Below are 137,159 nucleotides of genomic sequence, written 5' to 3'. Positions count from 1 at the left end.
GAGCGACCAAAAACACACCGACAGTGTCCAAAAATGCAGTATCTGTTTTAGTTTTACGTATGCAAAGTTACCGATTGAATAATTCCCCATGTTTTGTCAGAACCAGGTGTGAGTCAATATTCAAATGATTGACGTCACTTCGATGCCAGAAAGGTCGGCTGCCATGTTGTTTACCATAAAGCGGATATGGCTGGAATGCTAATAAGCTTTAGCTCTTGGGTTTTCCATCATCTATATGTATGTATGTATGTATGTATGGTAATAATGCACCTTTTTCTTTTAAATATTATGTTTATGATTTCATTTCAATAATGTGATGAATCCGGTGTCAATTTAGTTTAAATATGGCAAACTATACCCCTCTCTAATTACAATCCTGTAACCTTTTATTCCTTTGTTGGAATTCAGATGTGGCAAGGTAAGTTGGTCATTAAAAGTGTGCTATGTTTACAAAAATGAGTATCCGCTGATGAATCTGTTCTTTATCATGAATTTTATCGAAATAAAGTTAATTAATCAATCAAACAAAATAATCAGAAGATCAATTATTTTTGTAGCATTAATGTATATTCTCATTAATATACTATATTATTAATTAATGTAAATTTTACCATAAAAGATCAGTTCTGATTCCGAAACCCAATATTACATTTTTCTGTGGATATTTTCAAAGCTACATTCACAATATTATCAATAATTCAGTGTATTGACCACTAGTTATAACCCTGAACTATATATACCCTAAAATTGGTTTAATAGGTCTTCTGCACTTCACCAAAACAGTCCTAATGATGTGACTCATCGTAGCCTTTTACTCAAGCATGTTACTCTCAGTTTCCCTTTGGACCACTTTCATCTGCCGGGAGAGCGGTAAGAAGAGAGAAGAAGAGAGAAGAAGAGAGAGAAGGAGGCCTGGCTGTGTTTGTGAATGAGAAGTGGTGCAAACCTAGACACTGTGCAATGAAGGAGCAGCTGTGTAACAAAGATATTGAACTGTTGGCAGTTGGCATGAGGCCATATTATCTGCCTCGGGAGTTCTTACATGTTATTGTGATTTCTGTGTATGTGGCCCCCTCCGCCCATGCTGACAATGCTTGTGAAGCACTGCTCTCCTGCACCAACAGGTTACAGACCCAGCACCCACAGGCTCTCTTCTTTGTCTCTGTTGACTTCAACCACGCTTCTCCCTCATCTGTTCTGCCAACATACACCCAGTATGTTACCTGCCCCACCAGGACTCCAGGATGCTTATTCTTCATCTCTCCCCTCCCTGGGTAACTGTGACCACAATCTTGTACATGTGACTGTGCAGAAGAAGCTGAGGAGGAAGATCAGGCAGGCAGAAGCCAGCTACAAGAGCAAGATAAAGAGCAACTGAAGCAGCAGTGACAGGGCCACATCTGAAGACCTTCTACGACTCTGTGGTGGCATCAGCCCTCCTGTACGGTGTGGTCTGCTGGAAGAAGCTGGATAAAGTCATCAAGAAGTCCAGCTCCGTCCTGGGCTGTGCTCTGGACTCGGTGCAGGAGGTGGGGGACAGAAGGGTCCTGGCTAAACTCACATCTATGCTGGACCATGAGTGTCAACCCCTGCAGGACACTCTGTCCCCTGCAGGACACTCTGTCCACTCTGGAGAGCTGCTTCAGTGACTGATCCACCCTCGCTGTGTGAAGGAGACGTTTCACAGATCTTTCCTTCCTGCTGCTGTCAGACTCTACAACAAACACTATTAGCCCTGAACATGTGTCATTCATCTTCATAATCATTTGCAAAACTGTGACAAAATGTTAATTATCCTTGGTGCAATAGTTCTGTCCATAATATAGCTGTAAACAAGAGTGCTATTATTAAGATTATAAGAGTTATTTCTTAGTTATCTCTTTTTATTATTATACTTCTGCTTCTAATCTGTGTAGCAACACTGGAATTTCTCAATTGTGGGACAAATAAAGGTTATCTTATCTTATCTTATCTTTAAGCAGATGGAACTGAAATGCTGATTAGCTGAAATTACGTGGAAAACATCTTTCTGAAATGACGTTATTACCATAATATGCAATTCCGGAACTATTTATACTGACAATTCATTACTCATAATGTATATCCTTCCTCTTTGGTTATGAGCTGGCTGTTTCTATAAAGCAGATGTCAGTTCGACCTGCAGCATATTTGACAAGGAAGTCAAAATAACAATAATTACAATAAGTTTTTCTTTCACACTTGAATGTTAAAAATAATTGACCAACTTTTCTCCCAGCAGCAATTAGAGTCCAAGAAATTGAAATGACAGACAACTTTTACATTTTTTGATCCATCAATTTGCCAGAAAAGAAAATGATGCCCTGTCTTAATATTCTCGCTCGCTGACACAATAACTGGGGTTTCCTCTAGGGAACGTGACCTCGGCTTTTGACCCGTCAGTGCCACCAGGGCGATGAGGGTTTGGACTCTTCAGTGACCTTCTCTGAGGTAATGGCTCCACACTTAGGATTTTTCCCTGATCATTAAGATTTAATTAATACTTTACTTTCCATACAAGAGAAATGTAACCTACATGTTTACATCTAGTCTTATAAAAACAGCACATACAGCATTCTTCACACATAAAATACATCAAATCCGTATGGAACAGTGTTCATGAGTTCTGTTTGAACAATGTCCCATACTGACTTTATGTATTTTATGTGTGATGAATGCTGTCTTCTTAAATAAACTCATTGCCTTTGTTCATGTCAAATATTTTAGTTATATACATGTGCACTAAAACTACAGCAGATACTCTTTTGAACAAGGATATACTTTAACTACTAATTTCACGATGGTAAATATGTGCAGGCGATACTGGCAACAACGTAAATGTTTTAAAAATATGTCTTTAAACGTATTAATTTAAGATGAATTATCTGAAAAATTTGAAAATTCTGTTACATTAAACACAAAAGAGCAGAAATATCACTTTTGAATTTTTAAGTAGTTTTAAGCAGTAGTAGTTTTTTAAAATTGTATTATTATTATTATATACGATCTCTAGTTAACTGTCTCTAATTGTAATATTATTTTGTTGTTGAAAATGACGTTATGACTGTGGTTTCTAAATCAAACATCGAGTCGTTTTCTCAGTATTGAAATTAAGTGTGACGTTTAAATCACTACGGCAACACTACATCACTATCAGTCTGGCGTGCAAAACCAGCTAACACAAGTACATTCTGCTGTGCGTCCACTGAAATGCTTAAGATGCACACACAGATATTACTTTGCTTATCCTCGCGATGCACCATAGGCACCATATTATCTCCCCTCATCAGCTTTAGGTGCAGCCATTTTGCTCCGCGCTGATGAGCCTCCGCGCTAATAACCAGCGCCTCATTATAATTTGTGTCTTGTAGCATTGTAACGTTAGATCGATTTAGCTCCGCTCCACCTGTCAGTCCCGGGAAAAGCGACAACCCGCTATTACCGCCACCAAAAAAGACACATCCGCGGCGTTTCCATCACATCCTGGCTCAACCTCGAGGTAAAGTAAGGACACACGCCATGTGCATCCGAGTCAATAAAATCAAAACCATCGGCCACAAAGGAGATAGATATTTGTTTCATGGCACATTGAGCGCGGCGCTTGTCATTACAATCGGAGAGAGTAGAGATAATGCAGCATTAGGAGCAGATTATAGCAGGAGCTGTCACATTCGGGAGCCTATGGACGACGAGCTATTGCCATCAAAATAACTGCAATTAGGATGACTGTTTTGACTGAGTTGAACGTCTAGGTATTAGCCCAATTCTTAAATTTAAGCCCTATTCACTGTGTGGGATTAGATGAGATAGAAAGATGCATTAATATCACACAACGAGAACAGTGCCACAGCCCACAGGGTGAAAGAGGGAAAGAGTGGACTGTGAGTCGCTTCTGGAGGATGGGACAAAAAGTAAAATGTCATGTATTGGGGCTGTTATTGTTAGAAATAAGCAATAGAACCTTAATAATCAAGACCTATACGAATGCACAGCTGTTACTTATAATAATGCGGTGACTTTACCTATATTTTTGATTTATTTAACCTTCATTTAAGCAGGAGAGTCCCATTGAGATCAAAAAGTCTTTCTCAACACGCAATAACAGTGACACAATGAAACACAAATGATGAAAAACAGATATTCATAGGTTGACCCTGAGTATTTGATACAGTCTTATAAGTTACGGCAATGAATAGAACTATTGTTGCTGCTGTTGCTGTTGTTGTTACGAAGTGAAAAGCAAGAAAAAATAAAAGCATTTGAGTTTTCTTCTTCCCACATCCTTTTCTAGCTCAAATAAGAAAACACAATTATTTGTTAAATGTGCCACAGGCGTTTAGTGTTTTGGATACATGAATATTTACTTTCTTCTTGTGTTTGTTGAATTTACTGACTTGAAATGAAGAAATATATGAAATGAAAATGAGTTGGATCAAAATAAGAGGTCAAATGTGGCTAATTACTGCTGACTTTATACTGATTGTTATTTAAGAGTCAAAGATAATTTCCAGGATTTATTTAAAGAGAGAAGATTTAAAAAAAAGCTGTACTGTTTAACTTTTAGCTGCTTGTCTCCATGGAGATGTTTTTGCTTTGTCTGGAATGCTCCACAGTTTAGTATCAAACTGAAAATCTATCTTGCATTTATTCAATTACGAGTGTTTTATTGCTCATCATAACGTGAAAATGTCATACTGTAAAGCATGCTGGCTGAGCATCTCCATGGAGACGAGCAGGGGGCGGACCTTCTCCTGGAAAATATAAGTAATGCCCCCCCCTTTAAGTCATTCTTACCAACGAAACACCAGGAATTGAATAAATGCAGATAAGTTCAATGTCATACTGTGGGGCATTCCAGGCAGGGTAATTACATCTCCATGGAAACAAACACCTGCCAGACCCCTCACCAGAAAAGCTACATAGTACACCTTTAAAATAGATTTGAGTTTTTCCATGCAATTTGAGCACAAAAGTCCCTCGTCATGTGTTGCAGGAAGCTGAGGATTAGTTTGAGAAGTCGATTAGCGACAAACACAAAGCTGTTTATTGAGAAAGAAAGCGACATCGTGTACAAAACTGATCATAAGCCCAAGCTGATTAAAAGGTCTGACTGGGTTTTTAGTGCATTAACCCTTTTCTTCAGTAACTCAGACGAGGTATAGATTTAGATCATCTGAGCCTCGATCGATAGAATACGCAGCTGCATTCACAGGGAAAGTTTACTGTCCTTGAAACTTGAAACTTGTGGCTTGGACCTTTTATAATCCGTCTGACAGATGAAAATTTGTCATGTAAACGGCTTTCTATTTTCAGACCTCTGCTCGCACTGCTGCAGTTTAGAACATTACGGGTTTAGGCTGAACACGCTGAACATCCACCTGTGGTTTAATGAAATGTCAACAGAGTGTGAGGTGAGGTGAAAATGTTGAATTACTGAAGGACAATTAAGTTTTATAACACTGGGTTTCTGTGTCGAAAGGAATACAAGCGCAATGTACCGTGGTGCATTTGCCGTGGACCCAATCGTAACAAAGTAAACGTCTTAGAAACAGATGCTGAAATCGTAGACTGCTGACAAACCTTCATAAATATTCATAAACACAACATGACATTATAACATAGACTCTTGTTTCTCTTAAAGGTGCAGTATGTAACATTTTAGAGGGCGTGTCACCTGCTCTTCCTCATGTTTGTTATTTGCTTTGCCTGGGATGCTCTGGCTTTAAACAAAGAATAGTGAGTGGCAGATCAAGACCAAATATCAATATATCGATACTGGTTCAAAAAAGTAGCAATTCTCATGCAAAAGTATATATTTAATTAAGATTTCTCCAAAAATAGCTATTTTTTAATTGATATTTTGTTCATTTAAGGTCAAATATAGAAGACGTAGAACCATTTCAATACATTTTACGACAAAACTCATTTGTATGGGATCAATATTGCGATACTTCCTCAGTAGTATTACTTGGTATCAGATCAAAACAAAAATCCCTGATATCACCCATCAACAATGTAGGGTTAGGGCTTTTTAAACATTTTAAACACGTCCAGGAGCAATACTATATAACTAATACTAAGCGTCCCAGTTTGTAGATGTCTAAACTACAGTATCAGCAGGTTTTACACATACTAAGACAAGATATTTGTTGTTGTTACTTCAATAATTGTGTTTTTTTGCTATTTAGTATTGGCAATATCTCTTACAGCTCTACCCTGTTTGACTGTCAATCTCCCTCAGTGCGCCTCACGACACACTGCATCCTCACTCGTCCTCACCTTGATAGCGCACAACCTAAACAAACGGCAACGGCCTCGATAATGAAGTGACATTTAAACACCATCCCGGGGAACTATAACCTTATTCTGATCAGGCTTGGACGCTTCTCTGGGCGTCTCCTGCCAGAAAACGCCAACGCTTTTCCCGGGCTTCCTCTGTCACGCCGATAATGTTGCTGCACTGAGCCGACAGTAGCAGATTCAGTGGGAATGGGCCCAGATTTCCCAGCATGCCTCTCTCTCTCTCTGCTGACTGACTGATCCGGTGCCAAACGCTGTGTCTGACACTGGACTGGCCGGGCGTCTGTGTGGGCGGAGACTGGGGGCTTTGGGGAATCATTGATTAGCCATTTTGGAGGTTTTTTGTCTCGCTGTGTGTTTCCTATCCGCAAGAAGCACAAAGCGTAGTCAAAACAGGCACTCGAGTAAAGGTACTACGGATACTATTGCGACTACGACTTCCACAAGAGCTCATATTTTGTTTTAGAAATGATTGAAGTGCATGGAAGTAATCAAAATAGGCAATTTTATGTACCGGTACTATTTTTACTACTAAATTGGCCGGCCTTTTTGGCATCAGGAATTATTGATTAAACGTTTTGATGTCTCTTTGTGCTTCTTACCCACCAGAAGTACAAGAGGTAATCAAACAGCCACACAAGTAAAAGTACTACCACTTGAATTGCCTATAGCGCATTAGGAATTATTGATTTGCCAGTGTTTTGAAGCCTGTTTGTTATCCACTTGTAGTATAAAGGTAATCATACAAGTACACCACTGCTACTAGTACTACTACTATGACGGTATACTAGTAAATCAGGGGCATCCAAAATAGGGCAAACTTGGTCCTCCAGGGGTTTAATTTGGCCCAAAAATTAGACAAATTAGATTTTAAGTACCTTCTTTTGATTATATTTTCAGCTGAAAAGACAGTGTTTGCAAAGACTACCTAACCGTTTTATTTCCCCAAAAGAACAAGAATAAGAATAAAAGACAATTTAATCATAATAACAAGAATAACTTTTTTAAATGCGACATGTAATTTAGGTTTGACGCGCCAAGGAAAACAGAGTCTAGCTAACCGTGTACACACAAACTTTAAATACCCCTGATAGAGACAGTATAGTTTTCAGTACAAATATGACTTTTCTGTCCCAAATACGTTTTATTTTTTAAGATAGGACAGTTGGAGCGTGAAATGACTCGAGAGAAGATGGAGACTTTTGACAAACGGTCGGGGGTCACCAATTGAACCCGAACCACTGCACCACCGTAAGCGCCTAAACTTGGTAACTCAATCTTATTACCGCAGCAACCACCGACTTGAGTACTTCCTCTGGCTAGAAATGGCACTAGAAATCCAACGTTACCACTCTTACCCTTTTTTAAATCTGTTCAGAGTGCACATTGTAAACAACCTCATTAACATTTGAGAGAAGACTGAACCGCTCCTACTATCGCCTCCTTTGCAGTCTTCTTCTTCTTCTTTACTTGAGCGTCCACTCCACTCAAATACAGTGCTGCAGCTCAGTGATTTGTGTATAAATTTAGCTGCCAGGTGCATTTTATCTCGCTAATAGATTTCCCCCAGACTTTCCCTCTCCTGGATACAACCCCGTCCATTTGTCCGAGAGCTAAGAACGGATACGTCTTACCAATAGCGGAGGGCTAACCACATTGTCATCAAGGTCGAACAGTTCTATCAATTAAAGATTTCAACAAAATATAATAAAAAAGGCCCGTGCTGTTTTGTTTAAAACCACTCGAGCTGTGGTGGACTTCCTGTTTGTCCTTGTATGTTGGAGACAGGCAGTGGCATTGATCCCCTCCACTCTCCATTGATCATGTGAGGTAATTAAAGTGCTGTAGAAAAACCGCCAAACCAAATAATGACTGGTTTATCTGAATGCGTAGTGTCCTCCTCCTCCTCCTCCTCTCGGTGAAGGCTGCATAATTGCTAGTTTCTTGTTTCCAGACATCGATAATTACCAAAGACGGTTTATTGAATCACCCACAATTGGCTCCTTGTATTGTAACGAAACTTCTTTCTTTCCAATTTGAGGTTCAACATTCGTTTGAGCGTGACACTGACCCTGGGCTGGTTTGCAAAATATGTTTCTGCTAAAAAAGATGTTGTCTTTTCAACGGAGCATCTCGGGGGTGTTAAAGAGTATGCAAAGACGTACGTCACGTTTGCAGAGACACACTTGCTTCAACGTCAAATCGTGGACTTTGGAAATAGCCCAAACGCTACTCAACGTGCTAACTACTTTTTTACACAATTTTAGCAGCGTTTTAGATCAGGCTTTACAATTTATGGGTTTGAAAATAGCCCAAATACAACTAAAAGTACTTCTTACTACTTTTTTGCACAATTTTAATAGCATTTTAGAGCAGTCTTTCGTACAAAACTTGACTAATTAAACATTTAAGGGGCTAAATTAAGCTGTTTTATACTGTAATCTGCTTATTCTCTGAGCTCTGGCCAATCAGAACGGGCGATACTGGGATGTTATGTGTGTCGGTTTAGAAAGGTGCCTAGCCAAACGTGAATTTGGTTCTTTTGCCTTCCTCGGTAACTTAAACAAAGCTAATTACAATTACGTAGCTAAAATTAGACTCAATAACGAGTACAAGTAGTCAAGTACATGTTAAAAAATCTACAAAAAAATGGATCAATTGCAGTAACGTAAGTATTTTGAGTTACTTTCCACCTCTGCAATATATATATATATATATATATATATATATATATATATATATATGATTCATACATTTAAACTGAAAAGAAAGAAATGTTGTCAATACATCATTATCAAATTATCTAGACCCAAACAATTTGCAGCAAAAGCCTTCGACGCTGGACTATGAATGGCTTGAAAACGCCAAATGACCAAAATCTATTTATCTATTTCATCATTTCTTATTTGTAGTGTGATCGTTGTGGTGCAATGGCTCATTGGGCGTTATGTGATAAATGTGCAATACTGAACCATTGAGGTCAAACACACAAGAACAATTAAGATCCTTCGCATAAAGACACTGGCTATTCTTAGTCAAATAAACCTTCAAACATATTATACACATTAATGACCAATATTAAGGAGGTTTCAAGTTCAAGTGATTTGACCTTTTGACAACGGCAATTCCTCTTTATCTTCATTTCGGAACCAGGAGTGCTAAGGTTATGATAAGGTCATTTGGATGCACACTCGACCCATTGTGTCCAGATAAATCTTGACTATGACCCGGTTTATCTTCATCTGCAACGTCCGTATGCAGACAATACATAAAGTCTCGCTTAAAATTCGCACTCAAGCAGTTTAGGTAGTTCTATATCGGTCTTGGAAGAGGTAAAATGAGTACAATGGGAGATTGAGATGGCAAATACAGATGAAGAAAAAACAGGACAAGGACAAGCCTGCAAAAAGCATTCATGTTAAATAGGCTAATGCATCGAGAAAACCGATGCAATGTGGTAAAGAACTGTCAGCATTCGATGGTTAATTAATTCACTTTTTGTCAGGCCGAGCAGCCAAAGTCAAGGCTCGTTTCAAATCCAAAAAATGCATTCCCCATTCAAAATCATTTGCGAAACGGCAGGGGCAATGACAACAACAACAACAACAGCAGCGAATTGGGGTTGTAAATTGGGACTTATTTGCGTCTCATAATCCATTATTCAGCAGCCGCGGGAACAGGCGCGCGGCGTTAGCCTGGATGGGTGCTCTCTGGGCGCCCTTCTCGTCCAGTGCAGGAGATAAAAGACCCGCTGACACTATTTACGGCCCTGTACGCGGACATGTACGGCTCTGACAACGCGCTTTATGGACTCTTAAGGACAACACGAGCCTTGTCATGACGCGGGGAGGGGAACAGGAGGGGGACAGGGGGGGACAGGGGGGGACAGGAGGGGATACCGGTGCAACACACACAAAAAAGAGAGCACAGTAAGTATCGAGGGGTGTCTCCAGTGAAGAACCGCTGCTTCAATCATGGATAGGGCCTTTACACTGTAACCGCGGCTGCTCGCAATATGATTAGCCTATAGCGGAGTGGCCTAATTTCCCAGGGCGCGCACACACGCATAGGCCATAGTACATGTATATGTATATTCATCTATAACACCTGCCCCACATGCATTCACCGCCTTTGTGGCTTTAACACAAGAGCGGTGCGTCCCGTTACACGTCTATGGGAATGTATGTGGCGCGCGCGTAATTGGCTCGCGTCTTTGTAGCAATGCCAAGCGCGCGCGCGCGAGAGAGTGCGCGCGGGCGCGTGAGTGCGTGAGTGCGTTAACCTACAGTCAAGGTGTTTCTTCTTGGGCGCGCTGACTTCGTGCGTCGTGGCCTTGCACACCGCTTTGCTGATCGCCGAGCCGGTCATGCTGTGGTGCGCGGCGGCGATCCGGTCCGTCAGTGACTGTCCCGACATGTTTGTACTCGCGCTGTGTACTCTCTCTCTCTCTCTCTCTCTCTCTCACTCACTCACGCGCGCGCTCTCACACGCACACACACGCACGGCACACACACGCGCGCGGGCCAAGGATGAGGAGAGAGGGTGAGGAGGAGGAGGAGGAGGAGGAGGAGGAGGAGGAGGAGGAGGAGGAGGAGGAGAGGAGCTGGTGTCCGGGGTGTGGAGGTGGAGAGGTGGAGGACGAGGCACAAAAAAAACAACAACCAAATAAATAAATAAAAATGTCTTTACGAGCAGCGGGTCTCACTACAACACGATCCCGGCCGGGCGGATTCACACGGAGCGGACCGTTTCTTATTCTGTCGAAGGCATTTGAGGGGAGGAAAAGAAGAGACGTCGTTGTGTAGAAAAAAAGAAAGAAAGAAGCAGCAGCAGCACACACGCGGCTACAGTACAGCTAGAATCCCTGATGGTGGAAATGGTCCCGGTGTGTGGCACAGGACTACGCAGCCAGCATCTCCGTTGGGCAAATATAAAAAGGCATTGTCCTCCTGTATCGTCTTCCTCTTGTCACATCCCACAAACCCGCGCGCGCACTGCAAACGCCGGCTGCGGTCAAAGGCAGGCTACTTCATCTCCCACAAAAAAAAAGGAGGGTGTATATTTCGGTCTCGTCTCGTCTCTCCCCCCCCCCCCCCCCCCCCCCCCCCCCCCGTTTTCCAGTGAAAGTTGTGTGTGTGTGTGTGTGTGTATGTGTGTGTGTGTGTGTGTGTATATGTGTGTGTGTGTGTGTGTGTGTGTGTGTGTGTGTGTGTGTGTGTGTGAGAGAGAGAGAGAGAGAGGGGAAAGGAGGGGGAGCGTGTGTAAAATGGCAGTGCATGAATCAGGTGACTGGGAGCGCGGTGCCATTGGGCTGCACTTGCCGTGTCCTGGGAGGGGATCTTAAAGCCGAAGGATGCCCCTCTTTTGATGGAGGGGGGAGAAGAAGAAGAAGAAGAAGAAGAAGAAGAAGAAGAAGAAGAAGAAGAAGAAGAAGAAGAAGAAGAAGAAGAAGAAGAAGAAGAAGAAGAAGAAGACGCGGCAGATATTATAATACATCCATGCAGCTGGTTCACTGTGAGGCGAGATAGGCGGCGGCGGCGGTGAGAGCGCGTTGTAATTGTGATGCAGTGATAGCCCATAATGTCAAATACTATGGCGTTTCTGTGCCCGGATGAAAGCAGACACATGGAGCAGCTTTGAAGGGAGGGAGGGGTACAAATGCCAGGTATTTTTTTTGGGGGGGGGATGCCCTTGAGCGTGTTGGGCATGTGCGGATAATGTCCTCGTTTTACTTCTCAGCCTGTAATGAATACTAGGATGTACTGTACACGAGGAGCAGACTGGAGTGTGTTCTTATACATTTGCAAAGGATTCTAGCAAGCTTCTTTCAAGTTGTCTTTGTGGGGTGTTGTGTGTAGAATGTTGAGGCAATAAGGAGTGTAATCCTTTTTTTTTGGAATAAGGCTGTGACAGAACAAAAATGTGGGGAAAGTGAATGCACTGCAACTGATAAATAGCCTTTGTTTTATTGTTCACTAAAGACGTTCATCTGTTAAATCAGCAGCAATGTGATCTTTCATTTATTGTTTTGAAGCACATGGCATGCAAATCGCCTATATATATCCACATCTGTTTAGTTTATTTATAGTTTATTATTTTATTTTTTTAATTATGATTTGATTTGATTTTTATTTTTAGCTTGGGACCATATGCAAACAACACTAATCCCATCAAAGAAGAGACGTTTTACACCAGATTTAGTTTACATCTGAAATCCCCGGGCAGGTTAACAAACACAATTAAAATGCATCCAACATTCATCCATTTACAATCAAACCACGCTCAAACCAACTCTCCTGATCATCATGTATTTATGATTCTGTATTTCAGTTGTGTGTTATTTTCGTTAACATAGATTATCATTGCGAGCTAAAAGGAGCAGAGAGAAGAAACAAATCTCTTTTTTGAAGATGTTTCATAACACATTTTGTTTAAACAGCTGTTTTTTTTGTTTTACATTTACAACATGCCACACTTCAATGTTTTTTTTTTCTTTTTTTAAATTATTTCATTCATATGATTTGATTGTTATTGCTTTAAACACTTTTTTATTTAAAGATACAGACATTAGTTGATGTTTTTCCTGAAGTCAAGACGAAAATATGCACTATTATTTTGTATTAATTATAATATATAGAATAAACAGGATCATCCATATAATCCGCTTTTAATTACAAGACTTGATAGATTAATGTGATAATTGTGGCCTAATGCCTATAATATCTTTTAATATTCTTTATCATAGTCTATCAAGGTCTGCGCCTGCTCCATGGAGATATTTGAGTTAGTTTAATTGTTCCAAACTGTGGCATTAAACATTTCTATCTTGCATTATATTCAAATACAGATGCTTTTGCTGCTATAGAATATACACATCTTACTGTGGGTAGATCTGTCTGTTACTTGCCCAATAGCTTCACCTGCTCGTCGCCAAGGTGACAGAAGAGCTTAATGTCATTCTGTGGAATATCCCCGGCAAAGCAATAACATCTGGATAAACACAAGCAGGTGTCGGACCCTTGAAGTCTCATATACTTCTTTAGATGACTCATTTCACATACGTCCTTGCACATTCTACTCTTATCTCTCATTTTGTACTGATAACAGGAAAGATGACTTTGACAGACGTTCTCAAACACATTAACAATGAGCAGCAGATGTGCCGTTTGCTCCAAGGAACAATTTAAAACAATGTTTTATCTTCATGTCCCCGTCTTCAGTGAACGCCTTAGCTGAGCACATCATAAACCCACTTTATGTAATTAAATGTCCTCTGCAACCAGTAATTAGTTCACGTTAAATTAATATCTCCAGCAAGATTAAAATTGTAACTAGATTTCACCTGATTCTTGTGCCACGCTGACTCTGTGGACCATAGAAAATTAATTAATCTTACCTTCTAATAATATGTTGAACTGTAACACAGTGACTTGAGCAGGAGATGAAAAACCCGATTAAGAAAATAGTACAGTATAATTTTGTCTGAAAGTTAAGGCTTAGAACTGGAGTTTGATCACTTTTTCTTGACTCGGGTTTAAATCTGTCACATTCTGGTCCTGATTGAGCCCAGTGTAGTCCAGATACAAACTTGGGTTGGTCCAGTTCTAGTGCTGGTTTAGTTCTGGTCAAGTCAAGGTTAAGTTTAGCGTTTAGATCTAGTTTAGTCCCAATTTAGATGTTGTGTAACGCTTATTTAGTTCTTACAAACCTATTTTTATGATCTATAGAGTCGAGACTAAACATGAAACTGTCTTGATTTACTTTATTTTTCTTGAATTGACAAATCCTTGGTTTTGAGTCTAAAAATACAATTCAAATTAATAAAATATCTCGCCATTACTGATTTTTTTACTGAAAAATAACAAGGCAAAGCAAACTTCAATTGTAGAAATAATTCTTACTAAAAACTAAAAAGCATATCAAATTCCATCTTTCCAATGTGTTTTTTTCTTTTGATCTCGATGATAACTATATATTTTCTTTGTGTACAATTTGTGTACATATTAAGCCTATTTTTCTTATTTATTTTTTTATTCTTATTTTTGTATCAGATTATTTCTGCTTATTGTTATTTTTATCCCATACTATATTTAAATTGTTCCTCTTTTGACTAATTCATTGTTCATTGTTTCCTATGTTTGTGAATTATGTTCATTGACAATGGCAATAAAACCCTTTCTGATTTCTAATATTCATAACTATAAAACACGCTTTCAAATCTTGCAGAAGTTCCACTTTTAAAACAGGATCAGCCCAACAGACTGTTTCAGATGATCTCTTTGTGTCTTTTATTTAGTTCCACAACAAACAAGTTCATTTAATCGATTCTCAACACCCCACAGTGTTTTATGTGACATTAAATAGCATTAAATCATAGCATTAAACAAAGGCCGTACGAATAAGACAATATGAGAGAAGCTGATTGGTCGAAGGTTAAGTAAACTCAGAAGTGACTTGATATTCTAAACTAAACGAAATACTAACATGAACTGCTTTATTGACTGCTTTATTATTCATTGAATGTTGATTAAATATGCATCTTAAATATTTTATCAATTGAAGTGATTGTTTATGCATCTTGTATGAATTTTATATGACTGAAATGTAAATAGTTTTTGTAATTAAATTAATCTTAATAGGACCCCAGGGAGTATCACGACAGCTAATGGGGATCACATCAATAAACAATAAGCAAACAATATTGTCGAGTCCAAACAGCATATCTTTACGACCATTTACATGTCATGACCGTAAATGCACCAGAAACGTGTCCTTCTATCTATTTATCTATGACAAAAGGACACATCTATGCTCAAATCTGTGACCGTTCTTTTAAAAAACCTTGGTGTTGTTGTTGTTGTTGTTGTTGTTGTTGTTGTTGTTGTTGTTGTTGTTGTTGTTGTTGACAGCAATTCAAAGTTCTACAATAACATTCTCAACTCGAGTTTTAATCGCTTGAAGTTTCTCAGCTCTTAAATCCCTGCTCTGGATCCCTGTGCATTTTAGAATACATTCTAAAATTCGTATGTTTTTAAAAGTCTCAATGGCATGGCACCTTCTTCTTCATTTGATCTCCTCCAGCCCTATGTCCCATTTAAAGGACATGGGGCAGACCAGCCTCTCCTACAGACCAGCTTCTCACAGACCAGCTTCTCCTACAGACCAGCCTCTCCTACAGACCAGCTTCTCACAGACCAGCTTCTCCTACAGACCAGCTTCTCACAGACCAGCCTCTCCTACAGACCAGCCTCTCCTACAGACCAGCTTCTCACAGACCAGCTTCTCCTACAGACCAGCTTCTCACAGACCAGCCTCTCCTACAGACCAGCTTCTCCTACAGACCAGCTTCTCCTGCAGACCAGCCTCTTCTACAGACCAGCCTCTCCTACAGACCAGCCTCTCCTACAGACCAGCTTCTCACAGACCAGCCTCTCCTACAGACCAGCTTCTCACAGACCAGCTTCTCCTACAGACCAGCTTCTCACAGACCAGCCTCTCCTGCAGACCAGCTTCTCCTACAGACCAGCTTCTCTGTGTTACTTTTTTTTCCCCACAAGCTCCTGTGGCCGAACTTAGTCATTTCTGACAGTCAAATGCGTATTATTTTAAGTGAGTGTTACACCAGCTTCTCACAGACCAGCTTCTCCTACAGACCAGCTTCTCCTACAGACCAGCTTCTCCTACAGACCAGCTTCTCCTACAGACCAGCTTCTCCTACAGACCAACTTCTCCTACAGACCAGCCTCTCCTACAGACCAGCTTCTCCTACAGACCGGCCTCTCCTACAGACCAGCTTCTCCTGCAGACCAGCCTCTCCTGCAGACCAGCCTCTCCTACAGACCAGCTTCTCCTACAGACCAGCCTCTCCTGCAGACCAGCCTCTCCTGCAGACCAGCCTCTCCTACAGACCAGCTTCTCCTACGGACCAGCCTCTCCTACAGACCAGCTTCTCCTACAGACCAGCTTCTCCTACAGACCAGCCTCTCCTACAGACCAGCTTCTCCTGCAGACCAGCCTCTCCTGCAGACCAGCCTCTCCTACAGACCAGCTTCTCCTACAGACCAGCCTCTCCTACAGACCAGCTTCTCCTGCAGACCAGCTTCTCCTACAGACCAGCTTCTCCTGCAGACCAGCTTCTCCTGCAGACCAGCCTCTCCTACAGACCAGCCTCTCCTGCAGACCAGCCTCTCCTACAGACCAGCTTCTCCTACGGACCAGCCTCTCCTACAGACCAGCCTCTCCTACAGACCAGCTTCTCCTGCAGACCAGCTTCTCCTACGGACCAGCCTCTCCTACAGACCAGCCTCTCCTACAGACCAGCTTCTCCTGCAGACCAGCCCTCCTACAGACCAGCTTCTCCTACGGACCAGCCTCTCCTGCAGACCAGCCCTCCTACAGACCAGCTTCTCCTACGGACCAGCCTCTCCTACAGACCAGCTTCTCCCACAGACCAGCTTCTCCTACAGACCAGCCCTCCTACAGACCAGCTTTTCCTACGGACCAGCCTCTCCTACAGACCAGCTTCTCCTACAGACCAGCTTCTCCTACGGACCAGCCTCTACTGCAGACCAGCCTCTCCTGCAGACCAGCCTCTCCTGCAGACCAGCCCTCCTACAGACCAGCCTCTCCTACGGACCAGCCTCTCCTACAGACCAGCCTCTCCTACAGACCAGCTTCTCACAGACCAGCCTCTCCTACAGACCAGCCTCTCCTACAGACCAGCCTCTCCTACAGACCAGCCTCTCCTGCAGACCAGCCCTCCTACAGACCAGCTTCTCCTACGGACCAGCCTCTCCTACAGACCAGCCTCTCCTACAGACCAGCCTCTCCTACAGACCAGCCTCTCCTGCAGACCAGCCCTCCTACAGACCAGCTTCTCCTACAGACCAGCTTCTCCTACAGACCAGCCTCTCCTACAGACCAGCCTCTACTGCAGACCAGCTTCTCCTACAGACCAGCTTCTCCTACAGACCAGCTTCTCCTACAGACCAGCCTCTCCTACAGACCAGCCTCTCCTACAGACCAGCTTCTCCTGCAGACCAGCCTCTCCTGCAGACCAGCCTCTCCTACAGACCAGCTTCTCCTACAGACCAACTTCTCCTACAGACCGGCCTCTCCTACAGACCAGCTTCTCCTGCAGACCAGCCTCTCCTGCAGACCAGCCTCTCCTACAGACCAGCTTCTCCTACAGACCAGCCTCTCCTGCAGACCAGCCTCTCCTGCAGACCAGCCTCTCCTACAGACCAGCTTCTCCTACGGACCAGCCTCTCCTACAGACCAGCTTCTCCTACAGACCAGCTTCTCATACAGACCAGCCTCTCCTACAGACCAGCTTCTCCTGCAGACCAGCCTCTCCTGCAGACCAGCTTCTCCTACAGACCAGCTTCTCCTGCAGACCAGCCTCTCCTGCAGACCAGCTTCTCCTGCAGACCAGCTTCTCCTACAGACCAGCTTCTCCTGCAGACCAGCCTCTCCTACAGACCAGCCTCTCCTACAGACCAGCCTCTCCTACAGACCAGCTTCTCCTGCAGACCAGCCCTCCTACAGACCAGCTTCTCCTACGGACCAGCCTCTCCTGCAGACCAGCCCTCCTACAGACCAGCTTCTCCTACGGACCAGCCTCTCCTGCAGACCAGCCTCTCCTACAGACCAGCTTCTCCTGCAGACCAGCCTCTCCTACAGACCAGCCTCTCCTACAGACCAGCTTCTCCTGCAGACCAGCCCTCCTACAGACCAGCTTCTCCTACGGACCAGCCTCTCCTGCAGACCAGCCCTCCTACAGACCAGCTTCTCCTACGGACCAGCCTCTCCTACAGACCAGCTTCTCCCACAGACCAGCTTCTCCTACAGACCAGCCCTCCTACAGACCAGCTTTTCCTACGGACCAGCCTCTCCTACAGACCAGCTTCTCCTACAGACCAGCTTCTCCTACGGACCAGCCTCTACTGCAGACCAGCCTCTCCTGCAGACCAGCCTCTCCTGCAGACCAGCCCTCCTACAGACCAGCTTCTCCTACGGACCAGCCTCTCCTACAGACCAGCCTCTCCTACAGACCAGCTTCTCACAGACCAGCCTCTCCTGCAGACCAGCCCTCCTACAGACCAGCTTCTCCTACGGACCAGCCTCTCCTACAGACCAGCCTCTCCTACAGACCAGCCTCTCCTACAGACCAGCTTCTCCTACAGACCAGCTTCTCCTACAGACCAGCCTCTCCTACAGACCAGCCTCTACTGCAGACCAGCTTCTCCTACAGACCAGCTTCTCCTACAGACCAGCTTCTCCTACAGACCAGCCTCTCCTACAGACCAGCCTCTACTGCAGACCAGCTTCTCCTACAGACCAGCTTCTCCTACAGACCAGCTTCTCCTACAGACCAGCTTCTCCTACAGACCAGCTTCTCCTACAGACCAGCCTCTCCTACAGACCAGCCTCTACTGCAGACTAGCCTCTCCTGGTTGACTCCAGGACCAGGCTTTAGACCAGAGGAGACGGGGCCTTCCCTGTTCCTCAGTTGTGGAACACTTTAAATCCCTGCTCAAGACTGCAGATAGAGCGAGATAAGCTTCTACTATTGTCCGTACGTTGTATATTGTCACCTAAATGTATTGTTGTCTGTGTGGCGCTTCGGTAAGCTCCGGCTCTTTTTAAATGTGCTTTATAAATACACTTGATTCGATAGGATCTTTTGAGGAATTTGTGTCACATTTTACACTTTGTTGCAGAGACATGAGCAAAGAAGACTGTACAAAACAGCTCCATGTTTTGCCTCCAGTGTTGCACAATTTGGCATAAAACACAACAATCTCCATGGAGACAAGCAGTGACTCCACCAAATCAAGATTTTTTTGGCAGAGAAAAATCCAGTAAAATAACATTTATACCGTAGTGTGAATCATTTCATTAAAAACATGCACGTTTTCATGAAGGTGTAATATGTGTCTCTTTTTCGGTAGACGAGTTCACCACCCGCTTGTCTCTATGGAGATATTGTTTTTCCTGGAATATGCCTCGGTTTTGGCATTAAACATATCTATCTTCAAGGAGATAAGAAGACAACCAGGCCAACTTACAGGTCAGATCCCCGAAGAGGCGAGTCCACTCACAATACGAATGCATGTTTTTCAAGTAACTCAACGCAATAAAAACACCTGCAGTTGAATAAACACAAGATGGATGTTTAATGCCCTACGGTGGAACATTCCAGACATTGAAATAACTTCTCAGAAACAGGTGGCAAACTCTCCACAATCCATATTTTTGAACAAAAATTAAGTTCGGATCGAGATGTGGTTTAGACCTGTTTGAGTCCTGGTTTTAGTTTGAGTTTAGATCCAGTTCAGTTCTAATTTAGTCTTGATTTGCTCTTGCATTGACAAATCCTTGGTTTTGAAACTTGCTTTTAACTGACTGAAATGGAAAATGAATGCAAGATAGATTTGTTTAATACCATACGGTGAAACATTAACAATAACGTCTCCGGGACATAATGCACCTTTATTTTCCTCCAAAGTCCATATTTATGTGACGTGGACGTTAAAGCAAAAACACACATTTTCAACATCTGTCGTTTGGAGGCTTTTAGGGCAATCAAATAAAAAAAAAAGTAATTAGTTAAAGTGAACAATAGTACCGCATTGTCCGCACTGGCACACGGTCAATGAATGGTCTATTTTCAATAATTTTTCATATATAAGGCGCATTAACAAAACGTGTACCACACAAAGTCGCTTCTAGGTCAGTTAGCACAACCAGAATTAATCCATATATAAGACGCACTGGTGTTTTTGGTGAAAATTAAAGGCTTTTGAGTGCGACTTATAGTATGGACAATACGGTAATAAAAACAACTTGGAATTATCATGTGTCACTCTGATTTCAGCCACAGATTCAGGCTTTTGTTGCAGATGTTCAAGTTTTTCTGCCGTTTTAGCTTCTTCTTTAAGTTCTTTGATTCTTAGGTAGGCTACACACGTCTTTTTACATGTATTGATTTTGTGTTTTTAAGAAGACAAGTGAAATCCAACCAATTTTAAGTCACTTGTTTTCCTGCAACGATATAGTATATTTCTAGTTGCTTTTGGGCACAAATGTCGATTACACACAGCCCGAATACAAAGAACATACACGGTTCACCACATTGACAATGCACCTGCACCGTTTATACAATTCAATTTATTTCCCAGTCTGTTATGTACAATGCGCGGTTTGAAAAAGAGTTGCCACTACAGTCGACGTTATTACACTTCAAAGCGCCGTCAAGGCTGGAGCAGATGCATAATTTGAAACAGTGAATTTTAAACAGAGCTCGAGGCGGGATCAGGCCGCGTTACTGGCTTCAACAGGACAGAGAGGAGCACACAGTTAAACTAATGCTGACAGGAGGAGGGCCGATCAGAGGCAGACCCCAAAACGGCAAAACAAAGGCCTGTGCCACCAGTATTTATGGCCGAAACTGCGGAAAATTAGTATATCCATTGTTTAGTACTAGCAATGCAACAGCTTTACTAAAAAACGCATCAAAAAAAGCTCTTCAAGTCAAAATAAACAATTAAATTAAAATGGTAATTTGAGTGGCAACACATTGTCTGACACTGAAACTAAACTGAAATTAAACTTTAATTAAACCGTTTCTCTGTCGCTCAAATGTATACGTCCTCCGTGCGACAGGAATAGACCGGATTGACTTAAACTAGATTTGTATTTTGGTAAAACCTGGTTTATTCCTGGTCCAGACCTAGGTTGGTTTGGTCTCGGTTCAGTTTCTATTTCAAACTGAAGCTGACAGCTAATGTTCTCTTTATGATTTGTATGTCAGTGTTAAGTCTAGAACTAGTTAGTATTGGTTCACTGGATTACATCACATTTCCTACACGGTGTGATTAGATTAGCATTGGTCCAGTTCCTTCATGATTTAGTTCTGGTCTAGACCTTTAGTTTTAATGGTTTAGTCTTGCTTTTGCCATGGTCTAAGCTTGGATTAAACTCAACATTCCTGCTTGGTTTCACTTGAATTATTAATTCCTTTGTTCTTGTTAAGTCTTGCTATAAAAATGACTGCAATGGGAGCCAAAAATGCCAAAAATGTTCAAATAACCTCAAATGTATGCATGAAGTGCTTAAAGAAAGCGGTTTACTTCGTCTAATTAAAGTTTTGTTCAAATCGCCTGAAGCTTTTATCTCTAATTGAAAAGTCTATTTAATGAAACATCTCTTTAATGGCAGTGCAATTATCAAAGCCACACTAGTGTTTACTCCTGCACTGGACAAATGCTTCGTTGAGCTTATTGCTCCCATAAGACAGTGAGACGTGTTTTTACCTACAGTATTGGTTTATTATACTTCACATGCATCAGTCGTGGTGACTGATGCAGATGGAAAGCCATTTCGGATGTGAAATCAATTTGGGGATAGGATTAGTTTTCCAGTGATGAGCTTGCGTTTCTCTTCTGAAGAAGGCCTTGACATTACTTCAACAACATTGAATCAAATGCTGGAACATTTTCCTTTCAACATGTTCCTTTCAATATTTTCCTTTATAACGAAGCTGAATTGTATGGAAAGTCCTCATAACCTCGACATGTTCTTCAATTATCAAAGCCACATTTGTAGTTAGATGTCCAGACATGGAATCGTTTCTCATTTTTAGCCAGAACTATATATTATATTACAACTTTTACACCAAACCAGTTTGTTAATCGTAATGGTGATTAATTAAAACCATAATTATCCACAGTAAATATTGAAAAAACAGTTAACAGTGAGCAAAAGTTAAACGTAAAGCCCTAGATAATTGGACGGTAATTAGATTGAAATCTTGAAGTGGTTTGGCGTCTACAGTTTTAAACAATCCTGTCTAATATTTTGCAGACAGATGAGAAGAAGATTTTGCACCCCTCATAAGCAGGATTTCACACATATATGACTCATTACATAATACACGCTACATGCAACAACCATGAATGTTTAAAATGACACTCGAAATGTCTTTGAAGCTTGTACGTGACTTAGAAGATCAAACCCCTGGAGTTATTCTGTCAGTAAATGCACTATAAAGGTCTTTAAAAGTGCAATTTCACCATTTTTACATTTTCCCAATTGCAAATGCTTCACAGCACCCAGTTTTCTTTGTAGGAACTCTCTGTAACTGTAAAAAGTCACCAGTCAACAGCCAGGCAAGATGTTATGTGAAGTTTGTGCGAAACCCTGACCCAGTATTTGGTCTAATTCCTGATAACGGCGCTGATGAGATGTAATTGAGGAGAGAAAGTAGGACGTTGGAGCAGGATGTTTGCGCTGAGTGTGAGGAGGATTTAAATGATTAACACGGAGCCTCAGAAGCAGCAGATCAAACAGATAATATCACAGAAACACACACACACACGCACGCATTACACAGTTTCTCATCATTAGAGATACAACAGTGATCCGAGTGTGGTCGAGGAGGACCAGCAGGCAATTCAACATCAGGAGGCAGTTCACGGTGCGAAATCTAAACACATCCAGCAATAACACTTTGAGAGAAAATGTAGATATGAACTGCTTTATTTACCGAGAGTTCACAGGAGCGAGAGCAGGGAGACACGTCCGAGAATGTCACGGTATAAAAATAACATCGTAAGAAACATTTATACAATTATTCCAAACGATCCGACACCAAGACTTAACAATAGTGACGTCCTTAATTATCTAATACCATTTCAACAGTAAACGTGAGATTAACAGCCAGGTAAAAAGAAAACACTTTGTTATTCATTAGATAGGATTAGACTTAATTGGATTTCTTTCTTTTTTTGTCACCAATATTATAGTTTTTTGTTTTTTTTCGATTATATTGTGACTTGAAATATACAACGAACTATAACTGTCGTATAAATAAATAATGACTGAATAATCTTGGCGTCTTTATTGATCTGTAGACGGGTCCCTGAACGCTGCACTGCTCATGTCCCTGTGGCGTGGAAGAGTGGGTCAAATGTAGAAGATGAATTTTCCGTACCAGAACAGGGGCAGTTTGCATATGTGCTGCTGCCTTGACGACTGAGCCACACGGCAGCACTGAAACCATATGTTTTCAACAGTCTCCAGTCTCTCTATTGTGTTTTTTACTCTTAAAAATATACCATTGTATTTTAATGCGAGCGAAGGTCACCTCTCCGCAGATCTGACCTGTAACTTGGCCTGAGGGCGTCGTCTGCTCGTCTCCATGGAGTTAGCCATGTTTAATGCAATAGTAGTCTGTGGAATATTCAGCGGAACGCAGGAGCATCTCCACGCAAACGAGCAGACGAGGAAAGTTGTACAGTGCACCTTTCCAAAGTGTAGAGATACTGTACTGTATATTGTATTGTACTGTATTGTACTGTATGTTACTGTATTGTACTGTATTGTACTGTATTGTATATTGTATTGTACTGTATTGTACTGTACTGTACTGTATTATATTGTACTGTATTGTATATTGTATTGTACTGCATTGTACTGTATGTTACTGTATTGTACTGTATTGTACTGTATTGTACTGTATTGTATATTGTATTGTACTGTATTGTACTGTATTGTACTGTATTGTACTGTATTTTACTGTATTGTACTGTATTTTACTGTACTGTACTGTACTGTATTGTACTGTATTGTACTGTATCTTACTGTACTGTACTGTATTGTACTGTACTGTACTGTACTGTATTGTATATTGTATTGTACTGTATTGTACTGTTTTGTATACTGTATTGTACTGTATTGTACTGTATTTTACTGTACTGTACTGTATTGTACTGTACTGTACTGTACTGTGCTGTATTGTATATTGTATTGTACTGTATTTTACTGTATTGTACTGTATTGTACATTGTATTGTATTGTACTGTATTGTATATTGTATTGTATTGTACTGTATTGTATATTGTATTGTACTGTATTGTACTGTATTTTACTGTATTGTATATTGTATTGTACTGTATTTTACTGTATTGTATATTGTATTGTACTGTATTTTACCTACTGTACTGTACTGTATTGTATATTGTATTGTACTGTATTTTACTGTATTGTACTGTATTGTACATTGTATTGTATTTTACTGTATTGTATATTGTATTGTACTGTATTTTACTGTATTGTATATTGTATTGTACTGTATTTTTACTGTATTGTACTGTATTGTATATTGTATTGTACTGTATTGTATATTGTATTGTACTGTATTGTACTGTATTTTACTGTATTGTACTGTATTGTATACTGTATTGTACTGTATTGTACTGTATTGTACTGTATTGTATACTGTATTGTACTGTATTGTACTGTATTTTACTGTACTGTACTGTATTGTACTGTACTGTACTGTACTGTATTGTATATTGTATTGTACTGTACTGTATTGTACTGTATTATATATTGTATTGTACTGTATTGTACTGTATTGTATTGTATTGTACTGTATTGTACTGTACTGTACAGTATTTGTCGTCTTACCAAAACCACACATTTGTTGAATAAAATCTAGAATTTGGCCCTAAAATTATTCTGATCATTTGATACTCCAAGACACGCAAAGATTCAGAAGGATCACCACATGAAGAAGGAGGGGCAGAAGGGTCACCACTTGGGGCAGGAGGTGCAGAAGGGTCACCACTTGGGGCAGGAGGTGCAGAAGGGTCACCACATGGAGCAGGAGGGGCAGAAGGGTCACCACTTGGAGCAGGAGGGGCAGAAGGGTCACCACTTGGGGCAGGAGGGGCAGAAGGGTCACCACATGGAGCAGGAGGGGCAGAAGGGTCACCACTTGGAGCAGGAGGGGCAGAAGGGTCACCACTTGGGCAGGAGGGGCAGAAGGGTCACCACTTGGAGCAGGAGGGGCAGAAGGGTCACCACATGGAGCAGGAGGGGCAGAAGGGTCACCACTTGGAGCAGGAGGGGCAGATGGGTCACCACTTGGGGCAGGAGGGGCAGAAGGGTCACCACATGGAGCAGGAGGAGCAGAAGGGTCACCACGTGGGGCAGGAGGAGCAGAAGGGTCACCACATGAAGAAGGAGGGGCAGGAAGGGCAGAAGGGTCACCACATGAAGAAGGAGGGGCAGAAGAGTCACCACTTGGGGCAGGAGGGGCAGAAGGGTCACCACATGAAGAAGGAGGGGCAGAAGGGTCAACACATGAAGAAGGAGGGGCAGGAAGCAGAAGGGTCACCACTTGGGGCAGGAGGAGCAGAAGGGTCACCACATGAAGAAGGAGGGGCAGGAGGGGCAGAAGGGTCACCACATGAAGAAGGAGGGGCAAGAGGGGCAGAAGGGTCACCACTTGGAGAAGGAGGGGCAGAAGGGTCACCACTTGGAGCAGGAGGGGCAGAAGGGTCACCACTTGGAGAAGGAGGCGCAGAAGGGTCACCACTTGGAGCAGGAGGGGCAGAAGGGTCACCACTTGGAGAAGGAGGGGCAGAAGGGTCACCACTTGGGGCAGGAGGGGCAGAAGGGTCACCACATGGAGCAGGAGGAGCAGAAGGGTCACCACGTGGGGCAGGAGGAGCAGAAGGGTCACCACATGAAGAAGGAGGGGCAGGAAGGGCAGAAGGGTCACCACATGAAGAAGGAGGGGCAGAAGAGTCACCACTTGGGGCAGGAGGGGCAGAAGGGTCACCACATGAAGAAGGAGGGGCAGAAGGGTCACCACATGAAGAAGGAGGGGCAGGAAGCAGAAGGGTCACCACTTGGGGCAGGAGGAGCAGAAGGGTCACCACATGAAGAAGGAGGGGCAGGAGGGGCAGAAGGGTCACCACATGAAGAAGGAGGGGCAAGAGGGGCAGAAGGGTCACCACTTGGAGAAGGAGGGGCAGAAGGGTCACCACTTGGAGCAGGAGGGGCAGAAGGGTCACCACTTGGAGAAGGAGGCGCAGAAGGGTCACCACTTGGAGCAGGAGGGGCAGAAGGGTCACCACTTGGAGAAGGAGGGGCAGAAGGGTCACCACTTGGAGCAGGAGGGGCAGAAGGGTCACCACATGGAGCAGGAGGGGCAGAAGGGTCACCACTTGGAGAAGGAGGCGCAGAAGGGTCACCACTTGGAGCAGGAGGGGCAGAAGGGTCACCACTTGGAGAAGGAGGGGCAGAAGGGTCACCACATGGAGCAGGAGAGGCAGAAGGGTCACCACTTGGAGCAGGAGGGGCAGAAGGGTCACCACATGGAGCAGGAGGGGCAGAAGGGTCACCACTTGGGGCAGGAGGGGCAGAAGGGTCACCACTTGGAGCAGGAGGGTCACCACATGGAGCAGGAGGGGCAGAAGGGTCACCACTTGGAGCAGGAGGGGCAGATGGGTCACCACTTGGGGCAGGAGGGGCAGAAGGGTCACCACATGGAGCAGGAGGAGCAGAAGGGTCACCACGTGGGGCAGGAGGAGCAGAAGGGTCACCACATGAAGAAGGAGGGGCAGGAAGGGCAGAAGGGTCACCACATGAAGAAGGAGGGGCAGAAGAGTCACCACTTGGGGCAGGAGGGGCAGAAGGGTCACCACATGAAGAAGGAGGGGCAGAATGGTCACCACATGAAGAAGGAGGGGCAGGAAGCAGAAGGGTCACCACTTGGGGCAGGAGGAGCAGAAGGGTCACCACATGAAGAAGGAGGGGCAGGAGGGGCAGAAGGGTCACCACATGAAGAAGGAGGGGCAAGAGGGGCAGAAGGGTCACCACTTGGAGAAGGAGGGGCAGAAGGGTCACCACTTGGAGCAGGAGGGGCAGAAGGGTCACCACTTGGAGAAGGAGGCGCAGAAGGGTCACCACTTGGAGCAGGAGGGGCAGAAGGGTCACCACTTGGAGAAGGAGGGGCAGAAGGGTCACCACTTGGAGCAGGAGGGGCAGAAGGGTCACCACATGGAGCAGGAGGGGCAGAAGGGTCACCACTTGGAGAAGGAGGCGCAGAAGGGTCACCACTTGGAGCAGGAGGGGCAGAAGGGTCACCACTTGGAGAAGGAGGGGCAGAAGGGTCACCACATGGAGCAGGAGAGGCAGAAGGGTCACCACTTGGAGCAGGAGGGGCAGAAGGGTCACCACATGGAGCAGGAGGGGCAGAAGGGTCACCACTTGGGGCAGGAGGGGCAGAAGGGTCACCACTTGGAGCAGGAGGGGCAGGAGGGTCACCACATGGAGCAGGAGGGGCAGAAGGGTCACCACTTGGAGCAGGAGGGGCAGATGGGTCACCACTTGGGGCAGGAGGGGCAGAAGGGTCACCACATGGAGCAGGAGGAGCAGAAGGGTCACCACGTGGGGCAGGAGGAGCAGAAGGGTCACCACATGAAGAAGGAGGGGCAGGAAGGGCAGAAGGGTCACCACATGAAGAAGGAGGGGCAGAAGAGTCACCACTTGGGGCAGGAGGGGCAGAAGGGTCACCACATGAAGAAGGAGGGGCAGAATGGTCACCACATGAAGAAGGAGGGGCAGGAAGCAGAAGGGTCACCACTTGGGGCAGGAGGAGCAGAAGGGTCACCACATGAAGAAGGAGGGGCAGGAGGGGCAGAAGGGTCACCACATGAAGAAGGAGGGGCAAGAGGGGCAGAAGGGTCACCACTTGGAGAAGGAGGGGCAGAAGGGTCACCACTTGGAGCAGGAGGGGCAGAAGGGTCACCACTTGGAGAAGGAGGCGCAGAAGGGTCACCACTTGGAGCAGGAGGGGCAGAAGGGTCACCACTTGGAGAAGGAGGGGCAGAAGGGTCACCACTTGGAGCAGGAGGGGCAGAAGGGTCACCACATGGAGCAGGAGGGGCAGAAGGGTCACCACTTGGAGAAGGAGGTGCAGAAGGGTCAGCACTTGGAGCAGGAGGGGCAGAAGGGTCACCACTTGGAGAAGGAGGGGCAGAAGGGTCACCACATGGAGCAGGAGGGGCAGAAGGGTCACCACTTGGAGCAGGAGGGGCAGAAGGGTCACCACATGGAGCAGGAGGGGCAGAAGGGTCACCACTTGGAGCAGGAGGGGCAGAGGGGTCACCACATGGAGCAGGAGGGGCAGAAGGGTCACCACTTGGAGCAGGAGGGGCAGAAGGGTCACCACATGGAGCAGGAGGGGCAGAAGGGTCACCACATGGAGCAGGAGGGGCAGAAGGGACTGCCACTTGGCACTTGGGGCATGAGGGGCAGATGGGTCACCACATGGAGAAGGAGGGACAGAAGGGTCACCACTTGGGGCATGAGGGGCAGATGGGTCACCACATGGAGAAGGAGGGACAGAAGGGTCACCACTTGGGGCATGAGGGGCAGATGGGTCACCACTTGGGGCATGAGGGGCAGTTGAGGTTGAAGTGGTCCCGGTTGCCGTGGCTGTACCCAGACAGCATCAGTGAAGTTGGTTCTCTCTCCAAACCGGGGCTTTCCTCGTTACTCAAGATGTGCTCCACCAGACAATTAGCGGCTTCCTCTATATTTGTGTTTTCCTTTGGGACAAAATAAAAAAAGAACGATTCAGCCATGATTACAGACAAAGCTGGTGAAGGCTTTTTTGGCTGCATTCACACTATAAAAATTACCTCCCATAACTCAAACATCCCAAAATGTTATGGGAAAGAGTTCCTTCCACAGGACAAAAGGTATGTTTTTATTTATTTAGAGACTTGTTGTATTGTACATTTGCAGCACAAAATACTATTCAGATATTAAAGAGTCTGTGAGTCTGCACACGGGTCTGTGAGTAAAGTAAAGTAAGTAAAGTCTTAGAAGTAGTCCTGATACAAATCAAGAACATTCTAAAACTATTCAGGAAACAGTGTAACGTTTGTGTTTTTGTTTTTCAGTATCAATACTTTATCAATTGGATCAATTTGTATCTGGTTGTCAGTTTTTGTTTTAACAGTGCTGTTACACATATTCACATTCATTATCCTGGTTTTCCCATTGAGAACTGTGTAATTTTAAACAGGTGACCTTATAACAAAACCGCCGCTAACCTTTAAAATATAATAAGATTTGTTCATTTTGACTTCCGGCCAGCGACGTGCTCTTTGTTCGCTCGTCTGACTCGTCCTTCAGTGTGAAACTCATTAAAAAGTCCCAGAGTTCATTCACACAGAGCTGAAGATTCCCTCTGTCTGATCCACAACAGCCCTTAACCTGCCCATGTCACACTGTACACAGAGACAAGGGCCAGCTAATTACAAACCAAAGTCTAATAATAATTTAAAAAACAATAATGTAATAATAAGTCTGCTCAGAATAGGAATCTGCATCATTATCTCGTTCCTTTGTGAGCTGCCACCTTGAGTCCAAGAGACAGTTATTCTTATACAGAGATGGACAATATTGAAATCAATTTATATATTTTTAACAATTGTAAAGATAGCAATGCAACTCTTTTTGCAACCTTTGTGAAAATATGTTTAATTAATTCATGAATTAATTGACAATACTGTAGATTTACATGTCTCTGTTATCATGACATCTTACCACCACTGTCTGTCTGTATTTATCATGTGTTAACATTATATTTCAAAACTTGATTTTGATTGGACAAAGCTACATTCCTGACTTTTAAACCACAGTGACACATCATTTTCAACACAAAGTAATAGTATGTACTTAATATTATCATGTGGTTTTGCATTAGTTCATATATATATATCCACTAAAACTATTCAAGATAGGTCCAAATATAAGGGATTTTTTTCAATATTGATACTTCAAACTGAGAGTCTAATTTTAGTATATATTTTTGACAATCCTACATTGCTCATTTGTCGTTATTTCACCTTTGCTGACGTTTCAAAGCAGGCCACAAAGCCGTTGTCTTTGCAGAAGGCGTCCAGTTTGGGGCTGTGAGACGAGAGCTGATCCGATTTATTGGCCAAGAGCACCGCTGGGACCGGCCTGCCGTGGTTCAGAGTCACCTACAAACGAGAAAATAAATCACATTTGACTTTAAAGATGTTAAAAACAACTACAAGTGCATTAACTGTGTGAAAAAACAATGCCTTGAGTTAATAGGCTGCTTCTTGTTGTCTAATAAAACTCCAAAATTTGCTTCTAGCTACAAAAAGGCTTTTACTTCACTCAGATTAACTCGCGCACAAATCTACTCGCTGTGTTTATTGTTCTTTGGCTTACAGCAGGCAAGAGACTTCATAAAAGGCCCTCAAATAGACATTTTTTCATTCAAGTTGTCTCAAATGAAATAGAAGACAATCGCGCTGTGTCATGCAAAACGAACATTTTCATATTTTCATCATAGTGACTTGTACGTTGCTATTACAGACTATGAAAGCGTGTATTGTCCTGTATTTCTGAAGCAGTAAATGGTGTCTACACAGGATGGACTGTAAATATGTCTTTTTCCATGGGACGGGCATTATCTGTGGTGAGCAGACATGTGAGCGTCACTACACAGCAGCGGGACAATCTCTGAAAATAAAAGTGTTAAATGGATTAACATGGCAATAAAAAGAGTACACCGTGTTCCTTACAAGTGCTGGACATTACATACCACTGTTTGTCATTGTTATGGTTTTAAAGGCAACAAAACAACCAGTGTTTGTACTTTGTGTACCAAAAATAAAGTTACCCTGCCAATAATTTGTTCAATTACAAGTACTGTTGCCAAATTTGTAATTACTTCTTCAATATTTTGGACGAATCTTGCTTGATTAAACAGTTTAAAGATGAACTAAGTTGTTTTAAACGGAAATTCACATTTTCTCTGAGCCCTGGCCGATCATTGCTGGGGAAGGATTGCCATTTTTAGTGTTTGTAGAGACGAGCAGAGGCATCAGTGAGACAAGCGCGTGTGAGACGGGCCTTGTGCTGTACAGTAACATCTATATGATTTTAAATGTAGCTAGTTACAATTTATGACAAGAGGGATGAAAGCTCTTATAAATATCAAACATACACAAGGTCAAGGGAACTAATGAAAAACCTACATATTTAAAAGTACAATTAAACATCACATTTAATTGTAAAAAAAATAATAATAATAATAATAAACTCTAAGGTCCCATTACTATGGAAAACAGCTTTTGTTCTCACTATACATTAAGGAGGACAAAAAAAATATTTTAATAATTTCTGACAAATCTAAAAATGTTCCTGTCCAGCAAAAGAAGCAAATGCATGACCAGGCGCGTACTTTTTTAACCAAATTTAATATTATATTATTCCTTTTAAATAGCAGCCACTCCGGATTCAGACCAGGGCATAATACTATCACAGTTGCTACCAAAGTTATGAATTATATTGCTATTCCATTAAACTATCATGAAGAATTTGCTGCTTTTTTTTGTTGCTACGTCAAGGGCTTTGATTCTGTTGATTACTGTATTCTCTGGATGCTGTTTGGTTTTATACAAATTTATTTGCAGATTACTTCACAAATAGAGCTCAAGCTGTTTCTACTAATGGCTTTCAATCTGAATTTTTTTCTCTTAACAATGGTGTTCCCCAAGGATCAGTCCTCGGACCACTTCTAAGCTCAATCTGTCATAAATCTAAAAAATAGTAGCATTCACGTATGTAAATGATGTGATTCTGTATGCAAAGGACCTTCTTCCTCTTGCAGAAGGTCTTGCTCATTTTGCATCTGGACCAATCATCTTAAAGCCAAATTGTCATTCTTCTTTAGAAATAAAAATTACATTCCTCTTAATTATAGAAATCAGTTGATCCGGGCTACATTTCTCTCAGTTCTAGTTTATGGTGATATTATATATATGCGTTCTACAGTGTTAAAACCTCTGAACTCGGTTTATCATTCAGCATTAAGGTTCATTACAGGAGAAGGATACAGAACTCACCAAAAAGGCTCCCAGGAACTTATTGCCTGACCCATGGAACGGAACTCAGAGCACTTTGTATCCTCAATGCCAGTGCTCTTGCTTTAAATTCGTTTTTTCTGATTGATTAACTAAGAGGTTAAATGTCTATTGCTCATTTTTGTGACAAATTTGGGGAGAATTTCAGCTGCAGCACTGGCAACAAGTGTAATGTCTTCCATAATATACTGAGGAATTAACTAGTAAGTTAGCTCTCTGCAGCCCCTAGTGGAAAAAGCATGGAATGAGCGTTTTATTGTGCTGAAAAAGAAGCAGCAGACATAAAGTTGACTGAAGCGATGCACTAACCATCTGAACCCTTTCACTGTGTAACCTTGAACACACATTAACCAGAGAATTGTAAGAAGCGCAAACCCATTTACTTGTATCTCTGCAGAGCAAATATGTGGCAGATGCAGCCTCTTTGTCCTAAATAAAAGCCTCAGAGGCCTTTCAGGTAGATGTTTGGCTGGCCATGACACTGACTGCACTGGTCTCTGACATTTAAAACACAAAAGGTATGAAAATGTGTCTCTTGTATTCCGTGCTGTGAATAGCTTGGCCCTCACATCAGAAATGTTTACCTTTGTCAGCTACAGCGTCACTGTTTCGCAAATACTTGAACTGAACAACCAATATAGTTTTAATACAAGGGTTTTATTTTCTCCACCTGCAACTTTCTTGTGACCTGATAGGTCACCGCTGTGCATTGCAGATCTTCAAAGTTTGGAGACATGCTCCAAAGTGGAACAAAACTGTGACTAAATTAATCATTTAACTTGGATGAGGTCAGGACTTAAACAGGACTAGAAGACTCGTGTGCAGACTCACAGACTCATGTGCAGAGTCTGAACAGTCATTTTCAATCTGAAGGTACTAGGCTGAATAGCCAGACTTGATACTGCTCTGAGTTACATTTGTCCTGGTTTAAGGATTTATAGAGGACAAAATCAAGTTTAAAATAGGCTCAAACCAGAACAACCAAGACCATGTCAATGTTTTCAATTTTGTTAAATGCCATTAAATGTACATTATTACATTATTAAAGTAACAATTGCTGATGATTTAGTCATTCTCAGCCCATATATTGCAGGCGTACAAGAGCGGTTAGATCTGCTCTCAATTTAAGAAAACTAACATCACGATTGTCCACAACCGGAATCTAAACTCTCTTATACCGACTTCTTTTTGTCTGGCAATAGACTGAATGGAACTGATGCAAATGATGCAAATGATGCTGAGGGTCTCAATACAGAGCAGTGCGAGCCAAAAGTGTACCCACCTGCCCTGCAGTGCTGCACAGACCCGTGTGCAGACTCACAGACCCGTGTGCAGACTCACAGACTCTTGTGCAGACTCACAGACCCGTGTGCAGACTCACAGACTCTTGTGCAGACTCACAGACCCGTGTGCAGACTCACAGACCCGTGTGCAGACTCACAGACTCTTGTGCAGACTCACAGACCCGTGTGCAGACTCACAGACTCTTGTGCAGACTCACAGACTCTTGTGCAGACTCACAGACCCGTGTGCAGACTCACAGACCCGTGTGCAGACTCACAGACCCGTGTGCAGACTCACAGACCCGTGTGCAGACTCACAGACTCTTGTGCAGACTCACAGACCCGTGTGCAGACTCACAGACTCTTGTGCAGACTCACAGACTCGTGTGCAGACTCACAGACTCGTGTGCAGACTCACAGACTCGTGTGCAGACTCACAGACTCGTGTGCAGACTCACAGACTCGTGTGCAGACTCACAGACCTGTGTGCAGACTTGTGTGCAGACTCACACTCTTGTGCAGACTCGTGTGCAGACTCACAGACTCGTGTGCAGACTCACAGACTCGTGTGCAGACTCACATACTTGTGTGCAGACTCACAGACATTTTCAATCTGAAGGTACTAGGCTGAATAGCTAGACTTGATGTTACATTTGTCCAGCCTTAAGGATTTATAGCCTGAAACTTCTCTCTTTGTTTGCTAATGGCCCAGTTTCAAGTCATTCTCTATTGTCCTGGACTTGAAACTGGGCCATCAGGTAACAAAGAGGGCAGCTTCAGACTCAACTCTTCCCTTAGGACAGGACTAACAAAGAGGGCAGCTTCAGACTCAACTCTTCCCTTAGAGCAGGACTAACAAAGAGGGCAGCTTCAGACTCAACTCTTCCCTTAGAGCAGGACTAACAAAGAGGGCAGCTTCAGACTCAACTCTTCCCTTAGGACAGGACTAACAAAGAGGGCAGCTTCAGACTCAACTCTTCCCTTAGAGCAGGACTAACAAAGAGGGCAGCTTCAGACTCAACTCTTCCCTTAGAGCAGGACTAACAAAGAGGGCAGCTTCAGACTCAACTCTTCCCTTAGGACAGGACTAACAAAGAGGGCAGCTTCAGACTCAACTCTTCCCTTAGAGCAGGACTAACAAAGAGGGCAGCTTCAGACTCAACTCTTCCCTTAGGACAGGACTAACAAAGAGGGCAGCTTCAGACTCAACTCTTCCCTTAGAGCAGGACTAACAAAGAGGGCAGCTTCAGACTCAACTCTTCCCTTAGGGCAGGACTAACAAAGAGGGCAGCTTCAGACTCAACTCTTCCCTTAGGGCAGGACTAACAAAGAGGGCAGCTTCAGACTCAACTCTTCCCTTAGGGCAGGACTAATCCAGCTCAGACCAGTATAAATTCAGATTGAAAATGCCCTCTGGATGTCAGCCTTCCTCTTCTATCGTGGACCATGGATTACACTGACTTGTTTGCCAAGTGATTGCAGAGATCCTAAAATCAGGAAAATACATCTGTACGATGGCAAATTATTGGTGTTTTCAGTTTCAATGTCAAATGATGGCCTCTTTGGAGAGTTGTGTCGTCACAGGAACTCAAAAGAAGAACTGAATGGTGTTACATAAGTAGAGGTAAAAGTAAAAGTCTACTGTAACAGGCTTTTATCAGGTGGTCCCGTCCGGTGGGCAGGGTCTCCTCAGAGTAGGATAAATATTCTCAGAGAGTTCTCAGATCCGCAGAGTGAGAATGACTCTTGGATGAGAGTGGAAACGTCTTGTTCTTTTAAAAACATAACTTCAACTCCTGGACGAATGAGGGAAGTATTAAAGTACATCTATAAAAAAAAAAAAATACTTTAGGAGTAAAAGTTAGAGTAATGAGAATTATTAAAGCTTTTGGTCATCAGAAGCTATTTTACTGGTTATTTATAAAGCCAAACTCTAGACTCCTGCAAAATCTCCATAAACTGATTAAAAATGAACCCCTCAGACTTTTCAGCAGGGTTAAAACTGTTCAAAAAAACAATGTAACTGTTTTAGTCCAGTTCAGAAAAAAAAGTACAGATTCTGGAAGTAAAAAATAATCCACTGTCAAACCGACTAAAGCGCAGATGCCTAAAGATGTAACAGATTCTTACTTTGGAGTCCAGGTCGTCCTTCCACTTGAGCACCGCCTCAAACGTAGAGGCCCGTGTGACGTCAAACACCACCAGCGCCCCCACGGCTTCTCTGTAGTAAACTCTGGTCATGTTGCCGTAGCGCTCTTGTCCTGCGGAGCGCACAAAAAACACCTCTCACTCCAAACACACAAACCCCGTCAGAAAAACACACAAACGTGAAGCGTGAAGCGTGAAACGTGGGGAGAAAGTGAAATCACGGGACTGAAGAAAGGAGCGTGGGACGTCTGCATTCCTCCAGATCCTCGAGGACGCAACACGAGCCGAATACTCTGCAAATATATACTCAAATATATATATATATACGTACTTGTGTTATGTACATCTGTCGCGTGTTTCGAAGTGCTGCAGAAAACAGTGCAGATAACAGATAAACCATGATATTGAAGCCCATTTTAGCAGGATAGTAAAGCCTTTTGACCATATTATTGAGACAAAATCATCTGCAATAAATAAATAAATAAATAGATAAATATATAAATAAATAGCGCAATGAAATGCATAAATAGATCATAAACACGGGCGGAGTAATGGATGAATCATTTTTCTGCCCTCTGAGGCTCAGATTTCCCCCACTAGAGCTAATAAAATGTGCCAGCGATAAATATTGTGCCCTTAAAATATTGACTATCTTTAAAAAAAACAGTAAGTCAATATATAATAATTAACGTGAGTCTTTGGAAAGAGTTAAGGTCGAATCCATCTCGATGTGGCAAAAACGTATCATGACCTTTGTTGAGCATATGCTATTGATAAATCACATTTTGTTTTATCTTATTAAAAATGAAAAGATTTGAGATTTTTGGGTCAGTTTGCTCTCTCAGCATGTTGGCTTTTCAAATGGAAACAACTAAATGGTTCAATCTGCTCCTGAAGCTCTTTTATCCTTTCGTTGAATCCACTCACATCCACAGATTTACATGAGACATTGTAACTTCAAAAGTGTTTTCATAAACATGTATTTTCCTCTCGTAGAGACGTAAAGATCACCACCTACACACACCAAACTTTATAATCTACTACTTAACAAGACTTTGACTGAACATATGGAAGGATTTGTTGATATCTAATTCCAAGCCAGATTTGTTACATTTTTAAATAAGTAAAAAATAGGCAAAATTTGAATTCTTAAGCCAGTTTTCATTCAGATCTAATTGACTAAAAAACCTAAATAAATACATTTACTCTGTATCTTTTTTGTAACTAATATGTGTACAGAATGGACCAAGACATTTAAACCTGGTCCAGTCCATTTTTCAGAGTTAAATGTCCCTAATATGTGCAGTTTGGGTTGTTTTTATAAATAAAACGCCTTATTTCTACATGAAAAGATTTACATGTCAGAGGACAAAATAATACAAATTCTGATCTCTGCTGGTTTTACTGAGGATCGACTGTGTCATCCACTTTATGAAAAAAACTCCAGCTGAACATTGATATTTACTATTTGATTCACTGCAATAATTTCATACACAGCGCTAATTTTACACTACATTTAATATTTTGTATCTATGTCATGTATTTGCAGGGTGAATAACACTAGAGAACATGAATTAAAAGTAGTATAAATGTTAAATACCGGTAGCTTTTATTATGAACAAACTGTTTACAACCCTCCCAATGAATATGTGTGTGATAATGTAATAATGTATTTGAAAACATTTTGAGTTGATCATTAGTGTTACAAATGTCGCCGTGCCTGGACATTGTCTAAAGTTTGACTTTTATAAATGGCAAATCACGTATTGTAGCCTCTATTCTCTGTCATTTTAACAAAGCTGCAGTTGTAACAGTGAAATGTGAGCTTAATGTGACTCAAATGTGCCTCATTTCAAAGTTCCTGAACCCTTTGGAGAACAAACAATTGTCTGGATTCTTTGTGACGCTGAGACGCTGTAGTTTTGTTTGTCTGATTTATTCTAATAATAAGTGAACTCAGCTCTGCTTAGCGGAATGTCAGATTTCAAATCCTGCCAAGATTTTCTGTGGTAAATACTGTATTTGAAGGAATAAAGCTGCTGTTGGCAGTCTGGACTGGACAGTGTGGATTTGTTGGGTTTTGACTATTTGTTCTTCAAAGCTGAGGATAATTTCATTTAAATGAGAATTAGGGATTTGAAATAAAGTTTAAAAAATAATAATAACAATAATAATAATAAGGCCAAATTTTCTTTAGGGTAATTTTTTTTTTTTTCCGGTTTGAAGAACAAACTGACCCTGAATCTTCTCAGCGTGACAGAAAAAGGTGAGTTAGAGCTTGATTTGTATATGTTACATTCTCAGGAGCTAGTTATACCAGACAAAATGGAACAAATGCAGAAAAGGTTTTGGGATTGTACTTAAATAAATTTACTGTCAATGGAACAAACCCGCTGGAATTTTAAGGTGCTTTAAATGTCAAGATAACTTTTTATGATTGTGATAAATTGCCCTAAATAAATAAACAAACACATATATGAATAAACAAATATCACAATAGCCATTAACACCTTTTAAAGACACTGACTTCACTCGATGACTTATAACTAGACATTAGACACGTTTTATATCTTTAACATGTAACTTTCCACACTTGGGCTCTGAGTAACTAGACATTAAACACTTTTTATATCTTTAACATGTAACTTTCCACACTTGGGCTCTGAGTAACTAGACATTAGACACGTTTTATATCTTTAACATGTAACTTTCCACACTTGGGCTCTGAGTAACTAGACATTAAACACTTTTTATATCTTTAACATGTAACTTTCCACACTTGGGCTCTGAGTAACTAGACATTAGACACGTTTTATATCTTTAACATGTAACTTTCCACACTTGGGCTCTGAGTAACTAGACATTAGACGCGTTTTATATCTTTAACATGTAACTTTCCACACTTGGGCTCTGAGTAACTAGACATTAGACACGTTTTATATCTTTAACATGTAACTTTCCACACTTGGGCTCTGAGTAACTAGACATTAGACACGTTTTATATCTTTAACATGTAACTTTCCACACTTGGGCTCTGAGTAACTAGACATTAGACACGTTTTATATCTTTAACATGTAACTTTCCACACTTGGGCTCTGAGTAACTAGACATTAGACACGTTTTATATCTTTCACTTGTAACTTTCCACACTTGGGCTCTGAGTAACTAGACATTAAACACTTTTTATATCTTTAACATGTAACTTTCCACACTTGGGCTCTGAGTAACTAGACATTAGACACGTTTTATATCTTTAACATGTAACTTTCCACACTTGGGCTCTGAGTAACTAGACATTAAACACTTTTTATATCTTTAACATGTAACTTTCCACACTTGGGCTCTGAGTAACTAGACATTAAACACTTTTTATATCTTTAACATGTAACTTTCCACACTTGGGCTCTGAGTAACTAGACATTAAACACTTTTTATATCTTTAACATGTAACTTTCCACACTTGGGCTCTGAGTAACTAGACATTAGACACGTTTTATATCTTTAACATGTAACTTTCCACACTTGGGCTCTGAGTAACTAGACATTAAACACTTTTTATATCTTTAACATGTAACTTTCCACACTTGGGCTCTGAGTAACTAGACATTAGACACGTTTTATATCTTTAACATGTAACTTTCCACACTTGGGCTCTGAGTAACTAGACATTAGACACGTTTTATATCTTTCACTTGTAACTTTCCACACTTGGGCTCTGAGTAACTAGACATTAGACGCGTTTTATATCTTTAACATGTAACTTTCCACACTTGGGCTCTGAGTAACTAGACATTAGACACGTTTTATATCTTTAACATGTAACTTTCCACACTTGGGCTCTGAGTAACTAGACATTAGACACGTTTTATATCTTTAACATGTAACTTTCCACACTTGGGCTCTGAGTAACTAGACATTAGACACGTTTTATATCTTTAACATGTAACTTTCCACACTTGGGCTCTGAGTAACTAGACATTAGACACGTTTTATATCTTTAACATGTAACTTTCCACACTTGGGCTCTGAGTAACTAGACATTAGACACGTTTTATATCTTTAACATGTAACTTTCCACACTTGGGCTCTGAGTAACTAGACATTAGACACGTTTTATATCTTTAACATGTAACTTTCCACACTTGGGCTCTGAGTAACTAGACATTAAACACTTTTTATATCTTTAACATGTAACTTTCCACACTTGGGCTCTGAGTAACTAGACATTAGACACGTTTTATATCTTTCACTTGTAACTTTCCACACTTGGGCTCTGAGTAACTAGACATTAAACACTTTTTATATCTTTAACATGTAACTTTCCACACTTGGGCTCTGAGTAACTAGACATTAGACACGTTTTATATCTTTAACATGTAACTTTCCACACTTGGGCTCTGAGTAACTAGACATTAAACACTTTTTATATCTTTAACATGTAACTTTCCACACTTGGGCTCTGAGTAACTAGACATTAGACACGTTTTATATCTTTAACATGTAACTTTCCACACTTGGGCTCTGAGTAACTAGACATTAAACACTTTTTATATCTTTAACATGTAACTTTCCACACTTGGGCTCTGAGTAACTAGACATTAAACACTTTTTATATCTTTAACATGTAACTTTCCACACTTGGGCTCTGAGTAACTAGACATTAGACACGTTTTATATCTTTAACATGTAACTTTCCACACTTGGGCTCTGAGTAACTAGACATTAAACACTTTTTATATCTTTAACATGTAACTTTCCACACTTGGGCTCTGAGTAACTAGACATTAGACACGTTTTATATCTTTAACATGTAACTTTCCACACTTGGGCTCTGAGTAACTAGACATTAGACACGTTTTATATCTTTCACTTGTAACTTTCCACACTTGGGCTCTGAGTAACTAGACATTAGACGCGTTTTATATCTTTAACATGTAACTTTCCACACTTGGGCTCTGAGTAACTAGACATTAGACACGTTTTATATCTTTAACATGTAACTTTCCACACTTGGGCTCTGAGTAACTAGACATTAGACACGTTTTATATCTTTAACATGTAACTTTCCACACTTGGGCTCTGAGTAACTAGACATTAGACACGTTTTATATCTTTAACATGTAACTTTCCACACTTGGGCTCTGAGTAACTAGACATTAGACACTTTTTATATCTTTAACATGTAACTTTCCACACTTGGGCTCTGAGTAACTAGACATTAGACACTTTTTATATCTTTAACATGTAACTTTCCACACTTGGGCTCTGAGTAACTAGACATTAGACACGTTTTATATCTTTAACATGTAACTTTCCACACTTGGGCTCTGAGTAACTAGACATTAGACACGTTTTATATCTTTCACTTGTAACTTTCCACACTTGGGCTCTGAGTAACTAGACATTAGACACGTTTTATATCTTTAACATGTAACTTTCCACACTTGGGCTCTGAGTAACTAGACATTAGACACGTTTTATATCTTTCACTTGTAACTTTCCACACTTGGGCTCTGAGTAACTAGACATTAGACACGTTTTATATCTTTAACATGTAACTTTCCACACTTGGGCTCTGAGTAACTAGACATTAAACACTTTTTATATCTTTCACTTGTAACTTTCCACACTTGGGCTCTGAGTAACTAGACATTAGACACGTTTTATATCTTTAACATGTAACTTTCCACACTTGGGCTCTGAGTAACTAGACATTAGACACGTTTTATATCTTTAACATGTAACTTTCCACACTTGGGCTCTGAGTAACTAGACATTAGACACGTTTTATATCTTTCACTTGTAACTTTCCACACTTGGGCTCTGAGTTCTCCCCCTCACAGACCTGCGATGTCCCAGAGCTGCAGCCGGACCACCCTGCTGCTGTCCCAGGGGATGACTTTGAGGGCGAAGTCGACCCCGATGGTGGCGCGGTAGTGCTGGGAGAAGATCTGGTGCACGTAGCGCTTTATGATGGAGGTCTTCCCCACGCCAAGGTCCCCGATCACCAGCACTTTGAAGAGGAACTCCTGCTGCATGGCCCCGGCCGAGGAGGGGCCCCGCGGACGCTTAATTACAAGCACTTGACGAGGACGTGATGTCGTGAGGGAATAACGGGCAACAAGTGGATTCTAGGACGGGACATGCCAAAAGTCCAAGAAAAACACATAAAGCAGGAAGAAATGTCCAAAAAGAAGGTTTGCACTGAGGGAAGGAGGGACGGGACAGGGGATGTGTTGTAGTCCACGGTCCGGTCTGAAATATCTGAGACTTTATTAAATGGACTCATGTGAGCGGCGCTTCACGCAGTCACGTGCCCAAACGGGAAATGTTACGTTATGTTAATCGTTTTATTAACTTAAGATACAGTTACCGAGCCCAAAGATGTTTTAAACACAACGTTGTATCGATTTGGAAGAACGGTCTGTGTTTTGTTGTTGTTGTTGATGTTTTTTTTTTACTTTAAATATTGCCTCAATTTGTGACACAACCAGAGATAGAATATATCTTTTGATTTAAACGTTGTTCTTAGTGGTACCTTTTACATGTTATCAATGTTTGGGATGATTTTGGACATAAGACATAATGATAGGAGCCTAATAATTAACAATAGTCTTCTTGGGCCTGTAGTAAACACATTTATTTGGGATTAGGAGGTGATTGTGAGGTCATTAGAGCGCGAGACAAAGTTTAGGGGGAACTCTTGACAAAAACAATCACATGTAGGCCTACACATTTACATCAGGTGGTATTTTGTCTCCAGCCTATTGGCTCGTCCTTGTGTAAACCCCTCTGTACAGATGTCCTCTTATTATATTATTATGTCTGCTTCGTTTCCAACACAGAGCTGCCCTTGAACGCATTCACTGAGTGTCCAGACTTAGGTTTGGTTTGTTTCCCTCACGGCTGGACATTCTGCTAAAGTTCACGTTTTGAGACGGTTTTAAATAGATACCAATGTGTGACTATAATAAGAGGCTGTTCGGTCTGCCGCGTGTAGTTCCGTGCATGAACAGAGGGGGGCGCTGTTGCTCGGCAGGAATCAGCTGCAGATAAGCCGCGTTTGTCACATGATCGAGAGGGCGCTGCACTTCCCCCTGCTTTATACTCAAATGACTCGCAAAACTACAAGTAGGAGCCAAAATATAATAGATCCATGGTAGGAGCACTTTGTTTATGGGATTTAAAAAAAACAACAACAGAAAACGTGGTTCAGTTGTGACTTTGGAAAGCTCAATTCAGCTACAGCAAGAACGACAGGGGCCAATCAGGGGCCAATCACACATTAGTCGTGCAATGAGGCTATTTTTATGTATTATTTAGAATTAAATCATGACTTTGTTGGTGCAGTTCTGCAGTTGACCAGCAGAGGGCACGTTCTGTGTTTAACAAACGCATTTCCATGTATTTTATGATCAATTAAAGGTGTTTTTTGTTAACTATTTCTCTTCTTTTACTTACATGTATCCAGGTGTAAAGAATGCGTTGTGTCGACCATGTAGTTGTTTCCATGGAGATGTTATTGCGTCGTCTAGATTGTTCCACATTCTGGCATTACAGTCTTTCAATTGTTCAATTTATTTTTTTTTGTTGATTAAGAAATATTTTTTTACATCCTCTCGCAAGATCTGACCTGTAACTTTGCCCTGGCGTTACCTGCCTGTTTCCATGGAGATCCAGCTGTGTAAGGCCATTCTGTGGACTATCCTAAGCAGTGATTGAATAAATAATTTGTCAAATTTAATTGTGAATATTAAACTTGGCTTTTCAGGGTGTTGTCTCGATACTCAGACTTTACATTTGCACATGGGATAAACCAGCTGCTCAACATTTTCAAATTCCCCAAAACAAACGAAATGTCACCAGGATGAATCATCATTTTATTCATTTATTAAAAAAAAAAACATTGAAAATACAGTTCATTTTTTACACGACGGCCATATTTACAAGATATAAAACAGACAACGTGTTAAATTGCTGCGATGAAGCGCTGATAATGGGACGAGCAGGGGCAGAATTCAAGCTACTTTCAGGTCAAACTCAAACTCAAGCTCTTTTTCATTGAATTATCAACTTAAAAAACAAGCAATTTCTCTGTAGCTTTGAACCGTTTTTTTCCAGCAGCTTGACCCCGCCCCAGGCCCAAAGTAGGACATGGTTATTTAGGCACAGTTTCCAATATTCCTGTCTGTATCAGTGGATGTATTCAAATGATTCCTCAAAATCAAGTTGTTTTTTTACTTTACAGCAGCGACATCTCAAAAGATCAGAAATGAATGTACAAAAGCCAAATCATAAAGTTATAATTTACAATAAAAACTGTTAAAACACTAATACTGTACAGGCTAAAATTACTTCGATAAAGCCACTAAAAGATATGAACAATATTTAATTTTGTCCCAGCTCATGGGGACATTATGTTACAAAAATAACATTAAAATTACAAGAATTTAGAGACCGTGTTTGGCGGTCATTTCTGTTTTGGAAAAATACAATCCAGAACATTTTCATTTGGTCAGAAGAAAGAAAGAAAGAAAGGAGAGAAAAATGTCACAAAAATACAATAATTTCATTTAAATCCATTCTAGACCAAAGCACTAATATGTAACATAAAATACATCATGTCTATCTAGTGATTGATAAGCAATGAAAAGCTAGTTCCAAAAATATTATAAACATTTAAATATTAACAACTCTAACCGAGAAAGAGTAAATGTACAAGTACTACTGTAATAGAAAGTATTGTGACGGGAGCTGAAGAGACGAAGCTGCCGGAGACACGTTTCCATTGAAAACTAAAAGAAGACATTTGTGAAAAGAAGTAAATCCTCTCACAAGATTAAAATACAGTAGAAGACAAACTATATTAATGCGGACCCCAGATGCTCAGCTCTGACGCCAGAAAACAAGTATAAAAGTAGAATTCAGACCGTGATTTTAAGCGTTTCGTAAGTGCAAATGTCAAATCTGGTCAGATCTGTGGATCATCGGTTCTGGGGGGAAACAAACGAACGAGCAGAATAAGTTACGGCGGCAGAACTATAAATAACTTTTGATATTGTCGCTCTTTAAAACGACTTTCAAGTTTTTTCATTCTTAACGGAGGAAAAGGCAAGAGCATTTAACGATATAAAATGCAGGATTTGTGGCAGATATTTCCTCATCCGTGACCTCGAGCTGACGTGCCATTTTTGTAACTTTGTTTTTTTCCCCCAGGGCTGTGATTGGCTGAAACCACACACGCCCACATACCTTCAGGTGTAAACAAAGGAGTAAAATACTGCACAGGCCATTGACCTAACGATGCACTTTAAAGCTGAGGTTTCAAAAATGAGGGCTCTGTGGACTCGGAAGATATTTTATTCATCTTATTTTAGCTTTAAATAGATAAATAGAAAGATTATAAATGAAGGTAAAGTAACATTGTACAATCAGGAAATACCAAATTTCAGCCGTGCGCTGAAATAATGCAGTAGTAGTAGTTGTAGTAGTAGTAGTAGTAGTAGTAGTAGTTGTAGTTCCTGCATGTTATATCTTTGAACGCTCTTCACGCCACAGTTCATCGTGTCCAGTTTACATCGATAAAGGCCACACGCTTCTCTCTGGATATTGAAATAGTTGTGGTGTGACGAAGCAGCTCGTGCGTGTTGGACGGCTGTTTAGTGGGAGGGTCGCCGAGACGCGCCTCCGACCCGGACAGACTGACTGTAAACAACGCCTTCTGATGAGCACTACCCTGTTTTGAAACACGCACGTTTGAACGGAGCGCGGCGATGAGCTCAAGCGCACACAGTTAAATTAAAGTGTCCTAAAAGGGCGGGGCAGCTCCCTGGGTCAGTGGTTCTCAAACGTGTAACATCTGTTTGTTTGGGAGTTGCGTTAGCGTTTGGGCGTGGTCTGTACCTGGCTTTTATCTCTCTTTCCCGGTTTAGGCCCGTGTTTGATCCGGTTTTGAGCTTTTGAAATTATTCTAGCTTTGGTCCTGGTTTAGACTTGGTTCAGTTATAGTTTAATACTGGTTTTGTTCTGAAAAAGTACATTCATATTGTGCCTTTTACATGAACGCCTTTAAGTTAAGCCTTCTTTACTCCGGGTTTTAACCTTGTTTGGACTTGTATTAGCTTTGGTTTTGTTCTGAAAATGTACATTCATATTGCGCTTTTTTTTTAAACGCCTTTAAGTTAAGTCTGCCCCGACTTAAGTCCTGGTTTTAACCTTGTTTGGACTTGTTTTAGCTTTGGTTTTCTTCTGAAAAAAACAAAGCTAAAACACCAACGACTTACAGTTTAGCCTCTCCTGTCTTTGGTCCTTTTTTTTAACCTCTTTTGGACTTGTTTTAACCTTGGTTTTGTTCTGAAAAAGTCAATTAATATAATGCTTTTTACACTAACGCCTTTAAATTAAGCCTCTCCTGCATTTAGTCCCGTTTTTAACCTCTTTTGGCCTTGGGTTAGCCGTGAATTATAACGTTTTAGCTCATTTCGGACAATTGTAAAGCCCACAATTTGTACTTGGTGTGAAAAGTTTGAGAACCACTGGTCTGGCCCGACACCCACGCAGCACATACTGCACAGGAAGACCGCTAATAACATGTAACATTGTTCCAGGTGTGAAGAGTCGAGTGGTAATGTCTTGTTAGTGAAGTCCATCAGTAGTTTGTTAGCGACCGGTGGCTAAGGCTAAGTCACCAAATAATCCACGTAATCCCGGCGTTTTGCTCCTCGCGACACAAGAGGTATGAAGTGTGCACGGGGCGTTTCCGGCTGGACCCATGGGGCCCGTGGAGTTCGAGGGCGGGGTCAACGGTGTCACGCGGTGTTGGCCCCCTCCACGTCGCTGTCGTCCGGGGCCCCGGTGTAGATGGGCGCCTTGGTCTGGGCCGGCTCGTATTTGCGCGGCGAGGACCGACCCGAGGCCTCGCTGCTGTTCTGGATGCCGTACAGGAAGTAGATGGCAAAGCCTGGGGACGGAGGAAGTGACATAAGTATCGTGTATGGTTGCACTCAATCGAAGAAGACGAAGCAGGAGAAGAAGAAAAAGAAGAGGAAACCCAAGAAGAAGACCAAGACCAAGACCAAGACCAAGAAGAAGAAGAAGAAGAAGAAGAAGAAGAAACCCAAGACCAAGACCAAGAAGAAGAAGAAGAAGAAACCCAAGAAGAAGGACCCCAAGAAGAAGAAGAAGGACCCCAAGACCAAGACCAAGAAGAAGAAGAAGTAGAAGAAGAAGAAACCCAAGAAGAAGAAGAAGAAGGACCCCAAGACCAAGACCAAGACCAAGAAAAGAAGAAACCCAAGAATAAGAAACCCAAGAAGAAGAAACCCAAGAAGAAGAAACCCAAGAAGAAGAAACCCAAGACCAAAACCAAGAAGAAGAAGAAGTAGAAGAAGAAGAAACCCAAGAAGAAGAAGAAACCCAAGAAGAAGAAGAAGAAGAAGGACCCCAAGACCAAGACCAAGAAAAGAAGAAGAAACCCAAGAAGAAGAAACCCAAGAAGAAGAAACCCAAGACCAAAACCAAGAAGAAGAAGAAGTAACCCAAGAAGAAGAATCCCAAGAAGAAGAAGAAGAAGAAAACCAGGAAGAAGAATCCCAAGAAGAAGAAGAAACCCAATAAAAAGAAAAAGAAAAAGAAAGAAGGAATGCTAAAAATGATTACCGTAAGCATGGCACCAAATAAGTGATTTGGTGCCATGTGAAACAATTTCATGCCTTTTTGATCATTTGGATTGACACATTAGTCTTTTACACGTGGTTAGGGAGATTATTAGATTAGTCGACACTTGTGATTATTCAGGTCATGGTAACAAAATCATAACAATCGTGACAATTTTAGAATTTTTTTTTGTTCAATTTATTTTCCAAAAAAATGAGACGGAAATGTAAAAGAGCTTTTTTTTCTCTGGCTGTTTTTGTCAAATTTAACTTTATTTCGTCTTTCGGGAAGTTAAATTTCGTAAAGTCGGCCACAAACTTGAGGAATAGTAACGTGTTAAGACAACGGGAACGAAAGAAAATTAAAGCTTTCGCCGTTGTTTGATCACAGTCTCAATAATGGCGAATAATCGTTAAATCGTAATGTTTTTCTCGCAATAATCGTAACACTAAAATCTGATATTGTGGCGTGGTTCATAAAGGGTTTGGCAGACCAATTTATTTAAGTCACAGCTTGATATCTTGCCCCCTTTTCACATATTTCTTCTCTCCTCTGGACATGTATTTCTTTGCTTTGCTTTTTTTTCTCCCGTGGTATTTATGAAGACATCTGTAAATCATGTCACTGCCATGAAACGTGCTTTTGTTTCGGGACGAGCTGGAGCCGGTTTTGCGACGCGCTCGATACGGACAAGGTCACGGGGACATGAAAACAAAGCTGAACGTTTCTTACCGATGATCATCCAGACAGTGAAGCGTAGCCATGTTCCCCTGTCCAGCTGCATCATGAGATAAATGTTCACGAAGACGCTGAACAGAGGGAGGATGGGGAGGAGAGGGACCTAAAGGACGAAGAGAAAACGTTATTAAAAACATGTTCCTGTGCGCGTGAACGAGCTCCACGACGACGATGAGCCGGTCCGGCTTTGACGAGCGGAAAACGAGCGGAAACGGCCATGACTTTATCTATTATTGAATTACATTTGATGGTTGAGAACGGTTCCCCTGTGGATTGGTCATTTAAACTAATGATTGCAAACAGTGACCCTCGGGTAATTTAATACAGAGACAATAATGTACAATGTAATATATATAGTACACAGTAATAGCATAGCGCTTTTTTATATTCTATTTTTTTGATTAGCCATTATCACCACAAGACTTTTTTGCCATACGTTTTCACAATTTTCACTTTATTTGAAGCCAAACAACATAAATACAGTGACGTTTATCTTATTTATTTATTTTTAATTATTTTTTTATTGAAAGAATAAACACAGACCAATCAAATTTGTGTGTAAATAAAGATACAGTCCAGTAACATAGTCAAAAAAGAAAAAAAGGAGAAAGAGAAAAAAAAAAAAAACATTTCTTATTTAAATGAGATATTGAAGTAATAAAACAATTAAGCAATTTTCTAACTTGTTCTGTACACTCGAGTCATCCAAAACCCCGGCACTAGACGTATATTGTACTTTTATTACTTTTTTATTTTATCAATTGCTTGCTGCCATTAGATGCATATTTGATTATAGTCTTGTCAAATGTGTTGATGGCAATAAACAATCAACACTAAAACTAGCGTCAAAACTCGTATTGATACTGAAAAAACAAGACGTAAACATGACAAAAGTTGACATTTCCTGAACCGTTTTAGAATAATCTCAATCCATATCAGAATTAGTACGAAACCACACGATGACGTCAATCAATCTATTGTGTTGTGTCAAATTATAGTCTATTACCTAAAAAAAGAGCGTTCTTTAAAAGTGATATCGAAAGTTTTGGAACTTCCAGTATCGTGACAACCCTAATTCCTTAAACGCTCGTCATTTTCTGTTTTGTTTCAACCGTTTTGAGCCACCGTTTCCGAGTATCGTCCCGAGCGTGTCAATAAAGTTTGCATGTTGTGCTCCACAGGTTTATTCACCTTGAAAGTCAGGGCCTCTTTGCTCTGCGGCTGGCGGCAGATGACGATGAAGCAGAGCACGCAGAGCAGCGCCAACAGGATGACGGGCACCAGGACGCCGGCGTGAGCGCTCAGCAACGCGCTCGGGAAATTGGCCAGCAACACGCACAGGACCGTGATGAAAACGGCTGCGGAAGATGATCAAAAAGACACACGTCAATCAATCCGCACTCGTCACAAACACAATGAGGAGGCGACGTGTTAAGGACAAATGCAGTTTTCAGACTTAATTTCAATTGGTAAAATAAATTATTGTAATAGACAAAATAATTTCAAAATAAAATAAAATCAATCAAAATCTGTATTTTTTAATCTGTCATTTATTATTTGTATTTTGTCAATATTTTGTTTGTTAATTAAAGTGCATTTATGTAACTTTGTGTTGCAAAATATGGCATGACATTTATCCATCGCTATGAAAACAAGCAGAGGGCGTCGCCGGGCCAAGTTACAGGTCAGATCTGTGGCGAGGCGATGCAACGCAAACGCAAAAATGCAGTTTCCCTCCAAGGTATTTTTGTTGTTGTTTAATGCCACACAGCGGAACGTTCCAGTGTGTAGGAGCATAGTTTCGAAACAAGACAAATACATTTTCATTGTAATTTACATTTTCTGTCTTCATTGATATTCTTTTTTAATTATTATTATTGATGAATGTGAAACTGTTACTACATCTTATTATTACTGTATGTTTTTTAAATGTATTGCCCGTTTGAGATATGTAACGGCGTGACATTTCCACGGTTAAGAGGACTCCAGGAAGGATGGTCTGATGGCGGTGTGTCTGATGGCGGTGTGTCTGATGGCGGTTTGTCTGATGGCGGTGTGTCTGATGGCGGTGTGTCTGATGGCGGTGTGTCTGATGGCGGTGTGTCTGATGGCGGTGTGTCTGATGGCGGTGTGTCTGATGGCGGTGTGTCTGATGGCGGTGTGTCTGATGGCGGTGTGTCTGATGGCGGTGTGTCTGATGGCGGTGTGTCTGATGGCGGTGTGTCTGATGGCGGTGTGTCTGATGGCGGTTTGTCTGATGGCGGTGTGTCTGATGGCGGTGTGTCTGATGGCGGTGTGTCTGATGGCGGTGTGTCTGATGGCGGTGTGTCTGATGGCGGTGTGTCTGATGGCGGTGTGTCTGATGGCGGTTTGTCTGATGGCGGTTTGTCTGATGGCGGTTTGTCTGATGGCGGTTTGTCTGATGGCGGTGTGTCTGATGGCGGTTTGTCTGATGGCGGTGTGTCTGATGGCGGTGTGTCTGATGGCGGTTTGTCTGATGGCGGTGTGTCTGATGGCGGTGTGTCTGATGGCGGTGTGTCTGATGGCGGTGTGTCTGATGGCGGTGTGTCTGATGGCGGTTTGTCTGATGGCGGTGTGTCTGATGGCGGTGTGTCTGATGGCGGTGTGTCTGATGGCGGTGTGTCTGATGGCGGTGTGTCTGATGGCGGTGTGTCTGATGGCGGTGTGTCTGATGGCGGTGTGTCTGATGGCGGTGTGTCTGATGGCGGTGTGTCTGATGGCGGTGTGTCTGATGGCGGTGTGTCTGATGGCGGTGTGTCTGATGGCGGTGTGTCTGATGGCGGTTGTCTGATGGCGGTGTGTCTGATGGCGGTGTGTCTGATGGCGGTGTGTCTGATGGCGGTGTGTCTGATGGCGGTGTGTCTGATGGCGGTGTGTCTGATGGCGGTGTGTCTGATGGCGGTGTGTCTGATGGCGGCGTGTCTGATGGCGGTTTGTCTGATGGCGGTGTGTCTGATGGCGGTGTGTCTGATGGCGGTGTGTCTGATGGCGGTGTGTCTGATGGCGGTGTGTCTGATGGCGGTGTGTCTGATGGCGGTTTGTCTGATGGCGGTGTGTCTGATGGCGGTGTGTCTGATGGCGACGTGTCTGATGGTGGTTTGTCTGATGGCGTGCGAACACTCACAGATGACGGCCGTGGCGCAGTAGACGATGTTCCCGGAGGTGTGCGTGGGCGTCTTGGAGCTCGGGACGAACAGCAGCTTCAGGGTGAAGGCCTCTTTGAGTGGCCTCTCGTCGGCCTCGTCGGTGCCGTACTCGTCGCTGCTGTCGCCGCCGCCCACCGCCACCTTCTCCCCTCCGACCATCTCCACCAGCTTCTCCATCTGACTGGGCGAGCTCAGTGTGCCCGGCTGGTACCTGGGGGCCGCAGACACTGGGTTTAGTCCTTTACCCAAGCAAACATGTCCCACTGAAAGGCAGACTCTCGTTTACAATGTAGAGGTGAACTATTAGAGGTGAACTAGTAGAGGTGAACTATTAGAGGTGAACTAGTAGAGGTGAACTAGTAGAGGTGAACTATTATAGGTGAACTAGAAGAGGTGAACTAGTAGAGGTGAACTACTAGAGGTGAACTACTAGAGGTAAACTAGTAGAGGTGAACTAGTGGAGGTGAACTACTAGAGGTGAACTACTAGAGGTGAACTAGTAGAGGTGAACTAGTAGAGGTGAACTAGTAGAGGTGAACTAGTTGAGGTGAACTAATAGGGGTGAACTATTAGAGGTAAACTAGTAGAGGTGAACTAGTGGAGGTGAACTACTAGAGATGAACTAGTAGAGGTGAACTAGTTGAGGTGAATTAATAGAGGTGAACTATTAGAGGTGAACTATTAGAGGTGAACTATTAGAGGTAAACTAGTAGAGGTGAACTAGTGGAGGTGAACTACTAGAGATGAACTACTAGAGATGAACTACTAGAGATGAACTACTAGAGGTGAACTACTAGAGGTGAACTACTAGAGGTGAACTAGTTGAGGTGAACTAGTTGAGGTGAACTATTAGAGGTGAACTATTGTAAACTAGTTGAGGTGAACTATTGTAAACTAGTAGAGGTGAACTATTAGAGGTGAACTAGTAGTTGGTTTGAAGAAAGGATGCATCAAATGGATACAAAAACCTCAGATAAAAATAGAGAAACGTGCAGAGTAACCTTTCTAATATATATATATATATATATATATATATATATGCTCTTTGTGGTTAATTTTACTAATAGGAATTATAACTTTATTTTTTATTTTATTTTTACATTTTAGCACATTACTAATGGATTGCTGTAATAATATTGGAGTATCGTTATTGGGATTGCACTAAGGAATAATGACTAAATCAATTAATCAACTAAAAAGGGGGTGTGGCACTGGCAAACACTCTCAAAATTACCTTATTAGCATTACTACCAGTCACTCCAAAAGCAGTCTTTTCCTTTATTTTAAATCTTTGCAAAGCTAGTAATTACAGGACAAAGACAAAGCTCGACAAAGTCATTTCGCTTGTGGCTCAATTAGAGTGTGGATAATGTAGGAGTTAACGTCAGGGCTACATTTAGCATGAGCAGCTAACGTGTCATTGTATATTACGTCATAAGGCGCTGGTACAGCTGGCAGCCCGGTGTAAACGCTCTCTCTTCTTTCTCACACTTATTGTGCTTTATCTCCTATATTTTGTAAATATAGTTAGTATATTTTTTCTATTTTACTGTACGATAGGGACACGCGCTGGAATAGTTTTTTAATTCAACTGTTTTTGACTTTTTTCGGCTGGATTTGAGCGTTTTTCGTTGCGTTCGTTGTGTTGTTGTGACGTGAGCTAGCTCCGAGCGAGCCCACCAGCCCCCCCCCCGCGCCCTCCGGCCGCGCTAAAGTACGGCGTGTCGTCGGTACACGTTTATATACACGTTTATATGAAAGAGGAACTTCACCAACGATCGGGACACGCACTGGAATCGCTTTAAATTAACTTGTTTTGACTTTATTCGGCTGGATTGAGTGTTTTCGTCGTGTCGTTGCGATGTGTCTTGGCTCTGAGTCCCCCGGCTCCGGCCCCGCCCCCCGGCTCCGGCCCCGCCCCCCGGCTCCGGCCCCCCGGCCGGCGCCGTACCGCGTTTCCACAAAGGAGGAACTCATGAAACTGCGGAGAACAGTCGTCTTACCCGGAGATCGCCACGTTATCCCGTCGCAATACTGACCTAACCTAATACTGATGTGCAATTCTGTCGTATGTGCAATTACTGTTGGAATTCATGTGCAATTCATGTGCAATTACTGTGAAATTCATGTGCAATCTATGTGCTGTCGTGACACATATTCATGTGCAATTACTGTCGGGATCACATGCAATGGTATTTATTTATTTATTTGTCTATGGGAGTTTTTATTTATTTATTTATAGGAGATCTTCTACTGAAAGTGTTTTTCAGACTTCCTATATCTGTTCTTCTGTATCTACCTCTGTATCTACCTGCGTTGCACCAATGAAATTTCCCCATGTGGGACAATAAAGGAATATCTTATCTTATCTTATATCAGTCTGATGTCTCACCTGAGGATAAGGACGCAGATGGCGACCAAGGAATAAGCCAAGAGAGTCCCGATGGACATGAGGTCAACCAGAGCGGCCAGGTCGAACAGGAACGCCATCAAAGCTGCAAAAGAAACATACATTTACCGTCTATTTTAGCTCCGTGACGCAACGTAATCCGATCTGAACGCATTTAAATTCACGTAAATGCGGTGGACTCAAACTTTACCTGCGACGACTCCAGAGACGATGGTGGCCAGGAGTGGGGTCTTGGTCCTTTCGTTCATTTGGGACAGCGAGCGAAACAGAAGCCCGTCCTCGGCCATGGCGTAGATCACGCGGGGCATCGGGAACATGGAACCCAACAGGCTGCGCGGACAAAACGCAGTCGCAGTTCACACAAATGTCGATCATTTGTGAGTGTTGTTTTAGGATGAGCAAACATGTAATACCGGTTGCAGAGTATTGTTTATAATAAAAGAAACTCTCAGAATGCTGTAAAAAAGAGCGTCGGTTTCTACTTCCAAGAGAATGAGAAGAGATTTGGACGTCAATTATAACTAAATAAGTAATAATAATAATAATGCCAATTGGGTTTATTCCAGTTTCAGATTTGTTTTGGTTAATGCTTAATCTCACAAGGTCATTTTCCTCATGTGCCACTTCTTTCACTTCAACTTAGAGACGTGTTTTGGCAAATCTCTGTAGAAATTCCAACATGTCTTTTATTGATGATGATTATCTCTGAATTAAACTACCCAACATGCAAAAACAGATTCCCCTTTGTCAGTATAACCAAGCCCTAATTGTGATATATTGTAATCTATTCGACAGTGGGAATAATAAACGTATTTCACATCGTCTTTTGGCCGCTAAACGTTGGCCTTTTTTCTCGCAGTGACCTCGATTCTGGCCGCTCACCTTGTGGACAGGGCGCAGAGGGACCCCACGGCCACGATGTACCGCGCCGGGGCCCATCCCACGTACGAGAAGGCTTCGGGGAGCGGGCTCTGGGTGTTGAGCTGGTAGTACGGCATCATGAGCGTCAGGGCGGCCGAAACGCCAAAGTACGCCACGAAGCAGATGAGCAGCGCGGAGACGATGCCGATGGGGATGGAGCGCATCGGGTTCTTGGCCTCTTCGCCTGAGGACGGACAGAAGAACGGAGCAATCCAGAGAAATTATTTTTAAACGATTGTCTCTTTAGTCTTTGAAATGTGTAAGAAACATTTAGCGGAGAAAATAAGTTTTGTTGAGCCACAATTGCATGAAAATGGCACAGAAACGGTCTAAATTTAGCGTATTTGATAGAGACAAACAGCTGAACAACTGATCGGTTAATTGAAAATAATAATTGGTAGACTAACTCATTAAAGTAAGTAAAATTATCATTAGTTACCGCCCTACAATTACTCTAGTTACAGTCAGTATTTACTGTCTCGTTAGCTGAATGTTTACACAAAACTAATACCGTATCTCATTTCATTCGTTCATGTATTTCCAGTTTATTTATTTCCAGTCAGTCATTCTAGTTACAAAGTGAACATCAATGGTAAAGGTAAATCATTCGTGTATAATTTGTGTCAAAAAGGCCTCACAGTTAATGGTTCACAGCGTCTTGGACACACCTCGGTGTAGTATTTACTATAACTACACACACGCCCTTCTCTGAGCACACCCGGGCGATGAGAAACAAGTGACTAACTGCTCGCCAATGTCTGATCCCGACTGTGCAATGCAAGCTACACCTGTCCGTTTACTATGTATTCAAATACTATTACTACTACTACTACTACTACTAGCACTCTGTGTAAACTAACTGCGGCTTCGGTAATGCAAAACGCCATGATACTCAAGAAGTGTTTTTATATTCGGCTACATTTATAGTTTTAGTTTGTAGAAATAATACAAGAAATGAACGTTGCTCAAATTAGCCAAATACAATTCCTAATTCGTATGCCTTTTTATGAAACAATGAAGCATCAGCTGGTATCAAATGATGCCGATATGTTTAAATACAACTAAAAGAGGAATGTGTCTGATGAAACCTTAATTATTACGTTGAATGTGATGCTTTCCCTTTTCTTATCTTAATGAATTCAAAGAAAAATGGCCTCCAGTGTTAATTTTCCTCAGCGTCAACAATGCGGACTTTTAATCAGCGCCATTGGACTGAACAAAATAGTGACATTTCTTCTTTCAAAGTCTGAACTCTGCTCCAAACCACGCACTTTCCCCGCCAGAGGATCGCTCGTGGACATGACCGAATCTACATCTCGACCGAAACTACATATCGACCGAATCTACATCTCGACCGAATCTACATCTCGACCGAATCTACATCTCGACCGAAACGCGGTTAATTGCTCGAGCTCGAATAAACACTCACTGGTGGTCGCGATGCAGTCGAAGCCCACAAAGGCGTAGAAGCAGGTGGCGGCCCCGGAGAGGACTCCAGTCATGCCGAACGGAGCAAAACCGCCCTCGCCAAACTCCTTTTCGACTCTGGACGAGAGGACACGCACTCATGAGAAAGGCACAAAGGCACAAAGGCGACACGAAGCTCCGCACTGTGCTGCTCGGACACTCACTTGATGGTGCCGTTGGTGGCGTTCCTGAAGCCGATGTAGTCGTCCACGGTGAGGCTCCAGTTGGCTGTGTCGCCCTTCACGAACCCAGAGATGATGACGAAGCCCAGCACCACCAGGTTGATGCCCGTGAAGATTTTGTTGACCAGCGCAGACTCGCTCACACCAAACGCGAGGAGGCCTGCCACGAAGAGACGAATACGAAATGAACGGGACTGGTTTATGTCAGCAGAAAAACACACATTTACCGCAACATTTTTCAGCAAAAATAATACTTTAATTGATTTTTTTACAAACACGAGTCTATTGATAACGCATGTGTTCATAAAGTAGATTCTTCAAAATGTGTTTATTTCTTCACTTTTATTATTGCCTGTAATGACAACAGCATTTTTTTTTCTATTTCTTTAATGCTTTTTCCTCTCTCAAATTTATTTTTTGGCCAGTATTTTCTTCTTCTTGAACAAGAATTTTTTACAACAATTTACCCGATACAAAAAGGCAGTATGTTCACATTGACTTATGTATCAGTATCACATTTAATTACAATTTTTAAATCTATATAATTATCCACAAGAGATGAGAGATGAACCAGAAAATGGATAACATCGCAATTGTGTTTTTGAGATGCAAAATTAGAATACTACGTGAATACAATCATTAAAACTCCAAAAGAGACAGAAACGCTTAGTATAATCTCCAAAACGAGGGTATAAAGTGATATTTCAGGTCTTTTGTGGTTAATTTTACGGTCCAGTCACATTTCGTGCAAGACTTGAAGACATTTCCGAGCACATTTTAGCACATTTCTGATTCTCAATATAGTCACAATAATGCAAGACATTCACTTAAGCCAATATCAGCCACCCAAGTGATATAACATTGAAGTATACAAGACCAATGTAAAGGGTAAATGGCATAAATGCGATGCTTTGAGTCTTGATTTGGCCATACTGAGTGTTCGTCTGAAGAAGCAGTGGGATAAAAGCAGCGTTCCGGCACGGACACAAAGACCCAGTGAAACGTGGGTGGTTCGGTCTCCATCACACTGCCCAATACTACCACGTTTACAACAGAACGCGCTCAGCCGAACACATTATGTAAGTGTAAAGGACAAGGCGCTAATGTGCACGCGGCCGTCTTTCAATTAGCATAACTCTACATGCAAATGCGTGGCCGCGTCAGAAACACCAGAGGAGAACGTTAGACGCACCGAGGAAGAGTAAAGGAAGGCATTTGTAGAATGTTTCTCTCTATTGTTTTTGTTTGTTTGTTTGTCCGTTACCCGGGGGATTTCCTAAGCATATGGCGTGCTGTCACTCTTGTTTGCTTGCGTCTTTATGAAAAGCCTTCTGGGCCAAGTGTGATATATAATGTGTGAAATGAATACTATATATTACATGTCACCTTCAGTCATCGCCTTGAGTAAATAAACATCTGCTGCTATTTAAAACAGCTTGTAATAATTGTAAGTATTAATTACGTTTGGAAAATTCAGAAATCAGTCTAGTGGCTTCTCATAAGAATTTCAACAAGACTTTCAGCGTGTCACGGTATGTAGTCAACGGCAACACCTGGAGTCAAGTATTATGTACGAAACGTCAGGTTGTGAGGAATCTGAACGTGGGAGGGTCAAAGATTACGGTAAGTTATTTTGTGCTTATGCTGTGGTTTCTCACCCGTAAGCAGCAGGACCAGGATGAGGGCGAACAGGTCCGGGTACTCGGCCAGGACCTTTCCCGGGACCTTCATGGTCATCGAGGCCCTGAAGAAGTCAGAGATCTTCTGCTCCACCAGGTTATCAAAGGTGGAGCTCCAGGCCCGCGCCACGCTGGCCGTACCTGCAGAAAGACCCACTCATGTTAAACTATTTCAGTGTTTAGTAAAGGCCTATTACCATCAAGCGTAAGAATAGATGTATTTTTTGGGTCACTAGAGTGTCTTTTGGAGAACAGTATACATTTTGTTTTATTTGAATTCAAGAATAATTTTAAATGAACAGTTGAGAAAATCCTCTTGCATATTTTGAATCACTTGTGCACAAGAAGGTGCCTTAGAATACAGAACTGCATCATCTGAATACAAGTGGATTCAACTGTGTTTTAGATTATGCCCATTATGATTATTGAGTTTTTAAAAATTGTAAATAACAGCGGTCCCAGGACAGAGCCTTGAGGAACACCTTTATTAAGGTAAGAAAATTCAGATTGAAAGCCATCAGCAGAAACAGTTTGAGAATCCAGTGATCCACTGAATCAAAGGCTTTTGACAAATCAACAAAAACAGCAGCACATTCTTCATGTCCAATGCAATAGCAATATAATTTATAACTTTGGAAGCAGCTGTGATAGTACTATGCCCTGGGCTAAATCCAGACAGATTTAAATTGTATTTGGTAAAGAAAGCACGGACCTGGTTACTTATTTGCTTCTCTAAGCGTTTTGCTAGGCAGGATAGTTTTAAGATTGGACTGTCCTACTTTGCATAAGGGTGTAGCATACAACTGCAGAAAGAGTGACCGAATGCTCACCTATGACGTATGAGAGGATGAGGTTCCAGCCCGTGATGAAGGCCCATATCTCCCCCACTGTCACGTAGCTGTACATATAGGCCGAGCCCGTCTTGGGGACGCGCGCTCCGAACTCCGCGTAGCACAGTCCGGCCAGCATGGAGGACAGCGCGGCGATGAGGAAACACAGGACTATCGCGGGCCCCGCCTTCTCCCGGGCCACCTCTCCGGCCAGGACGTAGACCCCGGCCCCCAGAGTGGCCCCGACCCCGAGCGCGATGAGGTCTAGCGTGGACAGGCATCGGGCGAAGCGGGTCTCTTCTCCGGAGCAGTCCAGAGCCCGCCGACGGAGGAGAGACTTGCCGAATGCAGACAGCTTGCTCACCATGTTTGCTGCGACTGAGTGGGTTTTGAAGCGGTGTTGTTGTTGTCGTTTCTTTTTTTTTTTTAAAGAGAGGCGCGTGGGTGTGTGATTGACACGACTCGGACTGGACGAAGAGAGCGCTGGAGGCAGATGGTGGAGGTAAACTAGGCACCAGTTTGATAGGGGGTGCTTTGTCGTGGGCGTTGCAGACTCAGACGGACAGGAAGTAGCAGCTGTGTGGTCAGAGAGTTTCTTTGCAGCAGATTAAACCTGTGAAGAAACAACAAAACAAGAGTTCAAAGATAGAACAAGATCGCACATTACAGCACAGCACTTACAAGATTACGCAGCCAGGAATTTGATAAAAACAAGTTGAAATAGGTTTGACGACAATGTTTTGAGTATAATTTGTGTTTTTTGGACATTTAAAGTGCAATTTCATTATCTAACTTGCATATTGTGGCTGAAATTTAAATACAGTTTAACCAGTGCCAGAAATAGCTCAAAACAAAGTTGTTATTTGTAAGTCACAACTTATTTTCTGCATGCCTTTATCCTAGTTATCATAGTTCATTTCACTATCATTTGTTTGTTTGTGTTGCGCCATATCATCGAAGCAAATTCCTCAAATGGTCATGGCAACATAGATGTTTTTTTATTTTGTGTGTTGTCAGTGTTTGGTGTCAATTATTCACAATTATTAACACATTCTGAAATCCCCAGATAATCATGACATTCCAAATCGCGCTTTTATAGAAACTCCACGTTGCTTAACAATTCTGTGCATTATTAATTCCCTCCACAGTCACGCTGATGGAACGCCAGCTTAAGTAGCCCAGTTTAATTGCAACGGCCAATATCACATGGCAGGGTTTAGATACATTTCATGAGAAGCCCGGGCAGCAAGAAATATTCTCAGAAAACCCCCTTGAACTCATTTGAGACTTTATTAAAAAAAAATAGAGAGGCATTTCACTACATGAGCTGTTAAAAGAACCACCTGTTACACAACTTCCAGGAATTAAATCTTCAAACATTTTCAGCCTTTTCTGCCACAGCGGAGCCCAGGAAACCCACAGTCCAAAGAAACCCACCGTGTGCCTTTAATTTTCTCGACAAATAAACCCACCGTAGTGCACAGCTGTCCGTCAGTTAAAAACACAAGACTTCCCTCTCCTCCGTGGCATTTTGTGTGTTGTTCTACAGACAGCGAGAAGCCTGGGAACGCCAAAGGCTGCAGGGGAAGATACGGTTCTCTGAGCTAATATCAACAAGCGGGCGAGGACAGCGAGAACCAGGAGCTAGATAAGCTGAACAGGCCTCACAGACAACGAGCCCTGATATGCAGCACGCAGCACGAAATCACAGTCAAAGAGATACTACGCTGGATGTTTGCACGAAGAGGAGGGCATTTACAACACAGCGATGATGTGAGAGAAGGCCCTGACCCTACGTTTCGTCAAACTCTCAAGGTCAAAAGTCGTACGTCAGAGCATTGATCGTTTCTGTTTGAAGAGGGGCCTCCTGATGTAAATTAATAATCACATTTTTAAGCACAGCACCATGCTTGGACGAATGGTTGTAAATGTGGTTTCCCTGCAGTTCTTTATCTACGAATACTAATTTGTTTTGTTGCTACTTCCCCTTCTGATGTAATCTCTTGTTGAGGAAGATTGACTTACAACAGCGTCTGAAATGCAGAACACTGCCAGTCACAAGACATGATTTGTTCTGATAAGATTTAATTAATTACAGCATCACAATGGTAATAACAGTAACATATAAAATCTGACTTTTCAGATCGGTGGAAAGAAACACTTAGACACAAGTGCGTGTGAATGAGTGAGTGTGAATGTCAGATTAGCTGTGTGTTAAATGATCTAATACCCTCACTTTATTATGGAGGAAATGGATGTTACGATGCTGATTTATTGGACATTTGATGCTGGTTTGGATTTAATTTAGATATTATGGACGATCCAATTTGTCTCGCAGCGAAGCAAGACCCACATAGTTACAACAACGTTCACAAATTAACTGTTCTGTTTTTGTACAAATGTACTATCAAAATAATATGGTCCTGTGGCACTGGTAAAAAGCTCTCAAAATCTTCAGGCTCTTGCACAAAAATAACTGCACAGAACGAGTAAACCGCATCTTCATAATTGAACAGGCAGATTAAACTGTTCAGTCACACTCAAAACTCCCGCCAAATCTCTAAGCTTTCTCTTATGTACCGTGCTCCGAATAAATGTTATAATCACTCAGTCCAAGTTTCCTTTTGACGTTGACGGCACAGAACGGTCTTTGCATTATTACGACTATTAATTATTATTACGATTGCATTAATAACTGTGCCAGAAGCTACTGTTATAGATGCAACAGTCTAGGAAAAGCTTTCAGGTGTCAAGGCCAGTTTTATCTTATCGAGAACAATAACAGCGGAGACCGGATCGAGGCGGACGACTATCAGCTCCGACAGATGTGACCCTGAGGAGACCATCTTCAAAAGTTCAGCGGCGTTTATTCCAAACCAAAAAAACAACATTCAATATTTACTCCCTCGTCTTTACGTCTAGTGTTTGGTCAAATCTCTTGAATGAAGGCGGAACAACAACTGCCTCCCTGATTAAACAAAAATGTAATACGCACACGGAATTTATTACTAGCTAAAGAACGTTATCAAAACCCAAACATCAGTATCAACATTTGGACTGAAAAAGCTGGATTGGAGCATCACAAGCTTCTTCAAAAAGGTAAAGATCTGCCTTTCCTGAAACAATAATGGTAAAACTGAACATACCGATGTTATTACTATGTTCTAAAGTGAGTTTTCCCTTCTAAATTTGACGCAAGTTTTATGTCAGATGCCTCTACTCTAGTTTCCTACACTTATCCGGACTCAGGTGAGGTATAAATAAAGTTTGACCGCCTGTGACCGTTCGAACCGTATATTTCTAACAGTTCAACCGCGGTTTACAGTTGTGCGATTGTGAATTGTTCAAGAGCACCGCAAATGGCCCTTTGATCTACTTTGTGTAGAAACCGCGCCCCGCCTTAACGACGGCGACAACGTGCAGCCAAATCGAAGAATCTAGAATAAGTAAAGCAACACTTTTTCGTCTTCAAGTCTTGATATCTGACTCTGGAGGAGGCGGGCTGACATTTGGGGTCAGTCGCAGTCGGAGGCAATGAGAACAAGTGAAACTCAACACTCCAACCTGCAAGAAGAGCCCAGTTGTCACCTGTCTGCAGTCTTTAAGGAAGCAGGTTTTTGTTTTTTTCATCTCCGATCAAACTTTACCGAAACAGACGTTGACTCACGGTTTAGATATGTTTATTTTTCCCTCGCGCTCACTTCCTTGTCTATTATTGTGAATCAAAATAGGGGAAGAATTCTCCGAAACGTCGCCACGTATTTGATGTCCCTAAAAGAATTTCAGGTCAGCACATTCAGGTCTATACATTCACGCCTATATTTGGCCCGTTCTGAAGCGCGCAAGAAATAGACCGGCTTTCAAAACCTCCCAAAACAATGACGGCGTCCGATTAATACCAGGAAAACAATCGGACAGATCCAAAGGAATGTCCGGGGTAGTGTAGTTGAGGACTACTACAAACGGCCACAAACAATGTAGAAAAACACGACTTTGGACGAGCGACATCCATGATAATAAACTTTACACTTGTGAGGGCTGAACAAGGTACAGAGTGGACATTTGGCCTCCGTTTGGCGTGGCATATAAATTCACACGAGAACCAAGATCTGAAGACGCCATTAACGTGCATAGACAGACAGTTTACGGTGCAATTAGCAAAAATGTAATCGTTTGTTTCTTAAATATTCTTCTTTAGTTACTTACTGGTTTTTGAGTATTGGCCAGGGTTGGGCGAAACAGAGAAAAATGAAAATTGCGATATTTTTTTGTCTTGATGTATTCAGATGATATTATGTCATTCCAACAGAAGTGTATTAAAGCAATGGGCCTAAATCAAGCCCCCAGGGCCAAAGATAGCAGTCCATTCAAGTCAATGGCAGCTGCTCAGTAGCGCATGTCGCCAGTTAGCCTTTAGCTCTTCGAGGACCGTGGCCCGGAAGTTACGTAGGCTTGCGTACCATGCGATTGTGCTGACCAATCAGAGCGAGAGTTACTAGAGCTGCGCAGAGGTTGTTGTTGCTTTTAAAGGCGGCTGGCAGCGGGGCGTTAGGGGTTTAAAGAACAAAGTCTAAATGTGAAGTCTTCTTCTTTGGCGTTTTATGGCGGTTGGTATCCAAGTGTTACATTACCACCACCCACTGTAGCTGTGCAATGTGCGACTTTATTTTCAAAGAGTTCAAAGCCCACAAGTTCCAAGCACATGAGTTCAAAGCCCACAAGTTCCAAGCACATGAGTTCCAAGCACATGAGTTCCAAGCCCACAAGTTCCAAGCACATGAGTTCCAAGCACATGAGTTCCAAGCACATCAGGTCTTCTTCCTCCTTAGTTAATGATGTAATATAGCATCAAGAGCCATGAGACATCACAGCAGTTTTGATACGTGTGAACACTCAGACAACACATCATAGAAGAAGAACAATAAAGTCTGTTGTTGTTGTTGTTGTTGTTGTTGTTTTATGGCGGTTGGCATCCAATTGTTGCATTACCGCCAGACTTTATTCCTCAGACTTTTCGTAGTCCTCAGACTGTTGTTGTTGTTGTTTTTTTATGGCGGTTGGCATCCAATTGTTGCATTACCGCCAGATTTTATTCCTCAGACTTTGTCGTAGTCCTCAGACTGTCGTAGTCCGTAAAAGTACTCCTTCCATTGCTTTGGTGTTACAAAGCCCATGAGGTCATGATATGTCTTTGTGACTAGAATAAAGTCTGAAGAATAAAGTCTGAAGTATAAGCGGTCTAAATGAAGTCTAAAGAATATAGTCTGAAGAGTAAAATCTGGCGGTAATGTAACACTTGGATACCAGCCGCCATAAACACCAAAGAAGAAGTTAAGAATGCGTAACCATGGAGACAGAGTTCATGTCTGCTGCTGCCGCCTATTGGTAGTTTTCAGATTGACAGAAGTATGGAAACAAATATAGTCTAAGGAATAAAGTCTGGCAGTAATGTAACACTTGGATACCAACCGCCATAAAACACCAAAGAAGAAGAAGATTTTTTATCTGCCAAATGCTTTTGGTAGATAAAGTTTTCCAAGTTTTTCAGGCATAAACATTTCAAGACAACGCTTCTGAGTAGTAGATCCACGGCCCTCAGATCCATAGTGGTCATTAGTTTGATTATCTGTTCAGTTATTAAACCCATGGATCCATAGTTTTACGCCTGCAGCTCGTTCATGGCACTTCAGCTGGTTCACATCACCTACACGAGCTGGGCTAGAGCTGCGTGCTAGAGCGTAGCCGAAGCTAACAGCTTAAAGTGTGTTTTAAAGGTGCCATAACATGCTTTTTTTCACGTTTCGTAGTCTATCCTAAGTGTATAATTGATAATAATAAAGGGTTGTGCAACACCCTTAACATAATAGTTAAGAAATATCACCCAGACCTTGGACCCCCTCACCAACCCGGAAATGCAGACGGCTTGGTTTGATATTCCCCCCCCCATTGCGAAGAGCAATCTGGCTCCCCCGCCCAACCCGTGACGTAGCCCCACAGCTGTCTGCTCCGCGATGCGCCGCTCCTGCCGCGCGAATGAGTGAGAAACGAAAGAACTAGATGATGACGCGTGCCTGTGATTATGACGCGGTCCTGTGAACACCCCCCGTCAGTTTGGAGATTCAAGGAAAGGAGATAGTCTGTAATATAGCTAAACACTGCGGGAATCAATAAAAAAAAAACTCTGGGTACATATATGAAGCACAAATAGCAATGTAAGAAGGTTAAAAGCTCTGAAAAGTCGATTTTGCATGTTATGGGACCTTTAAAGACAACTGAAGAATTCTAAATGGAGAAAAAGTCAATGACCCAAAAAATAGGTAAAAATTGCCGCTATATCCGACATTTCTGAAAGCTCTAGGCCCCTGTCAGCTGAACACGAGCAGTTTTTTGTTACATTGCGCTCTATGGGAAAAAAGCTTTCCGGGCCACATGATTTCTTTGGCTGCAGTACCAATGGACTGGCCACTGGGGCCGTTTGCGACATGCTGTTGCTAGCCATACCCCATCCAGATAATATAATAGATCCATGGTCTAAATGTTTAAGTTGAGGTTTATTCACGAGAAAAATGTGTAAATAGCTTTTTTTTTTAAAAAGTGACTGCTTGAAAGTTTACAGTATCTTCTTTTTAATCAGGTAGACGATAAACATGATTTTGCATATCTTCAAAACAACATTCACAATATTCTACTCATGCTCTATGTCTATGTGAACCTTAATGACATACTGTAGTTCCCACTCTGATAATGTTACAGTAAAGGTGGTCTCCTAAAGCTGAGTGTGTGGGCCTCACTGAGCCCCTGTTGGTTCCCTGGTCCACGTCAGACCCACTGCTAATCCCTTTCTCGTGGCTTTCACGAGGTGCTGGTTCGGAGTTGACCAGGGACAGGTTTCTAAAAGAGGTGTGTCCCGACTCAAGCCCCGCACAGGAAACACACCAGCGCAAAACAAGCTAACGTATTGTGAGAAAACATGAAGTGAAAACTATCAAACTGAAGGCTGAAGGGCTGAGTGAAATGTCGAGGCATCCGAGTGGAGTTTGCATGTAAAGGAAACATTGTCTAATAGAAACTATTTGTTCAAACAAAGGGAAATTTCAGAGTTAAAAACAGGTACTATTGCTGCAACAACTGTGACAACATCCATACATTCATAGTCGACTAAAAATACATCCCATTAAAAGGTGGGACATTTATATATTACACAATTATAATATTGCAATTGTTGTTTTGAAGATATGCAAAATTGTAATATCGAATATAAAGTGATATTTATGGTCCGTTCACATTTTGTGCAATACTTGAATCTCAATCAAGACAGGTATGGCACATTTTAGCACATTTCTGATGCATTGTAAAAATTGAGGGAATATTTTATCAAAACAATGCAAAAATATTATTATAAAAAATATATATAAATATACAGATATTCATTTTTACAAATATCGCACATTCCTACATCCTGTGTTAATTTCTACCGTTGTGAAAACTTTTTTTCTACATTGCTAAATTGAAGGTTTTTTCTTTTGAATTTGCAGAATCGTGAACAGTTGTAGCTACGACGAGATTCTGTACGTTTCCAACATCATAATTAATAAGCTTACGCAATAAGCTCGTATTCAAACTTTCAAACTTGGATTAGTCGTTTTGTCCCTTTATCCGCAGGGCCCATCGATGCCGGGCTAACGCCGCTCCGGTTACAACAGGCTGCTGCGGGATAACGGCGCGGTTACCTGAATTAGCTCCGGTCCGACGGCAGCCATGGAGCTAAGAGGCTTACGAGGAGGAGGAAGAAACCTGCTAACCCCATTACGGCCTGTAGCAGCTGCTTGCTCCATCCATATAAACAACGCATGGCTTTGTTGTTGTGGCTCCCGCTGATGTCACCAAGTTCGGACGACTCCCGTTACACGACCGGGACGTTATATAAGTTCAGCGTTTGAGTCGAGATGCAACTTTTAGCGCCTTTTTTTTAGCACATTTTGAGAGCATAAAAATAAATCTTGTATCTGTGGCGGCACACCCAATCTACCTAATCTGTTTTATATTGTTTTTTTGTATTTAACTTTTTCCCCTAACCCCAGACTTTTAATCATTGCCTTTCAACACAAAATTCACTGAAATTCCTTCTGACCGAGTCTGAACTCAAGCCCAAACCGAATACTTTTACTGACAGAAGATTGGCTTTGTGCCTCTTGATTAAAAAGTCTCAAGCTGATCATAGACAATTAGAAATGACTGAATCAGAGTCAAAATTGATTAACTGCACTGCCCTAAATCTACAACTCCCACTTCTTAAAGCCACTATACATTTTCTCCTCTTTCTTTCTCATCCTTTGTGCTCTCGTTTTCTGCATTTCATCATTAAACCGTACAAATTGTATTCCGATATGCTCAGTATCTCAAGCTCGGATATCGCACCGCACGACCGACGACAAAAACTGACAACACACCGACTGAACTTATCTAGAAGTTGTAAATTCGGGTCTTACATAACGCGCGAAAGGTCCTCCGAGTCTCTCACTGGTGATTGGTTGGAGACCTTTGGAAGTGTGTGCGTGTGTATTTCAAAGTGGTGGTTTTAAACTGGACGACCCTCGCTACCTGGACACCTGCCAGAAACACCCCCCCCTGCCCGCCGCCGCGAACAAGAATGTGACACGAAATGTGCCCTTACTCCCACGGACAAACCCGGGCCGAAGCCGCGGGCGGACGGACGCCAACGACGACGCAGATGAGCGGTTGGAAAAGCAAATAACCTGCGGCTAATTGTTTAAAATGTTGTGACACATACTTGACTGACGCAGCAAAAGGCACGAGGCACGAGCTCTGTATCAGTTTACGCGACATGGAAAAGACATGAATATTAAACAGGAAGCAACATAATATGAGCATTGTCTGTGATATTCCCTCATAATAATGTCAGCATTGTGTAAAGATGACCCCTTGGACAATATTTGCATTGTATTCATGACAAAAATAACTTAAGTTGTAATTATAATAGGTTGTTATTCAAATTAAGATAAGATAACCTTACAGTGGAATGAAAAAGAACAGCAGGAGAACAATAATATACAATCGAAAATAAAGACAAGCAATAACTTTGAAAAATGTACTTCAATCTAACCATTGAACCAAAATATTATACTTTCAATAGAGTTAATATATCACCAAGATAGGCTAATTAGCACGTTCTCTACATTAACTCTTCCAATAATCATGTTTTGAATAATTATAGACGACACTAACATTTCCAACTTGATTTATATTATAGTAATGGGCTCGATACTTCGCATATTTCAAAAATCATCAATCAGAATTTTATAACACTCTTTTTTTTGGGAGACAATAGATGGACATTTTAAACTAACGGTGCTTGTATTATTTGTTTATTTTGAATGCCAATGAAGCTCAAAATCATTCTAAAACCAGTTCAGGGAAAGTCCAATCGTGTCAAAATTCAATATATATCAAGTTCTGACACAAGTCTTAGCATCGACGTGTAACTGATTTAGTCCACAACATTACCAGACACACCGATGGCGTTGACGTGAGTAATAGACCGAGCACAAAGGGTTAAGAGTCCAGACACTTCAGACGAGACGTGGACGCGTGGACCACCTGCTCAGACGCTTCTTCACGTGCCCTTTTACATCGCACTTTTACAGCCAATGGCACCCACGCAATCAGAAAGCTACACGTTACTTTTCACGCAATCACGCGTCAGTTTTCACCTTTAACATCATGCCGGCTGATGCAACCACACACACACACACAGACACACACACACAGACACACACACATCACCTGGAGACGGAAGAAGTGTCACGCCGCGATGGCATTTACTAAGCTCGGCGTGTTGCCAATTAACTCCGGTAAAAAAAATAAAAAAAAGCTCAAAATAACCTTACTTACGCTGGGTGTCACTCCCGCTGGACGACGCTGCCCGAGAAGTGCCCATCATCATCACCATCATCATCATCATCACCATCATCAGACTCCCGTGGCCCGCTGGCCCCGCGCGCGCTCAGACACTCCTTACGCACCACGTGGCCCGGCCAGATCTCGCGCAATGACGCCTTTGTGGCTTTTTACGGGGATGTCGCTTCTCGTGTTTATGTGCGTTCCGGTGTGTTTTGGTTTTGTGCGTGTGCTCCGTTGGTTTTCGGGGCGTGATTATTGCACGCTTTGCTTTACTACGCGTCCGGACCCCGCGGGGCGAAGACGCGACCAAACCCCGCCGCGTTCCCGTGAGCCAACGTTGCGTCAGACAGCGGAGATGCGGCGCGCTAAGTGCACTGATGTGGCGCTAGCATGCTCGCGTGTTTACGTGTGCGCAGCCCACATGGCGCAGTGCAGAGCGGCTTTGTTACACGTAATAAACTGTTATATCCGCGGGCTTTTTTTTATTTTATTTTATTTTCGCGCTTTGTTGTGGTTGTTGTGGTTGAGTGCTCAAATGTCTGTGTTTTTTTTTGGCGTCTGTGAATGTAGCATGAAGGAAGCCCCCTCCTACACGGTTTCCTCCTGTATCTCGAGCTCAGCACCGGTACACGATCAATAATGAATGAATAAGACACGGTTTCACTCGTAAAATACATTCCAGACCAACTAACAAACAGATGCAAGACCGCCAAACCGCGCCGGACACCTTCTCCTTCCACATTATGAGGCGGGCACCAGCTGGTCGCCCGCTCAAATGACAAACTCGTATTGTATGATGAACTATCACCGCATTCCAATTCAAACTTTCACTCACGTAATGTAACTAAAACTATACACGAGGCGCGTTCTGTTACGACGCCGTTTTATTTCAAATGTACTCCGCCAGTATGATGCTCCAGACACGAGGGGATATTGCATCACTTTACTTTCACTCGGCGCGTAGTTTTACGTTGACGTCCACATAAAAGACAACCATTTTAAAACTCTTATTATTTCACGGGTGCCGCGGTGTTGGGTCGTCTTACCGTTCGTGCTCGTCGCGTTGGACCGGGTTTGAAGGGCAAGAAATGTCAGAAATGTCAGAAAAGGGACGAAGATGCTGTAGCGATGCTCCGGTGAAATATCCCGCTCCGCCGTCTCGTCGTGTGCTTTTTAATCCACCGGGAGGGGCGTAAACAAAGCGTGACGTAAGCGGAAGTATTAGGCGGGTCCTTTCCGATCATGAATGAAAACACGCTCTTTTCTCAAGGTTTTACGCGTGTTCTTTGAACCTGCGCCGACGTGTCTCTCAAACAATACGATGGCGCGAGTGTGTGTTTGTTCGTGTTCCGCGTCGAAATCGGAACAATCGCGGGGGAGATTAACCGCGCGCGAAAGCCCGGTTCGGCGCGCGCGCGTGTGAGGGCGCGTGTACGCGGCGGAACGTGCCGTAGTAGTAGGTACCGCCTTATATGGCCAAGCCTCGTCCCCCCGCGGAGCTAAGGATAGGCACTGACTGTGGCCCCCAGGCTTTCTGACGGCAAGGGTTTGATGAAACATTAAATTAAATACATCTTAAAAAAGCATATAAACATGTCCTTAAATGGCAGCGTTGTAGATAAAGTGTGAAGAATAGAATAAACGTGGACATAATAGCTCATTGTTCACCGATAGGCGCGACATGTGGGGTTGCATCATTCATTTAATCTGGATTTGCTGAGGATGCGACCTGTCTGGAAATGTATTATCAGCAAAAGAAGGGTCAGAAAATGTTGTTTTATTTGTGTGTAGTTGAAAAAATTAAATAACCACGCAAACAACCAGGGGCCCTCACTGCACAATGGAAGTAATGTCAGTAAAGTCAGTCATGAGATTTCAAGTGCAAAACATGTACAAAATAAAATAGATTTAATGTTTTTTGCTTTTTCTGTTTTTTGTTATTTTACCTTATTTTACACACATGTTATTTCATTTTTTTGAACTATGTGAACATACTTGAGGAATTCACAAATTATAGTATCACTAACAAGACTTTTGAAGCTGAAATCCTGCTTTATTGAGCAAGTTTATTCATTTACACTTAATAATAATAATAATAACAGACACAAAACAAACACACATTTGAACGTGATGGATCAATCCCTAAAATGAGATGTTAGACCTATTTATTATTTGTACATTTAACATCATGGCTTTTGGCTTCCAGTTTATAGGTGATATTTTCGAGAAATTTTGCTCATTTAAAAATGTAGTTTTGAATCAAGGCAACAGCACTACATTTATATAATTCTAAATATCTCACTTAGACCTTAGGTAGGGTTTGTCTTTAGTCATTATTTGTTATTTATATTTAAATTAGACTGGGATTATAATTTGTTATTTGCTCGTCGTCCTGTTTAGTCCTGTTTTTGTTCTTTGAGCTAATGCGTCCTTATTTTATAATGCATTATGTTTTTTTTTTTTTATTGCTTGGTTTTGGTCAAATACTCCCCGTAGAGATAGAAATGTCTTAATTTGGCGCAATTATCGCCGTCTTGAAGTTATTGAGTATGCAGCAGTGCAAAGCGATTACATCTGACCAGCAGGTATAGCTGATCGTCCACCAGATGAGTTTCCATGTTTAGTCCTGACTCTGGCACCAGCAGGAGGACGGTCCATGTTTAGTCCTGACTCTGGCACCAGCAGGAGGCCGGTCCATGTTTAGTCCTGACTCTGGACACCAGCAGGAGGCCGGTCCATGTTTAGTCCTGACTCTGGCACCATCAGGAGGGCGGTCCATGTTTAGTCCTGACTCTGGCACCAGCAGGAGGCCGGTCCATGTTTAGTCCTGACTCTGGCACCAGCAGGAGGCCGGTCCATGTTTAGTCCTGACTCTGGCACCAGCAGGAGGACAGTCCATGTTTAGTCCTGACTCTGGCACCAGCAGGAGGCTGGTCCATGTTTAGTCCTGACTGGCACCAGCAGGAGGCCGGTCCATGTTTAGTCCTGACTCTGGCACCAGCAGGAGGCTGGTCCATGTTTAGTCCTGACTGGCACCAGCAGGAGGCCGGTCCATGTTTAGTCCTGACTCTGGCACCAGCAGGAGGCCGGTCCCTGAGGTCCTCAGAGTCCGAGATGGTTCATTTGGCACTAACATGTCCAAGACGTACTTTGGTGCTAGGCCATGGAGAGACTTTATTTCTGGATGCAGGTCACATGAAAAGAGAATGTCTAAATGTCTTCTTTTTTGTTTTGTTTTTTTTAAGGAAAGAGGAACACTCTGGAATCTTTGCAATGGAGCTTAGTTCGCAGACGTGTTTTGAATAAAATACTGTACTTTTTTAATTGAAAAATGTGTCATCGTGTTACTGTAAGTTTAAGTTGTGTTATAATTACCGCAACATTAAAGGACAAATATATTCATCTGTTCCGTTCAGGGGTCCACCGTGAATCATCTTTGTTTGTATCGTTGTTGTTTGTCGGCTCGGCCCTGTTTGCGCTGGTCGCTGCCGCCACAGTAAACACACACAGCTGGGTGCTCCTGAGTCTAGAGCCAACAAAAGGTCCCTTGGGTGCGCTGCGGGTCAGGTCCAGCACTAGTTTAACCCCACAGGCAGTTGTTGGAGAATCACGGAGCACGAAATGTAAAGAAGGACTGTGGAAAGTATGTGGAAGCAGTCGAGTTAGGGGCCAAATGGGCCCTCTGTCTGTCCCAAGTCAAGATATGTTTGTCTGTTTCAAATTCAACCTCAAATACATTATGGTAAATCAGTTTAATACAAGCTTCAAGTTCAGACACTTTTAACATCTCAGGTCATGTACAGAGATAATTAACAGTCCAAGTCTTGACGTAATTGGACAAAGAAATTCTAATATTTCCAAAGATCATATTTTAAAAAGCAAGTAAGGTTAAGGTAATATTAACCTGTGCATATAACAGCTCTAAATAAGACTCTTTTTTATTATTATTAAGATTATAATAGTTTTTTTTTCTAAGTTATCAGTTTTTATTATTATACTTCATATTCCAACTCTGTCTAATCTGTTTTGCAACACTGGAATTTCCCCATTGTGGGACAAATAAAGCTTATCTTTAAGAAATAAATGTTCAGATAATTTAATACTGTAAACATTGTTTTTACATTGTAAACACTGTTTTAACATTGTTTTAAGCTTTTACTCACAGACGTATGCTATAAAATATAAATAAAGTAATAACGGCGTCAGAAAGGTACTTTAGGAAGGACAATCTTGTAACAAAAGTGATAAATTAAATGTGATCGATGACGCCTTGACTGTTATTCAAGTCACAGAGAAAGTCAGACATAAATGTATTTGTGACTCCTGTTCCCATGTGCCGCTCCCCGGTCTCATCTCGCTCTCATCAGCCTCACCTTTTGTCCTTGTCTGGTCATTCTGCTGTGTCCATTTACTTCCACTTTATCAAACGCAGCGCGCCGGTGTCTGCTCTAACACAACAGGCCGCAGAGGAGACCCCCATGCTCAAAACGCTATCACAACAGCAGCTAATCTCCCTGTCTGTCCTCTTTCATTACCCTCCACTTCAAAGTGCTGCCTTTGTAGGTCAGAGAGGGACAACTTCTTCTCATGGTTCAACGACACAGTTTGTACTACAAGTTACGGGCAAATGTAGGCCCAAAGAATTATTATATTATTATTATTATTATCATTATTATTATGTTAAAGTTGCAGTGTGTAACATTCAGGATGAGGGGTCTTGCACTGCCTGTCTCCATGGAGATGTTTTCGCTTTGCTTGAAATGTTTCAAGTTCAATTTCTGCTTTAAAGTTTCAAAGAAAATTATAAATGCAAGTTATGAAAAATAAATAAGTCTTAAATCACAAACACCAATTGTTCTAAAGAGTAAAAGAGTGAAGTGAAATGGTTTTATAGATTAATTGTTAAAATGTTAAATACGTTTTAAATCCAAAAGAATATTCAGTAAAATCTAATTTTAAAAATCAATTTAATTTTGATAAATACATTCACACAAAAAAGAAGAAAAAAAGAAGAATTTAAGGATAATTTTTATTTGTTTTGATTTACTGGCTCTAAATATTTACCCTGATTATTTAAAAAAAAAACTTTTAGTTCCTACACACCACTGGCACTGGCTCTGTGTGTAATTTGAATTGCATGTGTGTACTTTGTTCAATACATAGTTACTTGATTGTGTTTTGTCAAATGTAGTCCCATAGGGGTTGTCCCGGGGCTGCAGATGTATATTTGGTGGAGTACTCAAGTAAAAGTACGTGGCTAAAAAAAACCCTCAATAACAAGTACAAGTGCTGCTGCCAAAAGTAAAAGGTATGCAAGAAAAATACTACTCAGAGAACCAATTACGTTTAAAAAAATAATAATTTCACATCTGTCTTTTACACAAAACTTGTTCAATTCAACTCTTTACTCAAACCACAGTCCATCTGTTTTCTGATCTAGGTTATCAGAGCAGGCGATGCGGTGTCATTTTGAGTTTGTAGGACCTACAAACTCAAAATGACACCTACAATGTAGGTGAAGAAAGGAGCCGATAATAGGGGAAAATGGGAGCTGTACTCAACTATTTACCATTACAAGAACAAGCGCTGAGTTAAAAATATCTACTCAATTATAGTAACGTGAGTATTTAGTTACTTTCTGCCCCTGCTTGAGTCCAATTCTAGTACAATGCATCAAACAGCAACATTTATTTTAGTTGTAATGTACATGCAATATGGTCCATTTTCAAACAAATAAAAAACAACAATAACTCGGTAAATAAATGATTGTAACAGTACATGTTCATACTAACTATCGTAATCCCACAGTTGCTGCAGTAGACCAAAAACAACAAGAAGATTAAGGATTTAACGTGTGAAAACAAGGCCGTGTTGACAACTACAGTATTAGCCTAACTTCCTGCTTTCTGACTCACAGATGTCGACACAGAAAGTATTCACAAAAAACATGTCAAAGCTACGTGTGTACAAAACGAGGGAAGGTTAAAAAGCAAAGAAAGTAAAAAGAGATAACTGATTTCCTCCAGACTAGAGTGGGAGTGGTGAGTCAGCACGTTTGTCTGTCATTTACTTGTATGTATTTCAGTCTTATCATTATAATATTCGTGTCATTGCAGAAGAGGTTATTGCAATGTCGAGTAATTGGAATATACAACACTGTCCCGCACTCTTTACCATTCAAAGCAGGAACGACAGTCACAACTGAATCTGTTGCCAGAGCATTTATCTGCAGACAGAGACAGAGTTTTTCTCCTTCTTAGTACATTGTTGGAGTTTATTTGCAGCTCAGAAGCTCCAGAGTTGCCTCACTGAGCTGCAGGGGCCAAACTAGCCCCGATTAACGATGGTCCAGGGGCTTTAGACACCTTTAAAGAACTGAGAGATTATGATTGTGCTGCTGATTGGCTTGAGAACCAAAACACCAAGTTATAACATCAACTAAACCTTCTTGTGCGGTGATTTTGTAATTAAGAACACATCTGGATTACAATTGTCAAGTTTATAATGGATGAATGCTGGTCCAACTTTAAAAAGACCCAGGAAAAAGACACAAGTCTTAACTCGGCTTCAAACTTTTATTCCGTTAACAGCAGTCATAGCAGTAGCAGAAGCAGCAGAAGCAGGTCAAAAACCTTTAAACAAATGCAAAAATAAGGCACTTCATTTCTGTTATCTTTTAAACATTTTATACTGAAATAATAGTATTTTAATATTTTTCAATGTTTTTAATTTCCAAAACATAAAATAGGAATTTATCCACTAATATCAATGCTGACTTTTAATGTGTTTTAAACAATAAACTAATTCAGATGATTATAATGAATAAATAAATCAATACATTGTTTTAAGTAGTTTTATAATTTGGTCTAAATGATCTAAATGGCTTTTAGGTTAAATAACTATTTCACCAACCTTAAACATTAAATAAAATATTTCATGACATAAATGTCCTACCTTAAATCTAAATGAACATCTTCAATGCAAACAAAGATTCAGTTTAAAAGTTGCTAAACCTAAGATGAGGCCAAAATGACCTCGACTTTACTCTAATGACTTTGCTGCTCTACAGCTAGAAAATGTAACTGCTCCAACCAAATTAAATACTTTTGAGCAGGTTTAAGTTAAAATAAATCTATTTCTACAGGCAAATCCACTCACCAGTGCATCTTTGTTCTCTCCTGTGCATCTTTGTTCTCTCCTGTGCATCTTTGTTCTCTCCTGTGCATTCATGTGTTTGGTCTGTGCCCTGCACATCTGTAAACCTGAGCCCTATTAGTCCTGCAGCTTAATCTGCCTAGGGCCCCATCATGGGCCCCATCTGCTGGCTAGAATGAGATAGCCTATTTGGACCAGAAATTAACTAAAGATAATAGCAGAGTGGGAAAGAAGAGTGAGGAGAGACATGAGAAGAAGGGCTGGGCTATTTGACTTGACAACAATTGTTATCAACAAAAGCAATATTTGATTTGAACATGATTTACTTGGTTTCGGGACACAAATCGGCCATGTTTATACAGTTTAACATAACCTTTTGATTGGCACAGGTTAATCAAGTGCTTTTGTGTTATACATCCATTCATACTTCGATTATACAAACGATATAAAGCAAAAAGTGGGTGACGTGTCTTGCCCAAGAACACAAAAACTGTCGTTGTTGAAATTGGAACTAAATTGTTTTGATAGACAAAAATAAATCTATGGTAAACACACATTTTTAAAGGCTACATACAAATAAAACCAATAAAACAATGCCGTCAGATATTTAAAACAAGGAGGGTCCAAAAACTTGTTTTTCTCCACCCTTTGTCTCAAATTGTATTGCATTGTTCTAGTATTTATTTCTAAAACACCTTGAAAAACACTTCTTACATCTGACTTGAAACCTTTCATCTTTTGTCGTCACCTTAAATACCACAAAACATTCCTCACAAACCTTCATAAACGTGCCGTCTTCCATTTCGTTCAGTTTTTGTGCAGTACTTTCACATTTCAGCATATTTGTCACAGCAATTGTCATAATGTCGTGCAAATAATCGTCCTCCATTAATACAAAAATGACTGAATAAATAGTGGATTTGAATGTTAAGATGCCAAAAATCCTACATCTTTTCTACTGCGAGTGTTTGACAGGTCGTCTTCTAGTGCAGCCTCACAAAAAATCCAGACGGGAGACAGGCGCAGGCAGCAGGAATTTAATCAGTATAGACAGAAATAACAATGCCGTTTCTCAATGCTGAAAGTCATTGACAAAGTTCACACACACGCACACAAAAAAAAGTGAGGACAAAGAATGTTCTGATCAAACACAAAAGGGAATGCAGAGTTTGATTTTTAAGTGTCGTCACAGTGCTTTAATATGGGCATTTATGATCGAAAAATTGACAAAAAATAAATGAATTTTGATCATTTGCAGCTTGATCCACTGCGCCGAAACGTAATATATCAGTAACTGTGGAACGCTACATGTGGCTAGTGTCAATTATGCTGCGGGGATAGAAAAACCAAATAAAAGACGATCATAAGAAGAAATCGTAGCTAAAAGTGTGTGTTTATTTGACATTTGGATTCTCGCAGATTAAATCAAAGACACGTGGAATGGTCGAGAAAACAAAATAAAAAGAAGACATGTACACATTGCATTTCTCTAATCTTTTCTCTGTTGATATACTGTGTTGTTGTTTTTTCTCCTCTCCACAAGTTTAAAATGGAGAAATGTAGAAATATAATGTACAAAGCGCAGGCCCAGCCGTCTGCTTCAGCTCTGGGAGACAAAAAGGGAGACACGGGTGAATCATCAGGACAATTTAAGACAACAAACGTCTAAACAAGCGGTGGAATCGTGCACTTTCACGGGGGAAATTCGTTACGCGCGATGTGGATCAGAGGTGGGCAGTGCGTTTACTTCTCAATTGTATTTTAATCCTCAGAGGCGCCTTCATTTCACTAAGCGAGTGATATTTTGCCTCCCGCTCGAGCACAACTGTCGGTTACTCTTCAAAAGTGACAAAGAACTCCATGTTGGCAGCAGGAAATGCTTTGAACATTTGCGTTTCTTGCACTGGCCATTCAGATATGATATAGTTTTGCTCATTTTTGTCTCCGTCTTTTGAAAACGCATCATTTTGTTAGTTTTGAGCTTCCAATTGCAAGAACTTCAAAATTATAAACGACTTGAGGAGTAACTTGGTCTTACTTTAGCGTTTTGTTGGACCACTACTTTGTACTTCCACTTGATTCATATCATTTTGAAGTAAATACTGTTACTCGAGTACATTGTCTACCCACCTCTGACCTGGATTAGACTCGGGGTTAGGGATAAAGCAGTGATGTGCAATTTCACTTAATATCTACGTGATTTTTTCTACAAATAAAGCAACAAAAAGGTGAATTCTAAGACATATTCATGGTTTATCACTTCCTGTTTGTAAATAACATTAAAAAGATGAAATCATTTTGAATGCGTAATTGCTATGGCAACAATACCGATTCCTCATCATCCTGACACGCACAGAGAAGTTATATTCGACGTGTGGTTGACTGAGCGACCGCATTAGTGAATCAAGTTTGCCACGTTTCCAGTTGAATCTCTTAACAACAGCTACTTTTCGTCCGCGTTTCAGTTTTACGCAGCTAAAATCGGCTAACATTCCTGCGAGACACACGATTGACAATGTTCAAATCTAAACTAAAAACTGCTCCGTTTGGCTGTGCGTGCGGCCGAAATGCACGCTTCCCTTTTAAAAACAAATGTGATACAGATTATGTATGTTTTTATCTGTTTGTGATGTGATTTCAGTGCAATCTTCTCTCATGTGGGGCACTTTGAATTGATTTGTGTACAAACTGTGCTCTATAAATAAAGTTGCCTTGTCTACTTTTACTTCTTTTTATACTTACTTGCCCGGTTGTTTGGAAACATTATTATTATTATATTATTTATTCATGCGTTTTACACAAATCTGCTGCTGCACCGTTTGACCCATTTACTACAGGTGAAAAGGACACTTAGATTGCACATACTTTAAACGCCTCGGTTAATACGGGTCATTTTCTATTCATGTTTCTATGGTGAATACGTCTTTTCTGTAGCGGGAACAGGTCAGACTTTGTTTAAGCGACGTCATTTTCGTGAAATTCATCGACACGTGTCACGCAGAGCAGCAGATTGGCATCGCAAACGGTTCGTGCCACTTTGAGCATGTGACCAAAGCGCGCCAAGCAAATCGTTACGTTTAGTTATCGTACTACAGCTGTGTCTAATTCGTGCGGTGAATGAACCAGTTTTTGTTGCATCTGGGTCAACTCTCCGTCGCGATCGATACTAAAATAGAACGGAAGACATTGTCCTCATTTGTACAGATAATTGCCTTCTTGCGTTAGAGATATTTATAAAGAAATGATAAACATAACGGGCCCATTCATGCTATTTGAGTTATGAACACTTAATTCACTATAAATCATTGTCCATTTGTTAAAGAACATCCCTACACTAAACCTCCATTATTATTCTTACTGAAAATAGTTTGTTTTGAATCATTTACAGCAAACTAGGCGTGTCGCGATATCAAAGTTACGATTATCGTGAGAAGAAGCGTCACACTGTCACGTTTATTCAGGGTTATAAGCGCCAAACAAAAGTGAAATCGTTCGTTCATTTTTTACACAGCGCAGTTTGAAAATATGAAACTTTCTGAATGTTATGAAAAAAACAGCCACATAATAAGCGCGACGCATTCAGAAGTACATTTTTGCAGTACATTTTTAAAGGCGCAATGGACGATTTTTCGGCGATTTGAGAACGCAGGCGGAAGTGCACATGCCACTCCTCCTTGTGGACTGATACAACACACACGTGCGTTTGTTTATTAGCGCAACGGATCGCACTCGTCTCCCGTAGATTTCCGTATTCTTATGAGTCAACTCGAACAGTCTTTCTCCGTCTTCATTTTGCCCCGTACACACTGAGGGAACTATATTATGATAGATCAATGCGCGTACACGCGGAAACGTTCTGCTCGTGGGGACGAGCCGCACGCGGCTGCAGGTGAGCGGTAGGTGAGTTTTATGATTGATACGTAGCAGTACTAATCGGCAGTCCACGCCACGAGGAAATGAGGCTCAGATTTGGGCCAAAAAAATCGTACATTCAACCTTTAACTGAACAGACTTAAATTTTGTCACGATTATTACTTGTTACTTCTTACATTACAACCTGAATAATCACGAGTGTCATTTATCTGAAAAGTCTTGACATCCCGACTGCAAAACGGTGTTATTTTCATCCTTTTGTTTGTTGGTTTTGACTGAAAATAGGATGTTTTTACCTTGACATGTCTCAGTGAGCGTCTTCCTCGGAAAAGTGGTCAAAAGTATCGAATATCGGACAGTAATCGATACTAAAACTAGTGTGGAAACTCGATACTCATTTGAGAAAGTGGTAAGTAAGAGGAGAACATTTGAACTCGACCGTTTTAGAATTATATCGGACTTTATCAGAACTACTTTTACTAAAAGATGACATGGAAACACAAAGAAAGTACTATTACACTGCAGGAAATGACAGTTAATTCAGTCAAAATTGGTATCGAGTAGAAACAACCTACTTTGTCTTTAAAAAATAACAAACTAAAGAGCACAAAAAGACGTTGAATTTCCTTGATAGATTTTTGATGCAACGCATCGCAGAGGACAGCCTTTGTGCGACGCCGTGGACACGTTTAGTCCTTAACGACAAAGAATTGTCCAAATAGTTGTACAAATACTCACCAGAAAGGAATGCTTCTGTTGTACTCTTTCTAAATTAAACACCACTGCATTTTTCTCCCATAATCAGTGCGGTTTGGATGTGAATTCCTCGCCTCGATCAATGTAAATCCCCCAATAAACCCTTTTCACCAATAACTAAAATGAACAGAACTGAACAGAACAGTGCAAATTCAAATGATGCTAATGCTGCGGTGCGACAGATCGGTCCGGGTGCAGTCTGGGAAGCGTGCGAGCGTGCCATGCATTCTACGATTAGTGCAAAAGTGACAATGGGCGGGGGTTAGAATTGAATGTTTCGAAGAGCTCTTGGCATTTCTGATGGTTGCACTTCAGGACTCGTATTCGATTCGAGCGGCTTCACCTATGACAAATCTACGCCAGCGAAACGGCGCTCTATCTGCGTTTATGAGTTTCGTTGGGTTTAAAAGGTGAACTTCCTGGTACGTTTCACAACACGGCGTCTCATTTATCCATCTCCACGAAGACTGCCGCGTACGACGGATAGATATTTGACGCCATAATGTGAAAAATCCACCAGAAAGTTACACAATGTCAACACCATCTGAAAGCGAGCTTATCATTTGAAACTTGAACTTGACTTGAAATTGCATTGACTTTGAAGTGTAAAATGTCATGGATCGTCATATTTTAACCCATTTGATTAGTATTTTAGTATTTACGATGCCTTTTATGCAACCACCCATTAAATAAAGCTCTTGGAGACATAAGGGGATGTATGCAATGCAATAATAAAATAAAATAAACTTACTTCACTCATACCTAAAGAAAACAAAAGAGAAACAAAACAGTGTCAGACTCATGTTCATCATTTACGCAGCTGGTTATAGTGATATACACTAGTGGCCACACCAGAATGTAGACGTCATTCTATTTTATTCACAATCATTTACAGTTATGACAAGAAATGCATCGTACAACGTTTCAGCCACTCTCCGTCCCACAATGCAACACACGTACCGAGGAGGGATTGGCTATTTTACAATTAAAAAACAACAATTCACAGCGGAGAAAAGAGTCAACAGATCGACTTGAGTAGCTTTACAATAGACGGATAGAAAGTCAGGATTTGAGAAGAGAAAAGTGAGAAAACAGTGCGTAGTTAGTAGAAGTAGTAGTAGAAATACTGTGAGAGTCGCAGTAACTCTAGTGTCGTACTTTTCCGGGAATGTAGTTTCGGTCGATGGTCTCCTCCTGAAGGAACATGTGCAGACAGCGCTCGTTCTGGGCCAATGGGTGACCTGCAATTCTACATGGACAGAGGGAGAGAGCGAAATGAACGAGACATTGGAATGAATACGGCTGGGCTCAAATGAGACACGCCCTTTCCCGTGGTTTAGTATATATGTCTGTCAAGTATGTTGTCATAGTCTCCTTGGCAAAATGGCACTCACTCAAAACCAAATCGATCAAAAGACAGAAGTAAATATCTGAGTCGACATAAGGACACATATTGTGCTAATTTTGTGTGAAAAAAAAAGAGGAAAAGATTACCGTATTTGACAGATTATAAATCGCTTTTTTTACATAGTTTTGGGATGTAGCTGAAGGTGTTACGTTAGCATACGTACACCTATTCACCATGTTCTCTAATCTGTTATTATTTTACATTTTTGAGAAGATAAAGCGTGTCTTGACCTTCTCCAGAGTGAGCATCGAGTCATTGCTAAATTGTATTAATAAAAGGATTACGGTAATAAACAAATTTAGTGACTTTAAATGTTCCATGTCATGTCCTGTTATATATGTAATGCTACTGACCCATAAATGCTACAGACTATAAAAGAAACTTGAACCTGACTCATTTCAGATTTATTAATTGGTGTTTTCAGTCCCTATACCCACTTCACAATCGTGTGTGGAATTTTGACCATCTATTTTGCACAAAAAACATTTTTGATGACCTGACCCTCTGACCAGACAAATCCATTGGGACCTCTTGGGATATCTGGCGCCCCCTAGGTTAGGAACCACTGAAGTACATAAGACATATTGAATATTACTACAAACTAATATTTAGCATTGGGGGATTAACATTTTATATGACCTCTTTTACCATGTTTTAGTACACCGTTCATATATTTTCATGTCAATGGAAAATAATGTACAATTGTACGTTTGCATGAACATCCATCCATCCATCCATTTTCTACCGCTTGTTCCCTTTCGGGTGAACAATCAACATGAAAAGGACACTCCACCCTAAACCTTTACCTTTGCAAATATTTAAATAGGCAGAAGAAGTAACAGAAGATAGTGTTTGACATTTTCTTTAGAAAAGCATATTTGCTCAGTGAAGACTAGGACGGTCTATCCATCTATCCATCCATCCATCTATACATCTATATGCAGGAGTTTCCTGACATTTCATTGGTTATCATCACATCCTTGTACATTACAAAACACGAGGAAATGTGCAGCATGGGCTTTCATGAATATATATCAAACTACCACTCTTTGTGATTAAAATAAAAACAGAGGAAAGCTGCGGGAGAGCTACATGCATCGCTAAAAAGACCGCCTTTCTCTCAAGTTATAGAGTCCATTATAATAAATCTTTGGCTGCTTTGGTTTCACAAGTGTAAAGGTGTTTTATACGTTATATCAGCGTGCAGTTGGTAAATGTGCGGTTTGGACTGTTGAGCGTCCTACGTTCTGTACAGATTGTGTCTGGAGGAGAATCTCTTATAACTCTCGCTGGCTCTGGTGCGTTTGAAGATATCCAGGCTTAATAAGGCAGAACAGAGAACGTACTTTATCTGAATAGGCATCGGTGGGTGTATTTTTGGTTATTACTTTACCTGGTAACTAGTTCATTTTGACTGATTAACGCACAGTAATGGATATGTTCAGATCTGCGCTTTGTTCTCACTGTAGGACTGGACCATCCGTCAAAATGGAATCTAAATAAATACTGCATTTAGAAAACCGGAAATTAGAAGCGATATGATGTTCTGGTCCTCTGCAGACAACAAAATATCCTGATTCAATTAGTTCTAGTTCCTGCCGTCCGTGCCGGATCATTTCCTAACTTTTTTAGCAGTTTTTTTGTATTCTTGATGGGCAATAAGAAATGAGAATGGCTGACCTGTTTATGAACTGCTCCAAACCCACTCGCCGCTCCTCGATGAAAGAGTCCTCGAAAATGCCCTCGTCTCCACGAAACGGCAGCTGTCTCTTGAGGGCTTTACCGGGCAGCGGCGGCACTACGATCTGCAGCAGAGGACGCGCAATCGCAAATACAACACATGAACAGGCGAACTGTACGGAAGAGTATCATAAAGAAGTCCGGCGGAAGCGTTTTATACGAAGACGGGTCAGTCAGTATCGCACAACTAAGTGTATTAGATAAACAAATCGCTCAGTACGATATCATCACGATAAGAAGAAAAGGCTAACAGTTTTATTTTCCTTTTAAAATTCCCTGACAAGCCGTTGGTATGAATAACTACAATCATATTCTAAAGACTTCAAATGTAAATGTGTTTGCTTTGCTTTGGTCTATGCTCCCTCCGTTTCTTGCTTTTGTCGCAAAAAACAAAAAGGCATTGAAGCAAAGGAAAGGAGCTTGCAATTTGACATAATCCCACATCCTTTTACCTGTAACATCCCTAATACTGCAACGTGTTAAACCATTTTTGGCCCAAGTAGTAATTCTTTCAATTGATTGCGATGGAGACACAATAGCTTTGAACAAACCAAATATCTGACAAATTTGGTGAAATGTGTTTATAATAGAGCGAGGTTTCAAAGACATGCGTAAATCATTAGCTTCCGTTAAAAATATGACTTTTGCACTATCACCGGGTTTGAGGGCTTAATTTGAAGAGGGAAGTTTGCTTTGCTACCGCATTGACTCCTAAATGTTTTGCACTGGAACGTTCTCCTTATCGACTGGATCTCCAAATACAATGCGATGTGTAAATAATGTAATTGTAGACTTAAAAACATGCAGATTCCCACACCTTTTGTTCCTACTGAGAGAACACGCCGTCTTTTAACTAGAATCAGATTTTCACTTACTTTACTGTCTCTTTCCAGCTCCGTTTTTAACCACTCGAAGTCACTGTATCTTCTTGTCACACAGGAATCCTTCAGTTTGAAAATGGGAAGGTTTGTCTAGAAAAGACAATAACTGTTAATCATTAACAATAAACTGGAATGGCCTTCAATGTACATGTTTTATTGTGAAAAATGTACTACAAATGTGGGGGAAAAGGTGTCATATGTATATTCTTCACATCCGTCAAATAAGTTTCATTCATTTTCATAAACTTACTAAATAGGACTCAATCCATTGTGTACATCTTTAGTGGAAATTAACGTACAAGTCTATAAATCATAACTTTGATCGGAGCGTTTGAAATCTGGGGATATGACTCTTATATGACTATAATGTAGTCACACATACTGCAAATGGAAAGTGTTCTTCTAAGATTCTGTAGAATAGATAGGTCGTTAAAGTGACCAGGCAGTGAAAACATAAAGAGGAACTATGGGAAAGGAAGTCAAGTCACCAGGAATGGAGCAAGTTTCCTGATGTGTTCGTTTTAGGCAGGTCAGCAATAACTTCATTCATTTAAAAGCGTAATCCTGTGTGCGGGTAAATGGGTAAACCAAACGCTTACTTTTTAATAAATATTTACCAAACTTTTGGTCATATATATCATGTTTTGATTTGATTATTTTGTTGAATTGGTATTGGCAGTCTAATGAAGTGTCAAGAAACCTAACCAAAGAAGTCTGTTTAGGCAGAATAGAACCATGAACTATGACGTTTTATCACTGTATAGAGTTAAAAAGTCACTGTACACTGACTTTTTAAGGTTGTGCCGTGTACAGTGTTAAAAAGTCCTAGTTCAAACAATTTGATTGGAAGTTTGGTTAGGTTTGGTTACTTTAACAGAGTGTGTGCTTGTGTATATAGCATATTGTGCTTTCAATTAATTAACCTATGGAGGCAAAACTCAACTGTGAAATATCTTGAAAAACACTGTATGAACTAGGCCTCAATTCATCCTCGGCTCTAGATTTTTACTGAACGCCGCGTCAAAGCCTCTTCTATCGGCCTGACTCACGCTCGCTGCCCTGGCTCCGGAGCTGCAGCTAACTATGCTAATGCTAATCACAACGCTAACAAACACTGTCATTTGCGTTAGCTTGGAAAATCAAACCTAACAGCGCGTTTCCTCTTGAGCTCGTGCACCTACCCGCATGCGGACTTTGTATACGGTGTATCGGGTTCTCCCCACTCCCAGGGTCTGTGGATCAAACACGTCTATCTCCAGAAAATTGCTGGGGGGGCCGTAGGCGTCCGTCAGGTCCTGGGGCTTGGAGTTGAGCCGGCGAGTGTCGGCCACCGCAGGCTGCGACATTTTGGTTAAATGTTCAGACACGAGCTGCAGATAATTAGCGTAAACCAACTAAATGCGCGGCAGAGTCTTAACTTTCATCGGAAGACATTAATGGATAGTGAAACCACAGCGGGCAAGCTAAGGAAGTGGCTGAGTGGTGTGGCTCTTCTGCAGGGGCCACCGCCAAGCGCCCTTCCCTCTGTGAGCGGGACACACACAGCGCCATCTAGCGGACACAGACCGACATCGACACATGCTGCACATGGAACTGATGATGGATTTGGCAAAACTGACTTAATTAGCCCAGTTTTGTAGTCTCACTATATATAGTATCGATTTGGATGAATAGCTTAAGTTTGAAAATTACATAATATTTTGTACCTGCTTTATATCTAATGCTACACTGGATAAACACAGCCACTTATTACATAATACTTTTGCAGCCTTATATTTGTCTCCACTCCAGCACAGTGTTGCATTTCATAAGCCTATCTTATAATAGCTATTTTCTTTTTTTATTGCATATTTTTATTTGACTGCTCTTCTTACTCTTACAACACAGGTTTTTGCCTCCTATGTTCAATAAAATCCCCCTATTGGTTATCATATCTTATCAATAAACTCCACAGGTCATGTAACATAGACATTTTTTATTTTTGTTCTGTCAGTTTTGCTTGGCACGCCAAGACTACATAATTTTCCTATAGCATACACATACTTGAGGATTTCAATCTGGATGCCAAGCAACGGTCATAGGCTAAATGCAAAATACAATACATACAAGTTTTTTTTACTCAACTTTTCTTTTATTACTGAAAATAAAATGTTGGTGGAAAAAGTGCTTAGGTCTTCAAGAAAAAGACTACAAGATGCCAATTACTTCTACATTTGTCAAAAGCAATTTGTGCTATAGGCTACTTACAGACTTATGCCTATAGCTAATCATTACAGTATAATGAAGCAGATTCCTGCATTAGTCCATGGACATGGAGACATATCAATATTTTTTTTATCAGAGGGAAAGTAAGAACATCTCCATGAAGACAAGCAGGTGGCAAGTGTCAAGTTTGTGGAGAAACAAGCCCCTACACAGAGAGCAGCTTTTTCAAGTTTTTTCAGTACTATAAAAAAGTAATTGTATTTATTTAAGTCCATTTTATGGCTGAACTCTTACAAAAAGCAAGAATGTGGTAACAAAATATTTGTGAAAATAGATTGTACATTGTACCATAAGAATATGGGCCTATATCTTTCTATCACTGGACAATAGTTTCAGGTGCTGCAAGGCTTTCTTTTAAGATAGAAAATGCACAGCAGGTTGCATCTACCTTGTGGTAGAATTATTTTTTGTCTTTTACAACTTGAATTATAATAGTGACTATTTTGTGTCTGTTTCCCATTGACTGACGTGTAAAGATCATGTCTTTGCTAGACAGGGACGTGCTGCTCCTCCGGGGGAACAAACTCATCGCTGGAGGAGGGTCCCGAGTCGTTGGGATCTGGACTTGGGACGGGGTTGTAGCAGACGGTTTGATTGGTGCTGACAGAAAGGATGGAGGAGTCTGAGCTGTCAGTGTCGGAGGGAGGCACAGAACAGTACTCCCGGACTGAACAGGTGCGCTCTGTGTAGCTAGTCTTGAAAGCCTCCTTTAGACCTTTAGAGCTGTCCAACCACTCCTGCAAAATCAACACAAGTGGTGTGTGATTTAGCATCACTGTGGTCCATTGTTTTAGTGAACGCTTTCACTCACCTCCAAGTCACGAGGCACCAGAGACGGTTTAGGAACAACCGGAATAAGGATGATCCGGATTCTGGCGGAGGTCATATAGAAAATAAACATTAAAACAATAACAGACTTGCAAACAGTAGAAAACTTCCACTAATGATTTACAAATTGGCATACATTTTGTCCAACTAAGACTTCTCAAAACACATGTTACATTATCAGATGCTAACCCAACTTCATCAGATCATTGTCCATGAACATGCAAACTTCGAATATAGTTTAGATCTGATAGTGCCATTGATCTACTGACCTCTACAGCCATCTAGTGAGACTATGTTCTATCACTGTATAATAGGTCAAATACTGTAAAAAGACCAAGAGGGTCATTTAGATTTCAGTGAATCTTGAATATTTCTCATACGTTCCAAATTGTACAAAAATATAGCACAATCGTATATATATTGAATTGCTATTGAAGCATTTAGACTAGACTGAACTATTGGGCAGTATTTCAGTGGGATTGAGAAGTTGATCAAAAGTTTTATTAGTGAAAACATTTTTTCAATTTCCAAGTGTTGAATAAATTGGATCAAATTAGAATAGCTAAGTCAAAAGTAAAAATAAAACAATGTTAAAATAAAACTATATACCGTAATTGTACTTTATGACTATATGACTTTTCTGCAGTTCATTCATTTCATTTTATAATCCATTCACTTTTTGTCCTATCCTTGAACCTCTCTGCTTAATCGTTGTTGGAAATGTCTTAATCTGTTGATACTTCTGAGTCTGTGTGAAGACCATGGATCTGGTATAATATAATATAACTATAATATAATTATAGTGACGACTCACCTCTCGTGATGCAGCAACAGAACGATCAGCAGGATCAGAGTGGCTCCTCCCACACAGAACAAGACCACAGACCAGACGTCCACAGAGTCTGTCGAGAGATGCACTTTGAGATCACTTTATAGCAAACTGCACTCCTTAAATAAACATCATTCAAAAACGCCTCGTCATTCCAGCTGATTTTCCCCTAAACACCTGACCAAAATGTATCCCATTTCAAACTGAAACTGTTCCTGAACCGTTTAGAGGACAAACAATTGGCTGGAGACTCTGTGAAGCTGAGACTGTAGTTTTGGCTTCTGTCGTATGATTTACTCTAATTATAAGTGGAAACAAACTCTGCACAGAAGGACATTTTAACTAAGGAGCTACTTAGCTTGAATCATTCTTAATATTTGTTTATTCTGAATCAAATCTTTATTCATGCTCGACGAAGACTGTTTAAAACGGTTACAGAGTAATGATAATAAATAAGGTTAAAAACAAAGGAGTTGAATTATTATTGTTGTACAGTTACACCAAATAATAATGTTGGGCTTACACCGTAACTTATCCGGAGGAGGAGCAGGTGGAAAACCTACCACAAGGAAAAGATAGAGCAGCTTTAAGTCCATAAGTATATAATAAACCTATGTATCACAAGTGGTTTATGCAATACTGATGAAGATGGTTGTATCAGAGTATCTTTTTACCTGTCTTGTTGTGTGCGCCCCAGACCACAGGTTCACTCCATTCGCTCCATTCTTCAGACGAACCACAGCTGTGGCTCAAGGCGCTCCGAACCTGCAGCTCGTAACGGGACGAGTTCGATGGGAAGTTTATGCAGTATTCCTGAACCCCCAGACTTATCTTAGACAGCTGTCAATCAAACACAACATTTATAACCAGGAGAAGAATGAAGACTGTTGCCCCCCGTCCCAATTCTATTACGTACTGAGAAGAGTGAGCCATAAACTTTTCTCTACGACACTCTCTGCTCAGCGCCGTTTACAATTTAGGAAATGAAGAAGATGAAGGGACAAATAATCGTATCTATACAAACATTAGTGTCTGAAATGTTAAATCTAGTTACAAAGGGTCCAACATAATTCATTTTTCAAAATATCGAACACAAACTGAATCATGGGTTTCGTTCCAAATCACGATTAATGTAGGAACTTTTAAAATAATGATAGAAAATGTTAATGTTGCTGATAGCTATCAAATTGATTATGTGATCTGCAGGTAGAAGAGCTGAGGATGTATAGGATAAACGTTTTTAACATTTATAAGACTATGAATTTCCTGTCCCACCTCCCAGTTGTGGTTGTTGACTCTGTAGCGGACCTCGCTCTCAACACATTTCGTAAAGATTTGTCTCCACTTGAACCACAAGTTGGCGTCGGACCTGAGCTGAACGGTGCAGTTGGAGGGCGGATTCAATTTAACTGGAAATGACAGAGAAATCAATGGTCAAACACTATAAGGATGGTAAGAGTAGTGGTTTCACAGCACCGACATTACAAGAATATGGGTTAAAAACACTTACAACGTCATGTTATTAATTATATCATGTGGTCTTACAAACTAGTTCTGATGAAGTCAATTCTAAAACTTTGTCCTGTGATAGTTGCTTAAATGAGTGTCTAGCCTTGATATAGTGAGTTAGTATGTGGGTGTGGTCCTGCACGTTAGGGACAACACGGGACTTTTTAAATGTTTTATTTATCGGTTTACACCCACAACATCTAAGCTTTAATGTGGAAACGACAACTGTGTCCATACTGCACCTAAATATTTGTTATTACTGTATTAGGACAGCATAGATTTATTTGGCAGGTTGTAACTTCAAAGGCTGTTTTCTCAAAATGCATTTTTCTCTCATACGGCCATGATCCCCTCTTAATGGAGCTGCCCATCTGTTTGTCTTATTCTCTAATCATGATTAAATAAGGTTGTTGCCATACCTGCTTGTCAAGGCATCATCAAATCTCAGAAACTAAGGCTGGGTTGCAAATATTTTGACAGGAGAAGTGCAGCCTCTGATTGGCTGTTCTTCCTGCTACAGGCCTGAGTCCACTTAAGGTCAGGCACTGGGAGAACACTGGGAGAACCATTGACCCTCGTGCAAACTACTGTGTCTAGTATGAATCTGGTGAGTGTGTGAGTGCTAATGGTCAGAGGGGCAGATGGCGCAGATTGGCAGGCATGCTTCTGTCTCGGCCTCAGGGCATCTGTGGCTAGATATAGATATATATATATATATAGATAGATAGATAGAGAGAGAGATAGAGAGATAGATAGAGAGAGCTAGGGGGAGAGAGAGAGAGAGAGGACAGTCCTAACCACTCGACCACACGGCAGCATACATCATATACATTTAACAAGACATTTAAGTTAACATTAACAACAAAACTTCTCCTTTTTCATAATCATAACTATTGTGTAATTTATATGGAGTTTGGTCACACTCACAAGTTATCAGTAACCATCACTAAAATTTTAAAACTGCCTAAAATAGGAAAGATTTTTTGTAACATCTTAAATAAATAATTATGATCACTGTGTTTTAGTCACATGTGTAATGAATCTGTTATAAGATGCATATTCACGTCAATCATTTAGCTGAGTTTAGAGAGTAATTGACATCATTATCCATCCATCCATCCATTTTCTACCGCTTGTTCCCTTTCGGGGTCGCGGGTGACTGGAGCCTATCCCAGTGACTTCGGGCCTTTCATTAATTTACAGTTCATTCACACACACAAGCAAAGCGAGTCTGTGTAAATCCCACACAACATAATATACCTTTGTCTTTTAGCTGATGATTCTGGCGATATGCTTGGTTTCCTTGTCTCAGTTCGGTGTAACACGTGTTGAATCTTACAGTTTCGAGTTTGTCTTCGGGCTGTTTACATCCAACATTCAGGCCGCTCTCCACTATATAACTGTCACACTCACGCAAGGGTTTTCCATGAAATCTAAAACACAAAAACGTTAGTGATCGTTTCTTTTTTCATTTATACTGACATGAGACACATTTCTGATTGACTTACCCGCTGTAAAAAGAATAGTTGACACCCGAAGCGTTCCACAAACATTTGACATATTCCAAATTAATCACCTTGCACTTCACATCTGTCGGGAAACACGGTGTTTAACAGTTGTTTTATATCAAGTAAAACACCATTTTCGTCGTAAGGACAAATGCTTTTCCTCAGATTTACCGCTCTAATTACCTTTGTTTACTGTTAAAAATAGAAAAGGTAGAGTATGAAATTGCACATGCATTTTCCCCCTTTCTCAGTATTTCTCACACTTACATATGTCACTGGAGGTCTGCAGACTTCTGTCCTATTGTACATTTTATTCACAGTTTTGCCCTTCTTTGGGTGATTTCTTTGTTAAAACTACTTTGATCATGGTGTAGCCCTATTATAGACCTGGATTTGCCCCAATTTAGAGAATTTCATTTAGATTTGGTGGAATTTTGAAAGCTTTGGTGGCACGTAGTAAATTTGAGAACCACTGTCTTACTAAATAAGAAAACATTCAATTTTTTCATTGTTTTTTAAATAAATATTTTTTTTCAATAATTCAAATGTATATAAATATAAACAAACCAGAGATTTGGACAAAAATAAATAAATAATTAAATAATAATAATACTAGAAATAATTAAAAATAATAATAATGGTACAAAATGACAAATGAAATGAAGGCACAGCAAGTCCAATAATCCCATTTAGTTTATCAAATTTGTCCATTTCCAAATTAAGTCAGAATGTCAGTTTTTTCAATTTGTCTGATGTTTATTAAAATCTCAATCCGAGAATAAATTCAATTTCAAAACCAGAGGAATATTGAGTGCTCTAGATTTATAATGTTTAAGGTCATAACTTTCTGTAAATGCTACAAACAACTGCTTTTGTACAGTTTGGCACTATAAATGCATCTGGGAGTTAGTTAGCACGACACCCACCAACAAGCTGATCATATCGAGACTAAACTGAACGCTGACGTAAAGGGGAATTCACTCTCCAAATGTCAAGGGAAGTACAATATATGACATTTAATCCAAACAATGAACAAAAGTATTAGGAAAGACTAGGATACATATATATATTATTTATTTTTTAACAATATACAAACACATTTCCTGCTTTTGTTGCTTTTGTTGTGGAATCAAAATAATGTCACTGAACAGGAATATTTCTTAAACCAAAAGTGAAAATGTCTTACCAGGAGGTTTTTCCGCAAAGTCAATTCCAACTAAGCACAGAATCAGAAAAAGCCTGGTGCTCATTTTAAAAAGAAGATATGAGCTCTTCTCATGTCAGACAATCTAACTCTGGTCTGTAAAATGCGCGTGTGCTCAAAGGCTTTTATCTAGTTTCCTGTAAGAGGAAGTAGGTTGGATCGAAATATCACAACCTATGGGTGCGTTGAGAGAGCGACAAAACATACCTAACAGATCAATAAATAAATGATAATGGTAAAGTCACAAGACCGTTTTGCATTTCTATAAAAATATGATGTGGGTGATGCGCAACTGTTTCTGAATCCTCCAGAAACGGCTCATATGTTGAACCATCACTGTGACTTACTTATTATATTATGGGACTTAAAGCGCCTATGAGTGCTTGGACGAGCCATTGCACGAAAATACAGTCGAGATAAATATGTTTAGAATTTTGCTAAAAATTGTAAAAATGTAATCCCAGAATAGCAACTTTTTGAGGTTTATAATTTGACTTTGTTTGTAATTGATGACATCACACTAGAAAATTACCCGGCAAACACAGGGCAAAAAATCCTTTAATGTCACAATTATTTTTTTACCTGAGAACTAAAAATATATTAGGCCACTTTGATTGTGTTGAATTACTGTTTAGAGAGTCAAAGAGTTGTTCATTTGTGTAAATTATGCATAGACTTTGACAATCGGTAACCCTGTCAACCCTGTTTTCTACAGATTCTTCTACTTCTCTCCACAAATAGCTACTCAATTGGTGTAAAATTACAACAGGTATAAATACACCAAATGAAATCCAAATTAGAAAATTGTGAAAACCTGTCACGGACGCACTTTAATATATGCTCCTGGAAAATGAATCATGAAGAGACTATAATTTGCACGGTTAGTAGCTTCTGATTTATGAAATTACAAGTATTGCAATAGCAGAAGGATACATGTGGGTGTTTAGTGGAAGAACGTGAGCTTTTGTCTGGACAGTGAAGTATTATTAAATTCTGATGCTGGAAAAAAAAATACACAACTATTTACTAACTGATAAATCAAATGCAATTATCCAAGATAAAGAAAAAGACAAATGAGAGGGAGAAAAATAAATGTGAAATTATGACCTAAATTGGTTCAGTGTCAATGAGACTGTTGCACGGCACCTTCACAATACATAAATGAAATATTCTAAAACATATTATTACACGTTTTTATACAGCATTTCCAGGATTTTAACAGGGATTTAACTTTAACAAGACTCTTTACCAGCCGTTACAGTAGTTCAGTGCAATATTTTATATTTCATATGAAAGTATTTGTCATTTATGTCAAAAGAGACACATGTTTTCAGTGCGCGCTGCTCAATTTTGTGGCTTTCATTTCCTTTGAAAAAAGACCATATGATACAAGGTACTTTCTTAATAAATTGCAAGTGCAAATTGTTCTCATAAACATGCTTACTTTGTTTACTTTTGTTTTAATTTGCCAGTATATTTTTTGATGTATGTCAACTCATTATAAAGATGAATTAATGAGAATCCCATTGCGTTTAAATGAGTCTACAATAAAAGAAGGAATTGATGTGGGCCCCTCATCGTGCAGACCTGAGCCCTCCATAGCCTCGCTGACAACAAAGGCTCTGGCTCATTCACATTACCTGCATTTTTCAGATTTATATTTCCTAAAGGTGGACATTTTTGGCAATTATTACACATAAGGTGCAGATTGGACAATTTAGTTGTTTCCATGTGAAAGTTTATGTGTTGAGAGAGCAAACTGATCAAAAATGTATTTCTTGTGTTTGTTTTATGTTTAAAAAACAAATAGTAAAAAGAAGTGTTTTTAACCTGTACCCTATATTTGAGGGTCATGACCGGCTCTTACGTTTTTATGATTATGACTTTGTTTGGTGGGATAGCTTTTGTGGTCAATATTTATCATAGTTTTGCAACAGTCAATTTGAAGTTTGTGAATAAAATTTGAGAAATAAATACAGGAATCTTTCTGTCTATGTCATCAATAAGCGACATGACAAAAATCTACATGCAACTGGTTTGAACAATCTTTTAACACATTAAAGGTGTTAACGGGTATTATCTTAAATAATCGTAACTAATGTGTAATGTATATGGATTTTGTCCCTTGTTTACAATATGGTTGTAAATCTAAAATACAAAAACGTTAGTGATTGTTTCTTTATTAATTTAAGATAAGATAAGATAAGATAAGACATGTATTATATATTATACTGACATGAGACACATTTCTGATTGACTTGCGCGCTGTAAAAAGTGTAGTTGACGTCCGAAGCATTCCATAAATATCTGGTATATTTCAGATGAATCATCGTGCACTTCACATCTGTTTGGAAATTTTACACTCAATTAAGTAAAAGCACACATTGTTTCCTATTCATTAAGAACTTCCACATTACATGTCCCACAAGTAATTACTGTTTTGAGACAAGACAAACGTGTAAAGCCAGAATATCTTCCTCAGATTAGTTGCCAGATTTTCAGACAGCAACAAGCAACCAAGCATTTGAAAAAAAGCCCTAAATATGTGATCTCAGCTCCACAAAATAAATAAATAAAATAAGCGACTAGTTAAATGTTTTGTGCTGAATGAGTGTTAATGATATTTGTATAAATGCATTACTTGGTAACTCAACAGTGACTGCATGCCCACCGTTTGGTTCCAGAAGTAATATTTAAATATTTTTTATTAGATTCAGCAACAAACAACTAAGATTTTGTATGTTTTAGAAATAGTGTTAGCAGAGCACCAACCAACATGTCGATCATATGGAGACAATGACTGCAGGCTGAGGGGATTTTACAAGCAGAAATATCAGGGAAGTCAAATAAAGATTTTTTTGGATGAATAAAAGTCTGATTCTGATTGTGAATCTAAAACAAACCTTAATGAACACAGCTACTTAAAAAAAAATATTAAGGCACACTATATATTTTTGATATGATTCAAATTTACTCAGTCTAAGATGGATTCCTGCCCTATAAAGTTGATTTATGTTGTCTTTAACGCGCGTATTTTTTTGTATTGTCAATATTATTTTTGAAATATTGTGACTTTTATTTCGAAAAGCGGAAGTTACAATGTTTTGGTAGCGGTACCGGAAGTAGCTGTCATTTTGCGCCGTCTCGTTGCGGTTCTTGTTTCTCACTGAGCACACGACAAATGTAACGTTAACTCATCATTAGGAAATCAAACGAGGATCCAAAATGAGGCGCTTTCTGGATTTTATACGGACAAAACTGTTTGTGTTATTACCTTTCCTGTCGACATTTCTGCTGGTGAGGAGTCAGGGTAATGCCATGAATAACGTCGACACAGAAAGACAGGCTGAAGAAAGCCACCGACAGGACAGTGCCAACCTGCTCATATTCATAATGCTGCTAACACTAACCATCTTAACGATATGGCTTTTCAAGCACCGAAGATTTAGGTTCCTACACGAGACTGGACTCGCTATGATCTACGGTGAGAAAAAGCTACATTCCTGTCTTATAATCAATGAACTTGAGCTCAGTGCTAGCAGCTGTTAGCTTCAAAACTTAACACGTATGCCTGTTTAACTTCCCTGTTTTCCATTAGAAAATTATTTCCAGACCCTCTTTTGCCAGATATGACCTTGGTCTAGTTAAACATTCACTGTTAAATGCTAATAATAGATGCAGATTAGAATCTCCGGCATGCAATTGTCCAGAAAGATTAGCAGTAGTAGTTATTATTTTAGTGTTTCCCACTAACATACAACATTATGCAGGTCTACTTTCTGCCTGCATGGTCTAAAACAAGCTGAGCAAAAATGGTAAAACAAAATGTACTTTATGCTTGTAATATTGTATTATTGTCATAAACATATAGCAGTAGCCATATTTAATTTCTGTATAAACCTGTAGTAGTCAATATTATGTTAGGGTATCGAAACTTGGAGATCTAGAATCAAAACTAGAAACAAATCTTTTACAGAAAAATAATAATCTTGATCTATTGCAGAACCGGTTAAAGGCCACATATTGAAGAAGAAAATGAGTCTATTGTCTTTTTTAATGTATTATTGTGGTATGAAAATCAGTATTGAGTCAAAAAGAGTTTGACATTTTAGTATAATGTGTCTCATTGTAGCTGATTCACCTCTTTTGTCTGATCTCACAGGTTTGTTAGTGGGTGTGATCCTGAGATTCGGAGTACATGTTCCACAAAGTACGAGCGATGTGGTGCTGAGCTGCGCCGTAAATGCCAGTCCTGCCACTCTGCTGGTCAATGTGAGCGGGCGCTTCTACGAATACACTCTGAGAGGGGAAGTCAGCCGCGCCAAGGGTCACCAAGTTCAGGACGACGAGATGCTTCGAAAGGTATACTGATGCCTCAAGTATTATTGATGAATTAGACGTTGCTTTTTTCACCAATTTCTCTGTGTTGGTTGCTGGGGTGGATACGGCAACTGTTTTCAGTCTCACCCATCGCAATACTCGGAAAATCATTTATTTCAGCAGTACAATCATAGGACAGCAGCAGGAGTCACTCAGAACCATCTGTGTAGGCCACATTGTAGGCCACATTGTAGGCTAGTTTGTGCTCAGGCAGTGCTTGTTTGTGTGTTTGTATTCTCTTTATTCTGTATTATGTGGATAGGGCTTTTTATGGATGGACGTGTTGAATGTGTGTCTGCAAACAAACTTCCTAACGGATAAACATAATTAGCACTGTAAATTAGTAAAGCATTAAAGGTACTACTCAAAGTACTAGTGCTATTAACAGAATTTGAGTTAAATTTGTATTTATTATATGCAAAACTCTATTAATCTGCCACAATTTGCAGGAAAACCACAATTTGCAGATGTTTAGAACTTGAACTGTACTATTATTTTGACATTTCATGGCTGGAATTATACTCGAGTACAAGTACATGGTAAGAAGTCTACCAGTACTCCAAACAGTACAATCACCCAAGTGATCTACTCAATTTCAACAGCTCAAGTTGTGTTGAGTGTGATTAGTTATTTCTCTTCCCGGATGCTAAGTTACCCATCTACATTAAAACATTTGCTGCTGTTCGTAGGTGACATTTGACCCGGAAGTATTCTTCAACATTTTACTCCCACCAATCATCTTCCACGCTGGTTACAGCTTGAAAAGAGTAAGTATACATAAGTAAGTACATACATATAATAGCATATATCAAGACTACTGACAGTAAACGTCTGTATTTGTCTGTTACAGAGACATTTCTTCAGAAACATCGGGTCCATCTTGGCCTATGCCTTCGTGGGAACAGTTATCTCCTGTTTCGTGATTGGGTAACGGATTCTTCTCAAGGAAATATCGTCGCTGCTGCATCATATCTGTGCTCCGAGTGACATGTTTTTATACTCCTTCAGGCTCATCATGTATGGCATTGTGTCGTTCATGAAAGTCGTGGGGCAGCTCGGGGGCGATTTCTTCTTCACAGACTGCCTCTTTTTCGGTGCCATCGTTTCTGCAACAGATCCAGGTTTGTGCTGGACGTCGTGCCACTTGTATATCCCCGATGTGCAAAACAAATTGATAATAAAGGTATTTTCTCGTGCGCTGGAAAACAAAATAGACCAAGAGTTTAAAACTAATGTATCCAATGTTTAATCTGGACCTCAGCAGACCTTTGATGCAAGTTTTTACATGTTTTTTAATCTATACTTGAACATTTGAAACCGGAAAGTTGTGCTTGAACAGACTCCCGCCTTCCAAATCTTAATATATTGTTTTTTCTAAATGGGAAAACAGCTTAACTTCTACCGTTGTATAACTGAAAAACGTCTATTGCGTTTCCTTTAATCTTCGTTGATTCTGCAGTGACTGTTCTGGCCATTTTCAACGAGCTGAAGGTGGACGTGGACCTGTACGCGCTGCTGTTTGGGGAGAGTGTCCTCAATGACGCCGTGGCAATCGTTTTGTCTTCGTAAGAATTAAGACACACGGCAACACATTAAATAGTCTCAACGGTCAATGTTTTTCACATTCAACCATCTGTGTCCGTAAAGAAAAAAATGTTGTTTTGACGGGTTTCTGCAGGTTCTTTAATTCACTTGTAATACACAAGAATGAGATTTTATTCAAGTGTGATGTTTTATATTTGAAATGGACTCGTCAGGAATCAGATTTTATTTTATTAAAGCGTAAAAATCAATAGAATATTCCTCAACACACTTAAAGGTTCAATCTTTACTCATTCGCATAGATCAAGATTGTCTTTTTCAAACACAGGATTTCTGCTTAGCAACAACACCAGATTGAACTAAAGCTGTGGCTATATCAATGCGTTTGATTTGTATTTTACACAGAAAGCCATTTATTATTATTGTTAGATTTTACGTTATTGCAGGTTTCACACAGCAAAACCTCGTTATCTCAATGAAAGTTATACGATTATATTTTGGCAGTAACAGAATTGGCTAAAACATGTCTGTAAATGTCCTAGATTCAACTACTGCACAAAAAGTAAAGGAAATCTAGACATTGCAAAAATATCACTTTATACTTTAGACATCTGCAACATTGTTTTATTTTTAATCCGGTTGGTTTATTTTTTTTTTATATCATCAAAACTTCAGGCACAATATTCTTGATAATTCAGTATTTATTGCCTTAAACTAGTCAGTACTACATTGTGTTAGCGTGATACTAATCTTGATCCGACTCGACATTTGACATTTTGAATAACCCTTTGAGATGAGTCATCATGTTTCCGAGGGGTCCGAGAATTATATTACATAACGCTACAATGATAATTACTTTTTTATTTATTTTGTAGACAAATTAGACTGTAATTATCAACACAAAGTCATTTTTTATAACCTCAGGAAAGAGTACATTTTGTCCTGATCCTGTATTTCTTTTAGTGTTGAGACTTCCACGAGTATCTTATTTCTTCAATACTTGTTTTGATTAGCATCTGATTGTCTGTGCTTTAGATCTGGGTTCCCTAGCGACCGGGAAGCTGTCTGCTACGGGGCCCAGAGGCAGAAGTTATATATTAAAATGTACTTTATTATTGTTTTTTTGGCTATTGCTATATCCCAGTGTTTTACCATGAAAATATAGAGCTAAATAAACATTAAGTATCAGTAATAAGACAATTAAAATATATGTAGAAAGGGTTATTAAACATTTTACACTGTGGCCCTGCCCCCTTCAACAGGTCCCCTTCTGATTGTTCAGGTCCTTAGGAGGAAAAAGGTCGGGGGCCACTGCTTTAGACGATCCTATTACAACATCTGAGCATTTCTTGGTCCCAAAAAAGCCTGGTGAATTCAATGAAACCTGCAGAAACCCCGGTGTCTGTTGTTGTCCTCATAAATCCTCACTGTACTAACATCATCCATGTCATTCCCACTGCCGCCTCCTCCGTCTCTGTGGTCGTCTCCTGTACGTATGTATGTAGCGTGCTCCTGCGTTTCGAGAAGCAGAGCAGACACTCGGCCCCTGCGTCCCCCGGGAGCAGGGGCCCGGTGCTGCCCGACGACGAGCATGCAAACCTCACCGGGACGGCCCGGTGGGTCTGGGGTGGTCTCTGGTCTGAGTCGCGGCATTTTAACTACAGCATTTCAGTCGATTTAAGTTTGAATGTCGGGTTTTTGACCTACATTGCTTCTATGCACCTTAATTTCAGCTTTCATTTTTTAAAAGCGCATTTGAAAAGTGAATGTTGTGAGTTTGATTATCGACCAGCAGCTTCATGTGCTGTATTATATAGTGACACAATCAGAATCAGAAAAGGTTTATAACAGAATTCACAAACATAGGAACTTGCTTTGGTGATTCGGTGCAACATAAACAATATAAAATGATAGTCAATGAAGTCAAAAAGAAAACCAATTCAAATCTGCTATAAGATAAAAATAAAAATAGGCCATAAGATAAAAAATAAAAATAAGAACATTTTAGTGCCATTCTCAACCTGGGATGGATACTACTGCTGTGTCATTAAGAAGTAGAAATCTTTACTAAATAAATAGTGTGCCATTTATGTTTTACAGCTCTTGTTTCATTTCAAATGTATTTAGTTCATGAATAAGGGGTTTATTTGATTGGGTTACGGTATTGGTGGCATGAGGTTTTCTTCAATGTTTGCAGTAATTTCTTCAACGATATGTATCAAACATCACAACAAAGACAAAATCCAGAGGAAAAAGGACAAAATCCAAATGAAAAAGGACAAAATCCAAAGGAAAAAGGACAAAAAACAAACAAAAAGGACAAAAATATGGTCATTGAATTTAAGAATAACTTGAAACTATAGTGAATTGTGAGTTGTGAGTAGTTCCCTGTCCCCGTTAGTTAGTGTATTTCTTCTTTGCACCTTCAGATATCAAATCGGGTTCTAGATTAAAACGTTGTAGAGGTTTACCGCATGCTTTTGTATCAGAAAACCCTGGTAACCCCTTTGTTTTTACTCTGGCTGATCATCCTCTTTGAAAAAAACAAACCAAACAGTCTGTGATGTGAGTTACCGTAGTTTTAGTTTTGAATCCTCGCATGTACATCTTTCCCTTCATCATTGTGCGGCCACACTTCCCCTCGTCCTGTGTCTGATTGCTGTTGTCTGGTTGTAGGTCTATAGTCGCGTACCAGCCGGCGGGAGACAACAGCCACAGCTTCGAGGCCATGGCCATGCTCAAGTCCTTCGGGGTCTTTCTGGGAGTTTTCAGCGGCTCCTTTGCTCTCGGAGTGGCCACTGGAGTCGTTACCGCATTTATATCCTTTTACGTTTGAATATTATCGCTTTATTATGCAATACATTTGGCATTGGGTGAGTTTAGAGGGTCAAACGATGCACCGGCAGTCACAGAATCTTTCATTACGGATGAAATCAAAATAGCCAACAATGAATTCAGTTCTGTTCTCTTACTAAACCTTTTATTCAATCCGCAGTGGCTAAACGTAGTGTCATAAATCATAATATATCTCGTCCCCCTATACTTTTAAACACAAATGACTATGAAAATAACTATGAAAAACCAAACTAAAAACCGCAGAACAGAACAAAGCAGGATTTCAATGATTCTCAAACATTTCACATCGAGGAAAGCGTATTTTTGATAGCGATGGTGCTTAATATTAGCAATTTATGTATTTCATAAGTCTGTGTGTCATGTGTCTTGAATCTTTTATTATAATTATTGCAAATGGACCAGCAGCTAACCCGTGCAAAAAGAGGATAAAGAAGAAAAAGGAACTAAACAAATGCTGAACCAGAAGAATCGCTGAATATAGCGTCATAATGAATCTGTAGCTCTCTCTTTTGTGTCTCCATTTCGACCGCGGTTCTTTTGACCTTGACCTTTTGGCTTTTCCACGTCACTAAGTTTACAAAGCTGAGGGACTTCCCCCTTCTGGAGACCGCTCTCTTCTTCCTCATGTCCTGGAGCACCTTCCTTTTGGCGGAGGCGTGTGGTTTCACAGGTACAGTGTAAAGTGTTCGACCTCACGCTGAAATGTGTTTACGGGAAGCTATATAATGTCAGGATAAGATCATATTCAGGTTTTTGCAACAGTTCCTTCTCCTACTCGCATTGTTTAACGCGTTGTCTAGCCTTCTTCTGCTTTCCTGTTTTATTGTGGACGTTTCTGAATGACCGGTCTCTTCTTGTTGTTGTTGTGTTTGTTGTTGTTGTTGTCGTCAGGCGTGGTGGCGGTGCTGTTCTGCGGCATCACTCAGGCTCACTACACGTACAACAACCTCTCCCCGGACTCTCAGGATCGGACCAAACAGGTACAATTGCCTTGTCTTTTTGGGGAAAGGTTCAAACAGAAGTGTGCAGCGCGAGCACCCGATTGTGCTGAAGTGTTTTAGGGAAGAAAACATCGAATTACAACAGTCGTTGTTTTTAACACATAAAGGTTCACACATCTTTTTGAAGTGAAAAACAAGTTGAAAACATCTTAAATAGGCCAACACAACGTTTCACACCAAACCTCATGTTCCGGGCTGAGAAAGATGTGGTGAGAACGATGGAAAGTGATACTCAAGTACTTCCTGAAATGCTAGATAAAAAACATTTACTGCTTTTTTCACTGCAAACGCGTCACAATATCAGCCTTAAACAAGTCCTGATCTTTCCTTTGGATAAAACAAATTCAAGTCATATTTAAAGGCACAGTACGTAACTTTCTGGAGGTGGAAAGTCGCCTGCATAATTCCATGTACATACAAACTTAACTCCATACTTCAGAATATTCTCCATGGAGATAGATATGTTTTATGCCATACTAAGGAACAGCATTTCCATGGAAACGAGCAGGAGGAGGTTCCTCCAGGCCAAGTAAGAGTCCATTTTGTGGCGATGCAAGCCCACTCACAGAAAGAACACTGTTTTTAATACTTTTTTTGTGCAGTAAAACCATCCAAAATGAAAAAAAGTCATTAATAAGCACTAGTTTAGAAGCATTTAGACAATTACCGGTACTAGCAATGATTTGTATATTTAAATATATACAAATCAATTCAAAAAAGGGTGTTTGTTAATAAAGCATATACACAGTGTTTTAAAAGCCCTAAAGCTGCTTATTAAACTGTTTTCAATAACCAAGAGAGAAATGCAAGTAAATGCTTATTAATACAAATAGTTTACTAAGGAACCTTATTCTAAAGCATTCCCCATACTTGTTCTAGCGAGTATGTTGTTAACTAGCTAACATGTACTTAGATGCAACTTAAGAAAAAGGAATAAATCATAAATCTCATTGGGAGTGTGCCAAACCATTTATTTAAAACATTTGACTGCAGCGATGGAAAATAAAGGCATTGCCAGTGATTATTGAGAAAATTGTCATTACCATTTAATTTAAAATGGACACACATTTAATACATTTTTACCAACAAATACTGCCGTAGCGTTTACATTCTGTTGTAGGGATGTCAAGATAATTCGGTAAATTGATAATCATCAGAAGCAAATATGAGTAATTTAATTTCAATTTATGCATCAAAAAATTCAACCTAAAATGTGATTTATTTTTCATTTAGAAAGTTTGATTTGGTAAGGCTAAAGGAAGAATGGTGAATTAAATTCTGTTTTGTCATGGTGTCAGTATTCGTAACACAAAAATGTGATATTGTGACATTCCTCGTCTAGTCACTTTCTGTCTTCAGTTCCAGCTGCCAGAATAGACGTGTTTTAGACCTGGTTTAGACCTAGAATAGCTGTGTTTTCGACATGGTTTAGACCTAGAATAGAGGTGTTTTAGACCTGGTTTAGACCTTGAATAGAGGTGTTTTAGACCTGGTTTAGACGTAGAATAGCTGTGTTTTAGACCTGGTTTAGACCTTGAATAGAGGTGTTTTAGACCTGGTTTAGACGTAGAATAGCTGTGTTTTAGACCTGGTTTAGACCTAGAATAGAGGTGTTTTAGACCTGGTTTAGACGTAGAATAGCTGTGTTTTAGACCTGGTTTAGACCTAGAATAGCTGCGTTTTACACCTGGTTTAGACATAGAATAGCTGCGTTTTACACCTGCTTTAGATCTGATAGTGCTCAAAGGTCAAACACGTATTGCGTGTGAAAGGTTTGTGACTGTGTCTTGTTTCTCTTGTGTCTTCAGTTGTTTGAGCTGCTGAACTTCCTGGCGGAGAACTTCATCTTCTCCTACATGGGGCTGACCTTGTTCTCCTTCCAGTCTCACGTCTTCAACCCTCTCTTCATTATCGGAGCGTTTGTATCCTTCAGACCCTGTTATTGAATTCATTACAGGCTCTTCAAAACATTTAACTTTATAGGACATTTCTTATGCTAGAAGCTGTTGTTTTTCGCTTTCTAAATTGACCACAAGTATTATAAATTGACTAATATTTTATTGGGATTATAGTAACTTGAGATATGAAAGCTTGTAGTTATATTTATGCAGGTGGTGATGGTGGGTAATAAAATGTTCTCCTATGAGAGCTAAAATGTGAAAAATAAATAATATAAAGGTCTAAATGTTGCAACTGACATCTCAAAAGAAGAAACTCAAGTCAACAGTTTCAGAAAACCAGAAAAAACAACAGGATTTCACAATTATCACTGATGCAGACTTTGGGATTGGACGCTGTCGAACTGATTCTGCTTAAATAACATGTTTTGAGTCTGCGTGTCGAGGAAATCGGTTGTCGCGGTGCGTGTGGCGCGAGCTGGAGTGTCGCAACAACCAAAAAAACTGCTTTCGGTTTACATTTTGCCACAAACGTGCTAAACATCGGTTCCACGGGCAAAAATTAAACAGATTTTGACAATTGCACAGCCCAAAATCTGAATATTGATGATGAAATGATTGCATAATGTTGCTCAAACCTGAACAATGCACAGTATAGAATCGTAGCTCGACATATTACTGGTGTTTATTAATATATCGTGGTTTCTTTGCACTTTTAAACTTGTATGATTGTGTTATTTAATGTCCGCTTTATGTTTATTTAACTCTTTATATCTAATCATAAACCCCTCTGGCACAAACAAAAGCGTTAAGCGTGATTTGAGTCGAGCTTGAGATCGACTCCAGGTTTTATTGTGTGTATGCTTTATTATTGTGTCCTTGACCCCGTTTCGCCGCAGTTGGCCGTGTTTCTGGGAAGAGCGTGCAACATTTACCCTCTGTCCTTCCTGTTGAACCTGGGACGAAGGAACAAAATCGGGTCCAAGTTCCAGCACGTGATGATGTTTGCAGGTACGGAACACGGGACGAGGTTGCGACATGCGGAAAGAAACGCTACGAACAAAGAGATTGAATAAAGCCGTCAAAAAAAAGACCAAACAAGGGAAAAGAGGAGGATGATAACTTGGCAAGTGTCAAAAACGGTCTTAATTTAAGTACAGAATTGTCCTCTGAAGACCGTCTATTATGTAACATTTAACACTGCAAATATGTTCTGAAATATACATACAAATATACATGATACTTAAGCACTTCATAATTTTTTTATTTTTTTTTTACAGAATCCTGATTTTTGACACAAAAATGTGCAAATCGCATGGCAATTGTGATGATTAATGTCAGAATAATTGAAATTCTAACAAGTTCTGACATCTCAAGGCATCAAACTTTAGTGCTACGATTATTGTGAGAAAAAAACACGAGTTGAACCGTTATTCACGATTACTGAGGCTGTGATCACAAAAGAGGGAAATACTCACAACTATTCCTGAAGTTTGTGGCCAACTTTGTGACATTTAACTGCACGTCTGAGTGACAAACTAAAGCTTAAATGTGATATCTTCAAACTAGATTGAATTCAAAGCACTTCATTTTGCTTCTGAAACAGTCACTTGTATTATTGTTAATTCGATTATATTGCGTGCTCAATGATCACAATAGCAGAGTAATCATGACATCCCCATCTCAGAGTCATAGTGTTCTGTCCTGCATTGGTGATCCTCGATTTGAACCGTTACAGAATCCGTTAAAACGTCTTGATCCGTACAGTGAGCTTGTTTTTTATCCTTGTCATTTTTCACATGGCACTAAACATTTAGCGAGGTCAGGGTTGTGTATTGTTGCCGAATGGCTGTACAGCGACTTGGGCCCACATTAGTGTCAGCTGGAGCCTTTAGGAAAAACAGTGCTTCCCAGAAATAGGTCTATTACAAACAGGCTGCCATCAGTTGACATCACAGTGGAGATAATAATGGACATTTGGAGAGCAGATCTGCACAGAGCCGGTCTTACTCTTCTAAAACCCTTCGCTTTTCCACATTTACAACGTGACATTTAGACCGGAACAGCTCCAGTTTTATACTTCACTTTACTTTATTGAATGCAGATGAAGCAGGGAAATCATTTAAAGCGTGCAACTTTTCAAGAGGATTCAAGCAAGCAGGCGGCGTCGCTACAGGCCAAGTTACGGGTCGGATCTGCGGAAAAGAGACCCCGCTCACAGTGAGAGTGCAGAGTTTATTCGAGGTAATCTTGGCAATAGAAACAGAACTAAATTGGCAAAAACTATTTGGCGTCTATGATCTGACCGTGTATCTGGCTCAAGCTGCACTCACAAGACTGCAACCATGGCAACAACAAGTACTTATACAGCAAAGTAGCAGGAAACGATGTGTTATATGTAAAAATGAAGCTCAAACTCATGATTCAGTTACAAATCTTCAGCCAGCTCACTCCAGGCCTTCTCCAGTTCCGCTGTTGTGCAAATACTTATCTAAAAAACATTATTGATCGACTAAAACGACTTAAAGGCCTAGTTTTAATGCCATACTCAGAAACATTTTACACGACGCAACAACATCTTTATGGAGGAGAGAGAAAATGCACATTATTGCATCTTTGAACTAAAAACTGTGAATTAAATGTAATAGAAGTAGCACGGAATAATTAATATAGTTAGTTTGTAAATAAATAAATAAGAATAAAGATAAAACTGATAAGTGTAATCTTTGAAAGTTTAGTTATATTCATTTAAATGCAGATGAAATAAGTAAATACTGTTTGAATGGCAAGATATTTTAGGGAATTAAACAAACGCACATTTTTGTCCCTACAGCTAAAAAACAATAAAACAAACACCAACAACCAATCTCCAGCAGAGGGAGCACCTCATCAGCAATCCGAATACAGACATATTTACAGTATCCCTACAGACTCCAGGTCGCTAATGACGACACACCTGACTATCTTTTAGCCACTGTACACACGTTCACATATTTGATTTGAGAATGGAGCGAGAACAACAAAGAGATGACAATACTGTGCAATACTGTCTAAATATTCACAGCCCTCGAGGTTATTCAGAGCCGTGTCTAATCTGCCCTCATGTATTCACTGTGAGTCACTGTTTGCCACATGATTTCGTACAGCTGCTGAGCCCATGAGTCGCGGAGGAGAAGTGTGAACAGCTGTTTCTTTACTTATTCTATTTTTATTCCTCTTAATTCCCCTTTACAATGAAAATATAGACTGTTTTGTAATGGTCCCCTGGATATCGCAGCAATGTTGCATATCTGCAGCTTCTCTGTCCCGATTTAGTCTTGTATTAGTTCTAATTTTGCACTGATTTAGTCCAGATTAAGCCCCGTTTTAGCTCTGATTTAGCTGTGATTCAGTCCTGATTTAGTCCGGATTCAGTCCGGATTCAGTCCGGATTCAGTCCTGGTTTAGTCCTGGTTTAGTCCTGGTTTAGTCCTGATTCAGTCCTGGTTTAGACCTGATTTAGACCTGATTTAGACCTGATTTAATTTAGTCCTTATTTAGCCCTGATTTAGTCCTGTTTTAGCCCTAATTCAGTCCGGATTCAGTCCGGATTCAGTCCTGATTTAGACCTGATTTAGTCCTGGTTTAGTCCTGATTCAATCCTGATTCAGCCCTGATTTAGTCCTGATTTAGTCCTGATTTAGCCCTGTTTTAGCCCTGATTCAGTCCGGATTCAGTCCTGATTTAGACCTGATTCAGTCCTGATTTAGACCTGATTTAGACCTGATTTAGACCTGATTTAGACCTGATTTAGACCTGATTCAGTCCTGATTTAGACCTGATTTAGACCTGATTTAGACCTGATTTAGTCCTGGTTTAGTCCTGATTCAGTCCGGGTTTAGTCCTGATTCAGTCCGGGTTTAGTCCTGATTCAGTCCTGGTTTAGTCCTGATTCAGTCCTGGTTTAGTCCTGATTGTCTTTGGTAAGTCTTTGTTCAGTGCTGGCCTCACAGTTCTAGTGTTGTCCTGGTTTAGTCCTAGTTTAGTCCTTAGCACATCCAAAGCCTTTCTGTTCTTGTTTAGTCCTTGTACAAATATTGTGTCTGATCTGACATCATGGACAGAGCGTCATGCGAGTGTCTTTCATGGACAGGTCTGCGCGGGGCAATGACCTTTGCCCTCTCCATCCGGGACACGGCGACATACGCGCGTCAGATGATGTTTTCGACCACGCTGCTGATCGTCTTCTTCACTGTGTGGGTCTGTGGAGGCGGGACCACGCCAATGCTCTCCTTCATGAGCATCCCGTGAGTCTGAGCCTTTATTTTCAGTAGTTTGACCATTTTTATCTGGGTTTTAGCTTTTTTAGACTTTTTGCCCATTCAAAAGATATCATATTTTGTTTTCTGCCGCTAAATGCATTGGGAATGGATCTAGAAATCAATTTAAGAAAGTAATGTGAGGTAAATGTGATGTTCCAACCTCTGATCTGGGCTATTTCTGACCGTTGTATTTCCCGTCTTTTAGAGTGGGTGTGGACTCGGACCAGGAAAACACAGTAAGCAAAAGCTCAGATTTGTAGAATACAGTTAAGTGTAAAATAAAAGCCCCGCCGCATAACCTTTTACCCAAAAAATAGACGATAAACCCATGTTTTTTTTAAAAATGGCACTGAAACTAAAATAAACACACGCGTAGTTACAGTGAGCAGGCTTGCATCTCCACAAACCTGACTCGTACTTCTGTCTGCAGAGAAATGTGGCTGTAATATTCCACAGTATGACATAAAACATATCTTCTCGTTCCGGAGTACGATTAACTCTGTATTTCCATCATGAACATTACGTCAACGTGGTGTTGTTTTAAATGATTCATAATCCGTATTTTTTTTATACTATATATAATAACAGTAACATTGCTTGATTAATTTAGTAAAGTGATAACAATATATCAGGGGTTTGTAGAATGTTTAGGTTGCTCCTTATGAATTTTTAAACATATTCTGGTTATATTAGTATAAACTTAATAATGGCATTATCATATGGTTTGATTACAAGCACACATTAAAAAATAAAAAATCCTTATGTTCCAGAGTGCCACAATGCTGGATGGGTCCCAGAGGAGGAACACCAAACATGAAAGCGCCTGGCCGTTCAGGATGTGGTATAACTTCGATCGCAAGTATCCTTTTACCATCACCAGCTTTTCCTCCGTCGACCACAAAGGAGAGCAATGTACAAGCTGGAACAAGTCCCTAAATACAGGAATAGTTGGAACAAAAGGGACTGATTTGAGAGTTCAAGTTGTGGTGTTGTATATGAATAAGCACCAAATAGATCAGAAAGAACTATAAACCGACTGGTAATAGATAGTGTGTTTTATGATTTTAAAGAACTGGCCCAAAACACATTTTTAAAGTTGTGACACTGAGATTCCAGAACAGAAGCAAGCTCTACATTGTGAACGCATCTTATTGATGGTGGAGGAACAGTGCTGAACTTCTGTCAGCGCTGAAAAAAAAAGTACATTATACATTTAAGAGGGAAATATACTAACGACATCTTCCACTTGAGCCTGCAAAATACGTGCTCAGAATGAATAAACGTGCATTAAGTGAGCTGGAGCGCCTGAAACCCGAGCGAGCAGCGCCGAGTCAAAGGAAGGAAGCTGTGGTTTTAGGCCTTTTTCTTTTCTCGACTCTTTCGGCCGCGCGTTACACCAAAAGCTGAAGTGTGAGCGATGCGGAGAACGAAGCGAAAGTGTTCCGAGTCAGATGGATGTTTCTAATCCTGTTCGACCGTAGACAAGTGGAGATGTGGACAAAGTGTTTACAAGTCTTACAGGGATACGTTTGAACACTTTGGCTCGGCGTTAATATTCTAATGTGTTTCAGAATAGCTCTTTTGAGACTTTGAAGTGAGACTTGGGGAGAAAGCTCGATGGCTGCGGCTGGAGGAGAAATAAAATACTATTATTACATACGGGCAGAAAAGTCCTGTCTTTGGAGGAAAACAACTGATTTCCTGTTTCTGGAAGATGTCTTTTCAGGAAGTTTTGTCACTAAATTTGAAACGCAGATTTCGGGTTAAGATGAGGGAAATAGTACGTTTGTATTAGGGTCATAACAATAAGTAATGAAGTAATTTCTTGTAGTTCAATGTGGGGTCATACATGTGAAGAATAATGTGGATTTGGAACACTCCTTGACTGTGACTTGAGTTACCTGAAGCCGCTGCTGACTCACAGTGGACCTCCTCTGACGGCGACGCTGCCGTCCTGCTGTGGCCCCATCGCCCGCTGCCTCACCAGCCCACAGGCCTACGAGGTGAGCGTGGGAGGAGCCTCAAGGCCTTTAATGATAGAAAGATGTATTTACCGTATTTTCCGGACTATAAGACGCACCTTTTTTCATAGTTTTGCCCGGGGTGCGACTTATACTTATATTTATACTTATATACTTATACTCCAGAGCGACTTATATGTGATATTATTTGTTATTTTCACACTTGCAACCGCATTTCATACTCCAGTGCAACATATGTTTTTTTCTTCTCTATTATGCATTTTTTGGCTGGTGCGACTTATAGTCCGGAAAATACTGTAGTTTTTTTTAATAAATGTGCAATTCTAAATGAGGCTTACACACAGATGCATTACAATTCAATACAAACAAATAAAAACATAATCATTAATACAAGTACATTCTGTCCAGAGGTGGGTTGTACTCAATTACATTTACCTGAGTATTTTTTTTGCATAAACTTTTCCAAATAGTTTTTCCATTTGTGTGTTGTAATTAAAAAACATGACTTTTACTGTCCTTCCCGTTCAGCTTTCTAACCTAACCAAACATAACGACATATTTATCCCCACCAGAACGAGGGCCAGCTCCACGACGAAGACGACTTCATTTTGAACGATGCCAGCGTCAGTTCGATGTTCGCCGACGTGACGGTGAGCACCGACGCCTCCGGGTCTCGAACCGTCAACCGCAACCGCTCCAGCACCAACGCGGGTTTCACTGACGACGCGCTTGACAACGAGCTGGCCGCGTCCGAAAACGAGGTGGCCATCAGGGGAACGCGCCTGGTCCTGCCCATGGACGACCCGCTGGACGCCCCGGCAACCGTCACACTGCCGCCGCCGCCCTCCCCGCCCAGATCTGAGCCGCGCAGGCACAGACTGTAGAGGCGCGGCTTATTTCATGCACATTGTACTGAGTTTTGATTTGTTTTATGTCATAATATGTCCCCAGGATAAACATGATCCACCACCAGGTCAAAACTAAAGCCGACCTCCCCGTATCACACAGAGTAAACAAAAACAGGTATTTATCGGTTTTAATGTCCACACAAATATCTTTCCTTTAATTATGACGTCAAAGGTGCACTGTGTAACATTTCTGGTTTCTCCATGAACATGCCATTGCTTTGCCTGGTGGTGTCACCTGCTCGTCTCCATGGAATTTCCAAGTTTAATTCCCTACTGTGGAAAATTCCAGGCAGCGGACCGTCCTGTGAAATGGCACAGTGCACCTTTAATGTCACCACATGCCGCTTTCAAATAGAGGATTATTAAATTATTTATTTTTTAAATTACGTTTTAACTAACTAACTTTATTATGTTGCCGTGCTACCTGTACATTTAATCTTTTGTCAAAAGAAACAGTATGATTTAGTGGCATCTAGTGGTTAAACAAAATATTACATTCTGTTAAAAACAAAAATACATTTTACGTGTTCACTCAGTCATTCATGTGAACGAGACTCTTGATAATATAAACCAGGGTTCTTAACCTGGTCCTCCAGGGGCCCTTTCCCTTGTATTGTAGTTGTATATGTGCGACCTCAAGGTGGCGCTCACGGCCTCGCCACAGCTCTGTCTAAGAATCACAGACCTAAACTACACTTTCTCTAGTTTATCTTAGTACAGTTGTGTGAAATGGTGGTTCTTTTGGGGCGTCGCATAAAGCCTCAATCCTTCTGTCAAGGCTTTACATATAAAATAAGGTACTCTAAAGCGAAGCACTTCAGTAAATATTTGTGAAACACGTTATCTTATTTGAAGCGTTATGTCTGATTTATTGAAAGTCAAGAGTATTTGACAAGCTACTTAACAGGTCCGAATGGTACAATATTGTGGTCATAACGACTTCACTCATCCCCAGCTGATTATTATTTTAAATATCTTTGATTTTATCCGTGGATAATAATACATGTTTATGATGATACTACTGTTATGAGAAACACTGTAAACTTAGTCATAACACTGCCTTTTATTGCTCATCTATTTATTAACTGCCATTGTATTTATTTTATTCCAGTCATTTTGTGCATGATGAAATATTGTAGCATATTTATTCATGCTGTACTTTGAAAATAGCACTTCCTCGTGTGTAAAATTGTAAGATTGTGTGCGTGGCTACAATGAATTATCCACATTTCTTCAGATATGGATTAGGGCTGTTGATTCTTATGCATACATTTCTCTGTGTGAAATCGAAAAGGTTACAGTGGCTTGGAAACCCGAGGACTGGCTCAACTGTTTTAAATGAAGTGCCTCTATTCAGAAAAAAATATTTTCCTGATGTAGATTTGTAAATATTTAATTTGTGCAGTAAAATTATTTGAGTTTTTTTTTTTTTTTTTTTTTTTTTTTACAATGTAATCCCTCACATTCTGTATTTTGTTTCATTGTCTATATTTGGTCAAAACGGTAGCATAACAGTTAACTACGCAACATATAAGACTTTAAGGCAAATTACCGTATTTTCCGGACTATAAGTTGCACATTTCTTCATAGTTTTGGCCGGGGTGCGACTTATACTTAAATGTATACTTATACTCCAGAGCGACTTATATGTGATATTATTTGTTATTTTCACACTTCATACTCCAATGCAATTAAGATATGTTTTTTTTTTTTCTCTATTGCATTTTCTGGCCGGTGCAACTTATAGTCTGGTAAATACGGTACTATTTATTCGTCTCATTTGTTGGATTTTGTTAGACATTTTTCGACTTGACAAAAGCGAGAAAATTGAGATGAAATGCATGGTCTTAGTTCAGCACCATTATGTTTATAAATGTAAATAGACGATATAGGAATAAAAGCTAAACGTGTCGATGAGTGTACAGCGTCGTAACAGTATAGAAAAGACAAATCCTCAAACGTTTCCCATCTGTGAGACCTGCTGCAGTCGTGTGTATGTGAATATGACACTAAATTGTACAAATGTCTTCCCTTTGTGGTACTAACAGCGTCTCCGATGAGTTCAGAGTGTGTCGGAAAATAAAATGCCTCTTTAAATGAACAAAAGACTGTTTTTTTTTGTTTGTGTTTCTTTGTTTGACGTGTTATCTGGGATAAGATACTGCAGGATTAGATTGTATTATATTTAAGGTCATTGTGATCCATGTGAAGAGATAAGACGCACAAATGTCACAGTAGATCTATTCATTAAAAAAAATCAAAAAAAGTATCCATAACAGAATGTTGAAAGACAGACGATAAAACAGCTGCTCAATGAAAAGTTAAACTCTTTTTAAACTCAAGTGACATTTCCTGTGATAAAAACATCAGATTTTTATAACGTATATGTAAATTTATTTATTTAACTATTATAAAGCACTTTACATGTACTGTATTTTCTGCACTATAAGGCACACTTAAAAGCCTTTAATTTTCTCAACAAAAAACAAAACATGAGTGTGCCTTATAATGCAGTGTGCCTTATAGTGCGGGAAATACGGTAATGTAATAAAGTGCTTTTTATCTATTTTTTTCGCTATAGAGAGAATTTGCACCGACAGAAATTGAGAACTCACAGATCCATCAGAATAATCTGAATACTCACTATGTATTTGTTTTCTGGTGGAGGGTCTGCCACACCCACAGATCTGACCTGTAATATCTCGGTAATACATTTGATGGGAACGGATATCCGAATACGCCGACTTACACCTACTTCTAAAATATTAAAACGCAGAAGGGACTTTATTGAATACGAAGTGCCTCCATAGGAAACACGGAACAAGTCTGTGCTCCACTGCGGTTTGTCCGTGATGCAGTGAAGTATAAGCCTCAAGCGACATACAACTGGAGAGTGCACGGTGCAGTGTATGACCAGCTGAATGTGTGTGTAAATGTGTGTGAATGTGTGTGAATGTGTGTGAATGTGTGTGTGAATGTGTGTGAATGTGTGTGTGAATGTGTGTGTGAATGTGTGTGTGAATGTGTGTGTGAATGTGTGTGTGAATGTGTGTGAATGTGTGTGAATGTGTGTGAATGTGTGTGTGACTGTGTGTGTGAATGTGTGTGAATGTGTGTGAATGTGTGTGTGAATGTGTGTGAATGTTTGTGTGAATGTGTGTGAATGTGTGTGTGAATGTGTGTGTGAATGTGTGTGAATGTGTGTGTGAATGTGTGTGTGAATGTGTGTGAATGTGTGTGTGAATGTGTGTGAATGTGTGTGAATGTGTGTGTGAATGTGTGTGTGAATGTGTGTGTGAATGTGTGTGTGAATGTGTGTGAATGTGTGTGTGAATGTGTGTGAATGTGTGTGAATGTTTGTGTGAATGTGTGTGAATGTGTGTGTGAATGTGTGTGTGAATGTGTGTGAATGTGTGTGAATGTGTGTGTGAATGTGTGTGAATGTGTGTGTGAATGTGTGTGAATGTGTGTGTGAATGTGTGTGAATGTGTGTGAATGTGTGTGTGAATGTGTGTGAATGTGTGTGTGAATGTGTGAATGTGTGTGTGAATGTGTGTGTGAATGTGTGTGAATGTGTGTGTGAATGTGTGTGAATGTGTGTGAATGTGTGTGTGAATGTGTGTGAATGTGTGTGTGAATGTGTGTGAATGTGTGTGAATGTGTGTGTGAATGTGTGTGAATGTGTGTGAATGTGTGTGAATGTGTGTGTGAATGTGTGTGAATGTGTGTGAATGTGTGTGAATGTGTGTGTGAATGTGTGTGAATGTGTGTGTGAATGTGTGTGAACGTGTGTGTGAATGTGTGTGTGAATGTGTGTGAATGTGTGTGTGAATGTGTGTGTGAATGTGTGTGAATGTGTGTGAATGTGTGTGAATGTGTGTGTGAATGTGTGTGAATGTGTGTGTGAATGTGTGTGAATGTGTGTGAACGTGTGTGTGAATGTGTGTGTGAATGTGTGTGTGAATGTGTGTGAATGTTTGTGTGAATGTGTGTGAATGTGTGTGTGAATGTGTGTGTGAATGTGTGTGTGAATGTGTGTGAATGTGTGTGAATGTGTGTGTGAATGTGTGTGAATGTGTGTGAATGTGTGTGTGAATGTGTGTGAATGTGTGTGTGAATGTGTGAATGTGTGTGTGAATGTGTGTGAATGTGTGTGAATGTGTGTGTGAATGTGTGTGAATGTGTGTGAATGTGTGTGTGAATGTGTGTGAATGTGTGTGTGAATGTGTGTGAATGTGTGTGAATGTGTGTGTGAATGTGTGTGAATGTGTGTGAATGTGTGTGAATGTGTGTGAATGTGTGTGTGAATGTGTGTGAATGTGTGTGAATGTGTGTGTGAATGTGTGTGAATGTGTGTGAACGTGTGTGTGAATGTGTGTGTGAATGTGTGTGAATGTGTGTGTGAATGTGTGTGAATGTGTGTGAATGTGTGTGAATGTGTGTGTGAATGTGTGTGAATGTGTGTGTGAATGTGTGTGAATGTGTGTGAACGTGTGTGTGAATGTGTGTGTGAATGTGTGTGAATGTGTGTGAATGTGTGTGAATGTGTGTGAATGTGTGTGAATGTGTGTGTGAATGTGTGTGAATGTGTGTGTGAATGTGTGTGAATGTGTGTGAACGTGTGTGTGAATGTGTGTGTGAATGTGTGTGAATGTGTGTGAATGTGTGTGTGAATGTGTGTGTGAATGTGTGTGAATGTGTGTGAATGTGTGTGTGAATGTGTGTGAATGTGTGTGAATGTGTGTGTGAATGTGTGTGTGAATGTGTGTGAATGTGTGTGTGAATGTGTGTGAATGTGTGTGAATGGGTCCATGATGTAAAGCGCTTCGAGGGCCTTGAAGGTAGAAAAGCACCGTGTACAGTAAACGTGATGTAAACGTTTACCATTATTTACTCCAATAACGTTCATTTTGTCCTCTTTTTGCATCCACACAACTGTTGTTCTTTTGAAGGACAATATCAGGAGACGAAAGCAGCCGAAAAATCAACGTTAACGAGGTAAAATGACATCTCTTATCTCTTCTCTAAGACCCACAATTGTGCGGATTTACTTTTGGATTGGACGGATTCTATTGCTAGTTCATAGTTTGATGTGTGAATGTCTGAAGGAACCAAAAGGCAGAAGGAAGGCTGGGATCAGATTTTTGTCAAAAGTGGTCTGACTGCATTGACTGTCAGGAAGCATACTATGTATTTATCAGTTTCCATAAAAGCTCCCTTGACCAGAATAAACAGATGAATAAATAAATAATACAAACAATGTAATAATAATAACGATGACGATAATGATAATAATGTTCATATTCAGCAACTAGTTTTTTTCAACACATATGACACAGAGAGCGAGTTAAAAATGAAACAAAAAACAACACACCCAATAAATAAAACAAGAAAATACAGCGCATCTTGTCCAAAGTCTGTCAAAACGGTATTTTTTTTCCTACGTTGTAACACTAATATGACTCTTATGTTGAAATCTGGTGTTTCGTTCTCATTTTGTCCCTTTTATTTTGAAATCCATCACTCCACTTCCGGCTCGGAGCTGGCTTTTCACGTTGAACTTGTCGCACATGGAAGTATTTATGAAGTGACCGTCAGCGCAACTTTCCATCGCGGCTCCCGCCACCTCCGAAGCGCCCGGACTCCGCGGCTCCCCGCCTTCATCACCCCAAAACCCGGTAAGACGTCCCCAGCTCGTGCCGCTATCACCGGCCACTCCCAACGCGCAATATTCTGCACATGTAACTGCATATTTATATTTTATCTCTTGTTTCATTCTGTCTGTTGTACATTTTTGGAGACGTCTCGCGCCACTTTACGCACGGGTGCCCAGGGAGGAAATAAGAAATAAGCCACAATGTTCAATGGGGCGTCGGCCGTGCGTCTGTCACCCGCCGCGTCTCTGTAATGTGCAAGTGCGCGTAAAAGAATCTGAGGAAAGAATCCCCCAAAATCTGTTTCCAGTTATAAGAGGCCGTTTCCGCCCGCGCGCTGACCGAACGTGCTTTGCAGAGGTCACTTTAAATTCCTGTACGTCCCCGCCGCACGTGTGAGAGGAGCGCGCGTGAGAGGAGCGCGTGTGAGAGGAGCGCGTGTGTGAGAGAGGAGCGCGTGTGAGAGGAGCGCGTGTGTGAGGAGCGCGTGTGAGAGGAGCGCGTGTGAGAGAAGCGCGTGTGAGAGAAGCGCGTGTGTGAGAGGAGCGCGTGTGAGAGAAGCGCGCGTGAGAGGAGCGCGTGTGTGAGAGAGGAGCGCGTGTGAGAGGAGCGCATGTGTGAGGAGCGCGTGTGTGAGGAGCGCGTGTGAGAGGAGCGCGTGTGAGAGAAGCGCGTGTGTGAGAGAGGAGCGCGTGTGAGAGGAGCGCGTGTGAGAGGAGCGCGTGTGAGAGGAGCGCGTGTGAGAGGAGCGCGTGTGTGAGAGAGGAGCGCGTGTGAGAGGAGCGCGTGTGTGAGGAGCGCGTGTGAGAGGAGCGCGTGTGAGAGAAGCGCGTGTGAGAGAAGCGCGTGTGTGAGAGGAGCGCGTGTGAGAGAAGCGCGCGTGAGAGGAGCGCGTGTGTGAGAGAGGAGCGCGTGTGAGAGGAGCGCATGTGTGAGGAGCGCGTGTGTGAGGAGCGCGTGTGAGAGGAGCGCGTGTGAGAGAAGCGCGTGTGTGAGAGAGGAGCGCGTGTGAGAGGAGCGCGTGTGAGAGGAGCGCGTGTGAGAGGAGCGCGTGTGAGAGAAGCGCGCGTGAGAGGAGCGCGTGTGTGAGAGAGGAGCGCGTGTGAGAGGAGCGCGTGTGTGAGGAGCGCGTGTGTGAGGAGCGCGTGTGAGAGGAGCGCGTGTGAGAGGAGCGCGTGTGAGAGGAGCGCGTGTGAGAGAAGCGCGTGTGAGAGAAGCGCGTGTGTGAGAGGAGCGCGTGTGAGAGAAGCGCGCGTGAGAGGAGCGCGTGTGTGAGAGAGGAGCGCGTGTGAGAGGAGCGCGTGTGTGAGGAGCGCGTGTGTGAGGAGCGCGTGTGAGAGGAGCGCGTGTGAGAGGAGCGCGTGTGAGAGGAGCGCGTGTGAGAGAAGCGCGTGTGAGAGAAGCGCGTGTGTGAGAGGAGCGCGTGTGAGAGGAGCGCGTGTGAGAGAAGCGCGTGTGTGAGAGAGGAGCGCGTGTGAGAGGAGCGCGTGTGTGAGGAGCGCGTGTGAGAGGAGCGCGTGTGAGAGAAGCGCGTGTGTGAGAGGAGCGCGTGTGAGAGGAGAGCGCGCGTGAGAGGAGCGCGTGTGAGAGGAGCGCGTGTGTGAGAGAGGAGCGCGTGTGAGAGGAGCGCGTGTGTGAGAGAGGAGCGCGTGTGAGAGTAGTGCGTGTGAGAGGAGAGCGCGCGTGAGAGGAGCGCGTGTGAGAGAAGCGCGTGTGAGAGAAGCGCGTGTGAGAGAGGAGCGCGTGTGAGAGGAGCGCGTGTGAGAGGAGCGCGTGTGTGAGAGAGGAGCGCGTGTGAGAGGAGAGCGCGCGTGAGAGGAGCGTGTGTGAGAGAAGCGCGTGTGAGAGGAGAGCGCGCGTGAGAGGAGCGCGTGTGAGAGGAGCGCGTGTGTGAGAGAGGAGCGCGTGTGAGAGTAGCGCGTGTGAGAGGAGCGCGTGTGTGAGAGAGGAGCGCGTGTGAGAGGAGAGCGCGCGTGAGAGGAGCGCGTGTGAGAGGAGCGTGTGTGAGAGAGGAGCGTGTGTGAGAGGAGCGCGTGTGAGAGGAGCGCGTGTGAGAGAAGCGCGTGAGAGGAGCGCGCGTGTGAGAGAAGCGCGTGAGAGAGGAGCGCACGTGAGAGAGGAGCGCGTGTGTGAGGAGCGCGTGTGTGAGAGAGGAGCGCGTGTGAGAGGAGAGCGCGCGTGAGAGGAGCGCGCGTGTGAGAGGAGCGTGTGTGAGAGAGGAGCGCGCGTGAGAGAGGAGCGCGCGTGAGAGGAGCGCGTGTGAGAGAGGAGCGCGTGTGAGAGGAGCGCGCGTGTGAGAGGAGCGTGTGTGAGAGAGGAGCGCGCGTGAGAGAGGAGCGCGCGTGAGAGAGGAGCGCGCGTGAGAGGAGCGCGTGTGAGAGAGGAGCGCGCATGTGAGAGAAGCGCGCGTGAGAGGAGCGCGCGTGAGAGAGGAGCGCGTGAGAGAGGAGCACGTGAGAGAGGAGCGCGTGTGTGAGGAGCGCGCGTGTGAGAGGAGAGCGCGCGTGTGAGAGGAGCGCGCGTGAGAGGAGCGAGCGTGAGAGAGGAGCACGTGAGAGAGGAGAGCGAGCGTGTGAGAGAAGCGCGCGTGAGAGGAGCGCGTGTGTGAGAGGAGCACGTGAGAGAGGAGCGCGCGTGAGAGAGGAGCGCGTGTGAGAGGAGCGCGTGAGAGAGGAGCGCGCGTGAGAGAGGAGCGCGTGTGAGAGGAGCGTGTGTGAGAGAGGAGCGCACGTGAGAGGAGCGCGTGTGAGAGGAGCGTGTGTGAGAGAGGAGCGCACGTGAGAGGAGCGCGTGTGAGAGGAGCGCGTGTGAGAGAGGAGAGCGCGCATGCCAGAGGAGCGCGCGTGAGAGGAGAGCGCGCGTGTGAGAGGAGAGCGCGTGAGAGGAGCACGCATGAGAGAGGAGCGCGTGTGAGAGGAGCGCGCGTGAGAGGAGCGCACGTGTGAGAGGAGCGCGCGTGAGAGGAGAGAGCATGTGAGAGGAGCGCGTGTGAGAGGAGCGCGCGTGTGAGAGGAGCGCGCGCGTGAGAGAAGTGCGGGTGAGAGGAGTGCGTGTGAGAGGTGAGCGCGTGAGAGGAGCGGGTGTGAGAGGAGAGCACGTGAGAGGAGCGCGTGTGAGAGGAGAGCACGTGAGAGGAGCGCGTGTGAGAGGAGCGGGTGTGTGAGGAGCGCACGTGAGAGGAGCGCGCGTGTGAGAGGAGCGCGCGTGAGAGGAGCGCGTGTGTGAGGAGCGCGCGTGTGAGAGGAGAGCGCGCGTGAGAGGAGCGAGCGTGAGAGAGGAGCACGTGAGAGAGGAGAGCGAGCGTGTGAGAGAAGCGCGCGTGAGAGGAGCGCGTGTGTGAGAGGAGCACGTGAGAGAGGAGCGCGCGTGAGAGAGGAGCGCGTGAGAGAGGAGCGCGTGTGAGAGGAGCGTGTGTGAGAGAGGAGCGCACGTGAGAGGAGCGCGTGTGAGAGGAGCGTGTGTGAGAGAGGAGCGCACGTGAGAGGAGCGCGTGTGAGAGGAGCGCGTGTGAGAGAGGAGAGCGCGCATGTCAGAGGAGCGCGCGTGAGAGGAGAGCGCGCGTGTGAGAGGAGCGCGCGTGAGAGGAGCGCGCGTGAGAGAGGAGAGCGCGTGAGAGGAGCACGCGTGAGAGAGGAGCGCGTGTGAGAGGAGCGCGCGTGAGAGGAGCGCGCGTGTGTGAGAGGAGCGCACGTGAGAGGAGAGAGCATGTGAGAGGAGCGCGTGTGAGAGGAGCGCGCGTGTGAGAGGAGCGCGCGCGTGAGAGAAGTGCGGGTGAGAGGAGTGCGGGTGAGAGGAGCGCGGGTGAGAGAGGAGCGCGGGTGAGAGGAGCGCGGGTGAGAGGAGCGCGTGTGAGAGGAGCGGGTGTGTGAGGAGAGCACGTGAGAGGAGCGCGTGTGAGAGGAGCGCGGGTGAGAGGAGCGCGTGTGAGAGGAGCGGGTGTGTGAGGAGAGCACGTGAGAGGAGCGCGTGTGAGAGGAGAGCACGTGAGAGGAGCGCGTGTGAGAGGTGCGGGTGTGTGAGGAGCGCACGTGAGAGGAGCGCGTGTGTGAGAGGAGCGCGCGTGTGAGAGCAGCGCGCGTGAGAGGAGCGCGGGTGAGAGAGGAGCGCGTGTGAGAGAGGAGCGCGCGTGAGAGAGGAGCGCGTGTGAGAGGAGCGTGTGTGAGAGAGGAGCGCACGTGAGAGGAGCGCGTGTGAGAGGAGCGCGTGTGAGAGAAGCGCGTGAGAGGAGCGCGCGTGTGAGAGAAGCGCGTGAGAGAGGAGCGCACGTGAGAGAGGAGCGCGTGTGTGAGGAGCGCGTGTGTGAGAGAGGAGCGCGTGTGAGAGGAGAGCGCGCGTGAGAGGAGCGCGCGTGTGAGAGGAGCGTGTGTGAGAGAGGAGCGCGCGTGAGAGAGGAGCGCGCGTGAGAGGAGCGCGTGTGAGAGAGGAGCGCGTGTGAGAGGAGCGCGCGTGTGAGAGGAGCGTGTGTGAGAGAGGAGCGCGCGTGAGAGAGGAGCGCGCGTGAGAGAGGAGCGCGCGTGAGAGGAGCGCGTGTGAGAGAGGAGCGCGCATGTGAGAGAAGCGCGCGTGAGAGGAGCGCGCGTGAGAGAGGAGCGCGTGAGAGAGGAGCACGTGAGAGAGGAGCGCGTGTGTGAGGAGCGCGCGTGTGAGAGGAGAGCGCGCGTGTGAGAGGAGCGCGCGTGAGAGGAGCGAGCGTGAGAGAGGAGCACGTGAGAGAGGAGAGCGAGCGTGTGAGAGAAGCGCGCGTGAGAGGAGCGCGTGTGTGAGAGGAGCACGTGAGAGAGGAGCGCGCGTGAGAGAGGAGCGCGTGTGAGAGGAGCGCGTGAGAGAGGAGCGCGCGTGAGAGAGGAGCGCGTGTGAGAGGAGCGTGTGTGAGAGAGGAGCGCACGTGAGAGGAGCGCGTGTGAGAGGAGCGTGTGTGAGAGAGGAGCGCACGTGAGAGGAGCGCGTGTGAGAGGAGCGCGTGTGAGAGAGGAGAGCGCGCATGCCAGAGGAGCGCGCGTGAGAGGAGAGCGCGCGTGTGAGAGGAGAGCGCGTGAGAGGAGCACGCATGAGAGAGGAGCGCGTGTGAGAGGAGCGCGCGTGAGAGGAGCGCACGTGTGAGAGGAGCGCGCGTGAGAGGAGAGAGCATGTGAGAGGAGCGCGTGTGAGAGGAGCGCGCGTGTGAGAGGAGCGCGCGCGTGAGAGAAGTGCGGGTGAGAGGAGTGCGTGTGAGAGGTGAGCGCGTGAGAGGAGCGGGTGTGAGAGGAGAGCACGTGAGAGGAGCGCGTGTGAGAGGAGAGCACGTGAGAGGAGCGCGTGTGAGAGGAGCGGGTGTGTGAGGAGCGCACGTGAGAGGAGCGCGCGTGTGAGAGGAGCGCGCGTGAGAGGAGCGCGTGTGTGAGGAGCGCGCGTGTGAGAGGAGAGCGCGCGTGAGAGGAGCGAGCGTGAGAGAGGAGCACGTGAGAGAGGAGAGCGAGCGTGTGAGAGAAGCGCGCGTGAGAGGAGCGCGTGTGTGAGAGGAGCACGTGAGAGAGGAGCGCGCGTGAGAGAGGAGCGCGTGAGAGAGGAGCGCGCGTGAGAGAGGAGCGCGTGTGAGAGGAGCGTGTGTGAGAGAGGAGCGCACGTGAGAGGAGCGCGTGTGAGAGGAGCGTGTGTGAGAGAGGAGCGCACGTGAGAGGAGCGCGTGTGAGAGGAGCGCGTGTGAGAGAGGAGAGCGCGCATGTCAGAGGAGCGCGCGTGAGAGGAGAGCGCGCGTGTGAGAGGAGCGCGCGTGAGAGGAGCGCGCGTGAGAGAGGAGAGCGCGTGAGAGGAGCACGCGTGAGAGAGGAGCGCGTGTGAGAGGAGCGCGCGTGAGAGGAGCGCGCGTGTGTGAGAGGAGCGCACGTGAGAGGAGAGAGCATGTGAGAGGAGCGCGTGTGAGAGGAGCGCGCGTGTGAGAGGAGCGCGCGCGTGAGAGAAGTGCGGGTGAGAGGAGTGCGGGTGAGAGGAGCGCGGGTGAGAGAGGAGCGCGGGTGAGAGGAGCGCGGGTGAGAGGAGCGCGTGTGAGAGGAGCGGGTGTGTGAGGAGAGCACGTGAGAGGAGCGCGTGTGAGAGGAGCGCGGGTGAGAGGAGCGCGTGTGAGAGGAGCGGGTGTGTGAGGAGAGCACGTGAGAGGAGCGCGTGTGAGAGGAGAGCACGTGAGAGGAGCGCGTGTGAGAGGTGCGGGTGTGTGAGGAGCGCACGTGAGAGGAGCGCGTGTGTGAGAGGAGCGCGCGTGTGAGAGCAGCGCGCGTGAGAGGAGCGCGGGTGAGAGAGGAGCGCGTGTGAGAGAGGAGCGCGCGTGAGAGAGGAGCGCGTGTGAGAGGAGCGTGTGTGAGAGAGGAGCGCACGTGAGAGGAGCGCGTGTGAGAGGAGCGTGTGTGAGAGAGGAGCGCACGTGAGAGGAGCGCGTGTGAGAGGAGCGCGTGTGAGAGAGGAGAGCGTGCATGCCAGAGGAGCGCGCGTGAGAGGAGAGCGCGCGTGTGAGAGGAGCGCGCGTGAGAGGAGCGCGCGTGAGAGAGGAGAGCGCGTGAGAGGAGCACGCATGAGAGAGGAGCGCGTGTGAGAGGAGCGCGCGTGAGAGGAGCGCACGTGTGAGAGGAGCGCGCGTGAGAGGAGAGAGCATGTGAGAGGAGCGCGTGTGAGAGGAGCGCGCGTGTGAGAGGAGCGCGCGCGTGAGAGAAGTGCGGGTGAGAGGAGTGCGGTTGAGAGGAGCGCGGGTGAGAGAGGAGCGCGGGTGAGAGAGGAGCGCGCGTGAGAGGAGCGCGGGTGAGAGGAGCGCGTGTGAGAGGAGAGCGCGTGAGAGGAGCGGGTGTGAGAGGAGAGCACGTGAGAGGAGCGCGTGTGAGAGGAGCGCGTGTGAGAGGAGAGCACGTGAGAGGAGCGCGTGTGAGAGGAGCGGGTGTGTGAGGAGCGCACGTGAGAGGAGCGCGCGTGTGAGAGGAGCGCGCGTGAGAGGAGCGCGTGTGAGAGGAGAGCGCGCGTGTGAGAGGAGCGCGCGTGAGAGGAGCGAGCGTGAGAGAGGAGCACGTGAGAGAGGAGAGCGAGCGTGTGAGAGAAGCGCGCGTGAGAGGAGCACGTGAGAGAGGAGCGCGCGTGAGAGAGGAGCGCGTGAGAGAGGAGCGCGCGTGTGAGAGGAGCGTGTGTGAGAGAGGAGCGCACGTGAGAGGAGCGCGTGTGAGAGGAGCGTGTGTGAGAGAGGAGCGCACGTGAGAGGAGCGCGTGTGAGAGGAGCGCGTGTGAGAGAGGAGAGCGCGCATGTCAGAGGAGCGCGCGTGAGAGGAGAGCGCGCGTGTGAGAGGAGCGCGCGTGAGAGGAGAGCGCGCGTGTGAGAGGAGCGCGCGTGAGAGGAGCGCGCGTGAGAGAGGAGAGCGCGTGAGAGGAGCACGCGTGAGAGAGGAGCGCGTGTGAGAGGAGCGCGCGTGAGAGGAGCGCGCGTGTGTGAGAGGAGCGCACGTGAGAGGAGAGAGCATGTGAGAGGAGCGCGTGTGAGAGGAGCGCGCGTGTGAGAGGAGCGCGCGCGTGAGAGAAGTGCGGGTGAGAGGAGCGCGGGTGAGAGGAGCGCGCGTGAGAGGAGCGCGGGTGAGAGGAGCGCGTGTGAGAGGAGCGGGTGTGTGAGGAGAGCACGTGAGAGGAGCGCGTGTGAGAGGAGCGCGTGTGAGAGGAGCGGGTGTGTGAGGAGCGCACGTGAGAGGAGCGCGCGTGTGAGAGGAGCGCGCGTGAGAGGAGAGAGCATGTGAGAGGAGCGCGTGTGAGAGGAGCGCGCGCGTGAGAGGAGCGCGGGTGAGAGGAGCGCGGGTGAGAGAGGAGCGCGGGTGAGAGGAGCGCGCGTGAGAGGAGCGCACGTGTGAGAGGAGCGCGCGTGAGAGGAGAGAGCATGTGAGAGGAGCGCGTGTGAGAGGAGCGCGCGTGTGAGAGGAGCGCGCGCGTGAGAGAAGTGCGGGTGAGAGGAGTGCGGTTGAGAGGAGCGCGGGTGAGAGAGGAGCGCGGGTGAGAGAGGAGCGCGCGTGAGAGGAGCGCGGGTGAGAGGAGCGCGTGTGAGAGGAGAGCGCGTGAGAGGAGCGGGTGTGAGAGGAGAGCACGTGAGAGGAGCGCGTGTGAGAGGAGCGCGTGTGAGAGGAGAGCACGTGAGAGGAGCGCGTGTGAGAGGAGCGGGTGTGTGAGGAGCGCACGTGAGAGGAGCGCGCGTGTGAGAGGAGCGCGCGTGAGAGGAGCGCGTGTGAGAGGAGAGCGCGCGTGTGAGAGGAGCGCGCGTGAGAGGAGCGAGCGTGAGAGAGGAGCACGTGAGAGAGGAGAGCGAGCGTGTGAGAGAAGCGCGCGTGAGAGGAGCACGTGAGAGAGGAGCGCGCGTGAGAGAGGAGCGCGTGAGAGAGGAGCGCGCGTGTGAGAGGAGCGTGTGTGAGAGAGGAGCGCACGTGAGAGGAGCGCGTGTGAGAGGAGCGTGTGTGAGAGAGGAGCGCACGTGAGAGGAGCGCGTGTGAGAGGAGCGCGTGTGAGAGAGGAGAGCGCGCGTGAGAGAAGTGCGGGTGAGAGGAGCGCGGGTGAGAGGAGCGCGCGTGAGAGGAGCGCGGGTGAGAGGAGCGCGTGTGAGAGGAGCGGGTGTGTGAGGAGAGCACGTGAGAGGAGCGCGTGTGAGAGGAGCGCGTGTGAGAGGAGCGGGTGTGTGAGGAGCGCACGTGAGAGGAGCGCGCGTGTGAGAGGAGCGCGCGTGAGAGGAGAGAGCATGTGAGAGGAGCGCGTGTGAGAGGAGCGCGCGCGTGAGAGGAGCGCGGGTGAGAGGAGCGCGGGTGAGAGAGGAGCGCGGGTGAGAGGAGCGCGCGTGAGAGGAGCGCGGGTGAGAGAGGAGCGGGTGAGAGAGGAGCATGTGAGAGAGGAGCGCGGGTGTAAGGAGCGCGCATGTGAGAGAAGCGCGCGTGAGAGGAGCGCGCGTGAGAGAGGAGCGCGTGAGAGGAGCACGTGAGAGAGGAGCGCGTATGTGAGGAGCGCGCGTGAGAGGAGCGCGTGTGAGAGGAGCGCGCGTGAGAGAGGAGAGCGCGCGTGTGAGAGGAGCGCGCGTGAGAGGAGCGCGCGTGTGAGAGGAGCGAACGTGAGAGAGGAGAGCGAGCGTGTGAGAGAAGCGCGCGTGAGAGGAGCGCGCGTGTGAGAGGAGCACGTGAGAGGAGCGTGCGTGAGAGAGGAGCGCGTGTGAGAGGAGCGCGTGAGAGAGGAGCGCGCGTGAGAGAGGAGCGCGTGTGAGAGGAGCGCGTGTGAGAGAGGAGCGCACGTGAGAGGAGCGCGTGTGAGAGGAGCGCGTGTGAGAGAGGACAGCGCGCATGTGAGAGGAGCGCGCGTGAGAGGAGAGCGCGCGTGTGAGAGGAGCGCGTGTGAGAGAAGCGCGCGTGAGAGGAGCGCGCGTGAGAGGAGCACGCGTGAGAGAGGAGCGCGGGTGAGAGGAGCGCGCGTTTGAGAGGAGCACGTGAGAGAGGAGCGCGTGTGTGAGGAGCGCGTGTGAGAGAGGAGCGCGCGTGAGAGGAGCGCGCGTGTGAGAGGAGCGCGTGTGTGAGGAGCGCGCGTGAGAGAGGAGCGCACGTGAGAGGAGCGCGTGTGAGAGAGGAGAGCGCGCATGTGAGAGGAGAGCGCACGTGTGAGAGGAGCGCGCGTGAGAGGAGAGCGCGTGAGAGGAGCGGGTGTGAGAGGAGAGCACGTGAGAGGAGCGCGCGTGTGAGGAGCGCGTGTGTGAGGAGCACGTGTGAGAGGAGCGCACGTGAGAGAGGAGCGCGTGTGTGAGGAGCGCGCGTGAGAGAGGAGCGCACGTGAGAGGAGCGCGTGTGAGAGAGGAGAGCGCGCATGTGAGAGGAGAGCGCACGTGTGAGAGGAGCGCGCGTGAGAGGAGAGCGCGTGAGAGGAGCGGGTGTGAGAGGAGAGCACGTGAGAGGAGCGCGTGTGAGAGGAGCGGGTGTGTGAGGAGAGCGCGTGAGAGGAGCACGCATGAGAGGAGCACGCGTGAGAGAGGAGAGCGCGTGTGAGAGGAGAGCGCGTGAGAGAAGCGCGCGCGTGAGAGGTGCGGGTGTGTGAGAGGAGAGCGCGTGAGAGAAGCGCGCCTGTGAGAGGAGCGCGCGTGAGAGGAAAGAGCATGTGAGAGGAGCGCGTGTGAGAGGAGCGCGCGTGTGAGAGGAGCGCGCGCGTGAGAGGAGTGCGGGTGAGAGGAGCGCGGGTGAGAGAGGAGCGCGGGTGAGAGGAGCGCGCGTGAGAGGAGCGCGGGTGAGAGGAGCGCGTGTGAGAGGAGCGGGTGTGTGAGGAGAGCGCGTGAGAGGAGCACGCGTGAGAGGAGCACGCGTGAGAGAGGAGAGCGCGTGTGAGAGGAGAGCGCGTGAGAGAAGCGCGCGCGTGAGAGGAGCGGGTGTTTGAGAGGAGAGCGCGTGAGAGAAGCGCGCCTGTGAGAGGAGCGCGCGTGAGAGGAAAGAGCATGTGAGAGGAGCGCGCGCGTGAGAGGAGTGCGGGTGAGAGGAGCGCGGGTGAGAGGAGCGCGCGTGAGAGGAGCGCGCGTGAGAGGAGCGCGGGTGAGAGGAGCGCGTGTGAGAGGAGAGCGCGTGAGAGGAGCGGGTATGAGAGGAGAGCACGTGAGAGGAGAGCACGTGAGAGGAGCGCGGGTGAGAGGAGCGCGTGTGAGAGGAGCGCGTGTGAGAGGAGCGGGTGTGTGAGGAGCGCACGTGAGAGGAGCGCGCGTGTGAGAGGAGCGCGCGTGAGAGAGGAGCGCGCGTGTGAGAGGAGCGCGGGTGTGTATTAGGAGCGCACGTGAGAGGAGCGGGTGTGTGAGGAGTGCACGTGAGAGGAGCGCGCGTGTGAGAGGAGCGCGCGTGTGAGAGGAGCGCGCGTGAGAGGAGAGAGCATGTGAGAGGAGCGCGTGTGAGAGGAGCGCGCGTGAGAGGAGAGAGCATGTGAGAGGAGCGCGTGTGAGAGGAGCGCGCGCGTGAGAGGAGCGCGGGTGAGAGGAGCGCGGGTGAGAGGAGCGCGGGTGAGAGGAGCGCACGTGAGAGGAGCACGCGTGAGAGGAGCACGCGTGAGAGGAGCACGCGTGAGAGAGGAGAGCGCGTGAGAGAAGCGCGCGCGTGAGAGGAGCGGGTGTTTGAGAGGAGAGCGCGTGAGAGAAGCGCGCCTGTGAGAGGAGCGCGCGTGAGAGGAAAGAGCATGTGAGAGGAGCGCGCGTGTGAGAGGAGCGCGCGTGTGAGAGGAGCGCGCGCGTGAGAGGAGTGCGGGTGAGAGGAGCGCGCGTGAGAGGAGCGCGTGTGAGAGGAGAGCGCGTGAGAGGAGCGGGTGTGAGAGGAGCGCGTGTGAGAGGAGCGGGTGTGTGAGGAGCGCACGTGAGAGGAGCGCGCGTGTGAGAGGAGCGCGCGTGAGAGAGGAGCGCGCGTGTGAGAGGAGCGCGGGTGTGTATTAGGAGCGCACGTGAGAGGAGCGGGTGTGTGAGGAGTGCACGTGAGAGGAGCGTGTGTGAGAGGAGAGCACGTGAGAGGAGCGCGTGTGAGAGGAGCGCGCGTGTGAGAGGAGCGCGTGTGAGAGGAGCGGGTGTGTGAGGAGCGCGCGTGTGAGAGGAGCGCGCGTGAGAGAGGAGCGCGCGTGTGAGAGGAGCGCGGGTGTGTATTAGGAGCGCACGTGAGAGGAGCGGGTGTGTGAGGAGTGCACGTGAGAGGAGAGCACGTGAGAGGAGAGCGCGTGAGAGGAGCACGCGTGAGAGAGGAGAGCGCGTGTGAGAGGAGCACGCGTGAGAGAGGAGAGCGCGTGAGAGGAGCACGCGTGAGAGAGGAGAGCGCGTGTGAGAGGAGAGCGCGTGAGAGGAGCGCGCGTGTGTGAGAGGAGCGCGCGTGAGAGAAGCGCGCGCGTGAGAGGAGCGCGTCCGGGGGTCTCGACTCACGACCTCGTGATGGAGATTGTTGTCCCTGTTTTGTTGTTGTTGTTGTAACGATGTAAATAGTCAAGAGGTGGTTTTGGTGAGCCGCGCCACGATTATTCGGTTAATCGAAAATCGGGATTTTTCAGGCGACGATGCGCGACCGCGAGAACCGACAAATAATAGAAATCATGACAATTTTAGAAGCAAAATGTTGTCTTTTAGAGTCCAAAAAATAGACTTAAATGTTTATCTTTTATTGTATTTGTCTGTTATAGTCCCGTTTGACTTCATCTTGTCTTTGTGAAAGTTACATTTTATAAAGATGGTCACAAACTTGAGGAATAAAAACAAACCACGGGAATGACAGGAAATGAAAGATTTCACTGTTGTTCGGTCGCAGTCTCAATAATTGTGAATAATCGTTAAAATTGTGATGTTTTTTCACTCACAATAATTGTATATCATGACATCCGCAGTTACGATTACTCACAGTGGGAAGAGGAACCAGATTGTACTCGAGTAGAAGTAAAAGTAGTCTATGGAGTCAGAGAACAACAAAAATACAATTTTGTACTACATCTTGATGCTAGTTTAGCCCTGATACTGCCACAGACTGAAGAAAACTGTACGCAACGCAAACTTGGTCACATTTAGGCCCACTTGAGTAACTTTTGGAAGAAATGGTACTTTTCAGAGGAGCGTTCAGATACTTTTACTCCTACATATTGTTCTTCTTCCCGCTGTAAGTAAGTGAAGTGACAAAAGCTTTATTTTGACAATTTACATTTTAATATTAAGGACATTTGTCGTTCTCCTTCAGACATGATTGAGTTTTCCCAGATTTTGTCTATTATTTGAATTACGTTAATTTAGAATGATTCATCTGATGTCAGGTGCAAACAGTGGAAACTCAAAGTAACCGTCGACTCACTTTTTCCACGTTGCCTCACAATAATCGTCTCAGGTGGAACGTTTTGTCATGTTTTATGCTTGGTTTATTCTGGAAACTACCTTCAAATCAAGTCGTATCTTATACATGACTGTAAATCTGCAAATGTGTCATCTGAATCTCAAAAAACTAAATTCATCCTTCGACAAAGTGATACCATTGACCACCACCTGTTTTTAAGTCAGTATAAAGGTTATTTTACATTTTATCTGAGTTTAGAGTGATTCTTTTTGTCCGTCTTGAATACAGCTTCTTTGTTGTTCTATGGTGGTTCTTCTTCTTCTTTGTTGTTCTATGGTGGTTCTTCTTCTTCTTTGTTGTTCTATGGTGGTTCTTCTTCTTCTTTGGTGTTCTATGGTGGTTCTTCTTCTTCTTTGTTGTTCTATAGCGGTTCTTCTTCTTCTTTGTTGTTCTATGGTGGTTCTTCTTCTTCTTTGTTGTTCTATAGCGGTTCTTCTTCTTCTTTGTTGTTCTATGGTGGTTCTTCTTCTTCTTTGGTGTTCTATGGTGGTTCTTCTTCTTCTTTGTTGTTCTATGGTGGTTCTTCTTCTTCTTTGGTGTTCTATAGCGGTTCTTCTTCTTCTTTGGTGTTCTATAGCGGTTCTTCTTCTTCTTTGGTGTTCTATAGCGGTTCTTCTTCTTTGGTGTTCTATAGCGGTTCTTCTTCTTCTTTGGTGTTCCTATAGCGGTTCTTCTTCTTTGGTGTTCCTATAGCGGTTCTTCTTCTTTGGTGTTCTATAGCGGTTCTTCTTCTTTGGTGTTCTATAGCGGTTCTTCTTCTTTGGTGTTCTATAGCGGTTCTTCTTCTTTGGTGTTCTATAGCGGTTCTTCTTCTTCTTTGGTGTTCCTATAGCGGTTCTTCTTCTTCTTTGGTGTTCCTATAGCGGTTCTTCTTCTTTGGTGTTCCTATAGCGGTTCTTCTTCTTTGGTGTTCCTATAGCGGTTCTTCTTCTTTGGTGTTCCTATAGCGGTTCTTCTTCTTTGGTGTTCTATAGCGGTTCTTCTTCTTCTTTGGTGTTCTATAGCGGTTCTTCTTCTTCTTTGGTGTTCCTATAGCGGTTCTTCTTCTTTGGTGTTCCTATAGCGGTTCTTCTTCTTTGGTGTTCCTATAGCGGTTCTTCTTCTTCTTTGTTGTTCCATAGCGGTTCTTCTTCTTCTTTGGTGTTCCTATAGCGGTTCTTCTTCTTCTTTGGTGTTCCTATAGCGGTTCTTCTTCTTTGGTGTTCTATAGCGGTTCTTCTTCTTTGGTGTTCTATAGCGGTTCTTCTTCTTCTTTGGTGTTCTATAGCGGTTCTTCTTCTTCTTTGGTGTTCTATAGCGGTTCTTCTTCTTCTTCTTCTTCTTCTTCTTCTTCTTCTTCTTCTTCTTCTTCTTCTTCTTCTTCTTCTTCTTCTTCTTCTTCTTCTTCTTCTTCTTCTTCTTCTTCTTCTTCTTCTTCTTCTTCTTCTTCTTCTTCTTCTTCTTCTTCTTCTTCTTCTTCTTCTTCTTCTTCTTCTTCTTCTTCTTCTTCTTCTTCTTCTTTGGTGTTCTATGGCGGTTCTTCTTCTTTTGTGTTTTATGGCGGTTCTTCTTTTTCTTTTGTGTTCTATGGCGGTTCTTCTTTTGTGTTCTATGGCGGTTCTTCTTTGGTGTTCTATGGCAGTTCTTCTTCTTTGGTGGTTCTTCTTCTTTGGTGTTCTATGGCAGTTCTTCTTTGGTGGTTCTTCTTCTTTGGTGTTCTATGGCGGTTCTTCTTCTGTGTTTTATGGCGGTTCTTCTTTTTCTTTGGTGTTCTATGGCGGTTCTTCTTTGTTGTTTTATGGCGGTTCTTCTTCTTTTGTGTTCTATGGCGGTTCTTCTTTGTTGTTTTATGGCGGTTCTTCTTCTTTTGTGTTCTATGGCGGTTCTTCTTCTTTGTTGTTTTATGGCAGTTCTTCTTCTTCTTTTGTGTTCTATGGCGGTTCTTCTTCTTTGTTGTTTTATGGCAGTTCTTCTTCTTTTGTGTTCTATGGCGGTTCTTCTTCTTTGTTGTTTTATGGCGGTTCTTCTTCTACTTTTGTGTTCTATGACAGTTCTTCTTCTTTGGTGGTTCTTCTTCTTTGGCGTTCTATGGCGGTTCTTCTTTGTTGTTTTATGGCGGTTCTTCTTCTTTGGTGTTCTATCGCGGTTCTTCTTCGGTGTTTTATGGCGGTTCTTCTTCTACTTTTGTGTTCTATGGCGGTTCTTCTTCTTCTGTGTTTTATGGCGGTTCTTCTTTTTCTTTGGTGTTCTATAGCGGTTCTTCTTCTGTGTTTTATGGCGGTTCTTCTTCTACTTTTGTGTTCTATGGCGGTTCTTCTTTGGTGTTTTATGGCGGTTCTTCTTCTTTAGTGTTTTTATGGTGGTTCTTCTTTTTCTTTGGTGTTTTATTACGGTTCTTCTTCTTCTTTGGTGTTTTATGGAGGTTCTTCTTCTTCTTTGGTGTTTTATGGCAGTTGGTATCCAAGTGTTACATTACCGCCACCTACTCTAGTTGTACGTCTTTTTATTTAAACCCTATTCTTTAGACTTTATTCTTTAGACTTTATTCCTAGACTTTTCCTTTTGTGCCACCAAACTGGAGCTGACAAATACATGTGACGACCTTGACTCATCAGCATCTTCCTCATCACCCTCATCATCATCATCATCCCTGCAGGAAAAAAAAAAAACCTCGAGGCCACATAGTGTATTATCAGTGCAAAGTGAAGAGAGGTGACGAAATTAAACTTCCTTTTTTTACCATAAGATTGAGCAACTGGGATCGTGTCGGAGCAAGTGAAATGTTGAAATCTGTTCTGTGCAAATGTTGAACTCGCAGTGTGTCGTAGGCCAGGCTTCACGCTGCGTATTCGAATAGTAATGTGACGCGGACGGGTTTTGCATCATCAACTGTCCCCGAGTATATTAATCGCAGTGAGAGTTATATGGATAAAATGTTTGTTTTCATTCGGCCACTTCCTTTTGAGATTTGATGCCCTTCATGTCCAGTAAAGTGTGATACAACGTAGGGCTACGGTCGACTCAAAAGGGGAAGTGGCAAACGCGAGCGGATCTCTACGTTTCTGACCCAAAAGCACTCTAAAGACGGCAAGAGAGTTCAAAGAAAAACACTATTTATGCAGAAAAAGATAGAAGGAAACAATGTATTTACACGTTTAAAGACTCGAGAAGCGTGAGTTTAAGCTGCCTCTTTACATATAAATACCAAATGTTCAGCTGACTTAATCCGTATCTTCTTTTTCTGCCGCTTTTTCCACGTAAATCCGAACAGGGAAGTCCCAATTTTTTGTTTTAGTTATGATTTTTGTGAGAAGAAAACAGGTCACTGACATCAAGATCAAATAGCAGTGAAATCTTTAGTTTTCTTTCATTCCCATTGTCTAACGCGTTACTGTTTGTCAAGTTTGTGACCAGCTTAATGACATTTATTAACTTTGTGAATGACAAGCTAAAGTTATTGCAACAAAAACAGCCGGATAAAAAGCACGTTTGGACGACAGATTGCATTAAAAAGACAACATTTAGCTTCCAAAATGGTCACGATTATTATGTTCTTGAATCATCATCTTGAAGTCTCCGAATGCTTATAACGTAAACAAAACCAGTCGATTATTACAACGTTTGGTCGACAGAGTCTCCATCAACCGATTAATCGACTACAAATTTGCCTGGGCTGCATGATTGTGAGATATATGCATTCGGATATGTGATTTATGTTTAAAAAAGCAGGATTCTGTTCAAAGTGCGCATTGTACACAACTCCAGCAGCTTTAACGCGTGAGAAAAGACTGAATCTGTCAAAATGCACATGCAAATCCCATTAAACGTTTCTACTACAAGTACAGCAAGACATTCCTATTTAAAAAAATGAATATTTAGCTGTTATATAATAATGGCAGCCTTTGCGATTTGATAATTGCACAAACTGCCAGTTCGATATTGTGCATCGGTTAAAGGGCAAACGTCTTAACATAAGCAACTGTAAATGACATTATTGTAATTAAAACTCCCAGACATTACAGTTTACGTGCAATCTTATCCAAAAGCCCAACAATCCTTCCTTCCTCATTAAGAAAACAGCACAACTAAACGCTATTACAGCGCACTGCAGTCGTTTCCATTCAGAAGTACATCTGGAAGTATTTTTACCGCACTCCCTCCGCCGAAAGTACTCCGCGATGTACTTCCAGCGAGCGCCACATGTTTAAATTTGACCTTTCGTTCAGCAGAGAGAGACACGAGCGCCGCGGGGAGCTCTGGACGCGATCTGGCGGGGACATGGTAAAGAAATTAGCGCGACCGTAAAATACATCGCGGCCTCGTAAAACTTCGTCTGGCGATACGTCACGCACCGAAAGTCCCCGTTGTTTCTTGCCCGCGGCGAGTTTAACGGCGCGCGGTGCGAAAGCTGCGCTGTAGCTCTGCGTCTGTGTGTTTTATGACTTCCCAGTGAGAGGGGTTTGATGGCGTTCTGTGGTTGTTGTAATTCGACACGTTTATGACAACTTTGAGGCAGTTTTTGAATGATAATACCGTATTTTTCGGACAATAAGTCGTAGTTTGGCCACTTATACTCCGGAGCGACTTATGTGTGATATTATTCATCATTTTCACACTGGCAACCGCATTTCACTTATTGATTGTTTTCACACTGACACTGGTTGTCAAATTTAACGTTACAATTGCAATTTAGAAAGTTTGGGACGTCATGAAGCAATATTTCATTCAAAAAAACAAAAAGAAAATCCGAATGAAATGTTTTTTTTTACGCAGAGTTGACAACACGTTTGGCAATATTTTCGAAAACATGTTATTTGTTATAGTTTTCTTGTCACATTTGCCACAGAAATATAATGTAGTAGAAATAATAATCAACCTAGCTGAAGCTGAAGTAGTAGAAGTAGTAGTAGTAGTTGAAGTAGTAGAAGTATCGGGACTAGTCGACTATTAAAAAATATATTAATTGCAGTCTTGGATTCATTTAATATTGGTAATTGTTATCTGGACTATACAGATTATAAAACACCTACGAAAATAACGTTGGCATTGACAGTGGCATTATTGAAGCAAAAACGATTAAACAATTGCTGATTTTGATCGATAATGCACTTTATTCGTACATATTCTACATCTAAAATCCTTCAGTCACCATATTTCCACCTTTATTCGATCGATAATGTGTCTAAAATGCCTCAGCGTACAATAGAAATAACAGTTTGACCAGTCGACTGATCGTAAAACAATAATCGTTTGCCGTGGTATTGGACGCACTTCTCTTCACATCGAAAACTGCTGAAACCATTAAAGTCGAGTTCACATTCCAAGTATTTCCTCCTGAATTTGGGTCGTATCACACATGTGTTTTTGAGCCGAGAAACGCATCTGGACAGAGGTGACAACAACGAGTTGTGACGGGCGTTTGACAGATACAGACCAAAGGCAAAAGTACTACAGTAACAGATGCACTGTAAGGCGTACAGTACTCTGATGTCGGACTACGGACCGTGAAGATTTGCGGTCCATAGTTTAGAGGTGAATCCACAGAGAGACAGCTCTTTGTGTCGAGACGGAGACGGAGAGGTTTGACCCAATACACCGGGTCAAAAGCGGCTCGTCACCATCTACGGCTCTGCGATACAAAAAATACCTTGTAATCGGCTGTTTTGTGGTGATCTTTTTTGCTGCTATTGACACATTGTGATTTTTTTATGTCCAGTTAAATGCAGCAACATATTTTGACCCTTTCCCCCGCCCAGTCCTCCAAGGGATCGGAGTCAAATGCGTAGTCACTGCCGCGATACGACGCACAGAATCGTGGGTGAATTGGGTTGTTTGAATAATACGCAGACTTGGCTTAGATAAACCTACAAATAAACGACAATGGCTAGAAGTCGTCGCGTTATTAATTGTCATAGTCATTCGCGGGACGGCTACGGGAGATCAACGGACAAAGAGCTAGTCTTCCATCGGTCTACGGCCTGAAGGAAGCGCAGCTCGAGCCGTGTTTCTGAGGTCACAAAGAGATGGGAGATGGAAAGGACCCTTTGGCAGTGGGGTCTGGGCAGTGGGGTCTGGAGAGTGGGGTCTGAAGAGTGAGGTTCAATTAAATTCAATTTATTGAGTCCTCTGTCCTTAGACTCTCCTTCTCGGCCATGGAATCTGGGTCCAAAAAGATTACACCTCCTGCCTCCACCAGCCCAGCGTGAATGATGAATGCACGATATTAAACGTCTAACCTAAAATAACCTATAACACACATACCAGGCTAATCCTCCAGCTTTAGGTAAGATCTTGGCTCTGATAGAGGACGGTCCACATGTGCTGCACTCAAGACGCCCCCAAAAAACACAAAAAGATGAGGAAAATGCAAAAGACAGTTCCCTCTGGAAGAATTTTAGAACCTTAACCTTAAAAATAGAGTAAACTGAGGACAGCACACAGCCGCACAGCCTCATCGTTGCAAGGGAACCGAAAAATAAAGGGACTTGACAAATGTTGCTGCTCCGCCACAGAGTTGTGTTCAGGGGGGAAAACGGGAGTGACGTAACCCGTTAATTTTCCACCGCTGATCATGTGCAGTGACAGCGAGAGTCATTGGAAACACGATTTATACGTCTGTCTTTTCACTCCTTACATCTGGTTTTGTCAGCTGCTCGGCCGAAAGAAAGGCACATGTGCAGAAGAAAGCAACAGGGACGGAAATACAAGGAACGTGACCTCACAGTCGAGACACACTGTAGCTGCTGTAACCTCTACTATTGTCCAGCAGTGGAAACATTTGTACTCAAGTAAAAGTACAGTTGCATGGCTAAAAATGCACTCAATTATAGTACCGTATTTTCCGGACTATAAGTCGCACCAGCCAAAAAATGCATAATGGAGAAGAAAAAAACATATTTAAGTTGCACTGGAGTATGAAATGCAGTTGCAAGTGTGAAAATAACACATAATATCACATGTAAGTCGCTCCGGAGTATAAGTATAAGTATGTAAGTATAGTATAAACATAATAATAATAAAGAAAGTCACACCCCGGCCAAAACTATGAAAAAAGGTGCGACTTATTGTCCGGAAAATACGGTAGTACTGCTGCCGTTGCGCTTACGCTACAGGAAACTACTAGTACTACTAAGTATTAGTTACTTGTTTGTTTTTAATGCATTTTTAGTTGCATTTTGGATCAATGTTGCATTAAAAAGTTGATCAAACAAAGTAGTTTGAACTAAATCGTGAAAAACTAAATTGTACAATGTCAAAAATATGAACTACAAACTAGTACTTCTACTGTGGAATAACCTGCAGCTCGGCATCTGATCAACTCAAGACTCTTTTAAAGCTTTGAATCAAAATGTGGGCCGTTGTTGATGATTTGAT

The 137,159-nt window shown here is 42.8% G+C and overlaps 6 protein-coding genes across 10 annotated transcripts in view; 1 reads left to right on the top strand and 5 right to left on the bottom strand.

Annotated features, from left to right (window-relative positions):
• The window catches only part of LOC140360517 (phosphatidylinositol-binding clathrin assembly protein-like), a 57,108-nt gene extending 46,281 nt beyond the window's left edge, over positions 1–10,827 (bottom strand). For all 4 annotated transcript variants that reach the window (XM_072445750.1, XM_072445751.1, XM_072445752.1 and 1 more), the window contains exon 1: positions 10,605–10,827. In XM_072445750.1, coding sequence (XP_072301851.1) covers positions 10,605–10,734 — 130 coding nt within the window. In that variant the 5' untranslated portion in view covers positions 10,735–10,827. The remainder of the gene's footprint in view (positions 1–10,604) is intronic.
• A 5,028-nt stretch (positions 10,828–15,855) lies between these two features.
• On the bottom strand, positions 15,856–85,849 carry snx12 (sorting nexin 12). 2 transcript variants are annotated; one of them, XR_011926927.1, is made up of 6 exons: positions 85,487–85,849; positions 84,300–84,395; positions 83,365–83,489; positions 81,422–81,525; positions 77,191–77,251; positions 15,856–15,875 (listed from the first exon to the last, which is right to left on the bottom strand). XR_011926927.1 is itself a non-coding variant. In XM_072445724.1 (5 exons), the coding sequence occupies exons 1-4, from the start codon at positions 85,649–85,651 to the stop codon at positions 81,423–81,425; spliced, it is 489 nt and encodes a 162-aa protein (XP_072301825.1). In that variant the 5' UTR covers positions 85,652–85,849; the 3' UTR covers positions 77,181–77,251; position 81,422. The 2 variants fall into 2 exon arrangements, 1 of the variants encoding a protein (XP_072301825.1); XM_072445724.1 differs by lacking the exon at positions 15,856–15,875 and having other exon boundaries at positions 77,181–77,251.
• Positions 28,524–41,576, bottom strand: rab38c (RAB38c, member of RAS oncogene family). Its single transcript, XM_072445723.1, has 4 exons — positions 41,368–41,576; positions 35,504–35,634; positions 30,036–30,173; positions 28,524–28,727 (listed from the first exon to the last, which is right to left on the bottom strand). Exons 1-4 carry the CDS (start codon positions 41,558–41,560, stop codon positions 28,560–28,562), a joined length of 630 nt encoding a protein of 209 aa, XP_072301824.1. The 5' UTR covers positions 41,561–41,576; the 3' UTR covers positions 28,524–28,559.
• slc7a3a (solute carrier family 7 member 3a) lies at positions 45,844–59,184 on the bottom strand. The gene is made up of 11 exons (XM_072445722.1): positions 58,572–59,184; positions 57,721–57,882; positions 56,045–56,222; positions 55,843–55,958; positions 54,375–54,597; positions 53,683–53,822; positions 53,475–53,577; positions 51,061–51,293; positions 49,107–49,273; positions 47,910–48,018; positions 45,844–46,482 (listed from the first exon to the last, which is right to left on the bottom strand). Exons 1-11 carry the CDS (start codon positions 58,936–58,938, stop codon positions 46,331–46,333), a joined length of 1,950 nt encoding a protein of 649 aa, XP_072301823.1. The 5' UTR covers positions 58,939–59,184; the 3' UTR covers positions 45,844–46,330.
• A 411-nt stretch (positions 85,850–86,260) lies between the features above and the next one.
• Positions 86,261–92,546, bottom strand: LOC140360277 (cytokine receptor common subunit gamma-like). The gene is made up of 9 exons (XM_072445488.1): positions 92,431–92,546; positions 91,245–91,326; positions 90,997–91,169; positions 89,503–89,636; positions 88,902–89,067; positions 88,751–88,786; positions 88,213–88,300; positions 87,382–87,442; positions 86,261–87,307 (listed from the first exon to the last, which is right to left on the bottom strand). Exons 1-9 carry the CDS (start codon positions 92,492–92,494, stop codon positions 87,059–87,061), a joined length of 1,053 nt encoding a protein of 350 aa, XP_072301589.1. The 5' UTR covers positions 92,495–92,546; the 3' UTR covers positions 86,261–87,058.
• A 3,015-nt stretch (positions 92,547–95,561) lies between these two features.
• Positions 95,562–113,422, top strand: LOC140360502 (sodium/hydrogen exchanger 6-like). Its single transcript, XM_072445720.1, has 16 exons — positions 95,562–95,932; positions 96,611–96,810; positions 97,518–97,595; positions 97,679–97,755; positions 97,837–97,949; positions 98,288–98,393; positions 101,047–101,193; positions 101,796–101,896; positions 102,118–102,206; positions 104,036–104,149; positions 105,025–105,136; positions 108,258–108,411; positions 108,632–108,662; positions 109,197–109,285; positions 110,324–110,429; positions 110,981–113,422. The coding sequence occupies exons 1-16, from the start codon at positions 95,674–95,676 to the stop codon at positions 111,290–111,292; spliced, it is 2,088 nt and encodes a 695-aa protein (XP_072301821.1). The 5' UTR covers positions 95,562–95,673; the 3' UTR covers positions 111,293–113,422.
• Positions 113,423–137,159: the final 23,737 nt, after the last annotated feature.

Source organism: Eucyclogobius newberryi, unplaced genomic scaffold (genome assembly GCF_026437365.1).
Source record: "Eucyclogobius newberryi isolate DKJ021-1_F unplaced genomic scaffold, fEucNew1.0.hap1 SCAF_15, whole genome shotgun sequence".
Classification (NCBI taxonomy): domain Eukaryota; kingdom Metazoa; phylum Chordata; class Actinopteri; order Gobiiformes; family Gobiidae; genus Eucyclogobius; species Eucyclogobius newberryi.
Note: the sequence above shows the minus strand (reverse complement) of the source record. Positions and strands in the feature narration are given on the sequence as shown.

What these genes read in the sequence shown, in the direction of transcription:
- rab38c (XM_072445723.1), bottom strand. Translation starts at nt 41,560, where the DNA reads ATGCAGCAGGAGTTCCTCTTCAAAGTGCTGGTGATCGGGGACCTTGGC. An exon ending in GCAGCTCTGGGACATCGCAG is followed by an intron (nt 35,635 to 41,367) that starts GTCTGTGAGGGG and finishes TGCGCTCCGCAG; the next exon opens with GACAAGAGCGCTACGGCAAC. An exon ending in AGGACGACCTGGACTCCAAA is followed by an intron (nt 30,174 to 35,503) that starts GTAAGAATCTGT and finishes TCTCGTTTGTAG; the next exon opens with GTGACTCTGAACCACGGCAG.
- slc7a3a (XM_072445722.1), bottom strand. Translation starts at nt 58,938, where the DNA reads ATGGTGAGCAAGCTGTCTGCATTCGGCAAGTCTCTCCTCCGTCGGCGG. An exon ending in CTCTGCGCCCTGTCCACAAG is followed by an intron (nt 53,823 to 54,374) that starts GTGAGCGGCCAG and finishes TTGTCCGCGCAG; the next exon opens with CCTGTTGGGTTCCATGTTCC. An exon ending in ATCTGCGTCCTTATCCTCAG is followed by an intron (nt 51,294 to 53,474) that starts GTGAGACATCAG and finishes TGCGGCCCCCAG; the next exon opens with GTACCAGCCGGGCACACTGA.
- snx12 (XM_072445724.1), bottom strand. Translation starts at nt 85,651, where the DNA reads ATGTCGCAGCCTGCGGTGGCCGACACTCGCCGGCTCAACTCCAAGCCC. An exon ending in TATACAAAGTCCGCATGCGG is followed by an intron (nt 84,396 to 85,486) that starts GTAGGTGCACGA and finishes TGTCTTTTCTAG; the next exon opens with ACAAACCTTCCCATTTTCAA. An exon ending in TTGGAGCAGTTCATAAACAG is followed by an intron (nt 81,526 to 83,364) that starts GTCAGCCATTCT and finishes CTGTCCATGTAG; the next exon opens with AATTGCAGGTCACCCATTGG.
- LOC140360277 (XM_072445488.1), bottom strand. Translation starts at nt 92,494, where the DNA reads ATGAGCACCAGGCTTTTTCTGATTCTGTGCTTAGTTGGAATTGACTTT. An exon ending in TCATCAGCTAAAAGACAAAG is followed by an intron (nt 89,637 to 90,996) that starts GTATATTATGTT and finishes TGTCATTTCCAG; the next exon opens with TTAAATTGAATCCGCCCTCC. An exon ending in GGGCGCACACAACAAGACAG is followed by an intron (nt 88,787 to 88,901) that starts GTAAAAAGATAC and finishes TCCTTGTGGTAG; the next exon opens with GTTTTCCACCTGCTCCTCCT.
- LOC140360502 (XM_072445720.1), top strand. Translation starts at nt 95,674, where the DNA reads ATGAGGCGCTTTCTGGATTTTATACGGACAAAACTGTTTGTGTTATTA. An exon ending in ACGACGAGATGCTTCGAAAG is followed by an intron (nt 96,811 to 97,517) that starts GTATACTGATGC and finishes TGCTGTTCGTAG; the next exon opens with GTGACATTTGACCCGGAAGT. An exon ending in ACTCGGACCAGGAAAACACA is followed by an intron (nt 108,663 to 109,196) that starts GTAAGCAAAAGC and finishes CTTATGTTCCAG; the next exon opens with AGTGCCACAATGCTGGATGG.